Source organism: Schistosoma haematobium, chromosome 1, assembly GCF_000699445.3.
Source record: "Schistosoma haematobium chromosome 1, whole genome shotgun sequence".
Classification (NCBI taxonomy): Eukaryota; Metazoa; Platyhelminthes; class Trematoda; order Strigeidida; family Schistosomatidae; genus Schistosoma; species Schistosoma haematobium.
Window position 1 is genome coordinate 10525367 of NC_067196.1, and position 130231 is coordinate 10655597.

Here is a 130231-nt window from a genome sequence, read left to right on the forward strand (position 1 = left end):
TTACTCATTTACATTGATAACTTGCTTAATTGAATCAGTAAATTGTAAAACAGTCATACATGAATGTCTAGAAGTTTCGACCGTTAGATATTTCTTAATATCCAACTGACTAACAAGTGTTTAATCAATCCTTCGTAATCATCATTAGTAACAATGAATAAGTCAAATGAAAGCTTATCATTATAACTATATGAAACAGTCTATGAAGCAACTAACTACTCAAACTGCATTTTATAAAGCAGAATAGAACTGATATTTTTAAGGATAGATGGATAGTGGTTAGCAGTGGAATATTATTGATGGGACGATTCAAGTAAAACAATACCAAGTGAATTTTAACTTCACCACATTGCACATGAATGTGGCTATCAGGACTCAGTAACTAAGTGAATAACGCGATGGTGTTTAAAGCGAACGGTACTGAGTTCGAGTCGTGGAGTGAACGTAAACTGTGGGATGCAGATACATGCAACTGGCGAGTCTTAAATAGAACGAAACGTCCTTCCTGAACTCCATTGTTAGCCACTATCCATCTTTGCTTAAAAAGCTTGTGACTTAAATGAATATCGAGGCAATCCTCACAGGATGCACATATTCCAAAAAGAAACGGATCAATTACAGTTCTAAACATCAAGTGAATTTAAAACTCCATTGTTAGGTTTGAAGCTAACACGAGTTCACTTGACCTGCGAACGAGAACAAAGACTCAGTGACCAAGACCAGTAAGCTACCTATTGACGCGTCCCAGTCCCGCTAACTAGAGGGAGAAGTTCAAGCTTGGACTGGGAATTATATTCTGCCAACAGCCAGAAACGAACGATAACAACAAACACAATTGAAAACGTATATATACAGTGCGAAACCGTCCTTGGGGAGATTTACCAAATAGCATACTAAAAGACGCAACGGACCAATAGCATTTAGAATATTTCCCAATGGGAAATACGACATGAAGGTGACAAGAGCGCCTTTGGCGCGAAAACAAAGAAATTCAAATTTTCTAAATAAAATGACAAAATTAGGTCTTTTCCCAAGTAAGTTCTGGGGATCTAACGTCTCCAACGTCTATATTGTTGAATATTCTCAATTGTATAATTGAATAGTAAGATCAATTATGATTATCATTCTCTTCAATAAATGGGAATTTCTCTAGAAGTTTTCTCTTTTATTTCCGAGAAAGAAAACCACTACAGTAATTTGATACAACTTCAAAAACAAATAATATAATTTACCTCAAAAATAAACGAAACTCTAAGAGTAACTATTTTTTCTAAATGAAGTATAAGTTATTGTATATTATTAAACTACTCACTATAGGGATTTGTGAAGATTGTAATATTTTAACAGTTGAATTCATGAGTCAATTCAAGCGAGACTATCATTGAAAACCTGAAAGAAATGAACGGATATTAAGTCTGAGTATGGGACTCTTCAGCAGTGCTTATCTACTTTCAGGACTCGTGCGCGAATGGTTACCATCTAGACAATTGAACCGGTATCCAATGATGTCAATGTCTAACTTCAATCGATCCACAATCAGTTCAGCACTTCCAAGTTTTCACTGGTGATCTTGCTAAGATCAACTCATGAATTCAACTGTTAAACTATTCAGGATTGTTTGAAGGAAAAGTGTGTCTGATGTGTTTTCGTGATTGGACATCATACACCATTATTTAACTGAGGTTGTTTGATGTAAACACCATCATAAACAAAAAATAACCTGATCATTGAGAGAGCACTATAATTATTATATTAATTTAATAGTCGTTAGATTAACAATATATGGCTTTCAAAGCATTTGAAATTGGTCAGCAATTTCTTTTATTATTGTACATCAAGTTTGTAGACGAATCAGTAAGTTCAACGGTAGATGATTGGTAATAAGTCTTCGGCTGTGGAATCGTGTAACATGAGTTCAACTATAGATTATAAAGTTGATTGACTAAACAGGCAGAGGAATTGAATCAAAGATAGGTTGAATGTAATATTTAAGCACTGTCGAGGCGTTAGTTGTCCAGCAATTCAAGTTGGAAATCTGAGTGCTAAGACGATACGTTCAACTTCACATTTTTCCTTGACCCTAATTCCCTTCTTCAGTATGTTTACGTCTTGTTTTATTGCTATTATTACTTTGTAATTTCAAACCGTAATTAATCATTATCATTTTTCGTGATTATTAGTTCATTCTTATTACAACTTTTACTTTTTATCATTTTCCTTCATAAATGTCAGACGGACAATTATCTCTCATAATTCTGATCCGCAAATTATTTTCATCCTCCTATTCATTTCTAACCCCCTGTTTATTACGCAACATCTATTGATATCTGAAATCACTTTATGATGTAATTTTTTTCGATCTTTCTATAGACTTACATATTTGATAGTTGAATTCATGGGTCGACTTAAGCTAAACCACTAGTGAAAACCTGGAAGCACTGGACGACCGTTTCATCCTAATATGAAGCTCCTCAGAATGAGCACTCACGAACCTGCATCCAAGACTCAAACAAATATAAGTATGAATGTACATCTCAAGTAAATGATTTTGAAAAATAAACTTTTTTCTGGATTCGCTTTATTTTTGTTCAGTTGGAAAATCGTTTATTAATCCAGAGAAGTAAGAGATATGGGTGTCAAAGTTACTCCCGAACACATAAGCGAGGGTTATATGTTTGGATCTCTATGTATTTTGCTACATTTAGTAGACGTAATCGAATCCAATTGGAAAACGACGAAGTTATACCAAAAAATCACTCAAAATTATTCAGTTTTATCTACCATATGACTACTGTTAATCAGGTACGCCAAGACAAAGCTGCGTATTGTCTTTGTCTGGCCTTTTCCAAACCAACATGGGTAATGTCTACTTATTCGTTCGTTAAGTTATCTGGACATACGTACAATGTAGCTATGAAGAATTCGGCTAACATAATTTTCAATAGTAAAACAGAACTAAGCAAAAATATTTGGTAAATTCGACATTAAAATAAGTCTGACAAAGTTATTTTTTGTCATTGCAGTCAAGGTGATCCAGTGTGTGATATGCGTGATTAGTTGGATACCATTTAGAGTTATTGCTTACAATGTATTGGCATCGCAACTGAAAGATAAATTTTGTAGACAGCACATGTTTATATAGTCCTGTGTTTAAATAACCCTATGGATCAATTCGCATTGATCAATGTATTAGAAATTTACGTTTTCATGCTGTTGACTAGTTTACACAATAGAAAATGAATAAATGTCTATCTAAATGTCAAATTATTTAGTTTACATTGTCTAAGACATTAAACAACATGTATTGTTTAAATCAACCAACCATAATAAGTCATGCTTATTGTCATTCCAATTAGATCAAGTTCATCATTACCCATATATATTTAAACGTGATATGACATGGTTTTCATTGGGTAATCAAAAACAATCAGCAGGAAAACCATTACTGTAGGTTTCTTTATGTCAGTTACCAATCATCATGAAGGATAATATAGATTTAATAGATGTATTTCAAGTGAGGACTGGTATCAGACAAGGTTGCTCACTCTCAAATGTTTTCTCTATTCTGATAGTTGAATGGATTATGAAGACCTCTACATTTCAGAGAAAGTATGGAAAACAATAGATTCAGTAAAACGGTTTGAAATCATCAGATAATTTTTTCCTGTTCTATTCTATACATAGCTACAAACGCAGATGAAGATAACTAGTGTAGCAGCAGCCTCTATTGCAGTGGATCCCAACATTTATCTATTCGAAAAACACAGCGAGCAGCGACTAAATCATACGTGTCGATGAAGTTCTGGGATGCACTACTGGTAAGCAAGAAAGATCTAAAGCCGATATGAGGCCACTAATCGGCGAAGTAAATGACGCATTCTTACAACTGAAGAATATCTAGATGTCAAAAGAATTGTCATACAAAACCAAATTCAGAATTTTTAATACAAACGTTAAGATTGTTCTACTGTACGGAGTGAAAACTTGGAGAACCATCACAACCATCATTTAAGAAGTACAGATACTTATAAATAGTTTTTTACACAAGACACCTCATATTCATTACCCAGACAAACCAGCTTTCAACTGACTCTATAAGTGGTTAGAACACACATTCCGGAAATTATCAAACTGTAGAACAAATTAAGATCTAATGTGGAGTCCTCAAAGCAAAATGAAAAGAGGCATATCAAAGAAAGTACTTCACCTGAAATCTCGTACAGCCATCAAAAGAATGAATAACTTTTTAGATCAACTGAAAACGAAAGCATAGAAAAGATTTGGTTGAAGATGCCTAGTCAAGGGTCTATTTTACACGGGTTGTAACAGGAATGAGTATATATCAAAAGATTAAAGTATAATGACTGACCGAAATTATTAACTATTTTTCAATACTTTAAATTCCTAATAATAATAAATTTGAATCATACAGTTAGAATTTGATAACACATTCAGTGACACGTTAACTAAATAATTAATAGATTGATATCAAAGATTAATTCCTTTTCAATTTAGATCTTAAAATTGCTTATCATGATATACAATGATTACATTTCGATAATATTACCTACTTACTCACCTACTTACTTTCCTACCTGCCTATCTACCTACCTACTTACTTACTTACTTACTTACTTACTTACTTACTTACCTACTTACTTACTTACCTACTTACTTACTTACTTACTTACTTACTTACTCACACCTGTTACCCCTCTTAGATCAGAAGAATGTATTTGGTTAATTTTGATTAGGTTCATGCTTATAAATAAACCGTTTCTTTTTTCTTCTATAAAATAACTTACTCGTTAAACCAATGATATACATTTGTAATTGAAACTGATATGATGACCTTTATTTATCAGTTAACTTATAATTTAACATTAATACTACTATTACAAATTTTCATTTATGATTTAACCTGATTTGTCCTATTTCATTATATTTAGTTAATTTGAAAAGTAGATTTTATTTCTTGTTTAAAGAAACTATTTTAACACTATAGTAATAAAGTGTAATAAATTACAATTGAATTCATGAGTCAATCGAAGCTAGACCATCATAGGAAACCTGAAAGCATTGGATGGCGTTCCAGTATGAGACCGATAGGTCTTGCGTTCGAATCTCGCAAGGCGGAATTGTGGATGCGCAATGCTAAGGAGTTCCATACTAGGACTAAGACGGCCATCCAGTACTTCCAGGAATTTCAATGATGGTCTGATTTCAATCAGCTCACGAATTCAACTATTAAAGAATATTTATCAGTATGGGTTATTGAGACAATGAAGTCAACATTTTGTAAGTGTGATCTAGTGTTCATTAAGATTTCTTAAACAGCTAATATTTTGCATATAATGAAATAAAACTATCATTTACTGAAATAGTTCTAAGTAGGTAACAGTCAAACTTATCTTTCAAATCCAACCATTTCATTATCTAAGACAGAATAGATTTCAAATGATATATTAATGCAAGAAATAAAAACTTTTTAAGATGAACGGGGACCTTTTATGTCTACATCATGGATTGAGCTTAGTTAGACAGCTATTAAAAATCAAGACCCACTGGATAACTATTTCTACTTTGTATGAAACTATTAAATAATGATTACCCATGACACCACCACGAGAGATAGAATCCAGGACCATTGGTTTCATACCATGTGCTTATTTGAACTAAATTCTAGTGGAAATTTCTGAAAGTTTAGAGAGAAGCTATAACTAGTAGAGATCAACCCTGTCGGTTGTGTGACAGTTACTAACCGAAGATAATGGGATATATTTGTGCCATAACGCGGATCAACTGAAGTGAAATATACAAAAAAAATAAATGTTAACATAGTAGTTTAAAGGTTAGGGGATTGGTGCGGCACCTGAAAGCTTTGGATGCGGTCTCCAAATATGCACTGCTAAAGAGTCTGAACTAGGGTGAAGTAGGTATCCAGTACTTTTTTATTTTCAATGATTTTATAACCTCGATTGGTTCATGATCACATTAACATTCATCAGTATCCACAACATTTTACTAGATTTTGAATCCGATTCAACAAACCATAACACTGAAAAACTACGTTTACGTAAATCAACATTAAATTCCACACTTCATTTAAGGAGGTATACACCCAGTACCAATGTAATTTCAGTAAAACTTCATACTCATATCATAAAGTATTTATAATGATTTAAGTCGCCTATGTAATATCTATCTTAAAAAGAAATGTAATGTGTTCTTAAATGTTTTTAATGAATATAGTTCTGTTTTAAATAAATCAATATATCTGTAATATCCCAATGAGTAGTAAAACTCGATTTTCTGACGTTTCGTAACTCAGTAAAAGCCACTTCTTCAGAGAATAAATAACCAAATCAAATATATTCTCTTCATTTATAACAATCTATTCAATGCTTAATTTATTTGAAATTATCAATCCAAACCTTGGTAATGATACCTATAGTTCTTTAAAACAATTAATCCATTTAAATTCACTTGACATTATTTACTTGAATCTTCCCATTGATGTTTAGGACTGCTGTTGATCAGTCTCTTATTGACATATGTGCATACTGTGTATTGCCTCGATACCGCCCTAATTTACAAGCATTATAAGCAAAGATGGATGGTGGCTAACAGTGGAATTCAGGATGCATGTTTCGTTCTATTTCAGACTGGTCAGTTGGATGAACCTGCATCCCACAGTTGATGTCCACCCCACGACTCGAACTCAGTACCGTTCGCTTTAAACACCATCGCGTTATTCACTTAGCTACTGAGTCCTGATAGTCACTTCCTTGTGCAATGTGGTGAAGTTTAAATTCACTTGATATTATTTACTTGAATCTTCGCATTGATGTTTAGGAGTGTAATAGATCAGTCTGTTGTTGGGATATGTGCATACTGTGTGTATTGCCTCGATAATGCTTTAATTCACAAACATTGATAAATTTCGATGATGCAATGTGAAGACGAAGTTTATCAGAATTATGTGATATATATATTTGCTCAATACAATTCGAACAGTCTGATCGCACATATAATTGTTAAGACATTTTTATATGAAAATTAAAAGATCAACTAGACAGATTAAAGGTAAGCCATAAAAAAATGTGATAACCACTCTGGTTAATAAATCAGTATAACCAAAGTAGGTTAAGGGTAGTAACAAAATGTTTTTGAATACATAATGAAGTTTTCATTTTTCATATAACCAAGGCTTCAATAAACTTTAACATACGTCTTTGAAGGCTTTTGTACAACACTACAAATGCTGACTTGATATCAACCTTCCGATCAGCCTCAATCAAGTATTTCACAATGGAGGAAAATCTCTATCTATACTGTAATCAGATTGTTTGAAAGGTATTATGCAACTATATTACATCATTCTGATAAACTTCCTCATCTTATTGTATTATTGAGACTTATAGTTCTGTTTTATAATATAATTCTTAAATTAGATTAACTTGCTAAACAATTTATTATGAGCCGATTCGTTTCATTTCAGTTCAACCATATCATTTGTTATATGTTTCCGGTTGACTAATATACGACTAGTTGACATTAGACTAAATAAGTAATGATAAACGTTATAACGAAGTTTACTGGCTACATTTATATGGCTTCAATGAATTAGAATTTAAAACGCTTGATATAGTTTGATATAATGTTAGTTTTGCACTTCAAAGGTTAGTTTAAATATAACAGACATAATTAGCAATTTAGTAATGAAAAATATGAATATTTGATAAAGAAAAAAAGCAAACAAACAAACCCAATATATTTTCATTTTGTACCTATGGTAAATAATAAAACTGTGACGATCTTTCATTTATGTTTAAAGTAGAAATATCAAAATACAAATTAGCTCAGTGTTAATGTCGCTGACTGTGAGATTGGGTGACACGAGATCGAATCCGTCAGGGAGCATCAGTTTCCTCAAGATTAAAGGTATACCTTCCTGACGAGTGCATACTAATACGAAACCTAGGTTCAGGATTTCCTATTGATCACCTTTAAGAACCATCTTAGCTCAACATAATGCACTCAGCTAGACTAGTGGCTATGTTGTATTTATTTATTTATTTGAACACATAAATATGGTACAAGGGGACACCAAATACATATGCGCCACACAAAACAATGAGAATGGGAAGAGAAAAAAGAATGTAAGGAGCGTACAAGAAAAAAAAGAAGAACGATAACGACCACAGATTAGTGTAAGGTAGTATGGTAATAATAATAATGGAGGAAACGGAAAGGTACAACCAGAAGAATTCTTTCAGTTAAGGAAGATACAACCACTTTTTATGAAGAAAGTAAAAGAAGGTTACAGCAGGATCGCCACTGACTTCTATTCTGAGCCATATCTGATAATGTCTCTAGCCACTGTGTAGCACCATCTCTCGGACCCCAGCGAGGGAGTTGTGAAGGACCAACAGAAGCCAGTACTTTGCAGCCTTCTTTCATACCACGATACCATGTCATACACTGACCATCTCTCCGTCTTTTTCAAACACTCCCAGCGTCGGCAAATAATGCAAGACGTGGAATTCTCTGGGACGACATTCGTAGAACATGTCCAAGCCACCGAAGTCGGTGTTACAAGATGGTAACACCAATTGGATTATCGTCTTTGCGCCCGAACATACGATGCCGAACCTCTGCATTACTGACATGGTGTTGCCACTGGATGTCAGCAATCCTTCGGAGACAGCGATGATCCAACACAGAGAGTCATCTAATGTCCTCAACTCGGAGAGCAAAACTGCTCTCACCGACGCGTTGTAGATTCGACTTTTTACAGCCAGACTGACATCACGAAAGCGCCAAAGATGGCCCAGACTGGCATAACCCGCTCTGACTTTCACTATTCGTGCATTGATCTCATCACTCACGCCACCACTAGCACTTGTGCAGCTACCTAGATACACGAATTTGTCGACTAGTTCTAACTAGTCACCATCCAGAGTGAGTACAGGATTAGAATCCTGCCAGTCTTGTAGAAGTGGCCACATTACAACTTGGTTGATGGAATTCCATCAGTACCATGATGGCCCTGACACGAATCGAGGCAATCCGCACAGGATGCACATAATGCCAACAAGAGACCGATCAATTGCAGTTCTAAACAACAATGTAAAGAAAAAAACAAATAACACCAAGTAGAATAACGTTTTATAATATAAAAAGTGGTTTATTTGTATATATCATTTAATCTTACCTAGATAAATGCATAAAGTCACTCAATGTGTTGCACGTTCTTCTTTTTTTCCTGATTCTCTCTGAAAGTATTTCCCAAATCAACAATTTTCAGTGAATAATTTGTAATTTAATGATAATATAGATACATGATTGAAACTTTAAGAACTACTACAACCATCATCAAAAATAAACAGCTGTCTACACATGATACTTAATGTTCGGTGACTGGAAACCATCAGGAATAGGTTACTGTAGGAAAGAATAAACGAGCCCCAAGCTGAAAAGGAAATTAAGAAAATATGTTGAAAGTGGATAGGATATAGATTGAAGAAACCATCAAACTTCATCACGAAACAAGCGCTTAATTTGAAATCCTGAAGGTAATTGGAAAAGAGGAGGACCAAAGAACACACTGCGCCTTAAATTGGAAGCAAACATGAAAAGGATGAATAGTTACTGGAAGGAACTGGGAAGCATTGTCCAGGACACAGTTTGATGGAGAATGCTGGTGGTCGACCTATGCTCGTTCATAAGTGATAAATGGTGTAAGTAAGTAAGTAACTAAGTAAGTAAACACATTCTGAGTGGAAATTAATTTCGAATCTTTTAATAAACGTATACTTATTCAACTTGTAATAAATTGTGTAACAAGTAGGAATAGTTTGATTAATTACTATGTAAGATGTGTTAAAACTAACGTTTAAATACATTACATTACATAATCTTTTTAATCATAGAGAAGAAGTTCAAAGAAGACTATATATGTTGAAAGATAATTAGATAGTTTGTTGATGAAACTAAAGGAGAGATTATATACTTTACAATTAACTAAACGATTGTTTTTGTTTTCTCTGATAGCATATAAAGCATCTGACTTTCAATTATCTTGTCTTTTTTTATACAAGAGAATTTATGAAGATTATAGAAGTTAAATAGACTTAAATCATTAACTAATCATAGTTAGATCTGTATTGAAAACTTAGAAATACTGGTTTATCATTTCATTATAGTATGATCTATCTTAAATCAATTTGTGTTTCAAATTATAAAAGCTGTACAACATCACAAATCTCTCAATACTGAAAATGATTGTTTTGTTATGTGTGCAACTGGTATCGAATGTTAGGTGTAAGTCGGATTTTGATGGCCCGGTAGGTTGACAAAGCTATAAAGGTCAACGCGCCTCAGGCTCGACATTTTGACGGAGAACATGGTACAGACTGTTGAAAAAAAGAAAGTGACATGATGAGTAGAACCACTGCAAGAATGACTGTTTTAAAAGAGGGACGAGTGTGATGTATACTATTGATGTCGACAAATATAAGTTGTATGTATCATCAGTCGAAAGTAAAATGTCTGGCGGCAGAAGGTGAGTAAGATCAAAGGAAAGAGAACGAGAACAGTGAGCGATCGTATGGAAATGATACAACAATGAATTCTGAGACAATTGATTGACAATTTGCGAATGAATTACTTACTGTCTAGTTCTCAGATTTTACTGAGTTGACGGTAAAAGGAATATATAACTCCAAGGTCAGAGTTCAGATCAAAAAATAAAAAATAAAAAAAAACTTAAAAACAATAACTACTCAATAATGGATGACTATCAACCAAATTTTTAGTCGACAGAACAAGCCGTTAATTAATTGTGGGTAAATTCTAACAAGTCACTTCTCTTCATTGTTTTGCAGAACGATAAGTTCATCAACCTAACCATCTACATCAGAGACTACAACACCAAAATATTTGTTATTTAACATTTCTTATGACTGTTACGTCTTCCCTTTATTCATATTCACCAGGTGAACAACTATATTTCATATTTCTGACCAGCAGACTATTTTTATCATACCATATTTCGTCCAACTGTAGATCATTACGCAATCTCTTTCGATACTTGAAGTCTTAGATAACTTTTTTATCTCTTTTTATTGTTCTATAGACTCATGCATTTGTGAAATTACGATAAATACAATTGTACAACCGTACAGTAAATGATTTCATCCAAATAAAGTATACCAAAGACAATGGAAGATGGTTTTTTGGAGTGGGGGTGGAACTGGACGTGAGGGTGAGGGTGAGGAAGTACTACATTTCCTAACATATAATCACTTTCAATCATAGAATCAATTGATTTATGATACTCAAACCTTATTAACTTATAATAATTTGAATAATTCTATTCAAGAGAGTTAATATAATCACTACTGATCTAATCTGGATCATTCAATATACAAAACATGATTGATTCTTAGAATAAATTTGTTTATATAAAATAACGTGACTAAATATAATTTTTTTCTCTCTTTTAAGTAACTCTCAAACTTATCAGGTCAGCATATTGAGTAAAAAAATGTGAACCTTCAATGTTTTGTTTGTTTTCATTTATTAACTATGACAAATATATAGGATATATACAGAAATGGTTGTTGTTGAAATATATAATAACTTCAGTAAAGTATGTTATTTCTAAGAATTTAATTAACAAAAACAAATATCAGAAGGGGTTTGTGGAGATTTTAGACATTTTCACAGATTGAAATCATGAGCCAGTTGAAGTTAGACCACCATGGAAAACCTGGAAGCACTGGACGGCCGTTTCGTCCTATTGTGGGACTCCTCAGCAGCGCTCATCTTGCGGGATCGTAGATGTGCACTGCTAAAGAGTCCCATACTAGAACGAGATGACTGTCCAGTGCTTTTAGGTTTTCTATGGTGGTCTTGCATTAGTTGATTCATAAATTCAACTATTAAATTGATATAAGTTTAAGATCTATTGGGAAACAAGTGATACTAAATATTTATTTTGTCCTGATTTGAGTTTATTTCATAGCTGACATCCATTAACACAGGATTGGATTCAAATTCTATATACTTTTCTGACATTGAATATAATACCTTCAAATCTAGATGTCAAAAAGGAGTGTGGAACATTTTAATCTTTGATAAAATAAAAGACTCTATTCGTAACTTTTTATGAAACATTTAGGGTTGTGGAGATTATTATTATTATTCGAATCTCGCAAGCGGGATCGTGGATGCGCACTGCTTAGGAATCCCACAACAGGACGAAGTGGCCGGTCAGTGCTTCCAGGTTTTCATTAGTGGTCTAACATCAATCAGTTCACGATCTCAATATGAAACGTTTGTTTCACTATCCATATAATTGAATTTCACTAATTAAAGCTTTTTAACAGAATTTAAGGAATATATCTCACAATTAATCTCATTAATAATTAAACTATTATTTTAATGTATGGATTTTTTTCTCAACAGATGCCAACGAAATCAAAATTGAAATAGTCTAGTAAATATGTTGTTGATATTTTCGATTGAAGTTTGACCACTCTTAGTGGTTATCTGGATTTAGTAGTTAAGTAGATAATGTGATGGCTTTTGAAGCAAGAGGTACCGGGTTCGAGTTTCGGAATGAATATATATATTCTGGAATGCAGGTACATCCGGTTGACGAGTTCCGAATACTACAAAACATGTATCCAGGATTCTTCTGTTGAGCGAATAGCGTCTATTCTTATGTGAAGTGACATGTTACTCTTAATGTGATGTTAAAATTAAAAACGTACGCAACAAGCTGTTTTTATAGCTTTTGAGAAGCCTGAGGTGGTGGTCGGAGCTAGTCGACAAGAAATCCTAAACATAGTTTTCATGCTATTTGGCACTCGTTAGCTAGGAGTACCTGTGATCTTGAGGGAACTAGTTCACATGATTTTACAACTGATTGGTCACTGGGTAGTGATCAAAGCCAGGTATGTCACGTCTCTCTTATTGAAGATCTAGTTCTATCGACCAAGTTGCAATGTGGTCGATCAATTGAAAATACATCTCAGACATCGAAGAGGTCAGTTGCGGACTATAAAGCTCAGTGGTAATATCTCTGACTGTGAAGCTGGGTGACAAGTGATCAAACTCATCAAGGAGAAGCAGTTCCCTCAAGATTACATGAATACGTTGCTGACGAGTGCCGAATAGCACGAAACCTATGTTTAGGATTTCCTGTCGACTACCTCCGACAATCATCTCATCTCAACATAGTGTAAGCGATGTCCAGTCAGCTAGACAAATGGCCTCATTACAACTTGGTTGATAGAATTCCATCAGCTTCAAAATGGCTCTGAAACACTTGACATTGACCACTACCCAGTGATCAATCAATTGTAAATATTAAGAAGCGTTTTTTCAGAGCCGTGAAACAAATAACTAGATAAATCATAGTGGTCAATATTATTTGACCATTAGTTCAAAAGTATTTAAAGTCTGTGATCTAATGAGAAGTGACCTAATCGTTCAGAGTGTGAATGACAAATGAAATTGTTTATTTAAAATCATCTGTGACACATAATCACACTTTAGGAAGAAGAAGTATAATAACTTAGTCAATGATATATATCATTTGGCTATAGAGAATTTATTGTATGATATTTTAATTATATGTTTGCACAGTTATTAATTAATTAACTAATACCAAGTAATACCCAATTCATACTATACCTGTGGTGCGTGCTACTTATATTGATATAAGTAGTTTATGACGCGAGTCAGGAATGTAATGTCTGGCAACAGAAGATTGGGAAGATCAAGAAAGGAAGAACAGGAATAGAAAGCAATTAGTATGGAAATACAAGAACAATGAAGTTCGAGACAATTGTTGAACATTTTGCAAATTAAGTATTATAGTATGGTTTTTTTTCTATTTTACCAAGTAACTTTGTAATTTTGTGTTCAATATAATTCGTTTGTCCTCACCTGTGTTCTCCTTCACTACATATCGACCTAACTATTAATTGAATTATAGATAAATCATATATAAGTGGTGAATTCATAGATGGTTTTGAGTCAACTAAATCCTTCTCGTTCACCTCATTGTTGTTACTTCAATCGTCAGAATCACAATTTTACAGTAGAAAGTACCAAGTCAGTTAAAAATTCTAGAGATATAACAATCTTTATAAATTTGTCTTACATAAATTCAGTTTCATTTGAGGTTACGTTTTATTAGATAACTGAGATTAAATAAATAGCTACCAAACATACAGAGAGTTCATTGATATCCGAAACGTCTTAGGTTCCCATACAGTCTGCACTAATCCAAAATCCTAAACTAAGAGATGACTTATGTTTAGTTTCCTTAAATTCTTAATGGGTTTACCATCAACTTATGATAAATAATAAACTTTATATTAAACAATCTTGAAATGAAACAAATTTTATTATATGGTGGATTTATGGAGATTCTTGTAGTTTCGTTATTTATATCATGAATTGAAATTAGTTGAGACAATTACTGAAAATCATGAAGCACTTGATAACTGTTTCTTCTCATTATGGGATTTCGAATGTTGAAATCTCTGGGTTTGATTCTTTTTAGCGTGGGATATATACACTACTGATAAATATTAAAAATAGAATGATATAGCTGTCTGGTGGTTTCTAGTTTTTGGTATGTTTTTTTAAGCTAAAACCAGTCTTCATTCTTTTTACATGCTTTTCTTTTGTTTTCTTTTACTGATGTATATTTAAACTCAAGAGAACAGGGTTGATCCAAGTTCTCACTTGTTAACTAGTAAGTTAATCCATGCGTAAAAACATTAAAAATCATTCCTTCTTATATAACTAGCAGTTACTTCCAAATATTTAGTTAATTCAAACAATCTCAAATAATTGCACATTTCAGTTGAGAAGTCAGTCTAATTAAGTCATCCTAATAAGTACCCATAACTTTATTCTATGTATATGCATATGTCAATTTCAATTTGACCTGGACCTCAAAGGAGCAATCATAATCTAAATGAATACTACAAGTGTTAAACGTAACCGAACGTTTATTGGTTACGTGACGTACTCATAGTTTATTCAAAACTGCATCCAAAAGCCGTTTCATTAATGAGATAATCCTAGTATAAGGATGGCTTTTGTGAAGCACTGGATTGCCGTTTCAGATCCATGCTCATTATCATATTTATTAAAACGTTTGGAACAATGATTTGAACACAATGAAATGATATTTATGTTAAATAGCTTAAATTATTTCTTTAGAATGTTTCATTCTTTCAGGAAATTAGTTTCAGTTAGTGTGTGTTTGTGAACCATGAAGGTAAAGTACTTAAGAGAAACTAAATAAAAGAAAAATATCTGTCTAATGCTTCTTGATTACTAATGGCTTTCCATTTGATAAAATGAACCTTTTTTCAACAATACGCTTAACCGAATAACTGGGTAAATTACAATGACTGATATAGAATTACAAAGAAACTAAGTACATCTTAAAATAGAAAAAAGCATTTAAACTTTACTTGCCAAAAATCAAACATTTCTAAGATTTCTAAATGAACAGATGGATTACCTACATCTTGTATTTATGCTTGACTGGAATTCTGTTACTCTAACTTACCAAACCTGTTTGATGAAATCCTGTCATTTAAAACAGTCAGATACTTATCCTATTAAATTTACTGGCATGCTAAAAAAGAGACTGATCAATTGCAGTCCTAAATAACAATAAGATATAAGTAAATCAATACTAAGTGAATTTTAACTTCATCCCATTTCACAATAAATGAGTATCAGGACTCAGTAACTATGTGGATAACGCGATGGCGAAGCGAACGGTAATGAGTTCGAGTCGTGGATTGAAAATCAACTGTGAGATGTAGGTACATCCAGCTGACGAGTCCCAAATAGGACGAGACACGCATCCTGGATTCCACTGTCAGTCACTATCCATATTTATTCTATTATATCCAAATAATCCTCGATAGTTTCCCTCCAGTTCCTGAAGTATATCATGGATGCATAAGATGAGACAGTGATATCTTTTTGAAAATATAATTGAACAAAATATGCTAAAATTTTATTATTTGTGTTTTCATTAGCTGATACTTAACTATGCTTCTTTAGAAATGCGATTTTGTCACTGCAATTATAACTCTGAGTGATAAGCAGTATTAAACAAAAATGAAGTGGTCGTGGAAGTTGTTTAGTTTGAAAATATCCGACAATATTTAAGACATGGAAGAGGTCGGGTGGATATGGAGAATCCAACTAGGAGGGTTGGAAAAACTGATTCCAAACCAATAGTACACATGAGCTCCAGTATCCTGAGGGAACAAATGGTGTGTGAACCAATTATTGGTCAACGACTACCATGGGAATGCATTTCATTACGTTGCTTCACTGCCTTATGAGTCAGACCTTTAGGTCAAAGGCCTCGAAAGTGGCCCCCTAAGAAAACCACCTGCTCCGGTTCTGGCCACGGGTAGTATCACAGCCCTCATACATATCAATTGAGATTTGTGTGGCGCATATGTATCACGTGCCCCCTTGTACCAATATCTATGTGTTCATATGAATAAAAATAAATAAACATCACGACGTAAATTATACTATTATTATTATTTAGTATTATAGACATAAATATTATTTAAATATACCAAGTTTCTTTCATTTCGAATAACTTTTTTCTGGTTAGTTTATTCTTAGCGAGTTAGTTTTCTACGGTATGGTGTCGCTAACCCCATGCCCAACCCTACTCCTTTATCCGGGCTTGGGACCGGCAGAGGCCCCCGCAGGGACTCCAGACGGAGAACTACGAAAGCCATCATCCAGAAGATACAGGTGTTTATTAACAGTTGTCTACGCAAAATACTTCGGATCCGTTGGCCAAACACTATTAGCAACAACCAACTGTGGGGAAGAACAAACCAGATTCCAGCTGAGGAAGAAGCGCTGGAAGTGGATAGGACACACATTGAGGAAAGCACACAACTGCGTCACAAGACAAGACCTCACATGGAATCCTCAAGGCCAAAGGAAAAGAGGAAGACCAAAGAACACATTACGCCGGGAAATGGAGATACACATGAAAAAAAAAGAACTTGAATTGGATGGAATTAGAGAAGAAGGCGGTGGACAGAGTGGGTTGGAGAATGCTGATCGGCGGCCTATGCACCATTGGGAGTAACAGACGTAAGTAAGTAAGTTTTTTCATTAATATTAATACTGAATTTAGTAAGACAATTTATAAAAATCTACCTTTCACCAACGTGTCTTGTATTCTAATAGTTTTTTTCACCTTACCCCCTTACTCCCCCAAAAAAACTGTGTTTACTTATCTCTTTCATTCCTTTATGTCAAATCATTTGTCACAAAATAAATGAATAAACAAACATGCTTTATCTTGTCAATATGGGTTATTACATATGAGAATATTTATCAAATCAGTAAGTAGAAATGTGTTCTGTCAAGTTGATTTTAGTTATTATAATGAAAATTTTTCTTCTGATGAAGTTTTGTTCTCTATGCTCAGAGAATAACTCAGAGTTACAAATCTCCACTATCTGAAAATCATATGAGCATAGTATGCTACTCGTTGTTCGAAAATGGGAGAATTTCATCAGATGGTAAATTTCCACTCGAAAACAACTGAGTTTTCTCCGTGAGTTTCTTCATCAACATGTCCTACCAACAAGTGTAAGATACAGACATTGACAAGACCAAACCATCTAGTTTAGAGAACAAAACTTCATCAAAATCATTCACCTGAGTTACAAATCTTCTTCATCAGTTTTATTCTGTTTGTAATTTTTTATTCACTAGTTACTATGAAAATGCTTGAAATCATTTTTAATACAAAAAATATGTGATTTTTGTAAGCAATGATGGATAGTGGCTAGCAGTGGAATCGAGGACGCTCGTTTTGAGTCCCATAGTGAACATCAACTCTGAGATGAAGGTACACCCAGCTGATGAGTCCCAAATAGGACGAATCGCAGGTCCTGGATTGCACTGCTTGCCACTATCTATCATTGCTTACGAAAAGCTTGTGAATTAAGGCAATATCGAGGCATATACACAGTATGCACATATGCCAATAACAGACTGACCAATTGCAGTCTTAAACCTTAATGGGAAGATACAAGCCAAACAATGCCAAGTGAAAATATGTGATCTTGTAAGCACATCATTGTGCCCATTAGTCGCATAACCTATTCAGGGGTGTTTGTGACAAATTTACGACATTTCATTATACAAGTTATAGAAGTGTCCAATCAGAGACATTTTGGTTGCTGACAATATATATCGAAAAGAATATACATTATCTAGATATCGACTTCTGAACTACTAACATCTAACTGGTGATCACTTAATATTTATTTCAAAGATCGATCAAGATACAGGAAACGGAAACTTGTTGAAATACTTCGTGCTGAGAATTCTATATTATACGAAGATAATAATATTGAATAAAACTAATAGTAATAATAATATAAACAAAGCAAAAATCGACTTTATAAAAATTTCAAATGTGAAACATAGCGATAAAAGTTACATAATTTTATAAGACGAAACACGCATCAAACTGGATTCCACTAGTAGCCACCATCGAGATAATCTTCAAAAAGTGCACATATGCCAACAAGTGACTAATCAACTACAGTCCTAAAAAACAATGAAACGATAGAAGCAAACAACACCAGGTGAATTTTAACTTCACCACATTGCACAAGAAAGTGACTATCAGGACTCAGTAGCTAAGTGAATAACGCGACGGCGTTTAAAGCTAATGGTACTGAGTTCGAGTCGTGGATTAAACATCAACTGTGGGATGCAGGTACATCCAGCTGACGAATTCCGAATCCGATGAAATGCGCGTCGTGGACTCCACTGTTAGCCACTATCCACCTTTGTATACTCGATAATCTTGTTTTTGATTATTTTGTTTGTTGAAAATATAAAAAATTTCCCATTGTCATCCTCCGAAGAATCATGTAAATTCGCTCTATGTTTGCTTAGCTATATGTGTGTAATGTTCAACAAATGAATGGAATATCGATAAGCGTTGCTTAGTTTTTGCAAAATGTATAGAACGGCACAAACTATCAGCCATGTTGCCTAGAATTCCACGCTAAAACCAATCTTTGATCTTAATGATCGACTTGAAGTCATACATTTAGTTTACTTCTGCAGATTTCCTTACTAAGTAACTATTGATCTAAATAATTTCATATTTAAGCAGTAATCAAATGAAATGATGTCACGATTATTATAGATGAAAATATAAACGTTTTCAAATAGCTTATAATGAATACTATTTTCATAAATAGGAGTCCCATACTAGGACGAAACGGCCGTCCAGTGAAACCAGATTTCTCATGGTGATCTAGATTTAATTGACTAATGAATTCAACTATTAAACAGTGGATTACCTTATTTTATTGAGGGTAATGATAAACTGTTTTGAATAATTTTCTTTTAGGGTAGAATATGAAGACAAAATAAGTATATACCAGAAAGCCTTAATTGATAACGTTGCTTGTACACCAACCTTCAACTCACTTAACTGAAAGTGGTCATCAGTAAGTTCTACATGCCTACTTCATTATTTTTTTTGTATATTTCTTCAATTGTCAATGATATACTATTGTAGTGAACGAGAACACTAGTGGGGACAACTGAATGTACTTGAATACAAAATTACAGAACACCTGAGTAAAATCTGAGAACCATACAGTAAATACTTCATTTGCAAAATATCAATCAATAGTATCCAACTTGATTGTTCCTTTAGCAAATATCATTCAATCGTTTCAGACTTCATTGTTCCTTTGTTTCCAAACCAATCATTTTTTTTGTTCTCGTTCTCTTTTCTTTGAATTTCTTAACGTTCTGCAGCCAGACATTTCATTATCGATCGATGACACATACTGTGGTGAGTGCTAGTTATATTGATATAAGTAGTTTATGACGCGAGTCAGGAATGTAATGTCTGGCAACAGAAGATTGGGAAGATCAAGAAAGGAAGAACGGAAATAGAAAGCAATTAGTATGGAAATGCAAGAACAATGAAGTTCGAGACAATTGTTGAACATTTTGCAAATTAAGTATTATAGTATGGTTTTTTTCTATTTTACCAAGTAACTTTGTAATTTTGTGTTCAATATAATTCGTTTGTCCTCACCTGTGTTCTCCTTCACTACAATACTACCTATATATGTTGACATCAGTAGTATGTATCACATTACCTGATTAGTAATCATTCTTTTTATGCAATTGATTCCTTTCATAAATCATACTTAAAGCGGTAAAATTTGTAAAATACAATGAATTTATTGTACTTCGTTTCTCTCTATTCAAATACGTACATACAAGCTAATAGGTTTAATTATTTCCAATTATTAAGATAATGTTGTATAATTAATGGTTAATTAATGTACGAATAAGTTGAATGTAATGTGAATATTTAGATAGTTTTATTACGTAATACATTAAAAGATGTTCTAAATTCCAGAAAAAGGAAGAATAAAGAACAACTGAATTTAGCTTACTAGATTGTGATTATAATTAATTGAGAAAAAGAGAGGTTAGAATGTTGCCAATACAACTAAAAGTTGTATATCTTACTTACTTACTTACTTACGCCTATTACTCCTAATGGAGCATAGGCCGCCGATCAGCATTCTCCAACCCACTCTGTCCACCGCCTTCTCTAATTCCATCCAATTCAAGTTCATTTTTCTCATGTGTATCTCCATTTCCCGGCGTAATGTGTTCTTTGGTCTTCCTCTTTTCCTTTGGCCTTGAGGATTCCATGTGAGGTCTTGTCTTGTGACGCAGTTGTGTGCTTTCCTAAATGTGTGTTCTATCCTAGCCAATACAACTAAAAGTTATATACCTAGTTCAGGTTTATGCTTTCTTTAAGTAGTATGGCTACTAAGAATTTCCATAACTTTGAATGAATGTATTGTATCTATGTTGTGTATGCTATTCAAATTTGTCGGCAGTTTTCTATTTGATTGTATATTTTTGGAATGTATACCTTAAAGAGACTAAACATTCACTGTTCTATCCACCCAGTCTATGTGCAAAACACCAATTCTTCACTTCATTTAAATTACATATAATTTATTTTGATTCGGCTCATGAACCGGTTGATGTTAGATCACCGTTGGAAACATGAAAGCACTGTAAGGCCGTTTCGTCCTACTGCGGGACTCCCCAGCAGTGAGCGTTCACGATCTCACTCGCAGGATTCGAACTCATTGCCTTCAGTCTTAATAATTAAAAATAATTAAACATAATAATTTGTATATATGTAGTTGGTGAGAAATCAACATGATACAAGAATGAAAAATATTTGAGAGAACAATTGTTTTCAATAAATTCATCATTAGTAAGCTCTATAGTTATGTTTAATGTGATATATCACAAAGGCCAAAATATGGATTAGAGTGTGCTTAAACGTGTATCAGTGTGGTTGAGAAAATAAATTTCTAAATCGATTAACAGTATTATTCTTTCTCATTTGGTAGATAGTGAACATCATATTAGAATAAAGGAAGCTTTAACTGTTTTATATCAAGTTCCGAAGAATCTATCTCAAGGAGTTAGATTCAGGCTACTCTACATAGACAAATATATCTGGATTAACTCCAGCAAACTGAACCTATGTATCCAGAAATGATATATCTAGCCTCTATGTTTACTCTGGTCTATAACTAGAACACTGGATACCTAACTTGAATATTTTAAGCCTCTCACCCCCTCCTAATTTTTTTATTACATTCTTCTTAATCTTTACATCCATCTTTGCCAATTCACATGAATTCATTTTTCATCGTAATTACCCTGATAACATCCATTTTATTGCATATTATATTGACACAACGATACTGTTAATACTATTTGATTATTATTATAATTAACTCAATTAACAAGATGAAATTCTCCTGCTATGCATTTTATTCACACAATTTTCTTTTCATTTTGTTATATTCCCATTATACTAATTGTGACTTGACATTTTACTCCAAATCATTCTGACTTTTATTAAATGGCCATTCTAATTTACAAAAGAGACAGTTTAAGAATATAAGCAAAGATAAATGGTGGCTAGCAGTGGAATCCAGGACGTGTTTTTCCTATTATTTGGAACTCGTCAGCTGGACGTAGCTGCATCATGTGTTTTTTGGTGTGTATGGAATAGAAGGGTCAGATAATCTTTAAAGTCCAAATCGTCTAGTACTATTTTATTCCACGCTTCTCCTCACCTATGGAGGTCTTCGTAATCCAGATATATATATATATGTATAATATGTCACACAATTAAGATAGAAGTAATCCTGATTTTAAATCAGATATTCCAATAATCTATAGATGGACTTTTCGTGATTATTGGTATTAACATTTTTAGGTTTCCTGTTGAATAAAAACGTGAAAGAAACTTAAAGAACAATTGCTTTTACTGAACTAATTATTAACTAACTGACCTGATTTTAGAATTTACATATTTGGATAAGAAGTTAGTTAACTAGAGTTGTAATATGAAAATACTTTTAGTAATAACAATTTGATTATAAAAATTTTACTAAATATCACTTTATTACTAAGGGACTCACTTATAGTAGAGTATATAAATGATATAATTCTGTTTAGTTCACTAATATATGCTGTTGGGGGGGGAAGGGTGTGTATTGTATATTTTCCTGAATTCATTGAGTAACAATGAAATGATATTTGAGATAGGTTGTGTGTTGTTGTTTTTTTTCTTAAATTAAAAATGTTGTCTCTGTAGTGATCTATGATACCATATTGTTTGATTAAATGGGAATGAATGAATGTTGGGTACGTTCTCAATTGAATTATCTTAGTAGTTTAAATATAGTGAGCCAATGACTGTTTTCACTTTCGTTAATTTTTCCATTTATTAACTAGACGAGTTATCTGTATGTCTATTAAGAAAATAAAAACATTGTAGATTAGATGCAGTCCAATGTTAGTCGGTGACCAACGATTGGTTCATACGCCATTTGTTACTTCAGGATACTGGAGCCCATGTTCACCATTGGTTTGGAATCAGGGTTTTCCAACTCCCCTAGATGGACTGTTCGTGTCAACCAACCCGGTTAAAGCATCGGACATTCGCTTTTCGTCCTCTCAATTTCGTGGACAACACCCCTACCACGAGAAGGCAATGAGTAGGACTTCCCGAGCAGAGGCTATATACGCGTGGCCATGTGAGAGCATTTGGAGAGGTAGAGTGGACTCTCCCAACTCTCGGCCGTACCAGCACCGTGTAAACCTATGAATTTAATGACTATTAATCTACACTGTGTTCGTGGACGTAGATCACTTAGTTGTAGTTTATTTGATAATAGTAATCAGTGATTAAATACCTTAAATGATATGGTAGCTGGACAGTTAGATCTTAGTATTATAATTTAATCTAATTTTATACATCTCTTCCCCTATTTCACTCTTTCTTTTGAAACTGTATTTTCTATTTTTAGTACGTATATTGTAATGGAATGTTACATTAATTATCCAAGATGCAACTGTTGCATAATGTTTGTATTATGTAATGATTTAGTTTTTCCATTATTATCAAACTACTTAATAAAACAAGATTATGGGAAGTTTACCTTTCAAATACAAATATGAAGATGATAATTAATGTTGGAAAACAGTCTTGTTATTTTAATGGTAATGAAACCAGTAAAAAAGATTCGTTGTTTATTGAGAACATAAACCGAATGATGTTCGAGCACTATTAAAAACCTAGAACCAGTGAACGAACGTTTCATCCTATTATGGAACTCCTCAGCAGTGAGCATCCATGATCCCAAGCGCAGGATTCGAACCTAGGTTCTTCAGTTTCACGCGTGAACGTTTAACCTCCAGATCGAAATAGATTTCATCCCGTTTGAAATAAAATGAATAATACATCTTAGTATATAGTAATAAATAAACGAAAATCGCCTTATTGTCAGCCATCTTTCCAATTATTTTTAATCAGCTTACAAAAAATCTGATTACTTTGCTTTTGAAGTGACATTCATCTTTTCAATATTGTTTAAGAAGTAAACATTTACGTTTACAGAAGTTCCATTTTTTGAATATTCATGTTATATCTATTCAATTTTTTCCGAAATCCCCGTCGCCAATTGCTATAATTTGTCAGTTGAATGCTGCTTGTTTTGGTCGTCACTGATTGTTATGTCGAGAACGTTTATCACTTATACTCGAAACGAGGGACCTCTGCAATTCCCACGATGCGAATGTAAAAACACAAGACTGGTATGAGTGAAAATATATTAACCTCAAAATACCACCAACACCACGACGACAACTTTAGTCGAAAAATACAATCATTTATATATTGATTGTGCACCCATTTTGATTCATAATTAGAGTGAAATCACATATATGACAAATCACATACTGAGCATAGTTGATGTCAGTGGAATACAAGAATATCGTATATCATAAAAGAAAACAAATACTACATTGAGTAATCATTACATTGAATCAGAACGGACGTAATGTTGAATCTAACTCATACTGAGTAAATCAATCGAAAATTGAATTTTCTTTCCATCATATCAATTAACATTAGAATGATTCATATCTTTACTGGTAAGGAGATAAACATCATAAACAAACTGAAAACATTTATAGGTATTTGAACTTCGTAGCTTAGTTCAGAGAGCTAGAATACCTGGATCAATAAATGGTGTGTTTCAACTTTAGAGTGATTGATCATCAATACTAATATCCATGTAGATCCAACTGACGAATCACAAATTGAATAAAACATACATTCTGAATTCGATTATTAATCACAAACCACATTGACTATAACCACATCCATTTCAAAACAGAATCACAATACACCTACTATTGTAGTAAACGAGAACACAGGTAGGAACAATCAAAATCATTTAAACACAACATTACAGAACATCTTCGTAAAAATCTAAGAATCATATAGTAAATACCACATTTGTAAAATGTTAATCAATCATCTCCGATTTCATTGATCTTTCATTTTCATATGAATTTCTTCGAGTTCCAATTCTTTCCTCCTTGATCATCTTGATCTTTTGTTACTAGATATTCTATTATTGACTAACATTATTTACTACTTATATTGATATAAGTAGCACACATACCATATTATTATGACAAGGATTACAATATTATTTTTTAATATTTGTAAAGAAATCAACTCAATAGTTACTATGCATGATGCATATATATCCTACATTAATAATCAATAATTTTGTCCTATTTCTCAGTCATATTAAAGAAAACAGTTACGTAATATGATTTATAGTTTATTCTATAATCATTTCACATTATAAACAATCATAAATCTAATTTCTATAGTTAAAATATGTTCAATGTTCACTTGAATATTTCATCAAGGAAAACTATGTATTAAGAGTTAAACAATTTAATTTATGTTTTACATGTACTTATCATTTACTAGAATGAAAAGAATTTTCTAGAAAATATATAATGAAAAGATACATTCAGTGAATTTCTTCAGTTTTTTGCATGGGTCATAAATACAAAACTAGTTGATATTATGATAAGAATTTGGAAGTTATTCATTTATACAGAGGTGTTATATTCACATTGATGATGTGTAACATTGAAATTTATGTAAGGTTACGTTAATTTTGATTTCAAATGCCATGGTATGACCGAGGGTGGGGAGAATTTTCTCTGTCTATCTCTCTTTCTCTCTCTCTCTCTCGAAATGCTTTCATATGACCACTTGTATACAACCACTACCAAAGAATTCTCACTCATTACTGTTAGGATAGTCGGAAAAATATACCAATAATTATTGTGTTAAGTCTACGGTGGCCTTGGACCTTAAATGTACATTTCTTATTGGTCGATGTTTACTTCACTTGTTAAATATTGTACAAATGTTGTTTCCTATTTTATGGTACGATGTGGTTTGTTTGCTTGGTATATAAATAGAGTATGTTTGAAATACAATGATTCATAACTCAGAGGCTGTGACTTGTGTTCGTGACTCAACTGGCTGGGCTAGACAGCGAAGCAGGACCAATCAGGGCACTAGGTCATCCTTACATGTTTACGTGTCCACTGTAATCGATCAATAAAACGCTGCTTATCAAAAACCTGCAGTTCACCCGTTACAACAATTACCTTCTCGCAACATTACTGTTTTATACGAAATTGAGAGGACGAAAATTGAATGTCCAGCGCTTTAACGGAGTTGATGGATATGAGGGATCTAATATTTAATTCACTTCGTATTGTTTTGCTTGAATCTTCCTATTGATTTTTAGGACTGATATTGATCAGTCTCTTATTGGCATATGTGCATACCATGCGTATTGCCTCGATACCGCCCTAATTTACAAGCATTATAAGCAAAGATGGATAAAGGCGCGCGGTAGAATACAGGACGCGCGTTCCGTCTTATTTGAGACTTGTCAGCTGGATGTATCTGCATCTCACAGTTGATGTTCACTGTGGGACTCGAACCCAGTACGGTTCGCTTTAAACGACATCACGTCATCCACTTAGCTACTGAGTCCTGATAGCCATATTCGTGTGCAATGTAGTGAAGTTAAAATTCACTTGATATTGTTTTATTTTAATCTTCCCATCAACAACATTTAATATTTAAAGATTGAATTGAATTATTCATATATGTGGATTAGAAATACATGATCGGAACAATGATCCAGTGCATGTAAAAAGAATCATTCGAGTTTTAAGTTATGCTATCTGGATGATTCTTATATGTGTGTTTACATCTCGTTTAAATTACGTTATATTAATGTTGCTTCTAGTTTTATAAATAATTGCACAATATGTATGATTAATGAGAACTGAAAATCGCTGTTGTCAATTGGGGAAATAAGCTGTTTAGTTTACTAATCGAAATTTGTTGAATTTTTATTCATAAAATCAATATTCAGTGAGAAATTTTATTAGTCAATAGAAAATTAATATATTTGTTCATTTCTTAAAGGTAGTTAAAGATTTATGTACACCTTTGACTTTGTACGGCATAGAACAGATGAACACAGTATTCAACACTCTGAATGACACTATCCAAATGTCTTGGTAAAAATAAATAACTGTATCAAATTCACTTGGTTCTGTTTGTTTGTATCTTTCCATTGTCATTTAGGTCTTCAAATGATAAGTCTCTTGTTGACATATGTGCATCGTGTGAGGATTGTCTCGATATTGTATTAAGTCACAAGCTTTATAAGCAAAGATGGATGATAGCTAGCAGTGGAATACAGCACGCGTGTTTCGTTCTATTTGTGGTTCGTCAGTTGGATGTGCTCGCATCCCAGAGTTGATGTTCATCTCAGTACTGTTTTCGAGTCTTTGAATAAACATCAACTCTGAGATGCAGGTACATACAGCTGACGAGTCCTCAAACGGACGAAACGTGCGTCCTGGATCCTACACTTTAATCATTTTAAATGAAATCGAAACAAGTGTTTGTTTTTTGAAACTGTTTATGCTGTTAAACTTCCAATCGTCTTTTACAGCAGACTCATTATTCATAGATGTGTTGAAGATATTCTCCCATAGTGAGCCAATTCACTGTGTATTTATAAGTTTATTTGATCATGTAGAGCAGGTTACAAAAGTCGAATAAAGTGAGCGCTTTATAAACCCATCTCTGAAGATTATTCTGCTTGGCTTTTGAAAGGCATATATGAAACAGTTCATAGTTTGATATAAGATTATCTTGTTATCTCTCACCGTTAAATCCTTTAAAACTGTTTACACTGTCAAACTATTTATTTCGAGAAGAGCACAAAAAAAAACTTGTGCACTGCAAAGGTATAAACAATTCATTTTTTCGAACCTCAGCTCGGTGTACTAAAACAACACGTACAAACAATCATTCTTCCATGGTCTCAATACCTAATTTTCATGGTCAATAATTTAGTTGATTATAAATTCTTCGGATGTTATTTTATTCTTTTTATTTTCAATTATTCGTAATGATCATTTCGATGTTTTCAATGTTCTCTCTATCTTCCTCATACTCGTAAAGTTGAAAAATATCTTTCACACTTTCAGCATCATCTTATTAACTTTCTTTAAAGTTCAGTCTGGTTTACACTCTTCTATTGACACCTAAACTAACTCAATCCTCCTTGTTTTTTTAATATAATACTTTTGCGTTAATTTTTTTCAAGTATGATTGTATCGCCTGAGTAAATGATGTCATCAAGAAGAAACGTTTCTTTATTGAATTATCTTTATTCCTGAAGTCTAACTTCAGAATTTTATAAATTGATATCAATCAGAAGAAAGTTATACTTTGACTAAATAATATCCTTCTAGGCAACCTTGTATTGATCAATAGATTTTTTGAGTTATAATGAACGTTACCTAAAGCAGATTTATAAAACACAAAACAAGTAAACTGATAAACTTTATAAAACTGGCATTTACTTCTCATATCACGACATGATTGCTAATAGCTGCAGTGATTAAATGACTTCCAATAATATATATATATATATATATATATATATATATATATGATGGAGAACACTATTAGTAAATTATTTTCAGAAAAGGGTTTGGTGGATACTATAGTAATTTAATAGTTGAGTTCATGGGTTAATTGAAGCTAGACCATCATAGTAAACCTGGAGGCACTGAATCGTTGTTTCGTCCTAGCATGGGACTTCTCAGCTGTGAGTATCCACGATCCCGCCCCGTGGGATTCAAATCCAGTACCTATTGGTTTCGCACGTGAACGACTAACTTCTAGACTACTGAGCCAGCATCTAAAGTTGTTAATATCTAACTTCAACCAATCTACGAAATTGAGCCACCGTCCCATTTACATCAAACTGAGATAAACATTAACTCTAAATATGATAATTTCCATAAATTTCCCATTATGATCTCTCAATTATTTTGTCTTCCAGAATTATCACATCATTTAATACTGAATTCTTCCAATTCGTGCTCCATTCTAAGCTATTTTTATGTTCAGTTACATAAGCTATAATTCTTAATTTAATTTACATTGTTACATGTTAAACAACAGTCTTAACGAATCATTCCATTGGATAAACACAATAGGATAATACAACCAAAAATTTCCTATTGGACACTATGATTAACCAATCAAAATTCAGAAAAATATCATGTATTGTTTCACAGTGAAAAACTTCTGTTCTAATCTGTTTTATAATTAGGTAGAATTTTAAATGTATCAGACAATGAAATGAGGATTATAGTCAACATTATTAATAATAATAGTAGACATAGTAATAGGATCATTCATATTCATCAACTGGAATTATATTCATGATAATCATGGATACTTTATTTACTATTTATATTGTTGTATTCACATTATTAAACAATCTGTGCACAAACTATGAATTGAATATTGAACCAGTTAAAAGTAAGCGGGGGTTTGAAATTATTTTGTTTGATTTCATCTTACTTATTGTTTGCAATTATTGTTATCACTAGATAAAGAAAATAGAATGTTGGTTAAATGTTAATTGTTTTAAAAAAGATAAATAAGATAGACCGGTCTATGTGATTCACTAAGTCGACTTTGTTTCATAAATGGTAGATTTTGTATGTAACATACTTAAAGCAAAAAAGAACGTGTAAATGAAGAACATTGTTTTCAATAACTAGTTATCTGATGCATATATGTACCTGATCCTACGTTGTAGCTGACTGACTGACTGACAGTAGTAAATTCAAATGAATGACTCACTAAAATGACCAAGTTTAAGGTAAATACATCGGTTACAATTATAGCATATGAATCAAAGATGGTTTTGTGAAATTGAGCAAAATTTTTTATAGTGAAATGACTATTATCTATTGATAGCTTGAACAAGGAGGATCACATGAAGACGTAAAGGAGAGGATTGGCAAAGCAAAGGCCACATCCCTACAATTGAAGAACACATGCAAATCAAAACAACTGTCAACCAACATCAAAGTCACAATCTTCAATATCAACGTCAAGACAGTTCTACTATACCGAGCGGAAACTTGGAGAACTAATACAACCATTAGCAGAAATGTACAAGTATTTATAAATAGCTATCTGCGCAAGATATTCAACATACATTGACCGGATACCATCAGCAACAGACTAATGTGGGATAGAACAAACCAGCTTCCAGATGAAGAGGAAATTAGGAAAAGAGGGTGGAAATTGATAGGATATTCACTACGGAGATCACCAAACTGCATCACGAGACAAGTGCTAACTTGGAATCGTGAAGGGAAGCGGAAAATTGGAAGGCAGAAGAACATAGTACGTTGGCAAATAGAAGCAAATTTGAAGAGAACGAATAACAACTGGGAAGAGATGGAAAGGATTGCCGAGGACAGGGTTGAATGTAGAGTGCTGTTGGGTGGTCTATGCTCCTCCATGAGGAGTAACAGGCGTAAGTTAGTAAAAATTACTCACTTCATCAAGATCTGTCGATTTGAATTCCAAGTTTCTATACCCATATCATTTCATGCACTGAACAATGAGTTATTAACAAATCTAGTTGAGGTTTTTTATTTCTATTACGTTGAGGTCCTGTATTTTAACACCTAATTACTCGAAATCATGAGCCTTAAGTCTGAATAGGTATCTTTAATGATACTTCTACTTTTCTTATGTTTCAGAGGGTAAATGAGTAGGACAACAAACAATGTTTGCGACCTAATATGATCGTAGCCATATCTCTATCCGGCTCTGTCTATAAATAGTAATTTTGTGTGCAGGAGTTGGTACTATGCCAAGGCCACAAAGGTTATTGTAGCTTCTTGACAAATCAATATATTCATTCTTCTTAGGCTTCATTTTGACCTTGTCACTTATTCGCTTAACAATCTTAACTGCTTTTATGTAAGCGTATGTGTGCGCATTTCATATCTTACTCATTACATATTTGTAAAGTATATTTGTCTGACTATAAATATCGATTCGCTCTAGATCAAATCAAGTTGTCTCATTTGCCTTCTCCATTAGCCGTCATTTTATTTTGCTTCGCTTTCCGATCAAGGATTGTACGAAATATACATATTTAAAATTCCGTTTTCGTATTTTATTTATTCGATTCGGTTATCCACTAATGAGATCTAAGTAGATAATTGTATACGAGGATTGACGAGAATGTATACATCGATAACAAGCAACAAACAATCTAACGGGAGTCATTCATATATTTATTTGAACACATAAATATTGATACAAGGAGGCACGAAATATATATGTGCCACACTTCACCATCAGATTAGTGTGAGGGCTGGAATACTACACGGAGGCCCAAACCGAAGCAGGTGGTTTCCGTAGGGCTCCACACATGCAGCGTTCAACCTAAAGGTCTGGTCCATAAGGCAGTAGGGCAACGTCAGGAGATGCAGTCCCATGGTAGCCGGTCACCAATAATTGTTTCATACACTGTTTGTTCCTTAAGCATACTCTAGCCCATGTGCACCACTGGTTTCGAATCAGGGTTTCCCAAGGTGGAACTTACATATCCACCAACCCGGTTAAAACGTCGGACATTCGCTTTTCATCCTCTTAATTTCGTAAACAATAGTAAAGCCGCTAGAACGTAGTAAGTAGGACTTCTCTGTCAGTGACTATATACGCATGGCTATCTGAGAGCATTTCGAGAGGGAGAGCTTACTCTCCCCACCCTCGTTCGTATCAGGGCATTTTGGGGGCTGGAGTCAAATCATGAGCTACTATATATGATAATTGCATTTACGATGAAATACAAAATTTCATTAAGGAAACAACAGAATATTCTATATCTGTTGAATACAGCTGTTTTACTATTATTGCAAATTGTAGTTAATGGGTGAAATGATTTTTGTAAAATTCATTTATGCTTTTAATTAGTTTAAAATGACTAGTTCTTCTTATTCATTTTTATTAACCAAACTAAAAAAAGAACATATGAATATATACTTTGCAATGTTGTTGTAATGTCCTAATGTATTTTTCTATCATAGAGGAATATATAAATATAAAATAGCGTACAGACTATTTATTCAAACAGACTACACAATTCGTAATACAAGTTAATTTAAGTAGTTACTTGTCACTGTGTTATTTCTTTTTGAATGAAACAAGCATATTAGTTTATTAAGCTTAAAATGTATATTTTCACAACAGAAAGATCTGTTATTACAACTTAGTTATAGCAAATTTTCTTGATTGAGATCATGAACTGATTGATGTTAGACCACCATTGAAAACATAGAAGCACTCAGCAGTGCGTATCCACATTCCCGCTCGTGGCATTCGAATCAAGGGCCTTCAGTTTCGCACACGAATACTTAACATACTAGACCACAGAGTCGGCATCCAACGATGTTAATGTCTAACTTCAACCAATCCACAAAATCGAGCGACCATCTTCCATTGTACTGAAGTAGATACCTCTCTCTATCGGACACGGAATATCTCCACTGATCACAAACGTACATCAAATTACCTCTAAATAATAAAGCTGAAAATAAAAGTAATTCATTCTTTGTTTTACTCAGTTGAGTTATAATGTATTTAAATGTCATTTCTTGTTCTCACTTTCAAGATAAATTTAATATAGTAGTTGGATTCATGAGCAGATTAAAGCTAGACCACTATGGAAAACCAGAAAGCACTGAATAGCTATCTCGTCCTAATATGGGACTCTTCAGTGGTCTAGTTGGTTAAGATATGATAAAAGTCTACTCATTTTAGGTAAACATTTTAACAAAGAAATGTTTCTTTTCATTTAGTCCTCCATCATGACTTTGTTTAAGATTGTCTACAGTGTTTCCAATGTTCATATAGTCCCAAAATATTCTGAAATTTAAATCAATTTTTCCGTTTACTAAATGGATAAATGCTACAGTCTACTATAAAATTTTCATCAAAGATATCATATTCAAAGTTTTTTAGGTATCTAGAACTGTCGTGTTTCAACATGTTAGTAGAATATAGTTTAAAATGACTGACACAAAAATACAAGGATTTAATAAGACCTGAAATATTATATTCCATGAAAATTATACTACAATACATAATCCTTACCTGATGGATAAACGAAAGAAGAGTTTGAAATGTTGGACAATACACAGCGAGCGTTGAAAACGTTGTAAATAACCTCAGAGTATGCCTATATATATACGTGCGTATTTTGTTGGTGATTATGAAATCAAAACGAAATAAATAGTGGCGAATCAATGAAGAGAATCTGTATCTTAATGTTTCCTTTGAAGAGTATAATCGATTGAAAACTTAGCGGATGTAAAAGAAAAAAAATCAAAGTTATACAATCAGTTAATGATTACGCAAGAATAAAAATAGGAATTAAGAAATGTTATTTACATTTTCCATTTGAATATATTGATAATATTGAAGCTAGACCACCATGGAAAACCTGGGAGCATTGAACGGACGTTTTGTCCTAGTATGGGACTCCTCAGTGATCTAGTTGGTTAAGCGCCTGGCGCGAGATTGATAGGTCCTTAGTTGGAATCTCGCGGGGTGCGGGATCGTGAATGCTGAGGAGTCCCATACTAGGACGAAACAGCAGTCCAGTTTTTCCATGTTTTCCACGATGATCTAGCTTCAATTGACTCATGATTTCAATCAAAAACTTAACTATCTCCACAACCCCTAAACTGATACTGATAATAGAAAATTAGTAGAACGGATACAAAGAATATTAGATAACCAGTTAGTAGAGAGAAAACAACTCATTACGCAAGAATAAAGTTGGAAAATAAACTTGAGTAGCGTAGATGTAATTTTTGAACGATGATGATGATTAAGTGTATGGTAATAAGTTGCGCAACCATTCTCTTTTAATTAGAATTAGCTTCACTTACTTTTTTTTCATTTAGCTTAAGTTTGTAAGAGATGAAATATAAGTTGGTCATAATTCAGTTATTCAAATGGGTTAGGTTATCATCAACGTTTACATGTACAAATGATGTGTCATGCTCAGCTATTCGATTATTTTTCTGCTCATTTAGTCTGTGACTTCTATATATTAAAGTGATATTTTTACCAAATATTTGATGTTAAATGCTTACGTATAAGTTATGTCTTATAAGAAGTTACAGAATTGTTTATTTCATCTTAATTAACGAATAACTTCTATGAATTTTTATCACGCACAAACCAATTCGTTTGTGCAGTAGATTACTTACATACTCCTGTTACTCCTCGTCAAGGAGCATAGGCCGATCACCAGTATTCTTCATCCAACTCCATACTGGACAATCCTTTACAGTCGCTTCCAGTTGCTACTCATCCTTTTCATATCTGCTTCCAATTCCCGACTAAGTGTGTTTTTGACCCTCCTGTTTTTCGTTCCTCTTCACGATTCCAAGTTAGCGCTTATCACGTGATGCAGTTTGAGGATTTTCTCAATCTGTATCTTATCCACTTCCAACGTCTTTTCCTAATTTGCTCCTCATCTACAATTTGGTTTGTTCTTCCCCACAGCGAACTGTTGATGACGGCACCCTATCAATGAACATTCAGTATATGGTGTAGATAATTGTTTATAAATACGTGTACATTTTAGATGCTGATTGTTGTAGTTCTCATAGTTTTAGCTCCATACAGTAAGACTGTCTTGACGTTGGTATTGAAGATTGTGACTTTGATATTGGTTGAAAGTTGTTTTGAGTTTCATATAATTTCCAATTGTAATGAGACCATTTCGTTGCCACTTTTTGCCTTAACGACTACAACGGATCCTCCCTGTTCATCGATGATGCTAACCAGGTACGTAAATAATTTCACCTGTTCAGGCCTGCTGTGCAACATGGAAACCTGGAAGTACTGAGAAGTCCCACAATAAGACGAAACGGCTGTCCAGCACTCCCAGGTTTTCCATTATGGTCTAACTTCAATTGACTAATGATCTCAATAATCGCTTTATCAATGTTTATGTAAATACAAAATAAATTTAAATGAATAGAATGCTCCTTAGTGTCATGTGATTAACACTATAATAAATTTAAGTATTTGACATTAGTTTTATGTTTACCGCTATTTGGATGTTTCTAGAATCCACTGATAAACAGATTGAAATCATCTCATTCATACATCAGAAATATTACTCATTTTGTCAATATATGTTTAGAAATAAGTCATTTTGCTATAATTTGTGTTCTTGTGCTCTATTAATATAAAATCTAATGATACTGCCAATTAAAGAACAGTGAACTATCAATCGGGTCAATAATGCATAAACCCATAAGAGCAGTGTAGAATCCATATCGTCCCTTCTTTCTGTCTAGCCCTGCTTGCCTTTTGAATCCAAAAAACCAATCTCAGTCTCTGAGATATGAATCATGTATCTCAAACATACTAGGTTTATATACAAATCAAACAGTCCACATCGTACTATAAAACCGGAAACAACATTTGTACAAGACCCAGCCGAATGTACCTGTGAATGTGGGAGGTAGTAATTGATAGACTTGACATAACTTAAGGACAGTAAATCGTATAATAAAAGTTCATACGTCAAAATGAAGCTTATAATAAGAGGAACATGAATATGAATAGTTTAGTTACTTAATAATTATACAACAAAAATATATGTATAGTATCGGTCCATAAAATAGTTCTTAAAAGTTACCATTCATAGATCTCACCGGGATATAACATATTTGATAAATGTAATAAAGATTTCTAACACTATTATTTCTATTTCAACTAATAATGTATCACATTATTATCACTTAAATTTAACTTTCTTAAATGGGACAACAATCATTGAACAATGCATCCCTATTTCAATAGTTGAAATCATAAGTTAATTGAAGCTGAACCACCGTGGAAAACCTGGAAGCACTAAATAATATTGAAATGATTTTTTTTCAATATCCTTCCTTCCTCATTCTCTCTCTCTCTCTCTTGTGATGTTGCCAATAAGCCAAAATAGAAACTATTGATCAGTTTGTATCTAACTGATTCAATAAAGAAACAAAGAAAAACCACCTCTTTTTTGACAATGCTTTTAACAACAATTGAAACATTTAAAATCTATATTTGACTAATGATGATGATGATGATAATCAGTAGTGTTGATCTTTTCAAAAGAAAATCTTTTAGTAGTGATATGTATTAATGATAATTTCTTTAGTTTAGTGTAAAGTAATCTTCAACTTAGATATATCATAATCATATCAATATTGAAAATGAATCATCTGTCATATAGGATAGAACACTTTTGCTATTGTTGTTTATTATGATATAATAGAACAACAGTTGTTGATTCATTTATTTATTAAACAACCAAAAAATGTGTCAAATATATTCAGGAACTGAGATACTTCTCCTTTCGCTACCTCAACAACAACAACAAGAGAATTGAAACGAAACATTGAAAAAGACAATTTGTAAACAGGCTGTTTATAAGATTGTAAATAATTTCATTCATCAATTTGTTTGTATTAACATGTTAATTACTATTTGAGTTTGTTGATAGAATCATATGATCACAAATGCTTAAATCATATTTGTGTTTTATGTTGTAAGTGAATTTCTTGCATAGTAACATAAATTCATTGTATAAAAAAATAATGTTACTATCTTGCCAATTATTTGGGGAACAAGAAAAAGAAAAAGAGCTAATAGTTCAATTTAAAATGATTTAAAATAACTAACAAGTTTACCATTTTAAGTAATGAAGAGAATGAACAATGATTAGCGATTTCGAAAATGATAAGGTGATCTAGAAACACTTTTATGTATCCTAATCAGAGTTGAGATAATGGATCTATTCTGGTTTACCATATTATAATGTTTATAATGTATTACTTACTCGAAATTCTATCAGGAGACCTTTTTTTCGTTATGTATCTGGTTATAGCAGTACCATATAGTCTAGGATGGCTTCTTCCACATATCCATGAAATCCTTCAAATAAAATTATTGAATATATCCGATTTGAATATTAGGAAAACTTGAAATTTTTCGCCTTCCAAATGCCCTGATATGGTCGAGAGTCGAAAGCGTTCTATCTCTCTCTCCAAATAGTCTCACATGGCCACGTGTATACAACCACTGATAGGGAAATCCTACTCACTACCTTTCTGAGTCAACAATATTCTTCACGAGATTGAGAGGACGAGAAGAGAATGTCCGATGCCTTAACCGGGTTGAAGATTACCGAAGGTCCATTTAAGTTAGTGCAAATGGTCTTCAGTATCTTGAAGGAACAAACGGTGTATGAGCCAATTATTGGTGACCAGCTACCATGGGACTGCATCTCCTAATGTTGCCTTATTGCCTTGTGGATTAGACCTTTAAGTCGAAGGTTACAGTTGTGGCTCTTTTAGAAAACAATCTACTTCCGTTTGGGCAACTGGACGATTAATATGCGCATACCTGTTTAGTGCCTTCTTGTACCAATGTTTCTGTGTTTAAATAAATAAATATACAATTAAACATAAGTAGAGTAGACTTTTATTGTAGATTTTAAAACTGTACACGATTGTCTTCAGTGAGTTGATACCTCACAACAGACCTGATTGATTGATTGAAATTAGATATTAACACCGTTGGATGCCGGCCCAGTGGTCTAGTTGGTTAAGCGCCAGGCACGAGACTGATAGGTCCTGGGTTCGAGTCTCGCGAGGGGGCGGGATCGTGGATGCGCACTGCTGAGGCGTCCCATACTAGGATGAAACGGCCGTCCTATGCTTCCAGGTTTTTTCATGGTGGTCTAGCTTTAATTGATTCATGATTTCAATCAGTGAATTTTCTAAAATCTACACAAAACCCCGTCTCATAATCTGCTCACTAGTGACTGACTTCAAGAGGTGCTTCCTGGAGTTCTAGTGAGAAGCCGTTACCAGTGGAGTTCAACCAGGTCTGTTGTGAGATATCAACTCACTGAGGACAAAACTGTAGTCAACAAATGGCGACATTAACCTAATTTGATCAAATAACAATTTCTTGAATATTACACAATCATTTCAAAGAAATGTGGAGTATATTATTCCGGATTAAGTGATTAAAACCATTTTAGTTAATAGTTCACTTGTCAAAGATCATAAAATGACAAAAACAATAAAATATATCCGTATTCTGTTTGAGTAGTTATTCCGGATCTTTGTAGTATACTTCAACCTTATTTGTATACTTTACTGTTTAACAATTTTCATTTTATAATATTACTTTTACTTACTTACGCCTGTTACTCCTAATGGAGCATAGGCCGCCGACCAGCATTTTCCAACCCACTCTGTCCTGAGCCTTCTTTTCTAATTCCATCCAATTCTTGTTCATTTTTCATTTTATATGCTTTTGCTTATTTGGTTACATGTTGATATTGGTGAAATCTCACTTTTCATATAGCAGTATATGAAATTTCAAACAACTGTTATTCTATTTAATCATATACGGAGATTATGTTCAAAAGATAAAGTTGACGAGTTAATAACCATAGGTAACCGTTATTTATTGAATAGCGGTTATTTGTAAAAAAGAAATTGATAATTAGTTATGTGAGAAGACTAAAAATTAGGAAAAGAAAATATGTCATAGTCGGGAAAAATCACATTTCTCTAAGATCTTGTGCCATAAATGATGAAACATCTTGATTTGAGAATAAATTTCGTACTAAATAAGAACATACTTAGTCGCCAATGAATTCTTTGTATCAAATAAAATGTTGATTGTGACATTCAAATGTAAACAAATTCCCCCTTTATATTATCTATAAATGTGTCTTCCAGTTCATACATACGTTCTTAAGCATATTCATTAGAATAATAGAAAGGAAAACCAGTGTCCAGATCGCTGAGCACATTACACAAAAGCTAAGACTAAAATGACACCGTGTTTCCATTTTCTTTTCAGCTTCATTTTCTAATATACTAATACATCTGATCTATAGATAATCGATCGTTTAGACAAATTCTTTCTATTCTACATGTCGCACTCAGCTTCAATCTAGACTATTCTGATGTAAAATATCCATATTTGTTTTGACTTTTTGAATGATTTGTGGATTGTAGGCAAATGAAGAGGATCCATAAAATAAATCAGTTATATATTTTTTTACTATCCAATTACTGTTCCTATCATAATGGAGATTTATGGAGATTGTAACAATCTTAATAGTTGAATTCATGAGTTGATCTAAACTAAACCACCACTAAAAACCTGGAAGCACTGAATAGCTGTTTCGTCCTAATATGGGACTCCTCAGTAATTTGAACCCACGAACCCACACGCGGGACTCGAATCCAGGACCTTCGTTCGTGCACACAGACGCTTACTTTATTTAAAACTATAAACAGAAATAAATTGTAAGAAACAAAATAACCAAGTTATTTTAGTATACTTGGTTTGTTAAATCCTATTGCCAATAAGAAGAACTTTTAAACAATCTAAGTACTTGTTACAAAACAGTTTATTGTATAGTTTATAACTATTTAGTTTCATTTATATTTGCTAAAATGATCATAGTTTCACGCTTCTTTGGTATTCGAGACTGTATTTGTTTAGTGTTTGTTAATAAATGGAATCCTTAAGTGGTTTAGCTGTATATTTTGTCATTAGATGACTAACAAGTTTTTGCATTCGTAAGTTAAATAAAGCTGATACATTAAAACGTATATAAATTGTGTCAATATACTTATTTTTGAAATATTCCCAATATTTTACACTTTCATATTAGCAATTATTGAAGACACTTATGTTTCTGGCTGGATGAGTTGGACCAAAAATGGTGACAAATATTTTGGAGTAAGTGAATATTGTATTAATATTTTATTCATTGAATTCTATTCATTATCAAAAATGGTTTCAAAGAGCTCTTACTTATGATGCATAATTTCACTTAAATAACATCCATATCGTCAAGTCAAAAGAGTCATCATGAGGATGATGTTGGATCCAATACTAGCGAATATCTTTATGTCGAAGTTGAAAAAAAGAGTCTAATAAATAATGATATAAAATTGTACATCTCATTTGATACTTATCGTAACCATAGATAAACTCATTAATTGAGTCTCTTCAATAAATTGCACCCAAGTGTATAGTTTACACTTGGAATATAAACGTGATAATAAGATTTACTTTCTTATTATTGGTATCTAAGGTAATACGAACGGATAAATAAAGAGATCAATTCATCGAAAACTCACTTGGAATGGTTTATATTTTAAATTAGTTTCTTGCGTAGCAAACTACAAAAAGACTTTGATTAGATCACTATGTTCAAGTGGAACGATTGGAAGGGAATTAACTATATTTATAAAGTCTCCATGAAATAGCGATCATTCATTTATTTATTAGGTCAAATAAACACTGACAAAAGAGAGCACAAAATACATATGCGCTACACAATAAGAATGAGGCCAATAAGAGTTATCATTGGTTTGTGTGAGAGCTATGATACTGCCTGGGAGCAGGTGGTTTTCTTACGGGGCAACAATCGTAGCCTTCAACACAAAGGTCCGATCCACAAAGCAGTGGAGCAACGTCAGGAGATGAAGTCTCATGGTAGTCGGTCACCAATAATTGGTTCATACGCTACTTGTTCCTTCAGGATACTCGAAACCATATGCACTAGCCTAGGTGAACCCTTCGTGATCTTCAACCAGGTTAAGGCATCTGACAGTCGCTTTTCGTTCTATAAATCACGTGAAGAACAGAACGTAATTAGTAGCACTTCCCTGTCAGTTATTGTATGGATGTGACCATGTGAGAGTATTTGGAGAAGGAGATCAAACTTTTTCTACTCTCGGCCATACCAAGGGATTTAGGAGCACGAAATAGTGATTACCCATAATAGTTTGGTAGTTAGTACAGAACAAAAAAAGAGAACAAAATGTATGAATAATGGAATGATCGAATAAAAGCTAGTTTCTTTTATTACTTAGCTTCAAAAGGTTTTGCTTTGTTCATCTTTCTCAATATTACAATTGTTATTACGTAACTGTTGATGTTTACTTTCACTTTTATTTTCTAGAAAGTTGTAATTAAAAATTATTTTCCCTTTGAATTTTCACATTTGGTAACTTGTAATTACTGTTCACTTGAATATTTTATAACTTTTTTCAAACTTTTCTCCATTATTCAATTAATTTTCAGTAATATGACATAACGTATGTATAATAGTTGTAGATAATTATCATTATTATTTATAGGATGTAAGCAACTAATAAGGAGCGAAAGATGGATAGTGGCTAACAATGGAATCCAGGACGTGCGTTTTTTTCCTATTTGAGACTTGTCAGCTGGATGGTTCTGGAGTAAACATCAACTCTGGAATGCAGGTACATCCAAATAGGACGAAAAGTGTGTTCTAGATTCTACTGCTAACCACTATCCATTTTTGTCTACTAGCATTAAATGTTCTTAGTAACTCTAAGTTTTTTTATGACTTGGTGAATTTAAATGATGATAAAGAGTGAAGTTCCACCGTAAACCATCTTTTCGAAATCTATTTTGTCTCAATGAACAATATGAATATTGGAAATCACCAATCGATCTGTCTGTAAGAAAAATCAAAATATTCATCTAACATTATAGTTGAAATGAGGCTTGAATGACCTATGTATTTGGACTAAGTAGAAAGGTGGGATAAAAATATAAATTAAAGTAAACTTTACTAACGACGAGCATGACAGTAGAACGCTAATATTTATGAAAGGTATGGAATGAATTCTGAATTGATATTATAAGGTATTTGCAAGAGTTATTGATAATAAGGATTCACTAGTGACTTGCTTCAAAATGTAACTCGTGAAGTTCTTATGAGATACCTTGACAAGTGAAGTTCAACCGTGTTGAGTGTGAAGCAGTTAAGTACCTCTGGCAATGGATGAAGGAGTGCACAAGGTCATGGATTGAATGAAGTTAAACATTAACACTGTTGGATCCGGCTGAATGGTCTAGAGATTAAGAGCCCTTAATTAAAAAACCGCAGGTTTCGGGTTCCATTCCTACGCGTGGGTTCGTAGATAAAGACTAGTAAACAGTCCCATACTAGGACGAACCGGACGCTCCGTGTTTTCAAGTTTTCAGCGGTGATCTAGTTAAGATAAATTCATAATTTAAACTGTGAAAAAATAAAAGCTCTCTAAAAAATTGAGCTTTTAATAAATGTTTATAAGTAATCAAGTTTTTATTCGCAGATGAGCGTAGAAAAGGTGCGACTATTTTTACCAAGCACTTACCACTGCCAGTAACTAGATCAAAACAGAGAAAATTGCTTCATCTGAGTTTTTCCTACATTTCATGATGTTTCACAGACCAATGAGTTTCTATGTCTTAAAAGGGAACTCCTATAAATATCCATGCTCTATACAAGCATTTCAGTAGTAAATATTAATTTAAAGGCTTTTATCAAAGTTAAAATGGTTTGAATTATTTCTTCTGGTTAGTGTATTTCTCGCGAGTTAGTTTTCTACGGGATGGAGTCTCTAACACCATGCCCAACCATCCTCCTTTACCCGAGCTTGGTACCGGCAGTAACGCTGGAAGAGCTACAGGACCTCACATTCCTGAGGGGAGATCTAAATGCTGAAGCCAGAATAGACAACACCGGACATCAAGATATCATGAGAGAGAGAGACGAAAATGGGGAAAGATTTACAAATATATGTGCATTCAACAAATTGGTTATAGGTGGCACAATATTTCCACACAAACGTTTAAGGGCCGCATTCCTACATTCCTATTATGTCGGGAAATAGAAGCAGATATGAAAAGGATGAATAATAACTGGAAAGAGCTGGAAAGGATTGCCAAGTACATGGTTGGATAGAGAATGCTGTTGAGCGGCCTATGCTCCTCCACGAGGAGTAACAGGCGTAAGTGATCAAAGTTAGGATCAAGGCTACCTGTGAAATCTAGGACGCATGTCTTATACTGTTTATGATGTTTACACTGAGACCACCCCAAAACTCGACGCTCTATTCATTGTGGATTGATTAGTCGATAACATTTTCAATACGACGAGCATAAACTTATTTGCAGGAGATTGTATTTTACCGTCTTCGATATTACTGTTATTATCAGCTTCATTCAATATTATATTTTTGGTACAATATAGACTTCTCAGAACAAAGTATTTCAACAAGTTTCCTTTTCTTATTTCTTCATCGATACTGACGATAAATACTGAGTAACCATCAGTTAAATAATAACAGTTCAGGAATCAATATCTGAGTAATGTTCATCCAATTCAGTGCATATTACAAGCCACTACAATGTACATGATTGTACTTTTTTGTAATTTGTACAGAGAAAGGTGGTCAACATTTCACAAACAAGTAACATATAACAGAAGGGTTATGTGGATACTATAGTAATTTCATTGGTTGAGGATACTTATATTTAAGTACTTACTCGTCAAGAGTTGCCTTCAAGGCGGCCAGCTTGAATATCTGGACTAACTGTTCCCATCATCTAGATATTTCAACAACGTATATGTTACTTGAAGCTAAACCACCATAGAAAACATGGAAGCACTAGACGACAGTTTTGTCCTAGTATGGGACTCTTCAGCAACGTGCATCCACGACGACGCCTTGCTTGATTAGAACACAGGACCTACCAGTCTCGCGCTTGGGCCCTTAACCACCAGACCACTGAGTTGGCCGGCACCCAAAGGTGTTAATGTCTCACTTCAACTAATTCACAAAATTGAGCAACACATTAACCATTCTCATCAGTGAGTTACTATCTCACAACTGTATTAATATTTAATTAGCTATTCATATTTACAAAAAACAATTTTCTATTTTTAGTGGCGATATCAAAGTTTGGCTGGAACAGGTCAAATTGTCTATGGTATATGTGAGAAAAAACATTCCATGGTACATGGTCAAATAAAACAAACTATAGAATTACAGAATCAAAGTATCATATCTGAAACAAGATTATCATCATCATCATCATCATCATCAACGCTATCATCTATAGAAAAAGAAAATGTACCTACTGAATTTTGGTTATTTAGTCCATTGTATAAAACAGATACCATATTAAATGTTCAATTAGAGATTACATATCAAATGAAAAGTTGTTTACAACTTGGTTATTTACATCAATCAATTGAATGTAAAGAACATTTAGATATATTAGCTTATCATAGTGATATACATTTATCACCTATGGTACCAAAGGTTAGTTCATTTATATTTTATATTCACATTAACTTCAAATATATGAGTTTGATTAAATGCGTTATGAATATGGTTACTTTTGATTTTTCATGTATTACATTTGATGATAAAATGATATATAAACATGAGTACTATTTTTAGTTCAGCTATACATGATTTTAGATTTATATATAAATACTTATTTAGATCAAACATTGATCAGCTGATCACTTTATCCTGAAATGAAACTACTCAAATAGGCTTACTAGTAATTTCTTCATAGTTAAAGCTTAACACTACCAAGTTTCATTTAAAGCAGTCAGATGTACATAATAGTTACATATCGGATATATGCTTATCATTACCATACTATACTCAACTCGATAGGTGTTACATTGTAATAGATTTGAAAAAAACTGATTAAATAAATTATGCTTTTAGAAGTTAATACATTAGATGAAATAATCGTTTCTTACTGGTGTTTAAAAAAATACCCAAATAAAAGATCAAACGAACAAGCTAATAAATTCTAATGAATAGAAAGGAAAGACAATATGTATCTATAGAGTATGAATATAAACAATGTGTTTTCATATTATTCACAATGTTAGAAGTGAATTAAAAGCTGTTTCCTGACAAATAAACGAGATATATACAGGTCTTGGGTTCGAATCCAGGAGGTGGAGGTCGTGGATGCACACTGCTGAAAAGTCCTATACTACGACGAAACGACCATTCAGTGCTTCTAGATTTTTCATGGTGGTCTAGCTTCAATTGACTCATGATCTCAGCCAGTGAAATTAATACAATCTCCACAAAACCCTTTCTGATACTAATCAACATATACTCACAAGCGACTGGTTTCAAGAGGTATTTCCTGGAGTCCTAGTGCGAAATAGTGACCAGTGGAGTTCAACAGGGTCAATTGTGAGATAGTAACTCACTGAAGACATTAGTGGATGTGTCGTTCAGTTTCGCGGATTGGTTGAAGTTAGAAATTGACACCGTTGGATGCTAACCGGCTCAGTAGTCTAGTGGTTAAGCGCTCGCGCGCGAGACGGATAGGTCCTGGGTTCAAGTCAAGCGAGGCGGGGTCGTGAATGCTCACTGCTTAGGAGTCCCGCAATAGGACGAAACGGTCATCTAGTGCTTCCAGTTTTTTCATGGTTTTCTAGCTTCAATTGACTCATGACCTCAACTATTAAAATTATTTGAACATAAATATTACAACAACAAAAATAAAAATACAAACAAACTTTTAAGTCCATTTTTGTCCATGTCAAGTTATGATTTGTCATTTAATTATATAATGTGTATGTTTAGGTAAGCAATCTACCGTCAAATATTGTCAGGTTAATAAACAAATCACTTGTGTACATATTTTTATTTTCTTTACATACATCTAATTAAATGATACTTTAAAATGTTTCTGTCAAGTAATTTTGATATGAATGATCTATAGTAAACATAGTAAACAGTATCAATATATTGGTACATGGTAATAGGATTGAACACTAATGTTACCAATTAACTCTTTACTATGTCTTTTTTTTAAGATATAGTATATATGTATACATAGAATTATAAAGGTATTGTTGTCATGAGGTGGATTACATTAACTATTTCTATTCACAGAATAGGGATTTATAGAGATTGTAGTAATTTTAATAGTTGGATTCATGAGTTGATTTAAGTTAGAGTACTACTGAAAACCTGGAAGCACTGGATGATCGTTTCGTCCACGATCCAGTCCGCGAGATCCGAACCCAAGACCTTCGGTCTCGCACACGAAGTATTAACCTCTAGACCACTGAGCCGGCATCTAACGGTGTTAATGTTTAACTTCAACTAATACATGATATTGGGTGACCATTTTGCATTGACGTTTGTAGGTAACTGCCTTACACCTGAAACGGTTGAACTTCTCTTGTCATGGCTCCTCATTGGGTTCGAGTCCCGCGTGCGAGATCACAGATGTGCACTGTTGGGGAGTCTCATACTAATACGAAATGGTTGTCCGATACTTTCAGATTTTCAGTGATAGGCTGACTTAGATCTACCCATGATTTGAACCGTTAATCACAATAAGTAGAATATACATATGGATAATAATAGAAGAGTTATAGTACTATCAGTAATTGTATTACAAATAAAAGACCACTATAATATAAAAATGTATTTTAATATATAAACTGAATCAACTTCTTTCAACTATGGCTGTTTGTCCCCAGTTTCATTCTCATTAAACTATATTATAGTTACTGGCAGTTATTTGATTATATATGCATTAATAAGTCTTGATCAATAGTCTTTGTAATTATTACAAGAAATTAGTTCAATTCGAATTTGTTTAACGTATTAACAGTATAGAAAGCTAACAACATATCACAATGTTGATCATTAAAAATAAGCCTCAATGGCTAGGATATGTTTATACCATCAATCCTATATATATACATCTTATCTAGTATATAAATTATGTTGTGCAAAACATATCAATGAGACAACCCGTTGGAGACATCTCCAACTGAATAGACGATTTCTGTTTTTAAGTTTACTCAACTGAGACACAGATTGAAATCAAGTTTTATTTTTACTAATATATGTTGGGTTTATCGTTATGTATTGTGATACCATGAGAGCATGAAATTGATTTATAAACTATCTTAACCTTAGGTAGTTACTAATATTTGCTAAACTATCATAGAAATTGGGGGAGATTTAGAAAGCGGTTTCATTTTCTTATCAAAATCTTTAGAATTGCATACACATAAAGTCAATTACAGCTTTCAAGACAAATACATTACTTTTATACCAAATAGATGATATCCAATAATATGTAATTACAAACTAGGATAAATTAGCTATCCAACATTTACAAAAAGAAATATTAGTCAAATGTAAATTCATATTACTGTCAATAAACATACATTTTGATTATCATTTGATGAAACTCAGTATTACGTAATGATATAGCTATCTAGTAAGAAAACTTACTTACTTACTTACTTACTTAAGCCTGTTACTCCCCGCGAAGAAGCATAGGCCGCTCACCAGCATTCTCAAATCAACCCTGTCGTGTGAAATCCTTTCCAGCTCCTTCAAGTTGTTATTCATCCTTTTCATATCTGCTTCTATTTCTCGACATAATGTGTTCTTCAGCCTTTCTCTTTTCGGCTTTCCTTCAGGATTCTAAGTTAGGGAGTAAGAAAAAGTAGAGAAAAATATTGTTTACAAGTAGTCAGAATAATATTTCTAAGTGGAATAGTAGCTATTAGTAGAATCCAAGTCATATGTTTTTCTTTTCAATTAGAACTTGTCAGTTGAATGTATATTCATCTTATTGTTCATGCTCTAATTGAAATTTAGACCGAATTAAATGAAATGCACCTTCTGGATTCAACTCTTAACAACTAAATAATTTTACTTAAGAATTAATATACTCTATTTAATTCTCATTATTTTAAAAAAATTTATAGGATTTTACAGAATTGCATAGATTAACATTTCAAGATGGTGAATCATTTACAAATGAACTCATAACAAGTAGTTCATTAAAACGTGTCACAATACAAATCCGTCCAAAAATGAAATGGTTACAAATAGCATTTCGTGATAATGGTTCATGTGTTCTAATTGATCGTTTAATTATTTATCATTTATCTTGTCCAGCAACTAAAGTAAGTTATCTTTATTAATTTACTAATAAAAATGGTATTTTAAAATATCTGATTAAAACTTTTAGTTAAGTTCATTATCACTTTATCATAACACTTATGACTATGTATATATAAAATCATGAACCAACCAATGTTAGACTACCATTGAAAACCTAGAAACACTGAATGGCCTTTTCGCACTATTCTGGTACTACACATCAGTGAGCACCCAGGATATATACATATATGCTTACTAGTACTGTGGTGTGTGCTACTTATATTGACATAAGTAGTATATGATGTTAGTTGTGAACAGAAAGTCTGGCAGCAGAAAGACAAGAGAATCGGACAGTAAAGAATGGAAACAGAATGCAATTTATATGAAACTGCAAGAACAATGAAGTCTGAGTCATTTTGAGACAATTGATGGACATTTTGCAAATTATGCATTTACTTTATGATTGTTAGATTTTATTAACAAGTCCTGTAAGGTTGAGTTAAATACATTCAATTGTCACCACCCGTGTTCTGTTCACTACAGTGCCAGTAAATCGATTGAGGTTGATAAGTCCATTATCTGCATTGCAATTATCGTTATATAAAGTAATATAAAATGAATTCAGTAGAAGGTATTTTATAGATCCTAATCCATTTCATGTATTCTTTCTCAATAAACACATATATACAGTTTATCTAATGTTTCATTGTAGAAGGATAGTTATGAAAGTTTTTAATCATCAGTATTGATACATAAGACTGATAATATAACATGATTTAGTTATAAAGTTTGGAACTTCTTGAAGAACTACATCAATTGGACGGTTTGTTGTTTACACAAAATTAACATCTAATTGAATTCTATATAACATTTCAACAAGAATTATATCTGATAAGTGAAAATAACAAAATATAATCTTGTTATGGTGACCTACTTGAAGATTTGAGCTATCTGTTCGTGACATTTAGATATTTCAACAACTTGTCTGTTGTTTTTTCCTCGTTTGTTTTATCATATCATTATATCTACTAATCGCATGATATATTCAAGAGCATTTGTAAAATGTTTACGACCTTTCGGTGTATAACGTAAAAAAACTACAATCACAGACATCGTGGTGACTGCTAATATGCACTGAATTGGATGAACATTACTCGGATATCGATCCCTGGACTGTTAACACCTAGCTGGCGATCACTCAATATTTATCGTCAGTATCGATGAAGAAATAAAAAAAGGAAACTTGTTGAAATACTTTGTTCTGAGAATTCCATATAGTACCAAGAATATAATCAAGCCATTATTAATAATAATAGTAATGGTAATAATAGTAACTTAACCCTAACTAAGCAAATAGACACCTTAAATTGATGAGTGAATGTAGATTGAAAATTGGTTAATCAACTTTATTGATTGAGATCATGAACTGATTGACGTCAGATCACCATTGAAAACCTGGAATTGGATTGGTTGAGATTAGACATTAACACCATTGAATGCCGGCTCAGTGGTCTAGAGATTACGTGTTCACGCGCGAGACTGCAGGCCTTGGGTTCGAATCCTGCAAGCGGGATCATGGATGCGCAATGCTGAGGAGTCCCACAATAAGGCGAAACAGCCGTCCAGTGGTTCCAGGTTTTCAGTGGTGGTCTAACATCAATCAGTTCATGGTCTCAATCACAAACTTAATAATCTCCACAACCCTATACTGATAATCAAATTTATCATATTATATTGAAGTTTCTTGATCGGAACAAAACCGTTGTGAAGACAAGGGGAATTCATAGTTTATTTAGGTTATAATTGTTGACAATAATGCCGAAAAGCTTTGCTATTTATACTCATTTTTAAAGTATCCTTAAGAGTCGGTTATTATAAGCTATAGTTTATGTTGTCAGATTCAACAACACGCTCGTGCTTCAGAAATTTACAATAGAAATTATTCAAATATCATTTTTGATTGAATTCTGATAAATCTTTTGACTGAACACTTGAATCGATTTCCTAAACTCTTCTAATAACTCCAGGCTGAATCTACACGGCAACTTGAATGCAAGAGGGAAAAGACATAAAATGTGGAAAGAATGCTTCACTCCAACATTAGTTTATGTATAGAAAATCGAAGGTATCTATAACATTTCAGATGACTTTGGGCTTCTGGAAGGTATGGCTCTTCGCTTTCCAGATGTTTTTGAGAAACCTCTATTCGGTGCTGAATGGATAAAATGTCTTCCAATGTTTTCAGTGCCCCTCTATACTTCTTTCGAGGAACACTCTAGATCTCCCCAACAGATTCAGCCTAGAAGTAGCGGTTATAAATTAATTCTGAAAACTAATTATTTATTGAAATGACCTGCACTTATTCGTTAAACATTCAACCAAACTCTTCAATGAATGTTTTATATTATCGAGATAAATACAGCAATAAAATTTAAATGTTGATTGGTCAACATAAATAATTCATTGTTTTTCTGCACGAATGACATTACATGACGATTTAGTTCAACAATAAAATAACGAGGTCACCAAGTTAGGGTTATGCTACGTCTTTCAATATATTATTATCGTACGAAAACGTGATCCAGTGTTTATATTTATAAAATTAATCATTCAAAGTAAACTATTCCATATTTTCTAATCACTGAATATTGCTCTTTTGTTTATAATCTGTATTATGTTGTTGTCTCATTGTTATGACGGGATGATGCTTGCGGGGCTGGGACGCATCAGAATAGCAAGCTTATTGGTCTTTGGTCACAGAGCTTTTGTTACGTTCGTAGAATAGGTGAATTCGTAATCGCTTCAAACATAGCAGATTTGGCGACGAGGTTGGCGCAAACATGGATGCTTCAAAAATGGAATTATTGCTCGAGCAGCAGCTGAAACTTATGCAGATGTTAGCAGACGCGAAACATACATCTAACACTCAAACAAGCACTTCTAATCCTACTACTATTGCACCATCAGTTGACGGTATCACGAACAGTATCTCTATGTTTCATTACAATCCTGAATCCGATGTCGGCGTTATGAAGACTTATACAAATTTGATTTCGCTAATCAGAATGATGCTTGAAAAGTCCGCTTGCTGCTTCGGAAGCTGGGTGCTAGTGGACTAGATAGATATTGTAACTTAATTCTGTCACTAAACTCACGTGACTGCTCATTTTCGGATACCGTCCAGTCATTGAGCCAACAGTTCGGAGATGATTCCTCACTGTTCAACGCGGGCTACCGATATTTAAAGCTGACTATAAGCGAAGACGCTGATTTTCTCACGCATGTGGGTATCGTCAACCACGAATGAGAACGCTTCCGGTCGAAATCGCTCATTGAACATCAATTCAAAGCCCTTATTCTAATCTGCAGTCTCCAATCTCCAAATTCAGTGACATCAGAACATGGCTACTTAGTCGATTGCACCAATACCCCAAACTGACTCTCAATGATATTGCAAATGAATATCAACGTCTAATGAATCTGCGGTGTGACACTACGATGGTCCAGTGTGATGTTTCTGATCGTACTGAAGTATATGTAATCCAAAAACCACGCAATCCATCTAAATCCTCCCCAACTACTTAAAGTCCAGTCCAACAGGCGAAAACAAATCCTTCTGCTCCATGCTGGCACTACGGTGCATGGCATTATGTTCGAAGCTGCCCTTATAAACAACATCGATGCATAAAGTGTAAAGCTATGGATCATAATATTAGTTCAATATAGTTAGAAATTATGCTTTCGGCAATAGATAATTAGGACAACGTTAAAAATTAGTTGATATTCAAACTTTTATATACCTTAAATATGTATACATACCTCATACCTTATATCTGTTTACACAATTAACATTGTTATTACAAACGAATTCATTGTTTCATGTTATCTGACATAAATGTCACTTAGTTTTGCATGAAACATTGACTCAATTTCTTTCTTCTTTTTTGTTTTAAAGAAGCAAAATGTTTAAGAATAATTTTCTTGTTATAAAATGAAGATAACCAATATTTCTGTAATAAATCTATGTTTTTGCCTACATGGTATAGAAGGTAATAATTAAATTTAGTCTCAAAAACATCATTTCACAATCACTTTCTTTTTTTTTTCTTTTTCACTTCACTCAATTTCTATTTATTCTTTTTGGAAACGTTTAGAGTACATCAGTTGTATATGTTTGACATTACCTATCGTATAACGACCGTCCAGTGTTTTCAAGTTTTCAGTGGTCGTCTAATATCAATTGGTTCAACATCTTAATTAGAAACAATAGTGTTAGAAATCCTTATTAAATTTATCAATTGTGTTATATCCCGGAAAGAATTATGAATAGTAACTTTTGAGAGCTATTTATGAATCAATACGATATATGTATTTTTATTGTATTATAGTTAAGTAACTAAACTATACATATTTGTGTTCCTCTTATTATGAGCTTTATTTTGATCTATGAACTAGTATTATACGATTTACCATTCTAGAGTTATGCTCAGTCTATCAATTACTACATCCTGTATTCACAGACACATTTGGCTAGATCTTGTATAAATGTTATTTTCTATTTTATGGTACGATGTGGTCTGTTTGGTTAGTATATAAACTGAGTATGATTGAAACAGATGATTCATATCGTAGAAGCTCAGATTAGTGTTCTGGACTCAACAGGCAGTCAAGGCCAGGCATGAGTCAGGATCAACAAGGAATCTAGACTGCTCATACTTGTTTTATGCGTCATTGATCCGATCGATAATTCACTATTCTCTAATTGTCAGTATCATTATGTTATATATGTGAATAGGACACAAAGCACAAGTTGTAACATCTCCCTCTTACCTTTCATTTCTAGTCTTGTTGATCTTTTATTTTATATATAAATGTTCTTAACAAGTATATGTATGTGATCAGATTGTTCGGAATGTATTGCACTAATATATCATCACATAATTCTAATAATCTTCGCCTTCTTATCACACTATTGAAGTTTATCAAATGTGACTTTAACTAATAGTTAAAGTATGATCCCTATAAAAACATTTCACTATTTAACGAATATTCTTCATAATTTTATCACGATACTCCACCGCCTTATGGATCAAAGCTTTAGATCAAAGGCTCGGGGTGTGCCCCCTTAAGAAAACCATCTGCTTCGGTCTGGACAACCGGGCAGTATCACAACCCACACACACAAATATGGTGTGGTGCATATATATTTGGTGCCCTCTTGTACCAATATTTATGTGTTCAAATAAAAATAAATAAATAATATCAAGTTTTACTAAATAACCTTTATAGTTGAGTTCATCTATCTATTATACACTTTATTTTTCAGTTTCGTCTAATTAATTTACCTGAAACTGAAGCTGGACATAATAAAGAAGTGAGACAAATTCATGTACAATGTATTCCAGGATCAATTTTTGTTAATCAATATTCTACATTTACAAAATCAAATGATCATTCTATTTATAATAATAAATTATTTAATAATATAAATGATGAAAATAATGGTTTAGCATTTTGTATGGCTGATGGTACATGGCATTTACAAACAAATCATGGATGTGTATGTGATGCAGGCTATGAATTGATTGAACATACAGAAACATGTCAAGGTGATTGGTAATTACATAGGTTTACATTATATATATATATATATATATATATATATATATATATATATATATATATAACTTATTAGCGACTACCGAAATAATAAAAATTCAACCTGTTGCACAAGCCTGTGACTATCTGGACTCAGTAACTAAGTTGATTACACGTTAAGGGTTTGAAATGAAAGTCACACAGTTCCAGTTGCGGCACTAACATCAATACTATAATGTAGGTATATTCAACTGATAAATAAGATGAAACACGAGTTGTGAATTTTAAAGCTTAACATCATACAACTCTATTTATAACTACGGAACTATTATTTTTCAATGGGTTCGATTAGGTTAACAGTATTCTGTATGAAACCGAAATCAAACATCGTAACAGTGAAATATATTACTAATTATTATATATATATGCAATGCTTGAAAAGGTAAAACTAATACATTCCCGTGAGAACGTTCATTATTTTTTACCTATAAAAGGGTACCTGTAAAATAAACTAGCTTCAACTGACTCATGATCTCAACTATTGAAATTACTACAATCTCCACAAAACTTCTGATACTAATACAAATTCTTTCACGAAATGTTTCACTTTAAACCAATAATCTCAAATATGTTAAAAGATGAATGAAGATAGAAACAATTGAATGTCAATTTCCCCTAAGTTAATCCCTTTATACATTTGTGTGCTAACTGATAATATACACTATGCTTCTGTTATATTTATGATAAGATCCACACATATAAGTGAAATGATATCAGAAGAACATATAACTTCATAAATTCGTATTTCAAAACGTATCATATTTTAATGTAATTTTCAATTCACTCACTTTTTATCATGTTCATTTCAAAACAGCTTGTCCAAGAGGAATGTTTAAATCATCACCTGGTTTACAACCTTGCAGTTTATGTCCATTGAATTCAATTGCACCACATGCTGGTTTTCATATATGTCATTGTTTATCAGGATATTTTCGTATTGCTCCAAATTTATCTGCTGAACACAGTTGTTTAGGTATGTTGAATAAGGCATTGTTTTTTTATGACTTTTGTTTATCATTCAATGTCGATTTGTGGTTGTTATTGCTATTGTTAAAGAATGAGTTTAAAATTTACGTCTAAATTCAACCAATCCATGAAATTGAACGACACATCCACCATTGTCTTCAGTGATTTACTATCTCACAACCGACCTGGTTGGACTCTATCGGTCACTGATTCTCACTAGAACTCCAGAAAATACCTCTTGGAGACAGTCACTAGTGAGCATATGTTGATTCATATCAGAAGTGGTTTTGTGGATATTACAGTAATTTAGATGGTTGAGACCATGAGCCAATTGAAGCTAGACCATCATGGAAAACCTGGAAGAACTGGACGGCCGTTTCGTCCTATTGTGAGGCTCCCTAGTGTTTTCAGGTTTTCCATGGTGGTGTGGCTTCAACTGACTCATTATCTCAGCTATTGAAATTACTGTAATATTCACAAAACCCTTCTGATTTAAAAATTTATGATAAACCAATCTTTACTTCAAAAGTATTCTAAGTTGCTAAATGGGAAGATTTCATCTGTAATAATAAGAAAGCACCTTGAAATAGTTATGCAATTGTAATACGGAAATGTAATTATCAACTAATCTGTGAATTACCATTATTGGGTATTACCATTATTATGTAGAGCGGCTGCCTCATTATTGGTTTTCAGTTTTTATTTCATAAGCTTAAGGTTTGCGCAACGTATGTTTGATTGAGTAGCATTCTTAGTTTTAATCCAAAAATTGTGACTCAAAGATGAGTACATGAAGTAATGGTGGAGAAGATTTGTGGCTCAGCTGGATGATTTCGGTAGGCTGTTGTTCTCTGAGTTGGGTTACTGAGTCGTGGAGCTTTAATCGTATTTCTGAACAACATCATCAGCATAAACTTCAGGTAGAAGTGACTGGAAGCCTCAATCTTACCAGTGATCAAGCTAAAAATGTGAATTCATTATGTGAATAACACATTCGTCATCTTCAAAAAGGAAGAGCTGAAAAATACCTACAATCTGATCAACAACGTTGACGACATACAATTCACAATGGAACGGGAGTCAAACAACAAACTACCATTCTCGGATGTATTAATCACCAGAATTGACACAGGAAAACTGGAGTCTCAAGTATATCAGAAGTCCACTCACACAGATTAAATTCTCAATTGCAGTAGCAATAACCCAAGAACCCACAAAATCAGCTTCATACAAACTTTATTCAAGAGGGCGAGGACACACTGCAACATACTTAGAGCTGGGGAAAATGAAGAACAGTATCTAAAGACTATCTTTCAAAAGAACGGCTACCTAATCAACCTCATCAAAATATATCAACCAAACGCATTAACAGAAACCAACAAATGGATCATTCTACCATAGGTAAGAGACATCAGAAATCACAACGAGATTATTGAAACATTTTGGAATAGGTGTAGCATGCAAACCAACAAAATCACTACAATCAATCCTACGCAAACCAAATGACGAAATGACCAAAGAAGAAAAACTGAACATCATCTGCAAAATAAATTGTTCCAACTGCAAAATACACTACATCGGACACAGTGGATGCCCTCTTCATCTTCGCCTGAATGAATATCAATTAGCAGTCAAACGCCATGACATATCCTTAGTTATATCACTGCATGTGCACAACTGTGGATACACATTCAACCGGAAAAATGTTGAGGTATTGGACAAGAGCAATTCTAAAAACAGAGAATTTTTAGAAGCTTGGTACTCAGGTCAACCAATAATCAACAAACACATTGAAACCGAATCAATTTATCAACAACTCAGGAAAATTATGGACCAAGAATCAGATTAAAGTGAGATACAATCAAAATAACGAAGTAAACAATGACGGAATAAGGGTCAATAATAACCAGTTAACATTGAGGTCTACAAGACAAGCTGTGAGTAATATGTGGAGAAATTCCAACACTACTTCTACCTCAAGTTTTGCTGATGACGTCGTTCAGAAGAACGATGAAATCTCCGCGACCAAACCATCCAGCTCCACTAAAATACATAAAATAATATTTGACAAATTATTTATACCAGATGCTTTTAAAGTGGTCTTACTTAAAATGTTATTTCATAGTGTATTGTTTAATGATTGAACTCACTTCATGTTTGAGTAGTTTGTATTCGGAATTAATATCACTATACAGTAATAAGGATTAAAGTTTCCTAAATTGTTAGTATTGATTAAGAATTATTGAGAGAGAAGTAGTTAATTCTAATTTTTTTTCAGAATGTAGCTAGCTACGGAATTCCGAAGAAGCGTTTTGTCCATGTTGGGACTCGTCAGTCAGATGTATCTGTATTCAAGCGTTTACTTTAAGACTCAAACCTAGTACATATCTTTTCACATCTCAACATAATACTCACTGAGCTAACAAGTCCTGACAGTTACCAACTTGTCCAGTGATTATGAAGTCATATTTATGAATCTGTAACTCTTAATATCAACCACAGTTAATTAAAAAACTCTTGCAATTATGTCATTCTCATTGTATTTTTATGTTGAGTAAATGTATTTAATCTGCTTTTCTGTATGATTTTTTTATAGGCCCACCTTCAGCTCCAAGAAATTTAAATGCTATACACATTAATGGAACATCAGTGATTTTATCCTGGGATCCACCAATTCGTTCAGGTGGTTTTCATGAAACTTTATATCATGTTCAATGTCAAGGATGTCAAATAGATATAGTTAAATATCAACCTGGAAATCATCTAAACGAGACTAAGTGAGTTATTATGTATATAAAAAATTGTTACTGACGAATTTTTAAGATATAATTTAAGGGTAAATTTAATTGATCAGGTTGAAATACACCTCAAAGTTATCTCATTGTTCTTCATGTTCAGTCTAATATACATTAAACTGATGTGTTTCAGATAAATTTCGTTGTTGTACTTCACAAAGACGATAGTCTTAATGTGCGCCAAATAGTTTTTAAACAATTTCATTGTTAAAACCTCGTGATTGCACGCTGATGAAGAGTTTCATATTTAGATAAAACATTCGTCCAGTGCTTCAATGTATTTCAACATATGTTTAGCTCAGTTAATGATTTACACTATGAAAATCCTATTGTTATTAGATACAGTGTAAATAATGTGTTAGGCATATTGGTGTGTTTCTGTTGGGGACGTTAGATCCCCAGAACTCACTTGGGAAAGGACCTAATTTTGTAATTAGAATTTCTTTGTTTTCGCATCAAAAGCACTCTTTTCACCTTCATGTCGTATTTTCCCACTTGAGAGAGTCTTAAATGCTATTGGTTCGTTATGTCTTTTAGTATGCTATTTTGTAACTCTCCCCAAGGACGGTTTTGTGCTGTATATATACGTTTTGATTTGTGTCTGTTGTTATCGCTCGTGCTTCTGGCTTTTGCGGAATATACTTCCACATTTCAAGCTTGGACTCCTTCCTCTAGTTAACGGGGCTGGGACGTATCGAATAGCTAGCTTATTGGTCTTTGGTCACCGAGTCATTGTTCCGTTCGCAGACTAAGTGAACTCGTAACCGCTTCTAACCTAGCAGTTTCTATCATGTGAAAACGTTAATTTAAGTTAATTATGATATAAGAAAATTATTAAAAGAAAAATAAAATTAAAAAAATCATGCGAGTTACGAAAGTTGAATGTGTAATTAAGTGTATGTTAATGTAAACAAAGGCAATAAATTATATAAACTTCAATAATTCAGTCTTTCTTGTAATCAGTTCTCTTATTTAAAAAAATAAGAATTCAAAAACAGCATTATTCTGAATAAATGTAATTAAATGACAAATGTGTGGTTTTGTGAGGTCGGCACAGGAGTGAACTCAAGGAAGCACTAAGAAGCTCAGTAAGAGCTAAAGACATTCCATTCAATCATCTTTTTGAAGAACATTCCATAAGCTTCCTTATTGCATCAATGCTAAAACCCACTGTATAAGGATTGGATGACTATAATGATGAATTCGCTTTTACTAAAAACTATAAATACCTGATAGTTTTTTTTTATACTATATTTGACACTGTTTTAAATATCATTCCTTTTCACTCGTCTTCTATCTTCTCATTTGCAACTTGGAAGGTTCTAGCGTTCGAGTGCTTATTGCTTACAATATGAATTATATATATTCAAATCTTGAGTTTTCATACTTAAATGTGCTCAAGAAATAAATTGACCACTGTTTTATCCAATCTGATGTCTTAGTATCAATAGTACACAAGTTACAACCTATTTCTTAACAACCATAACACCATCAAGTTTTAAGTAAATTCCCCTGTTGATTTATCTGATCTGTCATCTGATATATATGTACATTGGTCCAGGTTGCTATTCTGCATCAACATAGTGAAATTGAATTGAAAGACAAATGTCAGGATAGTAAATATAGTAATAGTATAAGTGGTTGTAGAAAAGGATAAACATAAAAAAAGATGAATTATCAGAAAGAAAATGACTTCAAAGCTCCAGATTTTAGGCAAAACAAAAGAAGGAATATATTTATATCATAGATATCAATATTCAGTCATGAGACTTAAGAAATCTAGTCATTGGTTACCTCTAATTAGATAAATTATACTCACCTACACTTCTCAAACTTTCATGAATTGATACCACATTTTGGGTTGACCACCCTCTAGCTTAAATATTATACTTTAAGGTAGACAGTAATTGATCATACATAATACATATCACAACTGTTTTAGCCGATGAAAATTCAATACCTAATCAATCCATTTGCTATCTACACCTACATCAAATCATATTCAATATGATGATCATTATTTATTTATTTGAACATATAAATACTGACACAAGGGGGGCACCAGTTACATATGCGACTAACAAATCTCATTTGATTTTTATGAGGCCTGTGATACTACCCGGGTGTTCAAACAGAAGCAGGTGATTTTCTTAGGAAGCATATCCGGAGCCTTCGACATGAAGATCCGATCGACAAGGCAGTGGAGCATCGTAATGAGATGCAGTCACATGGTAGCGAGTGACCAACGATTGGTTCACACACCATTTGTTCCCTCAGGATACTGGAGCCAGCCCATGTGCACCATTGGTTTGGAATCAGGGTTTTCCAACTCCCCTAGATGGACTCTCCGTGTCCATCAACCCGGTTCAAGCACTGAACATTCGCTTTTCGTCCTCTCAATTTCGTGAACAACACCCCCATCACGAGAAGGCAATGAGTAGGACTTCCCTGGCAGAGGCTATATACGCGTGGCCATGTGAGAGCATTTGGAGAGGTAGAGTGGACTCTCCCCACTCTCGGCCGTGCCAGGGCGTTTGGGGGCATATGATGATCATGATAATGCTTATTTTATAAAGTCAAATAATAAAATTCCTATATATATAACATTACAATAAACCTTATTCAATCATTCATACAATCAATACTAATGGGTACATAGAAATTGTATAGTATATTCTTTAAGAAATAACTATTATTATCTGACAGTAAGCAACGAAATAAAATTTAAAAAAGAGGGTTTCATCAATAAAATTTTATTTCGAACAAATTAAAAAAGGAAAATGTTACTCAATACGTTTAATTTGCTTCTATAGGCAGCAACAACAAGAATTAAAAAGAAAAAACAGAGAGAAAAACAACTGACAAGTTTTTTTCTTTTTACTTATCCGATGTATGTTCAGTTCAATATGAAATAGTCGTGATTTGTAGACAATTATATAAGTTTTTTTGTTCTTATCTGTAATCTTCTTCAACCTCCCTACTATTGTTACTATCATTATTACTATTATTATTATTATTATTAATACTGTTACTATTAATATTATTACCATTACTATTATCATTACTATTACTATTATTATCACTATTACTATTGTATACTTTAAATAGACTACAAATATGTAAATGAAATGTGAAAGAAAAGAGAACTAAATGTCAATTAGATGAGAAGAAACAAAATGAAATCTATTGAATACAAATAATAATAGAATAAAGTACACTTTACTTATTTTATATTACTGAAAGATTAAATACTTGACTAATATTAGCTCTTCTATATAAAGTTTAGATTAAATTGATTCATGTATTAAGATTTCTAGTTCTTTTAAATGTGAAAATTGAAATAAGAACTCGAATAGATTGAATGTTTGTTGTGTGTAATAAAACTCTCACTTCAATAGTTAATTCGATAACTGGTACGGCCCCCAAATGACCTGGTACGGCCGAGAGTGGGGAGAGTCCACTCTACCTCTCCAAATGCTCTCACACGGCCACGCGTATATAGCCTCTACCACGGAAGTCCTATTCATTGCCTTCTCGTGATGGGGGTGTTGTTCACGAAATTGAGAGGACGAAAAGCGAATGTTCGGTGCTTGAACCGGGTTGGTGGATACAGGAGTCCACCTAGGGAGTTGGAAAACCCTGGTTTCAAACCAATGGTGCACATGGGCTGGCTCCAGTATCCTGAGGGAACAAATGGCGTATGAACCAGTCGTTGGTCACCGGCTTCCATGGGACTGCATCTCCTTACATTGCTCCACTGCCTTATGGATCAGACCTTCAGGTCGAAGGCTCGAGGAGTGGCCCTCTGAGAAAATCACGTGCTTCGGTCTGGGCACCCGGGCAATATCACAGCCCTCACACATATCGAATGAGATTTGTGTTGCGCATATGTATTTGGTGCCTCTTTGTACCAATATCTATATGTTGAAATAAAATAAAATAAGAGGGAATGGTACTTTGAGGATTCTGAGCAGAAGTCAAAATTAAAAGAAGAAGAAGAAGAACTGGCGAGACTATAATTTATGGACGAACTAATCAGATATAAAATGATGATTCACGAATTTGAAGTGGAATTCGTTCATTCATTTGGCTAAATAGAGTTTGGACATTATAGCTGATGTCAGTTCGTGATGAAAACCCTAAATCTAATTTTAAACCCTAATCATCAACTATAAATGAGAATTCTAACTGTTTTATAACCCTCATTTAGTCCTAATTAGACGTTGTTCTTTCAAGGCCACTTCAGCGTCGCTAAAAAGTCGTCCATAAATTATAGTCTCACCGAAGAACTTTCTTGATATAGTACTATCAAATGACCTCGAGGCATATAATGGAGTTAGCAAATTATGAGTGATAACAGACAATGAGATAGCGGAAAAGTCATTATGAATATATGAGTTGAAAGAAACAATTAACAATGTAATAATACAAAACTAAATTCTCTTTAACATTAATTAAGTAATCTTCTGTCAGAATATATTATATTTTCTAACTTCGGAACCGCTAAATTATTTCAGTCTCCTTGAATTACTTTCCGAATACATATATTTGATGTTGCGCTAATCATTTACCTGTGACCTTGACCGTTTCTTGTATAAGCACATGTGTGCCTTTTATCACTATTCTATTGGTTACCTATGATTAGCTTCCTTTTATCTGTCTAGAGTTTGATAAAATTGTGCAGACTGGAAAGCCTTTGGCTAAGCTTCACCTTTTTACAATCTGTTTAAATACATAAATGACTGAGGAAAAATTACCATCGTTTTACAACGAGGTTCGTCTAAATATAAGATATATAGTTATGGAGAAGATTTATATTTTATAGTTCATTCATTCTCAATCATAATGAAGTCAATAAGTTGACCAACGTGCGTACTGGTCATTTGATCTAAATAAGTGACATGTAGTTATAGTTATCTGTTATGTAATATTTCTCATCTCTAGCTCTATCTCTAATGTAAAATGTAATTTTTAGTCGTGTTCATTTTTTTAAATTAAAAAAACATCCTGAGGTTACAATTCAGTACTGAAGTAGTGGTATAAATTTATTGATTTTATAACTAATCAATAGTGATAACAACTTCTATGTTCCACATGGAAATATAAAGATGAATACATATCAGATATCAGAGGGGGGTTTCTGTAGATATTATAGTAACGTTACTATTTGAGATCATGAGTCAATTGAAGCTAGAACACCATGGAAAACATAGAAGCACTGAACGGCCGTTTTGTTCTAGTATGGCGCTCCTCAGCAGTAGGCATCCACGATCCCACCTCGCGAGAATAGAACCTAGGACCTATCATAATATATTAATACCTATAATAATATGTAAATCAATGACTGACTCAAGATAATTTTTCGGGGAAACTATAATTTATATACGACCTTAGAGTGATGCTAAAGTTACCTTGAGAGTATCCACCTACAAACTACAACTAAATAAGGGTTGTAAACCAATTTGTAGAATTAGATTTAGGGTCTTCATTATAAACCAATATCAGCTATAATTCCAAAACGTTATTTAGCCAAAAAGATGAATAAACTTTCCGCTAAAATCCAAGGCTACCTATTATATATCTGATTGGTCCGTCCATAAATTATAGTCCCGCCATTTTTCTACATAGGTGATAAATATCTCTCTTTACTGAGTAAAATTTGAAACGCGAAATGCGTGACAAGCATATATAACGTAATATCAGATAGTGTTTATTTTTTCATAGAGTAGTAGTATTTACTTTTAAATGTTCATAAAAACAATAATGAGTTTAATATTTGTAAGGTCATCAGTTTACTATGGACTGATGTTTTATCGGTTTGAAGACCCCTTAAACAAAGATTCCATACTATTTGACACCTTTATAGAAAGTATTACCAGCAAAGAGTTTTTCAAACACGTCACTTAACATTGTGGTGCGTGCTACTGATATTGACATAAGTAGTATATAACGCGAGTGGGGAATGTAATGTCTGGCAGCAGAAGATTGGGAAGATCAAGAAAGGAAGAACGGGAATGGAAAGCAATTAGTATAGAAATGCAAGAACAATGAAGTCCGAGACAATTATTGAACACTTTGCAAATTAGGTGTTATAGTATGGATTTTCTACTTTACCAAGGAACTCTGTAATGTTGTGTTAAATATAATTCGGTTGTCCTCTCCTGTGTTCGCCTTCACTACAACAACTGTTTATGTACAACAAATAATCTATATTATAGTTATATTTTGTTAGCTTACATGATCTTAATTAGACTACCGAAACAAACCGGGACGAAACTATTGCCCAGTGCATCTTGCTTTTCTCTAATGGTTTAGTTAAGTTCATGATCTTAACTATGAAAATTCTATGATCTTCACCAAAACTTTCGTATTGAAAAATACCAATTAATTTGTGCCAGTCATTTATTTAGCATATAAATTTTAAACTACTAATAGTTGTGTATTGGATAGGTAAGAATATTACAAATTTAAAGATGATGTCCCATACGAAAACGAAGGATCTGTCCTGTGTTTCACGACACTCAATGATTGTCTAGTTTAAATCAACTCTGAGATATTCTGTCCGAATAACAATGAAATACATGCAGTAATTAAAAGATGGAGAAGAATAAGATGATTTTAATCATCGTAGTTACTTAAATCTTAGTGTTAACATTCGTACTATGTTTGGAATCTAGTTGCTAACGCTTCAAACTATAACACGTTATTCGTTAAGTTACTTGTAATGTCGGTTGACATGTTAAGCCCATATATCTTATTCTCGCTTTTGGACAAGTCAATCTATTGATTCTAGTTCAGTTACATTTTGATCTTGTTAATTATTCGCTTATCAATCTTGAATGTTTTTATTTGAGCGTATATGTGTGTATACTTCTCATCCCATTATTCATCACTGTGTTGTGTAACTTATTTTTGTGTCTATAAATACTGATTAACGCTTGATTAAATGGAGTTGGCTTACCCACCATCTCCACTGCTCATCGATTCGCTTTGCTCTATTCCATTTGCTCCATATACAAAATATATGTATTCAAAAGTCTATTCTCGTTATCTGACTTATTTAATTCCGTTACTGACTAACGCGATTTAAGTCGATGATTATATACGAGGATAGGTGACATACATATTTCAATAACAATCATTCATACGATCAAACTGGAGTCAGAACTCGGGCCACTAAAGTGGGGAGCCCGTCGAAAACATTGTCTGATCTAAATGACGACAAAATAAAGGGCCCCACTAAATACTTAGTTAAAGTGACTTATTTAAGTACGATGAATAAGGATTTGAAAGGTATGAAGTAAGTAAACGCCTTTTGTAAATGTTTGAAATTTCTATTGTCAAATAATAGTTAAATTCAAACCCTTTCATATTTAATTATGTAAAACTATCAGATTTCATAATAGTAGTAATGACAGTTGATTAATACCAGATAGGTTTTGTGGATATTATAGTAATTTAAATGGTTAAGATTATGCGCACTGCTGAGGAGTTCCACAATAGGATGAAACGGCCGTCCAGTGCTCCCAGATTTTCCATGGTGGTCTAGCTACAAATGACTCATGATCTCAACCGTTGAAATAAAATATTTGTTTTTAATCCAATACATGAACCAATCTAAGTGTTCCATCCAAGTATGGGACTCTTTAGCATTCCACATCCACAATCCCATCAGAGGAGATAGAACCCAGAATATTCGGTTTTGGACGCAAACTCTTAACCTCTGGACAAATTGAGTTGTGATTTAGTGGTGTACTCACATAAATTCAATAAATCCACGATATTACACAACCATCTACTGTCACTGGTGGTTAATTGTCTCATATTCGATACAGTTAAATTGTACTTGTCATGGTTTCTCACTAGAACTCTGGAAATTTCTTCGCGAAGCTAGCCATCAGTGAGTACCTGATAATTGTTAGCATGAGGTTGTGAAGATTGTTCAATTCCATTGAAATCACGAACTGGACTAAATTAGAACACCTTTAAAAACTTAAAAACACTGGAAAATGTTTCGTCCTAATTGGAGTCCCTCAGTAGTAATCATTCATTAAACAACCCGGGATATGTATGATCTAGTATTGTATAACATTATTGTTTCTTTTGTACGCTAATTCCTCATATTAATGTCAACAAAAGTTGTCGTTATGAAACTTATCCTGTTTCTTTTTCAGAGTTACAATAACAGGACTAAATCCACAGACACGTTATCAGTTCGATGTTTATGCACACAATGCTGTATCAACTAAAACAGGTACTATGTGGATTAATGTAGCTAGTGTAATGGTTACAACAGGGTCAGGTGAGTTGAGATGAGATTAGTTCGATTGGCGCTAAATATAACATTTTATAACATAAATCTCATATCTTCCATGTTTTCATAATGTTGGGCCTATTATCACAATCCTGTTCTTCTCGTATCCGTGATAACTTAATTAATTCTGTCGTACATAAGGTCTTCAACGTTAAAAGATTATTGACATGTAAATGTTTACTAAAATAAGATAGTATTAGAGAACTGCTAGATATTCAACAGAACCAGTCATAATAATTTTCACATCTCTCAATTTTATAGTTTCATGGATGCATGTCAGGTTCACTGGCAAATATATGCTATATATTTAATCTTTGAGTTATTTAACCAGTCCCCATTACTTAATACTGAAACTATCTTGTAATTTTTTTTAATTCTTGACCTTACATGTAAATGGTTAAGTTCCAAACTTTAATCTAGTGATAACTACTATAGCTTGAAAAGTTTGGCGTCAATTCGTTAAAAATTAGTGGACAGCTTAATCGTCGAATCATTCGCCATTTGTGATATGATATGTGCCACCAACCGTGATAATTAATATTGAATTGCATACTACATTGAACACTGTAATGCTTGAAGCATCTACTTAATGTCTTGTTGAAACACTTGAATGAGTTTTGGGTTTTCATTGACTATGATCGAAGTTAGGTTGTGGTTGGTTCAAGTTTTTCGTCACATGTATAGCGTCACACCTTGGTCAGTTCTATGTTATAAGATTAAAATAAAATATTGATTGTTATGGATGGAGGTTCAATCAATTTCTATGTATTCCGGGTAGGAACTATCATCCGTTATTTTATTCGCCTAAAATTCTTATCAATATACCGGCCTATGGGTTTTAATGGAGATAAGTATCGCAAGTAATTTATTTATAACCGTATTTGAATCTTGTGAGAGTTTCCTATGAACAGAAGGAAAGTAACTAACAAAGATACCGTAATTAACTGTACCCCAACATATCCCCAATCAAAAGCGTTTGTTTATTTGATCTCTAGACAATTTCATGTTTGGAATGCAATCTAACAACATCACTTATAATGGGTTGTCCAGAAATGTGTAAAAAAAATATATAGATATCAAAGCTAATTTGGTACTGAAAATTGAATTTAACAGCGGTTCATTTCCACTTTAAAATCACGAACTTCGATCACCAATCTGATTTCAAACTGTTGTGACTAACCACTTTAGTGATCCGAGATGTGACCCCTATTTAGACCAACGAGTGAATACGCCATGAATAAGAATCTCTTGTTTAGTACCGCATACTACACCTAGGCTGACCCTGTTCGTGCGATGGTGTTTGTAAAAAGCCAAATGCGGATTAGGTTAGATGAATTTATTTCACGCACTCATTTACTCAGATAGACATTGAGATAAGAGGTAGGACAGAGAAGTAGAGATGATGACCGTGTCAACTCCAATTTACTACTCATTTCAAGCGTTAATATAGGTCAAAATGTATAATGCATAGTGTGACTATGAGGTAAGGATTGGATAAAAAGTGGTTGATTGATAAACACATGCAAGTATACATGACCACTACAAGAGTAGATTTACATAGACATGAACATAAGACGCACAATATGCTGAAAGTCGTGATTTCCTAACAAAAGAATTGAATTATTATTATGGTGGAAATGAATCAGCAGTCACATACTGTCTGAGTTTTTAAAGTTTGCACAAAAGCTAGATTGAATTGTGTGTCCGTGTGTGTGTGGTAGTTACTACACCAGACAAAATAGGGCGGAAAGTAAATGTTTCTTTTGGCGAAAACAACAAGCGTAAAATTATAAAATGTTTTCATTTATATCGCAAATTCTCATCAGTTTCTTACATTATAGAAACAATATTAATAATCACTTATACTCAATGTGCATGCTATTACACCCTCTACTTGATTACGGTAGAATTTGATATACGGCTAACGCCACCGACATTCTGGAATGCTCTTTCAGGTTCGGATTGGATGGGAACTATTTGTCTTTGGAGGCTTCGTTGTGCTTCTCGAAAACCATCCCAACATATACTACTCAAGAAGTTTGGTAGAACAATGACAACAGTTATGAAAGAATAAATTTATCTAATAATGCTCCTATTGTAGTTTATATCGTAATCAAATTTATCAGTGAGAAAGATTGTTTCAGAACAATTAATATGGTTCTTCAAATTCACGCTTATCATTTATCCCATAATATATGCTCATTGATAAAGATTAATAGTTCATTTAACTAAATAATGAAAATTCAACTGAGGTTAAACATTAACACCGTTGGATACCTACTCAGTGATCTATAGGGTAAACGTGCGCCTATGAGACGAAGGTTCTGGGTTTGAAGCCCTCGGTCAGGATCATGAGATCCACACTGTTAAGGTGTCCCATATTAGAACGAAATGACCGTCTAATACTTTTAGGTTTTCAATAGTGATCTAACATCAATCAATTCATGATCTCAATCAAAAACTTAATAATCTCCACAATCCTATACAGATAATATTTAATAATTATTTAATCCAATTTATAATATTTAATTTAATTTAATTATTTTAATATTTTAATTATTCATTAAAAACAATTTCAAGCACCAACTTATCTTATTTCTAATATTCAAACAAATTGGCTGAATATAAGTACAGTTCATATAAAATGGGATGTTTATCAAGTTATAACGTCACCATCATCATCATTATCATCATCATCGTCACCGCCATCTCCAACTCCATCGACAATCATTTCATCGAATATAACTAATCAATTAGATACAATTAAAATCGATAAATTATCAACTAATTTAATATCAAATATGAAATTTCAATTATGTTTATTTGATCAAACAAATCAAAATTTACAAATAAATAATTTCACTTATTTTACTAAAATCAATAAAAATAATAAAAATCATAGTAACTATGGTGATTATAAAAAATGAATGTAAATATCACTTACATTGGAAACAATAATAATAATAATACTAATCAGATCCTTAATAATAATAATAATAATAATAATAATAATAATAATAATAATAATAATAATGGTAATAGAAGAAGACAACATTTTGTTTTTAATAAAGGAATACAACAAACTGATCATACACAAGGTACTGGACTTATTGGACATCCAGATGCTGTACATTATACTAGTCAATCAGAAATTATATTATATAATTTATATGCAAAATCAGGATTTTTAATACAAGTATGTGATTTGTTTACAATTAAATAAACTCTTTATTATGGTTCAGTTTATTATATATTCTTAGATGATCATCACTTGTAATCCCAATGAGAATAAAGAGTATTGAATAGTTTGAGTACAAGACACTTCAGTAGCATATACTTGTTATCTTTCCCAGGCTTGAACTCAGGAAATTTAGGCCTTATGATGAGATGAAGACTATATGAATAATCAGTTGTCAAGCAATCGTTTACAATTTGGACATCGATAAAATTTACAACTTTCGTTGTGATCCCCAGTGCTATTAAAAATTCCTGCCACAGATATCAATCAATCAGTTAGTCAGTCAATCAATGATCTCTGGTGAATAGCCATCCAATGACCTACATCCGAGGTAAATATCACCAACAGATTAAACTAAACAACAACAAAATAACTCAAGAAAAATGATTTATTTATATTGAAAATGTTCTATTTTAATACAGGGAATTTTCTTCTTTGACTAAAAAGTATGAATATATTCAATGTCGGCACGACCTTTGTTGCCACCTTGACTTGGTGGTCGGGCTTGCCTATCATGATGAAGCAACCGAGCTATACTGGCTGGAACAACCATTCCTCAAGGTCCCATTATGTCAGACAGGTCGGTTGAAGAGCGGTAAGACTATAAGCAGCAAATCCAAGGTCCGAAGGCGGAGTCGTACTTCTGACTGTACAGAGGTGTGACAGCAGTAAGGTGTTTCCTTCAGACAAACAGCATGACGGAGATGCTGCCTTTCCACAAGGAGGGGTGGGGTTAGGAAAGGTCGACACTAAAAATGCACATCTCACCTTATCCCACGGATATTGTAGTGGCTGTGCTTCGATAACTAATCACCCTCGAACCGTTATCGTATAATCTTCAACGATGTTTGAAATCAGAAGGCAAAAAGAATCAGCTACTACAGTTTATTTAGCAGATAATTCGGACCAGACAGCAGAGGCAAAATGGATGAGCAAGCGAACTACGATTGTAGCAGTAGAAGTAGCGAGTAGTTGTAGTGAATGGGTGCAAATGTACACATATATATATATGTATAGGAAAATGGATGAGTCAGCGAATAGATTAAGCAGTTAATAATGAAGCTAGCAGAGTGAATACATGCGTAGGCGCTAAACAATGTTCAAGCATATGTATTTCATACAAGCACAATAATAATGACAGTACAACAAGTTGTTATATCATGGATGACTTTGTCCATTAAATAGGTCAACAAAAGACCTTGACTGAACTAAACTCAATTGCACGTGAGTCGCTATAATATCCGTCTCCGGCACTAATCAAATTCCAGCATAAAACTGTTTTTTGATTGAGTACTTCAAATGTGCATTGTCAATAATATTTTCACTCTTTAACTCTAAAATTTAAAGCCAAATTTATTACGTAACAACTGTTTATTTGACTCTTGTCAAACGTCTGTCAAATAACCAAATTCATTTAGTATGTACAAATAACGTTTATAGTTTAACTTGTGTATCTATTTGCCTTTTGTTTTGTCAACAGATTCGAGCTCAAAATCCTAACGCTTACTGTCCGTTTAGTTCTCCAATCCTTTTATTATCACCAAAATGTAAGTTTTATGAAGAAAAACACAATGAAAATGAAATACATTATTACTGCCCATAAAATAATGTTGTATATAGTTCTCAGTAATTGACAAGATTTTATTAGGATATATGTTTCATACTTGACATCACTCTTAAAACAATGAGCCCATAAAGTTTAAACACATTTTGTCTTGTATTACAATCAAAAAATATTTGGCCAGTAGTTTCAACGACTTAACAACAAAGTGAAACACTATCTCTAGTCACACAGACTATTGATCGAATCTAAACTTGGTCGCTGTAGTTCGATTCATCATTCAAGACGTGATGTGCTGGTATACACTAGCAACACAGTGTAATTTCACTACTTATTTTCTAAATAATGACTACAATGATGACAAACAATTGTTATCCTGTGAAAATGACCTACCAAATTAATAACTGCCTTGATATGAACTCTAATTCTTAAAGTGGTGATGCAGCGAACAAAAAATCAGGCGCGGTTAACCAAACAGTAGCTTTATAAAATATGAAAATCATAAAATGAATACATCATTTGCATATCTTACTTCGGTCGTCCTTTATATACTTTATCATTCTTCCAATCTTGTTATTCTGATTGCTCTTTGTTTTCCTTTCTCTTTATTTCACTCTTTTGCTAGTAAACATTCTACTTCCAATTTCTGCTACATACTGCTTATGTTTGTCCGCACAAGTAGTACACACCACATATAGTATTCAAATATGCTAATCACATACAGAATATGGATTCATGTACTCGGATATGGAGGACACTTATATTCCTATGGACTAGTAATACTTTATACTAGTAATTGAATATTGTGTTGAAATCATACAGCTCACTTGATAACTGTATTTTCACCATAGAATCTCCTTATCACTAAATTTGATCCGTAATGATACAAATGACTTTTAACCAAATAGATGTGTATCACCTCCCAATAAATAGTTTGCACATATGAGTTATTTCATGTTATAATCGCAGAAGACTGATATTTAAAATAGAAAAATACTGTGAGCTTGAATGGCTCCAAAATGCAAACAAACGCAGATGGCAGATGAAGATTTTCAATTACAATAAACTGCTTTAACTAAATATATTTAGTGAGATTTAGATTTGTTTCGTACTTAAGGTTTAGTCAATAAATTTTATTTTACTGAGGGGTCACTGACGGGACCATTCGATTTTTGTTAATATGGTTATAATCTTACTTGTAACGATGTGGTGTGTGCTATTGATGTCGACAGATATAAGTGGTATGTACCGTCAATCGAAATCGGAATACCTGGCAGCAGAAGGTTAAGAAGATCGAAGAAAAGAGAACGAGAACAGAGAATGGCTGCTGTGGAAATGAAGGAACAGTAAAGTCTAAAACTAGTGATTAACATTTGCGAAAGGGCCGGTCAAGTTTGAGACAGTTGATGAACATTTTGCAAATGAAATATTTACTGTATGGTTCTGAGATTTTACTAAAACATTCCCTAATTTTGCGTTCGAATACAATCGATTGTCCTCATTTGTTTTCTCCTTCACTACAACGGTAATCCCTAGCGTTTTTAATTTAATTCAATTCTTCAATTGAACTTGAATTTTTCTGATGGGTTGCTGCTGTTTGAAGTTCGTCACACTTTCATACACTTGAAGATCAGTCTTCCGTTCATTATATGCTGAGTTTTACCATTTTGATTTGTTTTGTATAAACATCAAGTTCTTTTCTGCATTTTATCGTTTTCGTGTTAGAGGTTGATAATATATTGCAGATCAGCTGCTGTTATATACATATATATAACTGAAAATATTCGGAATGTAAAGATTAATATTACACTAAATTATTGATTGAGATCTTGAACCGATTGATGTTAGACCACCATTGAAAACCCGAAAGCACTGGACGGCCGTTTCTTCTTATTGTGAGACTCCCCAGCAGTGCGCATCCAAGATACCGCTCACGGAATTCAGACCTAGGGCCTTCAGTCTCGCACGCGAACGCTTAACCTACTAGATCATTGAACCGGCATCAAACAGTCTTAATGTCTAACCTCAACCAATCCACGAAACTGCGCGACCATCTTCCATTGTACTGAGGTAGATACCTGTCTCTACCCAACACGGGTTAGCTCCAGTGGTCACGACTTCTCACTAGAACTCCGACAATTCACTCATGAATCTAGTCACCAGTGAGTACATCGTAATTATCAGAATAGGGTTGTGAAGATTATTACGTTATTGATTGAGATGATGAACCAGGTTTCACGAAAACATTAAATCAACACTTTCAATCATACCTTCTTAAGCTTAATTATTCTGTTGAAGTAAATAAATGAATTATAATTTAATTCTTTTAAAAATAAACCCTATTGAAAATTGTTAAGCACTAATAATAGCTAATTAAGAGAAAATTTTGATAATCCTAGAAAAAAATATACGATAGTAACTAGGGAAGGGGGGGAAATAAGTTAAAAAATTATATCAAAAATTAATATCCATATAAGGATTGTGAGAAAAGTCACCTGTTTAAATAAATCACAAATATGTAAATAACTAAATTATCAGTTTAATATTGATGATAATAATGAGGTGATATTTTTAGTTGTATCTGTGTGCTAATATGGTATGACAAGTCGAACTGATGTATGTACGCACGAAGTTGTACGTTGTTACCGACTGAGTGATATAAGTTTCATTGTTAACGTTTTATGTTCTGTTGGCTAATAAAGAATTAATTTATCATCAAGTGAATGATTTGTTTTTCCTCCATCAAACTGTCAGTAATGTGAAGTTATGTAATATAGAATTCAGACTAGGTACGAAATACAAGGAGTTTACTATTAAAGATAATAACTATACTACATTTAAAATAAAATTAATAATGGTTTTATTCAATATTCTATTTTTGGTATAATATAGAATTCTCAGCATGAAGTATTTCAATAAGTTCCCGTTTTTTATTTCTTGATTGATCCTTGAGATTAATATTGGGTAATCGCCAGTTAGATGTTGGCAGTTCAGGAATCGATATTTTAATAGTGTACATTCTTTTAGATGCATATTATCGGCAACCGCGATGTCTCTGATTGGGCACTTCTATAACTTGTACAGAGAAATGTCATAAATTTGTTACAAACTCTCCTGAATAGGTTATGCGATTAATGGACATAGTTATGTGTTAAAACAAACAAGAAAATAGATAACTTGTTGAAATATCCAGATGGCAGGAACAGGTAGCTCAGATATTCAAACGGACCGCCTATAATTGTTTACATGTTCCTTTGTAATATCTCATAATGAATCGATAAAGTTGCGTTCTATCAAATTTCTTATGATAATAAATTACTAGATGTTTATCTTTAAATACATGATAACAGGATCAATATGACATTAGAAGAAAGTCATTTTCCTACATCAAAAGTAAACAGAATAAAATAACATTGAAATTATTCTATGATGTAAATCATCTTCTGAAATATGTGATTAAAGAACTAAAGATATTTTGCATGAAATATACTTGGATCTATTTTCCGACCTCAAAATGTAAAAAAGTCTCTTAGTTCCAATAACACCAGGGTCCTTCGTTGCGTAACAGGACTATCCTGTGTTGTTCAGTTTATGTAAATGCCCAGATGGTGTCTGGTTATTCTAAAAAGCAATGAGAAATTGCTATCTGGTAGGTATATTTCTAACTACGAATAGAATACCTAGGAAGAAACACCTAGTAAGAGGTGTAAATCACTGAAGCATATATATATATATATATATCTTCGCCCGATATTTATAAACATCAAACTCTCTTCTCTGGAAGTAAAACTTAGGTTTCTTATCTGACGGTCATCATACTCATTAATTCTTACATTTGTATATATGGAAACATGTTTAATTGTTTGCAGTTATACTATTTGATTTGCTGAAAATATAATTTAACTGTTTTCAATTTCAAAACAACCAAAACAAAGAATTAAACAATGACAAATTTAATGTCAATCAGAACCAATCAACGTCGAGGTGTAAGGAACAAGCTGTGAAACGTATATGAAGAAATTCGAACACTTCACTTCTATCTGAAGTTTGTGCTGACGATGTCGTTCAGAAGAACGATGAAAGCTCCACGACTAAACCATCCAGGTTAGAGAACAAAACTCCATTAAAATCATCCAACTGAGCTAAAAATCTTCTCCACCGTTTTCAATGTTTTTAGTAGAGTTTCTTTCTCACAGTGAAATGGTTTACTCGTTGAGCTTTCATTGTTCTTATAAACAATATCATCAGCACAAATTTCTGATAGAAGTGAAGTGTTGAAATTTTTCCAAAAATGACTCGCAGTATGTTTTGTTAGCCAGTAACCTATCATGTCAGGGAAGAAGAAGACTGAATTTTCAAATATTATTCACTATAATGAAGCTTGTATACTTATATATGATAATATACTTAGATATACTACTTATTTATAAATTTATAGCTTATTATTCACCCCTTATTCATTTGTTTATATTCTAGTTAATATAACTGCTAACTCATTAGAATTATTTAACAATCATCAAATGAATAAGATTATCAATGAAAGTAATTACAATCAATTTGATCCTATTATACCTATATCTACATCAACATTACATTCAATACATAATCAAATATCTACTCATTCATCTTCTTTTATAAATGATCAATCATTTGAAAATTATACAATAGATAAGTTAACTAATCGAAGTTTATCATTATTAACAATAACATCAAATCCATCTGTATTAACTATTGGACTATTTCTCTCCGTTGCTTTAACTACAGTGATCAGTATTATTTTATTGATAACGTTAATTGTGTTATGTATTTATCGGTAGGTTTATTCAATGTTTAGTTATTCAATAAGCTTTCACTAATCACATAATGTATGGTGTATATTAAATGTGTAATGCATATAAAATTTTTTTTTAGTTTTTTATTAAGATCCTGGAATGATCTAAGTTGAACAGCTCCTCATTAGTGAGTATCTACGTCCTTCCACACACACAAGAATCGAACCTAGGAGCTTCGATTTTACTTACGAATGTTTAACCTGTAAACTACTGAGCCAGTACCCAAGGATATGAATGCCTAACTGAAATCAATCCACAATTATTACTATTATTATTACTACCAGTAATTCTTGTTGTTTAAGGTTGAATGTCCACTTAAAGCTTGATTTGTATTATCATGTTATGTTTTTTTTAATTTTAACCAATTTAACCAACAAACCCTAATAATTTAGAAGTATTCACTGTTGATATTAGATTATAATAGTGCTTTGTCCAGTGAATACAGAATGTTAGGTAAGCCATTCGTAACAGTTTTAAAATACACTCCAATTATGATAAAGCATATATATTCACGCAGTTTTTATGGTTTAAAACACTTTTTTTTGTTAAACTCTTGAAATACTTCGTCTCGTGGTTGGCTGAAAATACAAGGACAGGTGACTTTCATAAGATCATTTCAACAGGTATTGACTGGATAGTGGATTAGTTGTCGAAAAACTCGTAATACTGTCTACTTTTGACATTTTTATCAACAAGTAAGGTAAACGGTCTTTCTAACTATTCATTATGTTTGTAGTATTAATGAGCCCCACCGAAACTATTGACCTATTTAAAAATCATCACATTCATAGTCATCGCTCCTGATTTCATGAATTATATTATGGTTTTCTCAGAATTCTTCCAAAAGCCTTCAGAAGTTCAGCTCTCTTGTTGTGAAAAATATACGAATATACTAGGGGTAATTGACTTTCGTATTTGACAACTGGACGATTGAATTATGATGAACGTTTTTATAGCTTTGAACGATACCTCTATCAAAATGCAAAATCTATGTGTAGGGAAATGACAATATCTCCTTCAGAGGATTCCTAGTCATAGTTTGTCTGACTAAAAATGTAAATTTTTGGTCAAATACATATAAAGATCAGTTATGTATTCCAATTAACTGAGAAATATTTCTCTTCGAAGCTATAAACACCATAATACAAATCAATCCTCTGCTATACAAAAGAAAAATGAGTGAAGCGTTTTCGTTGTTTGACGTATTATAACTGTTGAAATATATTTAAAGCATCTTGAAGCTAGTAGTTAAATTAAGACTGTTGAAACACAATACTGAGGAGTACCAACTGGCGTAAAACTTACGTCAAGAATCTCGTATAGATTCCCTCCAACAGTCTAACATGGCGTATTGTAATGCCAAGTCACTTAACCTAGTAACTGATCATCACTTCGACCGATGAATTTTGACTGCTACTAATGACTTGAAAACGTGAAATCAAATAAACATTGATTACCAATTAGTGTAGACATTTATACTCACTAAATATAATATCAGAGAATGAACGGTTTTATTCTATAAATATAATTTGTAGATGAACCACACAACTATTCGCTTGTAAGGGTTCGCATTATTCCATTGCTGATGTTCAGGACACCATTCGATCAACCACTGGGTGTATATTTACCTTGATCGAATGTTTTGACCAATGTCGGTTGAATAAATCGAGGACTATCTATGTTAAATAGCTTTGTGAGTCCAATTTTTAGCGTGAATATCAGCGCTAGAATGCATAAAAATCTGGCTGAAGAGTCCCAAAAAAAGGATTCTAATACTCCTCACTACCCACAAATAAACGGAAGTTTGTGCTTGTTTTTTTCAAAAACAAAACCCCTTAAGCAAATGAACTCTATGGTTATATATGAAGATTTTAAATGAATTCTCAACTTTTAAAACGTTCATTTCAGCTAATACATAGTACTAGGTTATATTAATCTGTCTCGATTACGACTCCACTAAAAGAATTACTTAAGGTTAGCGAAATAATATTAACCGGCAAACTTGTATGGGAATTCCCAAAAACTTATTGGTCCAGTACAGAAGCAACCTGTGTATAACCATACATAATTCTAGTCAATCAACTCTCATAGTGACAACTGAATAGTAGAAAAGATTATTGGGTGTTCCCTGAATCCCATTTTGATAATCAATATGACCTTCTCATTTGCACTACTTTTTATATCCAGTCAAAAACTTGTTGTCTTCTGAATTTCGATCCGTCACTATCACTTTCCTAATGATTCACTTACAAGTTATGTGGAAGATGAACAAGATGAAATAGAAAGCTCTATTGGACAAAAGCGAAAAATGATTTTGATAACTCATGAATTATTATTAGGTTAAATGCTATTATCTTATCTGGCTGAATAGTTCACAAACTATGACTTGCATCTCATCAGTTACATAACCTGAACATGGTATGGGATTTTTTAGGCTACGCACGACATATCACTTTCTAATAACTTTGATACTGAGATTATATTAAACAACAATATGAGCAGAAATAGATTGTGGAATATCGGACACGCATTTTGACCTTTTTGTACCTTATCAACTGTTATACGTACATCTCAGAGTTGGTATTCACTTAGATACAATTAATTTTTAATAGCAGATAAAAAGCCTATCACACAGTGTTTCACTAATTACAAAAACCCTGTTTATATAGTGAAAGACTGGTATTAGTGAAAATACTGTACCGTCACTCACTAGACATTTTTCACAATGCAAATAAGAACCAAAACCTAATAATGCAGTTGTGTACAGACCATTTCAGTCACTGATTAATTCGATTAGATGCCCATAAAAAACATAAGCATATCATAATCTTTTTTTCATCCAACCTCTGTAAGAATTCTTGTTTTAAAACATCAAAATCTTACAAGGCACAGTGTTGTTAATTGTAAAAGGTAGGATATTTCCTAATTACAGATGACTGAAAGATTCAGCGAGACTATAATTTATGGACGAATCAATTAGGTCTCAGATTTTGGCGTGAAATTCAGCCATCCATTTAGCTAAATAGCGTTTTGGCATTATAGATTATGTCAGTTCATGATGAAAACCCTTAATCTAATTCTTAAACCTAACCACCAACTGTAAATCATAATTCTACTTCTTCACACTAATTTATAACCCTCATTTGGTCCTAGTTATTAGGTGAACACTCTCAAGGTCAGTTTAGCATCGTTCACCGAAGATTCGTCTAATATTTCACTGAGACTTTTTTTTGTTTTTACAATATAGTAATGAAAGGCGTCGTAAATTTATTCAAAAGAAAATCAGTCAATTATGGTCCAATGTAAATCAATGTAAGTCTATGCATATGTATATATATAGAGAGAGAGATTGTTCATTCAATCAACTTTCTCTTCACAAATTTATTTTAATTAGTAAATGTCATTCAATTTTTTAAATCAGTTGAAATATATCCTAATTGATATTACTTAATATTTTGTAAGTAGACCGTTTAGTAGGTTTATATTATAATGAATAGAACATTATTATCTATATGCATTTAAATAATGTACTTGGTCAGTGTTAAATATTTCAAACAGAGATCAATGTGGGGAACATATATTAGGTAGGTGGGTAATGATTAGGGAATATAAGAAATTGTTGTCATAATTGATCATATACAATGATTCAATTAAAGTAATTGGGTAAATTCTGGTAAATTATACAATTGAATGATGTAACAATAAACGATGAATGAATTGAATTTAACCAGTAAATGATTTTGACAAAAGAAATGGGAGAATATATGAATAGGAAGTAACAAAATGATGAGAGTATAATTTATGGATGACATTTTGAACGAATCTTAAGTGACTATGAGAAATTCAAACAAGCCAGAAAATAGCCAGTATTGAGTAAGAACATATTGTACAAAACGAAAAAGTTGAAGTGGATAAACTTCTTTGACATAGTTTAAAAACTTTTCAAGGTTAGAAAGAGGCTCTGCAGTTCCGAAATCGTAATGCATACGATACAGGAACTCATTCATGTAACTTCATAATGGTTGACCTCTTGAGCCATGGTAAATTCGCAAAAATTCTTTTAGACTCGACCACAATGGTTCTATATTATTTGTGGGGTCTACAAAATGCCGCTTGTGAATGACCACATGGTGCACATATTCAAGTCTATTTAAGCATCGGTATGCTCTCCAGCCATCCGTGTATATTGTGGATCCCGGCTGCACATACTCTCGTATATAGGGTATTATAGTTTTAGCTTATCAGTTTCTAATGTGCTGGGAGGGTCCTTTTTGAGATAGCAAGAACCTGCTAAGCATATTTACGGGAATGCTACTTAATCAGCGTTCTATAACACTTCGTCCTCTGTTGAATTTGAGTTTTCTAACGACCATTTAGTCTATTTCTACAATTCTCTGAACTTCTCCAAACGACTCATGTAAGCTCGCCATTTTTATTGCACATATATCTCGACAATACTCATACCATTGAACTGCCGAAGCTTCGGTAGCATTTGCAAAGGTTGCAGTCGCGTTACTGATGCTTTTATTATCCAGTTTGCAAGAAATTTTATCATCAGTCTCAGTTTCAATTGTGATCGAGCGAAAATGGTTCCCGTTCTAGCAGAATTTTTCTTTCAACATATATTACATCGAAATACAGCATCACGATAGTCTGCACAAGATCCATGAGACATTTGACTACTACATTCACAAACAGAGGAAAGTCTTAGTAATCCCATTTGTTGTAGTCATTCCATTATAATACCTTCTTTAAAATCAGCTATAAATCAATCATACATGAATATTAGGCACTGGAATAGGCGCTGTGATCTTGTGATCGCTCAAACGCTTCTGTTTGGCTCGTCCATAAATTATAGTCTCGTTAAATGCCCTTTTACAAAAAAATACTGTCTACAGTTTCGAAGTGTTTTGGCAATTCTACGATATTTCAGATAACCGTTTTAACAATATTTAGATAAATTACACAAATCACATTATGGTTACTTTCTGAGTTAACAAAATGTCTAGGAATAAATGCGTATTTTTGAAATGATTCTATCATTTAATGATAATAATTACTTGTTGGTAGATTTGTTGTATAACAGAATAATAAACTGAACTGAATTATACTGAATACAAAAAAATAATTTCATTGAAATGATAGACCACCATTGGAAACCTGCTAGGCAGTTATCATCAAAGATAATGGAAGATAATCGCGCAATAATTTGGATTAATTAAGGTTAAACATTTACAATATTGGATATCGGCTCAGGGGTGTACAGTTTAAATGTTCGAGCACGAGATCAAAGATGTTGGATTCGCAACCCATGTGCAGGTTCATGGATGCTCTATGTTGAAGAGTTCTAGACTGATATGAAGCAACAACTGTCCACCTCTTCTAGGTTATCAATGATGATCTAATTTAGATTGCCCTAATGATTTCAATGTCATTCAACAATCTTCACAACTACCTACATAAACGATAAATATCAAACATTTCAACTACTTTAATCAGCATACATAACTAATTTATTGAATTGTATAATTACTCCTTTCTAACAAGGATTAAAATCAGCATGTTTTTCTATATGATACAATCTAACACATTCATAAATCATGAACAAATAGGATCAATTTGATTTATAAACGAAATGCTTTGAATGAATGAATTCATTAATACAATAGATTAAACTAGTCAAACTAACATAAACCAGTATTTGAATTATGTTTAGAACACTTGATTCTTTTTTTCCAATTATGTTATGGATAATCTATTACATAATCAAATGTAATCATCATTCACAGAATAAATAATCCATAAAAAAACATATACAGATACAGATATATAATTAAAAGAATTAATCTATGAAATATAATTCCCTGTAGAAGTTGATACTATCATATCACTTAATGTGTAAGTAATCTAATCAACAATGAAGTGAATAAAAGGAACAATTGTATATAATCAACTATATTACTTACTTGTTACTCCTCGTGAAGGAACATAGGCCACCCATCAGCATTCTCCATCCAACCCTATCATGGGCAATCCTTTCCAGCTCTTTCCAGTTGTTGTTCATCTTCTTCATGTCTACTTCTATTTCCCAACGTAATGTGTTCTTTGGCCTTCCTCTTTTCCGCTTTCCTTCACGATTCCAAGTTAGGGCTTGCCTCGTGATGCAGTTTGACTATTTGCGTATTGTATGTCCTATCCATTTCCATCGTCTTTTCCTAATTTCTTATTCAGCTGAAAGCTGGTTTGTTCTCCCCCACAGAAGTCTGTTGCTGATGGTATCCGGCCAGTGGATGTTGAGTATCTTACGTAGACAACTATTTATAAATACTTGTACATTTTTGATGATGGTTGTATTAGTTCTCCATGTTTCCGCTCCGTACAATTATATGAACATACTAAATTAACTACAGTAATTGAATGTATCAATGATGAAAAAAGAAAAGGGATATTCCCTTATTTTTTTTCTCTTAGAGATTGGGTTTTTTTGTTGCCGTAAATTCAATAAGTTACTTTATTAACTTTGGTTATAGATTGTAGATTATTTAGGAGTCAATAGAATTATTCTAATTCTTTTGAGTTCGATATCCCTGATATCCATAATAATCAGTTCTGTGTACTTTAAAATAAAAGCGACTGAAAATTGTAGTCCCAATATTCTTTATAATAAATATACTGAAAAGGAAAAGGACTACAACAACTTTGTTTGGAATTCCCATCTAACAAAGAATCATTCAAACTCATTTCTATACGGGATAATTCAAATTCCTACCGACAAGATTATAATTTAATGACTTACTGTATCATCGTAATATATGACATATAAATAATGTGCTACAATGTCTCTGCTGGAGACTGGGCCTAAAATTTTCAAGTCTTGCATCAAGCGTTAAATGTTTAGATTATTGAACTGGCTTTAAATGGTCTAACTAGAATTAATTGACGATACAATCGTTTTTTGTTAACTAACTATGTGATTTTATGCAGTTAACAATCAAAACATTAGGTAACTAGTTCCTAAAAACTTATGTACTCCTTGATCGAACAAATAAACATGGATTGTATTTATTAATTGATTATAATTTCTATACTAACTAACATAAGAGTTTAGAACATGCAGTTGTTTTTGTGTATGGCCTATTGTAATTCAATAGTTTGTAATGAGATAATTACTAGTACAGGGGTTATGGAGATTGTTAAGTTTTTGATTGAGATCATAAACCAATTGATGAGTGAATTGTTGGAGTTCTAGTGAGAAGCCGTGACCACTGGAGCTAACCCGTGTTGGGTAGAGACAGGTATCTACCTCAGTACAATGGAAGACGGTCGCGCAATGTCGTGGATTGGTTGAGGTTAGACACTGTCACCATCGGATGCCGGCTCAGTGGTCCAGTAGGTTAAGCGTTCGCGTGCGAGACCAAAGGCCCTGGGTTTGAATTCCGTGAGCGGTATCGTAGATGCGCAGTGTTGAGGAGTCCCACAATAAGATGGAACAGCTGTCCAGTGCTTTCGGGTTTTCAATGGTGGTCTAACATCAATCGGTTCATGATCTCAATCAAAATGAAATAATTACTTGATACTATTCTCAATATAAATGTCAATGAAAATACAAGCTTTTTTTCTTTTCTATCTAACAAGTTCAAGAAAACCAAAAACACATAACTCGTCAATTTGATTAGTAAAGATATATACCTTAGAAACAATATTATGATATACTTACATAATTCATAATGAATAATACGACTGTTGTGCAGTACAATACATTACATTTGCCCAGTTATGTTATGTATCAGTAATATTCTTCCTTATTTCTTAACCGGTCTTAATCTATTTTCTGCTCATATTGTCCATAGTAATAATAATAATAAACAAGTTTTCCCTCACTCTATAAAATACACTTTATACTACTTATATTTCAGATTTTCTATCCAAATTATTTAAAACTGAAAAGAATAAAAATAATATGAAATCTGTCCTACTTATTGACAATATACCATTGAATATAATTCCATATCATCAAATTAAAATTATTAGTCGATTAGGCGAAAGTAAGTCAACAAGTTGTAGTATATCTTTTCTTGTTATTTATTTCTGTTGAGTCGGCTTCCAAGAACTACAACAGAGCTTCCAGAGGCCCTAAAAATGCTGAAGAGTTCCAGCCAATCAGAACGTAATGGAACTTTGTAGAATAACAACAAGGCATGCCACTATTAGTCAGTAGCATAAAATGTCTCTTAGCGGATGGGCCAAAATATAATGTTAATTTAACAAATTCTAATATCTATAAATACCCATGATTTTCTGTACACTTTGATTCTTAGTAAATAAACACTTCTCCAGCTTTTCTTCTATTTTCAGATTTGCGGCAGTGAAGTTCAACGTTCGAGTGTCCTAGTCGTAAACCATATTCTGCGTTAATCAAGTAGCGAACTTAACAATTTCAGAGTAACAACTATCAACATTGTATTGATTAGCTAGTGTTATGATTTTGACCATGAATGTTATGTTCCCTACTTGGTTAACACGGAATACGGTAGACAACTACGACATTTGAACGTATAGAACCTTACAACCCTCAAAGTCAGAAGACAGAAGAAAGCTGGAGAATCAAAATGTACAGAAAATCATGGGTATTTATAGATATTAAAGTTTGTTATGACATCATTATAATTCAGCCAATCCATAAGGAGTCAATTTATGCTACTGTCCAATCGTCACGTTGACATTCTAAAAAACTTCATCGTGTTCTGATTGGATAGAAACTGTTCTGTTCTTCTAGGGCCTTTGTAGGCTCTGTCGTAATTCTCAGAAGCCGTCTCAACAATGAACATTACGACTAATTCGGTTAACACAGTTACAATATAGTCTAATGATCAATAGCTCAGGTAATATTCCCAATCATTTTCAATTACTAATTGGAATACCAAGAAAGTCAATTAAATATATCGAATTATCTTGTATTGAAGTTAGCTACCTACGGCAATTTGTATTTAGAACGATTAGACTTTCCTAATATAGAATTGGATCCACTGGACTGATTACACGAATGACACAAACACTACAATGATAATCCTCAGAACATCAGAAGACAGATAGAAGTTGGAAGTTTAGGGGAAATCCAAATATTCAAGATGATAAATTCAAAGTAGAATAACTATGTATATGTGATGACTAACATGACCCTTGAACATTTAAAAACTGAAAAACATAAAGTGAAAGCAATTAATCCAATGACAGTAATCGTCAGTGAGGAAATATGGATCAGTAGAAATGTTAAGGTTGAAGGAATAAACTAACATTTACTAAAACCAAGTAACAACGGATCCTTTTGGTAAATACTGCAAAATAACTGTTTAATAAATCCACATCAAGCAAGTTAACATACTGATTTCGCCGAAAACGTATTCCATAATTTCATGTTTTTAATTATTTGCCCCATCCTAACAGCATGACATCCGTGAAGTAAGGGTAAGCATTACATAACTGTTTAGAACAATTTGGTAGTACGAATTTACCATCATGTAGAGTAAAGAACCGGGAGGATGTCATGTCAGAAGTGAGGGATTAAACTGTCGATGCTACAGATTGTCAGCGAACCATTTATGGTGGGAGGATGTCAACCATAGAATTTCAGTCAAGCAGCAAACGTCATAATTCTCACTACGCTATCTGAATACCTCATTTTTGATGCTCGTGTGGAGTTTCACTGCTAGAAATTATGGTACATCCTAAAGACATTTGTCTAAGGCTTTCATATCTCTACTTTTTTATCACCACAAACCAGGTCTTGGCTAAAGTTATCTGCAAATTGGAACAGATCTTTAAATACAATTTAGAAGTACGTATAATTTCTTTAATATTAGGAACCGATATAAATCAAATAAATATTGGAAACATGGAAACACCAAACACCTGCTTAGTTTTAATAAGGGACTTCTCAGGAGTTCAACTCAACCTAGAGCCTCTCTGGGGCTACTGCCGGTCCAAAGCCCGGATAAACGAGGAGGGTTGGGCATGGGGTTAGAAACCCTATCCTGTAGAAAACTAACTCTCTAAAAACTCTAACCAGAAAAAATTATCCAAAAACTATTATTCTCAGGAATCTGAATCCAATAAACCACTGCAGAGAATCAACTCCAGAACCTTCGATGTTGAATACTAGTGCTTAACCTCTATATCACAGAGCCGGGAACCGTCGATATACATTTCCAACTTCAGCCAATCTGCGACATTGTTCAACTATCTTCCATCGTCTTCAGTGGATAAATGCCTCATAACAGACAATGTTAAACTTTTCTGGTCACATCTTTTCAAAAGATTCCCCAAATTACCTCTGGAAACTTGTGACTAACATAGTAGATATCAATACCAATGTTTTGGAAATCGTTGAATATTATTTATATCACTAATGTGCCTAGGCCAGACATCAGTTCACAACCAGGAAGAATTAGATGGCTATTTCATTTAGTCTACACAATTACCTAGAGTTCAAGTGAATTCAAAAATAATGATTAAAAGTCTAAGGTAGTTAAATCGTAGAGCTATTATTGAGTTCACAGGATTAGAAATCTCTTAATGATATGTGATTGTAAGCAATCGACAAAAAACCGTCTATATCTAGTCGTCCATCAATTTAGTTTGATCTATAATCTTCAACAAACTTTAATCGATCAACTACTTCTTTTCTAATGACATGGATTCTATTGATCCCATTAATTTTTTTCTATAAAACCTTTCTAGATATTTCATACACACAGTTACCTTTATTATCTTAAAGAGAACAAGAACGAAGATTGGTGCGGAATAATATGAATTTTATTTTATTTCATTAGGTTCTTACCAGCTGCTTACAACCTAAATGATTTGAAAATCAACATTATAGATATTGACATACTTATACATATGATGGTGATTAGAGATGAATATATGTATCATGATGTAAGGAAGATTTCCTGAAGCTGAACTGACTGTCCTGTCCTAAACAACATGTTCTTTGACACAATCAGAGGTCGATAGGTATCCCTTACATGTTACCACCAACTGTGTATACAAATTTACATGTATCTACCAAAGCAATTACATTGGTAAAACAGAAAGGAGAGCCTATGTCCGGCTCAAAGAACATATTCCGAAAAGTTTAAAGTCAAATGGATTTAAAGCATTCAGCATTGCCGTCTCAAGACACCTCCTTAACACAGGACACGAAGTCGATACACTGAAGTCCTTCAAGGTGATTAACAGACAATCAAACTCCAACCTTTTGAAATTTACCGAAACGATAGCAACCAAACGTCTTGAAGCAGATCTATGTATACAAAAAGAGACAGTAGTAAATCTTTCTTTGCCCTGGTAACAATAAACCCCCTTTTTATTACGTCATTCATTATTCTGAAGTTTAAAATTACATCATTCATAACTGAATGATTTCAATTCATATCTTTCTTTATTACAATTAATCTATTTTCAGTTGCTTCATTGCATAATCATCTAATGTGTTTCTAATTCCATGAGTTCTAATCACTATTTCAATGTTCTGGAACTTTCCCTCCCAAACTTTATTTATTTAAAACAAGATTTTTTATGATCTTACTGAATTCTATCGGAATCTTCCCTACGTCATGATATATATACTCATCTCTAATCACTATCGTATGTATAAGTATGTCAATATCTGTAATAATGTTGATTATGAAATCATTTAGGTTGTAAACAGCTGATGAGAACTTAACAAAATGAAATCCATTCATATCATTCAGCAACAATCATCGTTTTGTCTAGATAATCAAAGTGTATATTTGTTTACTTGGATCATAATCAACTTATTTTCCTATTTTCTTTCTGTAAGATAGATGTGGTTCAACTTATTTGGCTAAATTATTCAATTATCATTTATCAACACCAATGATAATCTCAAGTCTATTCAATTCTCACCATTCTGATCAAATATATTCATTAAAGAACTTTTATCAAATTGATAATTCTAATAAAATTAATAATAAAATCAATAATAATTTGATCTCAAATATTATAGAAAATCAATGGGATCAAACTATTCAAACATTTCATAATGATAATAATAATAATAATAATAATAATTTATTAATGATGAATAATTTAACTGAATTACATCACAACAAACTGATTACATCATTCACCAATTCTAGTCTAAATAATACTAATTCTATTTATATCTTTATACAAGATTTATCACATTTGAATCTATTATGTAATCAACAATTTCATCATTATAAGAATTCATTATATAAAGTACCATTGAATTGTATATGGAATAATCCAAGAAGTAAATTATCATCATGGGCATCATCATCATCAGCAGCAGCAGCATCATCATCATTATCATCCATTAGATTACGATCTAAAATTAAAAAATTCTTATTATTCAATGAAAATTTAATGAAATTTATTATCAATTATGCACAGTTTAATCATGTGAATATTGTCAAGTTTTATGGTTTAAGTATAATAGATAGATCAATGAAATATTCTTCATATTCAATAATTACAGAGTTCTGTATCAATGGATCACTGGATATGTATTTGAAAAATGTAAGTTATTATTATTAGTAGTATTATTATTCGATGTCGGGTCATTGGTCTAGTTGGTTAAGCGCCTGGCTCGAGACTGATAGGTCCTGGGTTCGAATCTCGTGGGGGGCGGGGTCTGGGATGCGCACTGCTGAGGAGTCCCGTGCTAGGACGAAACCGCTGTCCAGTGCTTCCAGGTTTTCCATGGTGTTCTAGCTTCAAATGACTCGTGATTTCAACCAGTGAAATTTCTAAAATCTCCACAAAACCCATTCTGATTATTATTAGTTGTAATATGCAGTTTGTATTTGATGAATGATCTACATAAAAAGTCATGATTAATGATGTAATCACTATGAGGAAATCAATATTTAGGAGAGGTAAACACCAAGATTTATATGATGCTGCTAGATTTGAAGCAGTTACGAGTTCACTTAGTCTGCGAACGAAACAATGACTTGTGATCAAAGATCAATAAACTAGCTATTCTATTGCGTCCCAGCCCCTCTAACTAGAAACAAAAGTCGAAGTTTGAACGGGGAAGTATATTCCGTAAAAAGCCATAAGCACGAGCGATAACAACAGACACAAATCAAAACGTATATATACGGCACAAAACTGTCCTTGGGAAGAGTTACAAAATAGTATACTAAAAGACAACGGACCAATAGCGTTTAAGATTCTTCCAAGTGGAAAATAAGAAATGAAGGTGAAAAGAGCGCTTTTGTTGCGAGAACAAAGAAATTCAAATTTTCTAAATAAAATTACAAAATTAGATGAGTTCCGGAGATCTAACGTTTCCAACAGATGCAAGGAAGAAGATAGAAATAAAATACAATCTCCATAAAATCTTGCTCTGTCTACAAGAGATATTTCCCGGAGTTCTAGTGAGAAGCCGTAACCAGTGGAGTTCAACCAGGTCTGTTGCGAGATGGCAACTCATGGAAGACAATGGTGGATGTGTTGCTCAATTTCGTAGATTGGTTAAAGTTAGACACTAACACAATTGGATGCTGGCCAGCTCATTGGTTTAGTGGTTAAGCGTTTGCGCGCACGAGACCAATAAGTCCTGTGTTCGGATCTCGCGAGGCGGGATCGTAGATGCGCACTTCTGAGGAGTCCCATAATAGGACGAAACGTCCATCCAGTGCTTTCATGTTTTCCATGGTGGTCTATCTTCAATTAACCCATGAATTTAACTACTAAATTACAAATCTATAACATTTTAACCAGATACAGTCATTAATATAGAGATGTGGTTGGTGTTTGATGATTAAACGATGAATATCACATATAAATGAAATTAAGAAAATATAAAAATGAATTTTATTAACAATTATTGGAAAATGTATACTACGTATTATACTGAACAATTATGTTTAAGATAGCCTGTTTGAAATAGATTAGCTGTTGCTGTTCCACCAAGCCAGTTATGTCAGCAATATAACAAAAATTGATAAATCTAATGAATGAGAATGAATCCATATTGCTGACTGTACTGTGACGTGATGCCAGTAAGATATTTAGTACACATAAATAGCAGTCATAGGGATGCATCCTTACCACAACGAAAAGAAGGTATAAAAAGTGCCGAATTTCAAAGTAATACAAGGCAACTCGCCTTATGGAATCATATCGCCGGTACTTAGATCTGAAAAGTAAACTGCTAATGTATCGGAAAATGCTCACATGAACGCCATACAGAGAGGAGAACAATGGAAACTCATCTTACATCACCTCAAGGTTACCGGTGCAAAATAGACGTGTAACAGGTCAAGTCAAGGACACTAGGTTACAGAAGAGATTGTAGACGAGTAATAAACAAAATTATTGTAAGAGCTTAGATTGAAAAATTTAGTATGTGACATTGATAAGCTGTCAAAAGGCAAAACCTAATAAATATTTTTTCAGTGGTATGATAATAATAAAAAATTCATGTGAAAAGGAAATTCATTGAAACAATAAACAATCCTAGCTCGATAACTAATGAAGACCTAACGGGACTGGGCAGGTGTTTCGTTCCAGTGTGAGGTTCATCAGCAGTGCACATCCATGACCCCTTAAGCGACAATCGAAACGAGTATCTCCGGTTTCGAACATAACATTTAATCTCTAGACCACCGGGCCGTTATTCGACGATGTTAATCTCTAACCTCAATTAGTCTAAGAAATTGGCGACCAACTTTCATCATCAACCTGACACGGTTTGTCTCGATTGGTTTCTATTCCCCACTAGAACTCACGAAATTTCTCCTTAAGCTGGTCATTAACGAGTACATGATAAATGTCAGTATGGGGCTTTGGAGATTGGTGAATTTTATTGAAATCACGACCCAATCATAGTTAGGTAATCAATGGGAACATGAAAACATTGGACTGACCTTCAATCTAGTACATCAATGAAATTCAACAATTTTCATAAGTAAATACTTACAATAAATAGGGAAAGCTGTATATGCAGATGATCATGAATGAAGCATAACAGAGATAAACATAAAGATGTTTAGAGTGTAAACGTTTATTCTAAATGTCTTATGTATTTTGTAACTCAGTCACTTTGGGGTAAACTGGGAAGTTAAATTTACCTCTTTGAATATGCAAGTTACTTTTTCTGGAGTTGATCCTGATGGTTTCAACTACGTAAAACAGATATAATCTTACTAATTCACGTAGATTGTCCTGAATTTAATATAAAACTGGAAAAGCTTCTTCTATTTTAATGCCATATTCATAATATCCTATATGAAATAGGATAATACATATTCTAATGTACAAGTAACGCATTTTGGATTTATCTAAGCTATAACTTATGTAAACGTTCACGATTTTAACATTTAAAATATTGGTTGGCTTACTTGTTCAGATAATCTGTCTTATTTTCTGTACTGTTATACAATATTTATGGATTTATATCTGTAGAGCCTCTGATTATGAAGTCATTCAAAATAATTAATAAGTGAAATACTCCAGTCATTAACTGTAGTCTATAATTGTAAGCTTTATTAAGGTTACGTTGTAGCTAGTGACAGAATGCATAACACATGTTTTGTTCTGTATGAAATACATCACCTAGATTCACCTTTATCCTAATATTGATTTTCGTATTGAGATTTGAACCCAGTACCTTTCGTTCAAAGTACTAAAGAGTGATCCATTGAACGAATGAATCCAGATAGCAACTCTATATAAATATGATTAAATGAAATAAGATTCTTGGATGATAAATAAGTTTTCTCTTTCCACAATCAATGTAACACTTGTAAATAACAATTATGATATAGAATAATGAACAATAATATAAATAAGAAAGGTTGGTTCAGCGAAGAATGCTGTTTTGGGCGAATTCATATTCAAAGCTAGACAATCGCAAACACATGCTAATTATTCAAGATGATAATTACAATAACAATGATAATAAACTTCTGTTAGACATGGTAACAGTGAGGTAGAATAAACAAAGGTATTCACGAGAAAAAAATTTCTTTTTAAACAAGGAGTCAATTGAAGCTAGAACACCATGGAAAACATGGAAGCACTGGATGGCCGTTTTATCCTATTATGGGACTCCTCAGAAGTGCGCATCTACGATTCCGCCTCGCGAGATCCGAACCCAGAACCTATCAGTCTCGCCCGCGCAAACGCTTAACCACTAGACCAATGAGCTGGCCAGCATCCAATTGTGTTAATGTCTAACTTCAACTAATCCACGAAATTGAGCAAAACACATCCACCATTGTCATCAGTGAGTTACTACCTCACAACTAGTTGGTTTCCATGATGGTCTAGCTTCAATTGACTCATGATCTCAACTGCTAAAATTACTACAATCTCCACAAAACTCCTTCTGAAAGTAATAATAGTTTAATTGTTAAGGGCTTGAATAGGGAAATTATCATTGTGAAAGGATAGCTCAACAAATATAATCACAAGAACTCTTCGATCAATGATTAATCTTCATTATTTATTGTCTCCAGTGGGTGGAGATGGGGAGTATCCCATTTACTAAAAACAATAAATATAATCTGTAAATATTTTATTTTATTTCTTTTTTTAAACAATAAAATATTTTTTCAGCTTTTACAAGGAACTCAATCAATTACATTAGACAATAATAATCATACCGTTTCATTCAATTTATATCAAGCCATCAAAATGCTTTTACAAATATTATCTGGATTAGAATATCTTACATTGAATTCATTTACAATTGAAGTAAATTATTGTTTATAACATTTGAGTGTGTGTGTGTTTTTTAATTTTAACCTGAAACCTATAGTCAACTGATGTTTTATATTGCCGAATACTAACAACATTTTGAGAAAATACATTCATATTCACTTAGTATTGTTTGATTGTATCTTCTTATTGTTGTTAAGGATTGCTATTGATCAGTCACTTGTTATCATATGTACATCTTATACGGATTGACTCAATATTGTCTTAAATCATGAACCTCATAAGCAAAGATGGATGATGGTTAACAGTGAAGTCTATGAAGTGCATTTCGTTCTATTTGAGACTCGTCAACTGGATGTACCTGCATCTATAGAGTTGATGTTCATTCCAGAACTCGAACCCAGTTAACGTTCGCTTTAAACGCTATCACGTTACCTATTTAGCTACTGATTTCTGATAGTCACTTAATTGTGCAATGGAGTGAAGTTTTTAATTCACTTGGTATTAGCGACTGTCGATATAATAATCTCAGGTATAAAGAAAGAGATTCATTAATTTTTTAACTGAATATAATATTGATGATCGAAATGTTAACATCTATTTCATCCATGTTTATACTTCTTAAATTTTTAAATATTTCCATCAATATGAGTATTAAGAAGATGACTGAATGTTATTGAGTTTACAACCTGAAATATGTTGGACAATCATAGAAAAACTGGAAGTAATGAACAGCAGTTCCATTCCAGCATGAGAATCATGCGCAGTCTGCATCCACAACATTATTAATAGGGACTGAACTCAGGGTCAAATATACAAACACTTGACCTCTAGACCACTGGACTGGGACCCGTTTGTATACCTGTTTTGCAACTTCATTCATTTCATTATAATGTGTCACAATCTTCGATCTTCTGAGGTTGGTACCTACCTCACCGAATGTGAAGATTCATTGTTATGCTTATGAACGTGCATATTTCTGATCTACTCTGCGACTTATTACTTGATTACTTATGTACTTTACAACTAATTATTTACATAAACTAACCACAGTTTTAGAAAACCGATGATGTCGTTCAGAAGAACGATGAAAGCTCCACGACCAAACCATCCAGCTCAGAGAACAAAACTCCATCAAAATCATCCACTTGAGCTACAAATCTTCTACACCATCCTAGCTGATATTCGTTGATTTTAATGTTGTTAATTATCTGTTTGATATTCATAACTAAGATATCAATAAACCCAGAGATGATAGTCTTAAACATTGAGTTCTTTTTACCACTCCTTTGAACATGATAATTTTATTGTTTAAGTAAGAAAAAAGCTGTTATTAATAAAATGGTCAATTCAGGTTTATCTTTAGTTGTAATGGTCTAGTATTCAATCCAATGAGTATGAGGCGAGGAGAGAGAGAATGTGTGGCGGTCGGTATTCGATATTATGCTTAAACTTCGTATACTGCTCGTCCTGATAGCCGTTACTAGATAACATTCAACGGCGTTGATTACGTTTATTATCGCACCACAAATAGATAATCAAAACCACAGACACATGAAGCAAGAATGATATGCGAGTGCCGAAGAGCAAGCAAGCGAGTCGATGAACAGGATGCTCAAGCATACATGTTCATACAAGTGCAACAATTATAAAGATATAATGATATACATAAGTGGTTGTTGTACGAATGACTGTTTGTTAAATAAGTTAATAAAAGGGTTTAACCAAACTAAATGTGAGCAAACTCAAATGTATGTGACCTACTTTATATGTTTACTAGGATCTACCAAATAATAATCCTTAGATTTCGTGCACGCTTATTAGGTGGTTGGATTAACATATATCACCTTGACGTGGTGAATAATTCATTCAGTATCTAGCTGAAACTTGCATCGTGTTATGAAAGATCGTAAATTTAAATAGTCCATTTAAGTGTACTCCCTGTAGAGCAATAGTTTTATGCTTTAAATGGTATTATTGTCCTATCCATGGAAAAATAACGTGACGTAAAACAGTCGGCAACACTACAACTTATAGACAAACTAATCAAATTTAGGATAAAATGTCTTGGATTTTCGCGCGAAATTCACTCATCCATTTGGCCAAATAGTGTTTTGGCATTTTAGCTTATGTTGGTTCATGATGAAAACCCTAAATCTAATTTCTAACCCTAAACATCAACTGCAAATCATAATTCTAATTCTTAAAACTGCTTTAAAACTCACATTCCCTACTAGTTATTAGGTGTACATCTTCAACGTCACTTTAGCATCACTCAAATTTCGTCCGTAAATCATAGTCTCACCACGAAATCGTCAAGTTCTATTAAGTACACTGTCAAAATTTATATTTAATACTGTTGAACAAGTTTACCTAGTAAGTAATACTCTTTTCCTTACAATGTCTCTTACAATATATACAATAGTAACCAAACCAACATAAACTACTGACAATACAGTTTACAATATACTACAAAGAATTATAGCCCTTTATTTCCTTTGTCAGTTCAATGTTTCAATTTGAATATTGATTTAATATACTGTAATGAAAGAGAATACGATTGAGGATCATTGATGGTTACAAAGTTACTTGATAAAATAGAAAAGAACCATACTCCAATACTTCATTTATAAAATGTTTATTTAATTATCTCAGTTTTTATTTTTCATTGCATTTTCATACCAATGGCTTTCTGTTCTTACTCTTTCCTTCTTGATCTTCTTAATCTTCTGCGGAGAGATTCTAATTTATGGACGAGCCAATCAGAGACGTTTTAGAGATTTCAAGGTTAGGGCGATCGCAGGGAATTTTGTACAAAACGTGATAATCGAGCAGCTATAACAAATAAAACGGCGGGACTATGATTTGAGGACGAATCAATAAGATAACAGATCTCGAATTTTAACGCGAAAGCCTTTCATCCATTTGGCTAAATAAATTTCTGGCATCATAGCTGATGTCAGTTCGTGATGAAAACCCCATATATAATTCCTAACGAAGGCAAATTATGACAGTTATTGCGAACTGGATAATAAAAGCACCAGTAACACTGGCTGCAGCCAGGAACTACAATATATACGGATGTTTGGAGAGCGTACACACTCCTACATAGGTTTGGTTATGTGCATCATGTCATTATCCACAAGTAGCATTTTGTGCACTCAACAACCGGAGTGCACATAAACAATATTGAAGCTATATGGTCGAGGCTGAAAGGGTTTTTGAGACTTTATCATGGTTCCAGAGGCCGACTGTCCTGTAGCCGTATGCATGAATTCCTCTACTGCATGCATTATGATTTTAGAACCTGTGAACCTCTTTCTAACCTTGACAAGTTTTTTTGAACCACGTAAAGAAGTATATTCACTTTATTCCCTTCGTTTTGTATAACATATATTTACTATATACTGACTGATTGGCTAATATTTAGAAAGGTCACTTAAGACACGTTCAAATGTCGTCCATAAATTAGAGTCTCGCCATCTTCTGCTACTAGACATTTTATTCCTAACTAGTGTTATATACTACTTAATTCAAGATAAATAGCACACATCACAGTATCATTCATAGATGGTAAAATGTTCATATTGTCAAAAAGACTAACAACCTGTCAATATTCTATAATTTATCTTTTAAGTAACGTTTTTTTATTGTTGTCTATTTTATATTTAATTGTTTCTTTCTTTTAGAATTTTACAAGTAAATCTGTATTCCTGGATGATTGTTTTAATTGTAAATTAAAAATTCAATTTAATTCATTAGTATGCTCTAATAAACAATATACTACAACTGACAATACCAAATTCAATGATGGTTTCTTTCAACCGTTATTAGTAAGTAAACGTATTTATATCAGAAGGCGTTTTGTGCATATTATAGTAATTTAATAGTTGAGAGCAATGGAGTTCAATCGGGTCTGTTGTAAGATAGTAACTCATGAAAGACAATGACGAATGTGTCACTCAAATTCGTGGATTAGATGAGGTTAGACATTTACACCAATGGATGATGGCTGGCTCAGTAGTTTAGAGGTTAAGCGTTTGCGCGCGAGACTGGTAGGTCCTGTATTCGAATCTCGTGAGGCGGGATCGTGGATGTGCACTACCGAGGAGTCCCACAATAAGACGAAACGGCCGTCTAGTGCTTTCAGGTTTTCCATGGTGGTCTAGGTTCAATCGACTAATGATCTCAACTATTAAAAAAGATATTTATTTTGTGTTTTTTATTCACTATTACAAAAAATGTGATTTTATTTTTGAATCAGTAATTTAACAATAAAATAATGCGAAATATTTGGTATTTTTTATGAAAATGTTTACATTATGGACTGATCATTATTATTAGACACGTATTAAAAACCAGAGAATATTAAACGGCTACTTTGTTCTATCTTGTACGATATTCTACAGTAGTGAACAACCACAACTGCACAAGGAATCGAACTGGGGATATTTAAGATCACTGATTCGTCATCCAATGGTTTACATGTTTAATATCACGATATTACATAACTGTTATGCATTTCACGTGTGATATTTGTCTTACATCCGACTGGTCTTTTATTCAGTTATGGATTGTAAATAAATTCCTTGAACTATTTCAGTCTTTAAAACTAAAATCTCACTCATATTATTATAGGTTATGGGATCTTAAACTGAAATTTTGAGAAAAGTCCGTGAAATATATATGATATTTACAATTTGTGTAAGCTCCTCAGAAGTTGGTCTAATGTAGATATAACCTAACCAGAATGAAATGATTGTAATTCAGTTGTTATTTCAATAAACTGTATAACTATTGACTAACATCACATAAGTTCATTTGAATGGATCGCATACTTACAACGTTTGATTAATGAGTATCAATTGATGTCTCGGTTGTTTAGTGCTTAGTACTTCTCTAGATGGAATTTCGCTTTCTGAATGGGATGGCTTGATCGTGAAGTTTTCATTGTTCTTCCGAACAACATAACCAGAACAAAATTAAGGTTGAAATGAAGTGTTCGAATTTCTCCATACGCAGCTTCTCCTGTTGATCGCCATCTTGATTGGTTATTGATGAACTTGAATTCGTCATTATTTGTCTTTTCACTTGACCATCATAAATTAATCTTGGATGAATGATCATTAGAAATCACAAGTTTTTCCGTTTTAAGCTTTGGTCGCATTAGTAACGAACACATTTCAAGTTGTAAAGGACAACATTTTAGTACTTACAACTTTCAAGACTGCTACAACAACCTAGCAAACAAGTTATCTTTTACATTTCGAAATAGGTGATAAATAATACATCTGTTAGATGGTTAGTTGTCGACAGAAAACCCTGAACCTAGGTTCTATGTTGGCAGGTATTCGTCACCAAAGCACACTTCCAATCTTGATGAAACTGATGTTTCCTGAGTAATTCGAACATTGATCAAACAGTTTTACAATTTGAGACATTATCACTCAGAGATATGGATAGCCACTGACCTGTGAAACTTAAATAATCACGCTTATAGATCACTAATCAATCATAGATGTCATATGTAGCTAGTCCCTAGTGTTGGCAGAAGTTTCAAAGTTTACGGGTTTCATTAGTCCTATGAAAATTACAGGTATGTCTTACTAGTAAATGCCAACTAGCACGAAACCTGGATCCTGAGTTTCCTGCTATAACTATCTCCAGCATTTCAGTATAGCGCACCGATGTCAAGTCACTTGGAATAGTGGTCACATCACAACTTGGTCAGTAGAACTCGATCAAAAGTTGAATAATCAAATCAATATGACTTCAGTCATTAATCAGCGATCAATCAATGTAATCCTAACTCCATTTGCAAAACAGACATTAAAATGTAGAATTTTAGGTTGAATTATGTTTTACATACTGTATATTAATGAAACCTGAAAGTAGCGTTACTCTTATTACTGAATTCTTCAGCTGTATTTACCCTTATTCTAGTTTAAATGTTTTCATTGACATAAGAACTCAGTATATTCTATTTCAGCTTTTAGTGCATTATCCATCAGGCTAATATATTTCATATGTATTGAATATCAACATTTTAATCTACTTGTTGCCATATTCACGAGGTTGATATTCAATCATTAATATGAATTACCAATATATACTGATCTAAAAACAGTCTTGAATGCGAAGAATGTGGGGAACACAAACACATATATCAATTCGCTTTTGAGTTATATTTCTTTTGATTCACCATTAAAAACCTGGAAGCACTGGAAGGCCGTTCCGTCCTACTGTGGGACTCCTCAGCAGTTCGCGTCCACGATCCCGCTTCGCGAGTCTTGAACCCAGGGACTTTAGCTTCACATGTGAGCACTTAACCTACTAGACCATTGAGTCGGCATCCAGCGGTGTTAATGTCCAACCTAAACCAATCCACGAAACCGCGCGACCACCTTTCATTGTGCTGTGGCACATAACTGTCTCTTCCCGACATGGATTAGCTCCATTTGTCACAGCTTCCCTCACGAAGCTATTCACCAGTGAGCACATGGCTATTATCACTATACGGTTGTGGAGACTATCAAATTTTTTTATTGCGATCATGAACCGATTGATGTTAGACCACCATTGAAAAACCTGAAAGCACTGGTCCGCCGTTGTTGGACTCCTCAGTTATGTTCATCCACGATCCACTTTATAATCTCTACAACCGTATACTGATAATTATGTTGTTTTTTTGTGTTTATTTACCGCGATATCATACTGATTCATGAAACTTGTACTTCATTCATCATTTTTCTTTTGTAGCTAAATAATGAATTTACTAATGATTGTATTCATTCAACTATCAGTGAAGATCCTAAGAGATTAGATAAATGCAATATTCATCAATCATTAATAATGAATCATTCATATAATATACAAAAATCATTCAATTGTATTAATAATAATCTTTATGAAATTTATCAAATAATCATTAACAATACAAAATCTTTAATTGAAAATACTACTGCTACTACTACTACTACTACTACTACCAATACTACTAATACTACTACTAAGAATAATAATTCATATTACAAATGTGTAGATAATGAAATAGAAAGTGTAAATCAATCAACAAGTATTATACTATCAACATCTACACTACTAACAACTAATTGTTATTTAAGTAATAGATTATCATTTAGTCAATTAATCATTGAATTAATGATAGCTTATTTAATGTTAGAAAATAAACACAAATTTATTGATATGATTCAAATAATCAATAAAAATCATGATCATAATCAATATTATGATAATCATTGTTATCAAAATATTAATTTAAACAATATATCAACAGATGAATTGTCTAGTTTGAATACATCATATCCATATCCAACTTCTATTGTACATAATCCTTTGCAACAACAACAAGAACAACAGCAGCAGCAACCACTACCACCACCACTACAACAACAGCAGCGGCAACCACCACCACCACCACCACAACAACAACAACCCTCACATACTATTGATGGTAAATATAACTATCAAACATTACCAATATTTAAACAATCATCTAATAATTCCAATAATAGTCTAATAAATAATCATTATAATTATAATGATAGTACAATTCAAACGATCAATTACAATCCAATGACACAATCAATTACACATTCCAATAATGAATGTTTACAATTATTAGATCAACTTATTAATCAACCAATGAATTACTCAAAACATTTATATATTCATTATATATGTCAATTTATACGTTATTGGTTACCATTATGTAAATTAGATGAATTAATTATTCATTGTAGATATTCTTTAGTATCATTTAATGATATAAGAAATCAATTAAAATCTATCATTAAATTAATGAAATTAACATCTATGACATGTCAATTCAATAAATCGATTATTGATGAAACATTGATTGATTTAAATGAAAAGTAAGTTTCATGTAATGAATTCCCTTTATGAATGTATATAAAGTTAGAATGAATATAGATGAAGAATAATATGAATTCATTATATTTTATGGTTTCTCATCAGCTAATAGGTTAGACATTATTATCGTTGGATGTGTGACTTATTGGTGTGGTAGGTTAAGTTTTCGTGCATGAGACTAAAGGCCTTAGGTTTGAATACCTCAAGCGGGATCATCAATGTGCGTTCCTGAGGTGTCCAACAATAGGAAGAAACGGCCGTCCAGTGTTTCCAAGTTTTCAATGGTGGTCTAACATCAATCGGTTCATGATCTCAATTTTACATTGAGGTAAGATATAGTGTGGAACAATTGACATAAGTGAATGTAAAGGATTAGAATGACAAAAGTTACCAATAATAACTATACATACATGTGTACAAGAACAGGTCAGAGGTTATTTGGTGTTAGAATTAAGAAAATATTAAGGATGGGTGATGTAATAGTTGAGTGGAGTTCAGAGACAAGATAAGATAAATGTGATAATTTTAGAGGTAATGATGGGTGTATATGATATTCATGGAATTAAAAAAAGTGATACGATAGGTTACGTAATAACTGAATAGAATTTGAAGAGTTCACATAATTTAAGAGAAACAAGTGAGTAGGTATATATGAGTGAAGGGTTGGTTTAAGAATGAGGTAATGGAAGACAAATATAGCACAAACTGAACATTAACAAAATAAAACTAATGACCAGAAAGTTGAATTACCAGGGTAGTAATAGGTTTATAACTGTCTCTTTTCGAATACATAGATCAGGTTTGAGGTTTTTATCGTGATTGCTTCAGCAAAACGGAAAAGCCGAACTTCTTTGTCTGCTAATAATTTTAAAAGCATGAGGGATGTCAAGTAAATACCGAGCTATTGCACTGCTGAAAGATCTTGTTCCTTGTAGTCTCAATTTATTTGGAACATTCTCAGAAATGCGAACATGTACTCTTCTCTCGGTTCTTCCAATGTATGTGCTTTGGCACGTACATGTAAATTGGTAAATACAGTTGGAGCTACTTAGAAAAGAGGACTTGTCGATTTAGGTTTTGAAAAAGAGCAAGAACAAAGATTCTAGCAGAATAGCATGAATTCATTTTATTTCGTAGGTTCTCGTCAGCTGCTTACAACCTGTGATATTTAAAATTCATAATTACATAATGGGTTTAAATTGCTAACTGAGTATTGTAAATATATACCTAATGTGAGAGAATATTCTTATCAGTTTGTCTGTGATCCTGCAGATGTTTCCCATGTACGACAAAACTATCGACTTGCTGATTTTCTTTGATTATGCGTTTGATTATGGTTTTAATAAACGATTATTGATATAATCTTGTGGGTTATCACTATACTAAAACACATACATCAGTTTTTTCTCTTATATTTCCGTGTAATGATGCTGTTGTAATGTATCTTCTTTATATTGAATAGCATTTATAAACAGCCCATTTTATAAGCTATTAGGTTGCTACTGTTATGATGGAATATTTAATTAGCGTGGATCGGTTCCTTATGTATTTAAGTTTCCAGTTTTCCTGTATTGGTTACGGTCATATCCAAAAATAGTTGTTTATTGTCGAATTATGTTTCTAATATGAATTTTATATCACACAATACGTTAATTGATCACATTGTGAATCTTTTCTAGTTGGTTTCGTTTGATGATGACAAATGTGTCCTATACAGAACAAATCCAAATATTTGGTTTGATCACGGATAAAGCTGAAAATTTCAGCCTTTACATTACACATCCTACAATGAATCTAGATACCTGGAATCGAAACAGGACTCGTTTTCTTTGTTTGTATGCTGTTCTATCGAACTGGAAATAGGTTGTTAGATGCAGGTCGATAATTATCATCCACTCACTGAGAACTAGAACCGACGGTAAATAAAAGGAGTTATAGCGAGAAGCCATGACCAGTGAGGTTAAACCATATCGAGTCTGAAGCTGTGGCTCATTTAAGATAGTGAAAGTTATTTGCGGAATATCATGAATTGATTGAAGATAGACATGTGCATCAAGGGTTTCAGGTTCAGTGGTTTACTAGTGAAGCGTTCATTTACGAGACGAAAGATAATAGGTTCTACCCCCTCTGATATGCCCATGAATGCACACTGCCAAGAAGTCTCAAACTACTACGCAACTGATGCCCAATGCTTCCAAGTTTTCATCAGATATCTAACTTAGATTTGTAAGTTGTCCTAGTAACATTCAAAAATCTTTACAACTTCCATACTAACATGCTAATCGTCATTTCGCATCAAAACAATTAGAAGCGTATTAATGAATCTCAGTGGTTGAGATAATTAGTCAATTGAAGCTAGACTACCATAGAAAACCTAGAAACACTGAACGGACGTTTTTTCCTATTATGGGACTCCTTAGCAGTGCGCATCCACGACCCTGCCTCATGAGATTTGAATCGGTCTCGCGCGCGAGCGTTTAACCTCTAGACCACTAAGCCAATCAGCATCCAATGGTGTTAATGTCTAACTTCAACTAATCCACGGATTTGAGCGACTCATCAACAGACCTGGCTGAACTCCACTGGTCGCTGCTTCTCACTAGAACTCCAGGATATACCTCTTGGAGCCAGTCACTAGCGAGCATATATTGATTAGAACTAATTAATGAATTCACAATCTATTATTATTATTATTTATTATTATATAATTATTTCGTATCACATTTTGCTTATTATTTATATATTGGTTTATATTTTAGCCAAGATGTAACAAAACTAACTCAGTCTTAAATGATGTCATCATTTACCATTGGGAACAATACACAAAATTTCTGAATTACACTTGATACAATAAAAGATTCTTTGTATGTACCATTTAGTTCATCAATTAAATTGTATAAATATGATAAATAAGAAAGCTGAACATTAATTACATCATAAAATATTGTACAGCGAAAAATGGGAAAATAAAAAAAAATACAAAAAAAGAGAACAAACAATTTTACCATCCAATCGATATAAAGTGTAAAAAAAATCAATGATCATTACTTTTGATTAATTTTTTTGTACAAATACACATTTTCTTCTCGAAAATACTTCTCTTTTTTGTTTTCTCTTTTTAGTTACATCATCATAATTGATGTGTGTATTTATACATAACCACTTTTATGAATCCGATGTCCGTCTTGTTGTGTTAATGAGGTATGGCAACTTGGACCGATACGTATATGTGCCTGGTCCTACGTTGTAGCTGACTGACTATGTATAAATAGGTCATAGGAAAAAAAACAGAGTTAAACATTGTGATGATATTATTGTTGCTTGAGAAAGCAAAAACAAAAGAGAGAAATGAATATAAGCCTTTGTTGAAGCGTCTTTTAAAGCTTAAGGTTTGGTATGATGCAATTGGCATTAGAAAGAATTTCACTTAGAAACAAACATGTCTAAACGAAAATAGATAGTGGCTAGCAGTGGAATTCAGTTTGACGCGCGTCTCGTCCCATATGAGACTCGTCAGCTGGATGGACCTGCATCTCACATTTGATGTTCATTCTGGGACTCAAACCCAGTGCCGTTCGCTTCAAACCTCATTGTGTTTTGTCTGCTTAGCTATTGAGTCTTGATAGCCACTTGCTTGTGCGATGGGATGAAGTTTAAATTCACTTGGTATTGTTTTTACTTGCATCTTCCCATCGTTATTTAGAACTGCGATTGATCAGTCTACTGTTGGCTATATTGAGGCAATCCTCACAGGATGCACGTATGCCAACATGATGCTAATCAATTACAGGCCTAAATAACAATCGGAAGATACAAGTACAACAGCGTCTAGTGAATTTAAACATGTTTAAAGCCTTTTTATATGATCTTAACGATAATCGAATGTTATTTATTACAGATTAAGGTATACATGCTTGGAATCTTATTAGAATAGAAAAGTAATCGGCGAGACCATAAGGTATGGACGAGCCAATGAGAAGTGTCTGAGGGTCTTCAAGCTCACAACACCAATCCCATTGCCTGATGCTCACGTACGATCGGTTCACAGAGGATTTTACAGAAAGCGTGATAATTGAGCAGCTACAACAAATGGGACTACTAAGAAATTCTTTTCTTGTGGCTGTGGTAATCAAATGACTTGTGGACCTTGTACAGACTACTGTGATGATTTTATCTTTCAATGTAATATGTGTCGAAGGGAGAAGTCTGCAAGAATAGGGGTTTTGCGCTCGTTCCAAATTGAGACTAAGGTAAATTATGACAATTGTAGCGCGCTGGTTAACCAAGGCACCAGTAACCCTGGCTGCAGCCAAGCACTACATTATATACGGAGGATTGAAGAGCGTACAGATATCTACATAGAATTGGTTAGCTGCATCATATCGTTATCCACAAGCGGCATTTTGTGGACTCAACAACCGGTGTGCACACAAACGATTTGGAAGCTATATGGTCGAGGTTGAATGAGTTTCCAAAGGCCCAATATTATGAAGCCACAAGGTGTTTTACCTCTACGGTATGTATTACGATTTCAGAACCTCTTTCGAACCTTGTGAAATTTTGAACTATGTAAAAGTAGTGTTTTATGGTATTCTAATTGTTGTATGAACTAGGAATTCCAAGATTAACGCAATTCAATTAAGAAGACACAGGCACAAACGAATGTATTGTATTTAGAATTCGAAATCAAGCATTCAACCAGTACAAAGGTATCATTAGTTTATTCAAACACCACATCCGCCAAAAGTTAAATTGGAGTCTAGGTGTTTGTAATCAATCGTACGTCTTCTTCTCAAATTCATCCTGAGTCTGTCTGACATTGTATTGGATAAGGATTCTGTATTATCTAGAATATTCTCATTAGCATTAGAATTAACAATCGAAATTGGAACTGACTCACCTGGTACCTAAAATTGTATTTGATCTACATGTCGACTGTGTGTACTTACGTCATCGATGTCTAGAATTCTCACCATCGATTTTCCGACATTCTTCAGAACAATACCCGTAGATGGTCGACGATCATTTCCTCGATAGTATGTAACTTCTGCAGACTCCAAACATCTCATATTCGACCGAAGAATTCCTCCTTTCAATAGCTTCGCTGGAGTCTCCTTCGTCACCGAATGTCTGGCATTTCTATATTGCAATAGAAAGGTATCTGCTCCCCTCTCCAGCTCATTAAATGTTGAAGGGGCTATAGAATCAATAGCAGTCTTTAATGTCCTAACAAAATTCTCTGCCTGACCATTAGAACACGGATGTCTGGGAGCAGTAAACAGATGTTTGCACCCTATACCGTTCAACCAGGTAGTGACTGCATCTGCAGCAAAATGTGAGCCATTATCAGTCACCAACACCATGGGAACCCCTTCTCGACTAAACACCTTTCTTAATGCTTGTATTGTGAAATCAGAATTTGGTGAAGTTGTAAAAAAACTTCAGGCCACTTTGAAAAAGAATCAATGACTACTAGTGCGTAGTATTTACCAAGAAATGGTCCACAATAGTCAGCATGAATCCTCTGCCAGGCCTCAGACGATACTGGCCATGGCACCCACTTCGAAGGATGATTTTTCAACTGATGACATTTCTCACAATTGTTTGCCGTACGACATATATCTGCATTTATCTCTGGCAACCAGCATATGAGCCTTGCCAAAGACTTCATTTTCTCAACACCTAAATGACCACTATGAAGATCTTCAAGAACAGATTTACGCAATGAAGGAGGAATGACAACACGATCATTTAAACACAGAATACCATCAGGAGTAGTAGATAGCTCATCCCGCTTTGAAAAATAGATAGGAAATCTACGTTTCAAATTAGCATTCCAACCTCTCCTTATAGCACTGAGTATACATCCAAAATATCTACGCGTTTCTCTAATGAGATCTGAACGTCTCGCTGGTAAAGGTTGCACTAACAAACAATCCGAAGTATTAATAGGTTTATCTTGTAATGACTGTCGAGAAATGTAATCAACATGTTTAATCTGTTTGGCACTTCTGTGCTGAACCGTATAGTCATATGCACTCAAAGCAATAATCCATCGCTGAACCATAGCTGCTGAGGAACGTGCTAAGGATTTTTCGGGATGATAAATAAACTTTAAAGCTTCATGATCAGTAACAATAGTGAATTTCTTTCCGAATACATATTTATGAAGTCTTTTAACAGCCCAAAACACAGCTAATGCTTCCCGCTGAGTCTGTGAATATCCTTGTTCAGTAACAGTAAGTTTGCGTGAAACACAAATAACTGGTCTACCTTCCTGTTCCAAAACTGCACCAATTCCCACAGGTGATGCATCAGTAATAAGCACAGAATGTACATTAGGGGAGTACGTTCGAAGAACAGCATCACTTTGAAGAAACTTCAGTAGACTTCGTAAGCATGACTGTTGTTCCTCACTCCATTTGAATGAATTGTATGTTAAAATATTAAATAAACAATTTGCACGACAAGAAAAATTAGGAATAAAACGGGAATAGTATTGAAGAGCACCCACTAGTGAACGTAATTCTGTAAGATTTTTCGGAGACGGTGCATTAGTCAGTGGAGCTGGTCGTTTCATATCTGGTCTAAAACCATTACCATCAACTAGGTATCCAAGGTATTCAAAACTAGATACACAAAATGAACACTTATTTGGATTCACTGTAATATTCTTCTCAACTAAACGACGCAATAAAGCAATAAGTCTCTGGTCATGAACTACCTTATTAGAACCATGAACAATGAGATCACCTTGATTAACTTCAACACCTTCAAGATCACTAACTACTTTATTCATAACTTCCTGAAATATGGCTGGAGAACAACTTAGACCAAATGGAAGGAAATTGTATTTGAACAGACCAAAAGGAGTGTTAATTGTCGTCAAAATAGATGAAGATTCATCTAAAGGAATTTGAAGATAAGCATCTTTTAGGTCAACTTTCGAGAACACTTTAGAACCATGAAGTCGATTTAGAATATCTTCAGCTTCTACCGTCGTGCACGTTTGCTTCAACAAACGGGAATTCAGAGTTAATCTATAGTCACCACAAATTCTAGGGGTCTTGCCGTCCGACTTCAGTGGCGTAACAATAGGAGTACCCCATGCTGAAGGCTGAATTGGTTCAATTATGCCTTTCACACACAAATCGTTTAATGTCTTATGTACTGCTTCTCGAAGACCATAAGGAATTATTCGTCTTTTAAGAAAGACGGGATCACCCTGTACTTGAAGTTTTATAGGCTTAATTTTCATACCTCCACTGCACTTAGTACACATAGCTATCAAATCTTTAAGTAAAGTATCAGAATTTTCTTTAGAAACTAAGAAGGACAACTCCAACTTAAGCCTTTTCAAATTCTTTAAACCCAATATTGACAGTCCTGTTTCGCTAACTAAAAATTCACAAGGTATGTATGAAGAATTATCATCTCTGATTAGCAATTCACAACATCCTCGTATGGGCAGTCTGTGTCCAGTAATCCCCAGTATTGATACTTCAGTGGGTCGTACAACAACGTTAGGATCTAAAGCTTTCAAGTTCTTGAATGAAATAATGGACTCTATACTGCCTGTGTCCAGAATAAAGTCATGAAATGAACCAAGCGATGTATATAGTCGCTTCTGAATATGAGCATTACCTTTCGAAATAGTGGACAAAGACAAATGATCACTAGAAACATCCGAATTATTGAAATTTAAATTACAAGATTTAGTACAGCTTGAAGCAAAATGGACAGTAGCTTTGTATACTGACTGAATGTATCCTACCTTACCACATTTAAAACATTTAGCATTACGAAATACACATGAATTGCGAGCATGAAACTTTTCACATGATAAACATTTACCAAACCTCATCTCACCTTTGTGATTTGCTTTGTAATTCCTCGTTGAAACACCTTTCATAGTTACACGAGAATAGGAATCACTGTTAAATGAACACAAGTTTGATTGACCCTGAGATTGTAGTTCATCACGACGACTAAGCAAAGTATTAGAAATCTTCATCGAATGGATATCAAGTTCATTGACTGCTTCGAAGTTAATACATGCAGTTCTAGCATCTTGAAAGGAACAGTTTGGCATTTTTAACGGCTCTCTTTCCAAACTCGGTATGTTAATTCCTGCAATTAATCGATCTCTCAGTTGCACATGAAGTTGATCACCGAAATTACACTTGGCAGCTTGTTTCTGTAATTCAAGGATGAATTCCCGAGCCTTTTGGTCATTTTGACGAACCATCTTATGAAACTTCGCACTTTCACGGCATTCAAAACTGGTGCATTTTACATGACTTAATAATAGCTCTTTAAGAGTTGCATAAGGGAAGGAGATAGGTTTTTCTGGATATGCCAAAGTTTTTAATAAGCTGTACGCTTCTCTCCCAATGAATGTCAGAAAATGTGCCACAATTTTATCACCTTTAACATCTTTCTTGGTCATGCTCCAGATTTCAAACCTTTCCAAGTAATCCTCAAAAGCTTCAGGAGTTGAATGAATATCTAACTTTTCCATTGCAGGCTCCATCGCGACGCCAATATGGTATTCTAATTGTTGTATGAACTAGGAATTCCAAGATTAACGCAATTCAATTAAGAAGACACAGGCACAAACGAATGTATTGTATTTAGAATTCGAAATCAAGCATTCAACCAGTACAAATGTATCATTAGTTCATTCAAACACCACATGTTTCCACTCTAATTCTTTGATTTTTTATAGTATACTTTTACTCTAAACTAGCTATTTTCTGATTGGCTAATATTCCTTAAGGTCGCTCAGGGTTTGTTCAAAGGTCGTCCATAAACTATAGTCTCACCGTCAATTGATACGAAATATTACTGATTAGAAGATGATCTTGGACAGGATTGAAGATTCGTACTGTTGGAGTATTCGATTCTAATATCCCCAATTTATATTGGGGATTTTAACCGATTTCACAACATGATAAAATTCAACTTCATAAAAACCTTATCAAATTATTATTGTCATAGTCACTAATTATTTAATATTATAGTTTGCATTTACTATTATTTTCTTCATTTTGTTATTATAGGAATTTGTCATTGTTGAACTTCTATACAATATCAAGGTCTAGTCATAGTTAAATAAGCATTGAAAGCCAGAAAGCCCTGAACACCTGCTTATTATTTTAGTATGGGAATATGAATCGAACCCAGGACCTTTTAGTTTCATTGTAAGCTCAGTGGTAACTTCTCCGACTGTGATGCTGGGTGACATGGGATCGAATCCATCAGGGAGCACCAGTCCCCTCAATATTGCAGGTACACCTTGCTGACGAGTGCTAAGTAGCACGAAACTTGGGTCCAGGGTTTCCTGTCGACTACCTTCAACCACCATCTAGCACTTGACGTTTAGATCACCCAGTCATTATCTAATAGTTTACATGTGCAAATTGAATCAATACACAATGTTGAGTGTCCATCATCGATTACCGCGGATGATATTTGTCTCATGTATGATACGATGAAAATTCATTTTGTCTACAACAGTTTACGTATATTCTTTATAGTTGGTCGTCTATATCACAGTGTTTATTTCATAATGAAAGCAAATTTTCGAATGAATATCTTTTTCACCTGGTAACTAGATTAATTTGTACGTGCTTTTCATGAAACAGCTTTTATGAAACGACATTTTGTTTAATTAAATGAAAAAAGATATATTGTATGCGTAAGGTTTAGAGCATGTGAACTGTAATGAATTTTAACTTGATTCAGTATATTTTTATGCTTCACAATCATTACTGATAAATATTTGCCCATACTTGAAGATGACTAAATTAACCATCTTAGTGTAAAAAAGACAAGATTTGAGTTTAAAAAAATCACACCAAGATGTATTGGACTTATGTTTCCCTTGGTTTGAAATTCTTCAGTAGTTAACATCTATGAACTGACCTAGGATCGAACCTAAGACTTTTCTTGATCATCTTTGATGTTCTAAGTTGATAATAATCAAATTCCTTTGAGTTCAAATAGGACGGAGAATCCAAGTAGCACTGAATTAGTGACTATATAGGAAGCTGACATCACTTATAAGCTGATTGTGATTTCCAAGAATCTGTAGAATACATCCACTCAGATAGCCGTTCATAACATTTCTACCTTGAAGTAATTTGTACATGAGGTGAGAGGAATCAGAATCTTCTTTTTTTAGTCCAAAAGGCATGGTTTACGTTAGAACCATGATGGGTATCATAAGTGAAACAGGTAAATTTGAAAATCTCACAGGCCTATGAACTCTTAAGCAAACCTTATGTCTCCTAAACAAATAAAAGAATATCGTATGGTGAAGAATTATTAATTAGGCGCCTGTCACATTTATTTCTTCAGGATGCTGAAGCCTACATTGATAATGAGTTTGAAATCAGGATTTTTTCAATTGTTAGCCACACCTACATCTATCAGGGTAATTGAAAATCTAGGTGTTGGATCCTACTATTCCACATTTGTGAAACTATCATAATTATGTAAAGGCAATAATTAGAACATCCCAGGAAAATGTTATTATATCACTTCCGTAGGAAAATATTGCACTTTATCACCCTTACTCATGAACGCGGTCTACCTTTTATATATACCTTCATATATATATATATATATATATATATATATATATATATATATATATATATATATATATATATATATATATGCCCCCGAATGCCCTGGCACGGCCGAGAGTGGGGAGAGTCCGCTCTACCTCTCGAAATACTCTCACACGGCCGCGCGTATACAGCCTCTTCCAGGGAAGTCCTACTCATTGCCTTCTCGTCAAGGGGGTGTTGTTTACGAAAATGAGAGGACGAAAAGCGAATGTCCGGCGCTTTAACCGGATTCCAAACAAATGGTGCACATGGGCTCCAGTATCCTGAGGGAACAAATGGCGTATGAACCAATCGTTGGTCACCGGCTACCATGGGATTGCATCTCCTTACGATGCTCCACTGCCTTATGGGTTAGATCTTTAGGTCAAAGGCTCGGGGAGTGGCCCCTAAGAAAACCACCTGCTTCGGTTTGGGCACCCGGGCAGTATCACAGCCCACACACAAATGATGAACTCTTTATGTCTATGGAAATTACTTTTCTCGCTTCGAAAAACAACCAATTGATTCAAATTATTATCATTACAATTATTGTCGTTATTAATACTATTATTATTATCACCATTATTATTATTATTATTATTATTATTATTATTATTATTATTTACCACATTATTCATCCTCTTTTATACTTATACAGCGGCTCGTCTTTGGTGGAAATCCGACTGTATCTAAACGTTCTCGAGTCACTGTCCGGTTGAAAATTGTATGTTACCACCGAATACGAGAACTGAAGCAGTTTTTCTGAAACCACGTGCACCATTCAAACTGGCTGCCTTCAACGTTCACACACTTATGCAGGTCGGACAACAGATAGGGCTGGCAATGTATTTGGAAAGTCTTAATATTGATGTTTGTTGTCTATCCGAGACCCGTATTCAAGACTCTGGCGAAGTACTATAAATTCGCTCTCCATCTGTCGCTTCAAAAAGCTTGTTTTAGGTGCGCTTATCCGGGGACCCTGTGGCGTCGTCTGGTCTTGCTGGCGTTGGTGTCGCACTAAGCGCTAGAGCTGAGGCAGCACTAGTCGATTGGATCCCCATTAACAGTCGGTTATGTGTTGTTAGATTAGAAAGTTCCATCAAAGTGAGAAGAAATCGGCGTGAGAAACGATGTCTTTTCGTCATCTCCGCCTATGCCCCGACAGATTACAGCCCGGATGCAATCAAGGATGAGTTTTACCACCAGTTATCTGTTCTTCTCCAGAAAGTGCGTTCGACAGATATTGTGGTACTAGCCGGAGACTTGAATGCTCAGGTCGGGCGTCTAGGCACAGAAGAGAGTCGTTTAGGTGGCCGATGGGGACTCGTTGATCGCAGGTCAGATAACGGGGACCGTCTACTGCAACTTTGCACAGACCACAACCTGTTTCTGGCCAGCACTAACTTTCGTCACAGTCATCGCCGATGTGCCACCTGGCGTCCTCCCTCTGCATCTCAAGTCTGGACTCAGATTGATCACATCGCGATCAGCTACCGCTGGCGTGGTTGTGTACAAGACTGCCGCTCCTTTTGGAGTACCTATCTGGACTCTGACCATGCCTTGGTCTGCGCCAATCCTGCCTTACTTTTCAGTGGACAACGAAGTGACCACCATCAACGGATTGATATTAGCAAGCTGGTTGCAACTTCTGTTGCAAGTAAGTATCGAACCGAGCTAGCCTCTAGGCTAGCTATCACTCCACCGAAAAGTATAGATGAGCATTGGTTGCAATTGAATGACGCCATGAAAATGGCGGGAACGGTCAGTTGTGGGTTTGCGAAACGTCCCTCTTTTAAGCACTGGGTTTCTTCTGGTTCCTTACAACTCATTGAAGCCCGTCGGTCTACTCCGGGTGACCATGAGTTTGACCATAAACGAAGGATGTTACGTAATGAAATTGGGCAAAGCTTGCGTAAGGACCGAGAAGCCTGGTGGTCGAAGCGTGCTAATGAGCTGGAAGCAGCAGCTGCATCTGGTAACTACCGGAAGCTCTTCCAACTCATCCGAGCCACTGGCAGCAAGAGGTCTGGTGTGAGTGAAACAATCTGCGAGGATGATGGGATGCCAATCACTAACATCCATCGACGTCTTGGACGGTGGGCAGAATTTTTCGAAGGGCAGTTCAACTGGCCTGCTGCTCCGGCAACATCGGTCGGACTGTCCTGCCCTCCATGGTCGCTGACGACTGATCCACCAAACGAGGAGGAAGTCCGTAAGGAACTCCAACTCTTGAAGCGTTACAAATCACCTGGCCCAGATGACTTACCTCCGGCTCTTTTTAAAGATGGTGGTGACTTTTTGACTAAGGAATTGACGACGTTGTTTACAAAGGTTTGGGAACTAGAGAGTGTACCAACGTCATGGAATGAGTCGATAGTTGTCCCTATCTTTAAAAAGGGTTCACGTCGTTCCTGCAACAACTATCGGGGATAAGTCTTCTTCTGATTGCGTCCAAGCTATTGGCTTCCGTCATACTTCGTAGGTTGTTCAAAACCCAAGAAAGATTGACTCGCGAAGAGCTGGTTGGTTTTCGTTCTGGTCGAGGATGTATTGATCATATCTTCACCCTCCGCCAAATGTTAGAACACCGTCATACTTTTCAAAGGCCAACAATCTTAGTGTTTCTTGACATCAGGGCTGCCTTCGATTTGTTGGATAGGACTGTTCTCTGGAATTGTCTATTGAAGAAGGGTGTGCCTGAGAAGTTTATTAACATCCTAAAAGCCCTATATAAAAACACCTCAGGCAGAGTGAGGGCATACAACCACCTTTCTCCATTGTTCCATTCGAGCAGTGGGGTTAGGCAGGGTTGCCCAATCTCACCATTCCTCTTCAACTTTGCCATCGATGACATTCTGGAAACAGCTCTGATGAATGTAAGTAATGGTGGTGTGGATCTGTTGCCTGGAGAAAGACTTCTCGACCTTGAGTATGCGGACGATATTGTCTTACTGTGCAATAATGCCCAAGGCATGCAATCCGCACTTAATCAGTTGACAATCAGTGTCCGTAGGTATGGTATGTGCTTTGCACCTTCGAAGTGCAAAGTACTTCTACAAGACTGGCAGGATTCCAATCCTGTACTCACTCTGGATGGTGAGCAGATAGAAGTAGTCGAGAAGTTCGTGCATCTGGGTAGCTGCATAAGTGCTGGTGGGGGTGTGAGTGATGAGATCAATGCACGTATAGTGAAAGCCAGAGCGGCTTATGCCAATCTGGGCCACCTTTGGCGCCTTCGTGATGTTAGTCTGGCTGTAAAAGGTCGGATCTACAACGCGTCGGTGAGAGCAGTTCTGCTCTATGCTTGTGAAACCTGGTCTCTCCGAGTTGAGGACGTTAGACGACTCTCTGTGTTCGATCATCGCTGTCTCCGAAGGATTGCTGACATTCAGTGGCAACACCATGTTAGTAATGTAGAGGTTCGGCATCGTGTGTTCGGGCACAGAGATGATAAGGCAATCAGTGTCACCATCTTGAAACACCGACTTCGGTGGCTTGGACATGTTCTACGAATGTCGTCCCAGAGAATTCCACGTCGCGCATTATTTGCCGACTCTGGGACTGGTTGGAAGAAGCGGAGAGGTGGTCAGTGCATGACATGGTGTCGTGGTATGAAAGAAAGCTGCAAAGGACTGGCTTCTGTCGGTCCTTCACGACTCCCTGTTTGGGGTCCGAGAGATGGTGCTACACAATGGCTAGAGACGTTATCAGATATGGTTCAGAATAGAAGCCAGTGGCGATCCTGCTGTAACCTTCTTTTACTGTCTTCATAAAAAGTGGTTGTGTCTCCCTTACCTGAAAGATTTCTTCTGATTGTACCTCGTTACTACCACATTACCTTACACCAATCTCTTCGTTATTGTTCCCTTTTTCTTTTGCGCTCCTTAGTTTTTTTTTATATTTCTCTTCGCATTCTCATTGTTTTGTGTGGCGCATATATATTGGCGCTCTCTTGTACCAATGTTTATGTGTTCAAATAAATAAATTATATATATATATATTGAAAAAGATTTTTTGGAGGCTACACTACCGTACAAATCTCGACAAAATGAATCCTTAAATCTCTGAGAAAAACTTTATACCCAATGAAGTTTCGTATTTCCTTCTCCAGTAAGCCTAATATAAGTGTGTTAGGTATAAACTTTTCTTTCGGTCACACCGATGTACATCTATACGTTTACTTGCTCTTATGAGTCAAGTTACATTGGCCTTACAAAGTAAACACTTTCCCAATGCATCTCAGAACACTATCTGAAATAGCCATTGAATGACGACTTCATAACAATGCAAGAAAAGTTTATCAACAGTAGGCACATTAACTTAGAAGAATCACCTTTCCAAATAATCTAGATAGCTGAATAAATGGGATCGAAAAAAGATCGAATCAAAAACTTATGTTTTAAACCCTGAATATTAAAGTAACATGTGACATTTACCGTCTTTACGTGGCCTTAACATCGTCTTCATTATGATTTCCTTTTTCTGCTTATAATTATTATATTTCCATCATTATTGTATTGTACTTCCTAATCCGTGATCAGTTATCATTATCAGTATACAATTTTTCTCAGAATTATTATCCAACTCTTACTTTCACCAGTACGTTTTTCATTACATCTTTATATCCATCATATAAACAATTATCACTACAAGTTTTGACTAGTAAATTATTTTCATTATCCCATTCTTCATTAACCTTTAGATTATTATGCAATTTTCTTTTGATACATAAAATCACAAAACATTTTATTTTGTTAACTTTAGAGCAAATGATTTCGTCGAAAAAAGTTAAATCTTCTTCAGTGTAACCCAATATTTTGCCCGAAAATGAAAAGTCTTTTTTACTTATGACTTTATATTTGTTATTTATTACGTAAGAAAGAATAATAGTAATTTCGGTGAGACTATAATTTATGGACGACCTTTTAGCGACGCTGAAGTGGACTTGAGAGAACAACTTCTAATTAGGACTGAATAAAGGTTATAAAGCAGTTAGAATTCTCATTTATAGTTGATGGTTAGGCTTTAAAATTAGATTTAGGGTTTTCATCACGAACTGACATCAGCTATAATGCCCAAAGTCTATTTGGCCAAATGTATGAACGAATTCCGCGCTAAATTCGTGAATCGTTATCTTGTATCTGATTGGGTCGTCCATAAATTGTAGTCTCGACGTAATTTCTTTATTCATTTAACTCTTATCTATTACGTTTTACATAATTAATTAATTCAATTTTAACATATATTTATCCGTAAAACTAAGGAAAACCGAAAACATAAATGATGGGACTGTTTTTCTTCTTTAAAAAATAACAACACAAAAAGAAACCTTTTTTTATTGCTTTAAGCAATTAGTCTCTCTCTCTTTCTTGGTATGTGCAATTTTCTCAAATGTTTTAGATATTTACAAAAACATTATTTCGACCATAATTGATTTTTTTCATCGATACAATCACTGAGAGGTTAGATGGTTGTAGATAGTCAAGACAGGAAACCTAAGAATTAGATTTTGTGTTTATTAGCATTTATCAGTGAGGTGTACCAACAATCTTGATGAGATTTGTACTCAAGAGAGAATTTAAACACACACTATTCAGGTTCACAATGTGAAACATTAGTAATAAGATTTTTGAAGTACGATTAAATGCTTATAAGATAGAGATATTTTCAGATGATTGGTCACTGAGTAGTGGCCTATGTCATTTTCATCTAGTTCGTTAAATGCTGGTCAGATTTTATTATTCTAAGTATAGTGTAACCACTATTTTAAGTGACTTCACATCATTCAGTTGATTGAAGATACTTACTTACTCCTCGTGAAGGAGCATAGGCCACTCACCAGCATTCTCCATCCAACCCTGTTCTGGACAATCCTTTCCAGCTCTTCCCAGTTGTTGCTCATCTTCATGTTTGCTTCTATTTCCCAACGTAATGTGTTCTTTGGCCTTCCACTTTTCTGCTTCCCTTCAAGATTCCATGTTAGGGCTTGCTTTGTGATGCAGTTTGATGATTTGCGTAATGTATGTCCTATCCATTTCCATCGTCTCTTCCTAATTTCCTCTTCAATCGAAAGCTGGTTTGTTCTCTCCTAGAGAAGGCTGTTGCTGATGGTATCCGGCCAATGGATGTTGAGTATCTTGAGTAGACAACTATTTATAAATACTTGTACCTTTTTGATGATGTTTGGTCGTTATTCAGTGATCAAGTTGTGGCAAACAGATTGTTCAACTAGACTATTTTTAAAGTTTTTTTAAACAAATATAATATATGAGGAATCCCAGTTTACATTATGCATTTTCATTAGTCTCATGATTTATGATAGTATGATGCTTGGGTAATATCTTAGCATCGAATTAAGACATGTGTACGATGTTCATTGTTATTTGTATAATGATTTTCGGCTTCAATGTAATTATGGTATATTTCTATATTCCTTTTTAACTTTTATATCAAAGACTGGCAAACATATTGATTAAATAGCCACAGGGATCTAGAAACGGAGTTAGTTTAACAATGTGTAGATTTTCGATAAAGCTATTGATATTGCAGCATTTATGACTGAAACTAACATTGGATTATACAGTTATTATTGTAAATAATATCACTAAATCAATGGGATGAATTCAATAGTGTATAAGTTTTCACCAGTATGATGTAACAATAAGCAACTTTTCTTGTCTTTTTAAGCATCATACTAACTCTGTGTTTGTGAGTTAACATCTGAAGTATATACACGAGAACATTAGCTGACAAGTGTAAGCGAATTCTAGAAAATAACATTTTTAAATGAGAAATATTTCAGATTGTCAAACGTTTCATCTTTCAATAATGAATAGAATTCCATCAATATTCCATGTATAAATAGTTCAGCCAAGTTGCTGTCAGCATTCAGGTTTGTTAGCATCATCTGATAGGGATGAATAGCTGATACAATTTCAAAAGAAAACAAAAGAGATGTCTATCATATTTTTGATTCATTCTAAAAATTTGAAATCTGACGACTGAATTATTGAGTAGATTTCGACAAAACAATATGTGTTTTTTTTCCCTGAGTTGCTTATTTACCAGATCTTAGTGAATTTTAAACATCACGTTTTCAACGTTTCAATATAAACTGCTATATTTCTGTAAAATACTTTTAAATTATTGAATTTCTACCTACTTTTATGAACGCTTTCACATGACTATATGCCTTACATTTAGCCGACGATTGATAATCTCTAAAGTTGAAATCATGAGTGGATTGAAGCTAGACCACCATGGAAAACCTAGAAGCACTGGGCGGCCGTGGTTAAGCGCTCGAGCGCAGGACTGATAGGTCCTGGGTTTGAATCTGGAGAGGGGCGAGGTCATGGATGCGCACTGCCGAGGAGTCCTATACCCGAACGAAACGGCTGTCTAGCGCTTCCATGTTTTTTATGGTGTTCTAGCTTCAATTGACTCATGATTTCAACTATTGAAATTACTAAAATCTCCACAAAACCCCTTCTGATAATTTCTAAAGTATGATTTCCTGTACCACATAAACAATTTGTCTATTTTTTATGTCTACTGAAATATAAACTAAGGTACTACATACTATCAAGTTGTATAAAATTAGTCTATTATATTAACTTCAATCATTTCATCAAGTCACATTTGAAATTATCGAGGGTTTTTCAATGATCAAATTTGTGCTATAGATTATTGATGGTCTAATGAAATACATCTATAAACCTTACTTCATGAAATCGTTTAGAGAATAGACCATACCTTATTGTAATGTTGATATAGTGTAGTTTCTCAGACACAATTCATGAACGAAAGTCTCCAGAAAATACAAATTCACTGTCTGAATAATTTCAATGATGCATATCGTGGAGTTATGGAATGGCCTTGGATCTTTTTTTAATGTTCTTTGTATAATTTTACTTAATAACGTTATGTGAGTTCGTCAAATTTTATGAATTCCTTTTAGCTGCTTACAACTGGGTAACAATTAGAAGAACTTTATTGGCAATAAGAAGAACACCACAAAAATGATGCATAATTAATCATATTGGATAAAAATCGTTTAAATGAATAAGACATATTAGTTATGATGTCTTGATATAAAATACATGAAAGAGATAAGAAAAGTACGCCAAATGGTCTGACCATCTAATTTCTTCATTTCCCACTAATGTGCATTGTACATCCTGTCAACAGTGGAAGCCAGGGCTATTAGACCATGCAACGAGCGAATTTTTTAAACCAGTGAGCTGGTATTAAATAGTTTAGAATTTTTATTTTAACAATAATGTCGTAAATGTAACCTGTTCACCGCAAAGCCTGGAGGTCTTAAGTCTAAATTTTGGTGAATACTTGAACCAGATTTCCAAAAAGTCACAATATAAAACAGAACAGGTAATGGTTCCTACCCCTGACATTCTCCATTGTCATAGTAATTACCTATCTCTTTTTCGAGCTAGGTGAACTCCATCAATCACAACTCATCAAACAATCGCGTTTACTCCGTGTACTGTTAATTAAACTTCAATCGATTGAAGTCAAACGTTTATATCAGTGGATTCCTGTGCATTCATCTACAGGTTAAACACTCGCGCACGAGATCGATGGTGAGTTCGTAAATGCGTGCTGCCGAGGAGTCACATACTACGATAAAAGATAAAACATCTGCTGAACGCTATCAGGTTTTCAGAGGTTGTTCTAACTAGATTGGTTGGTTATATCAAATAGTTGATTAATTTTAATTACTTATGATTCCATTAAACTTTATCATGGACTATTGTTTTTTTAAACAAATTACAGTAATGTATCTAAATTATTGACACTTTGCTAACTGACTTACTTACGCCTGTTACTCCCAAAGGAGCATAGGTCGCCGACCAGCACTCTCCAACCCACTCTGTCCTAGGCCTTCCCTTCCAGTTCGGTTCAATTTTTATTCATTTTTCTCATGTCTGCTTCTATTTCCCGACGTAATGTTTTCTTCAGTCTTCCTCTTCTCCTTCGGCCTTGAGGATTCCATGTGAGGGCTTGTTTTGTGACGCAGTTAGGTGTTTTAAAAAAATATTGACACTAGTTGTCTGAAAATATTTGGCGGCAGGTTGACTCAATTGTTTGAAACACTTTGAGTAATTTGAGTGCCTGATGATATTTTTTTCAGATGTTCTCTAATGTCTGAATGACTTGAGTTCCCCTCTCTATAGAAATTCTAGATAGCATGTTAGGGAAAAAATAGCTGATATAGCTAAACATAGATAGATAACTTAACAAATTAAAATAGGAATATGTTTAGTGTGATTTTATTTAAACACTGACGTCACTCTCAGTGAACTAATTTGCTTTAAGATGAACCGTTTTGTGTTCAAAATAACTTAGACATTTCTAGGTTGACCACATGCAATAAGGAAACAGATAGTCAAAATCAAGAGTTAACCTTAAAATGGCAATTAAAACCGACTGCATATTCCTAATTTACTTAATTTAGGCGTTCTCAGCCTACTTATATCCGCATAGAGTTCACTGCTTTTCTAGGGACACTCAGTCATCCAAATGAAGATCAACAATATTCCTCAGCTTCTTACGAAGTAAAAAAATGGTATTATAAGTGATTTCTATTAATTTTCATGATATATGTACACGAAAGTTATGAAAAGTCAATAAAATGACATTCCGAGATAATCACCTAATACCAGCATAATTGGAATCCCTGATCCTAGGAAAATATGTGTTACTCACTTAGTCAACATTAACTGAGAGTTTATTTCGGATTTCAAATTGTTGTAAATTTGTATTTTGTATGAAATCTGCATTAAAAATGCTACGGTGATCATGGAAGCCATAATCCTAAGTGCTTTCTTTCTAATTCAATTTTTCGCATGATCACATCTCTTTTCCGATTGATTGTCACTACTTTAATTCCTTAGTTTTCTGCATACTTGAAGGTCATGTTTTCATCACACTATATCGTGAGTTGCACCGTTCCAAATTGTTCTGCCTGATTCTGTTTGAATATCGAGTTTGTCTTACACTTAATCTTGTTCTTCAGTTAGCGGTTATTTGTTGAAGTGGTGTTTGCTGGCTGTAGTTATTAGTGATATGATGGGAAGAAAAGTCAAATATCGATTGATTTACTCATTATGAGTTTTATCCAGTGTAGTATTCGGTTTTGTATAATATACGATATTCTTTTGTTCAATTGAGATGAACCATGCTCAGCATGTGATTTGTTTTAACTGAGTACTTTTTTATTTATGTGAGTTCGTCCTACAATCAATATGTAAATGAGTGTATTTTTGACTAAGGTCGTGGTCGTGTTTTGGGGGTTAATAAATCTTCACTTATACCAGTCTATGTGTTCTTACTTTCGCGTCGTGAGAATTGCGGAGGTCCCTCGTTTCAAGTATAAGTGATGAGCGTTTCCGACCCAACAATCAGTGACGACCAAAACAACCAGCATTCAACTGACAAGTTATAACAAGTAAGTTCTTAATAGAATCATTCGTGTTAGTATAGCAATGTTATCCAAATAGAAACTCCGATAAACTTGACTATTCTTGTCAAGAAATAATAAAACAATGTAAGAGTTTTAGGTTCTTCACCTTATAAAACATATTACGTTACGTCATGATGCTAAAAGATAGTTCTCTAATCAGTCTAATGTAGTTAAGTGACTAAGTTAAGGTACCTCCTGCACCGTTACAATTCTATGACGAGTTGTTGTCTTAATTTAGAGTGGAAAATATACAAACACCTTTAACTTTTACATTAAGACAAGCCAATCGCTTGAATAATCAGTGAAATGTAAACATCATAACAACAACAAAAACTAGTTTGCTTTATTTGTCTCATAAAAACGCTGAGTGTTTATTGACATAATAAATAATTTTTGTTAAAAAAACATGGATGAGCACAGTAAAAGTTTGAATAAATGTTACTGAGGATAGATTTACAAAAAGTAGCAACGTATTTCCGGTTTGGGTGTAATGAAGGATAACACAAGTGGGGATAACCGAATGTATTTGAACACAAAGTTACAGAACATCTTAGCAAAAATCTAAGAACCATACAGTAAATTCTTCATTTGTAAAATGTCAATCAATTGTCTCAAATTTGACTGTTTCTTTTGCAAATGTCAATCAGTCGTCTCAGACTTCACTATTCCTTCACTTCCACAGCGATCATTCTCTGTTCTCGTTCTCTTTTCTTTGATCTTCTTAACCTTCTGTCTCCAGCCATTTCATTTTTGATTGATGGTACATACTACTTATATCTGTCGACATCAGTAACACACACCACATCGGCATAAACCTCTACAATCTTCAGCTAACACTTTGGAATTTGAATTCCATGTTTTTTTAATCGATCGTATACTCATGAATTACTTTGCTAGCAAGTATAATGAGAGAATTAGAGTCAAATTGTGTTGTGCTTACATCATACGTCTCACCAAGGAATAATTGTTACTCAGTGATTTTGATTATATTTGTATGATATACAATAAATAGTCAGTACAACTTCATTAAAAATCAACAAGGATGCTATCCTAATCTCATCTTATTTATGTGCTAACTAATGACAGAAGTTCAAGCTTGATTGGAAGCTTCATTGATAAATACATAAGAAGATTATCAATCAATAGAACACATTCTATTATTTGAAGATTACATTGAGACATGTGGTAAAAAATCTAATGAACAGAAGTACTAAGATTGTTACAGACAAGGAAGACCAACGAACCGAATTAAATAAAGTATTTTCTGCTCTTAGGGATAACAACTACCCAAAAAGGTTTTTAAAAAAGATTATTAAAAATGAAAGAAAAACTAAACTAGAAAGTATACGAAAAGAATGGAAGTACACCGTAGTCATACCTTACCGGAGTGAAACATCAGAAGAAATCAAACGGATTCTAAACAAACATGATATAAGAGTGTATTTTAGAGCAAATAACACATTAAGATCGACATTGGTGAAAGTTAAGGACAAGTTAGCAAAGGAAGAACAACAGAACATTGTGTATGAGATTCACTGTCATGACTGTAATGCTACCTATGTTGGAGAAACATCCAGGCAATTAAATGTAAGATTGAAGGAACACAAACAATGCTTGAAAAATGTTCCAAAATCCTCGGTAGATTTAAAGAAACTTGAAAATAAGTCAGCGATAGCGTTACATGCGTTAGACACAGGACACAAGATTAATTTTGAAGGGACCAAAATACTTCAGAAAGGTTTTAACACCCATAAAGAAAGATTGACAGCAGAAGCTCTGCATATATGGGCGAACAAGAACAGCCTGAACCGAAAAGATGGTATTCAAATGGCAACTACCTGGCAAATTTCGTTTGACAAGTAAATTTGGAACCTATCTCTTGTTTAAACCTGTTTTTAATATCACATGCATCGTTATTATTATTGAAAGAACTGAATGAGTTTTTAAACAATACAATTTATGTTTTGAAATGCACATCGATCTTTCATTATCACGTTTTCATCCTTGAACTTGAACTTTATTTATTCCTTCATATCAATCTCTCACACATACATACATACCTACACACTCACACACATACGATTTGTTACTCAGTTAAGTATTTTCATGTAGTGGAATTCATCACATGATTTGTAGTTAACTGACTCATTTTACCCTATTTTACAAAAAATCAACACCCAAATATGATTGGTTTAACACAGTATAATCCTGATTGTTAAAAGCTATATATGTCTTTGATAATTTTGATTTTGATTATTACCCTGAAGAAGTCCAGACAAGTTAGCTGGACGAAACGTTGGAATTAGTTATATTTCAATCGCTGAGAATATTTCAAATATAATTTTCACATATAATGACTTCTCTATACTCGGCGCTCAATTACTGTCAAACTATTCGTTCTAATCTTGACGAATATTCGTATAAACATTGAGAGATAGTTTAGGGGAATCATCAGTACAAGCGATTGTTACAAGAGGATTAATACAAGGACTGAAAATCACGCTGGATTAATTCATGGAAATGAATGCAGCACTGAATTCCAACTACGTTAAGTTAATTCAAAAACTATTTAATCGGGAAATCACACTGAATTAATACGAAGATCAAAAGAATGAAAGTCACATGTAAATCAATGTATTATCTTAAACTCAATGTTTTTCTAATAATTGTATCTTGAGCATTTATCAATACCGAAAGGTTTAGGGACAGCACACTCGCTACGAAGTCTAAATGTCCATAACTCAATAGCTGACGCCATTGTGTGTAAACATTTAAAAGATTCAGACATAGAAAAAACAATATAGTTCAGTGTTCAACAATTTGAAGTCATCGTTTAGCTTAGTTCGAACCCATCTTCTAAGCAAAAAACTTCCACATAACCTCACAAGTTAGTTAAAACTGTATGGGCTGGTACTATGTTTAAGCCCACATGGGTCATTTTAGCCTATGGACAGATCAATTTATTTGTTCTTCTCAAACTACTTTTTGATCCTGTCACTTATTCTCTTACTAACCCTGATTGTTTTTTTCAGATCGTGTATGCGTTTAGTGTTAGTCCTATTCAACAAATGTCTGTAACTTATTTTTGTCTGACTATAAATATTGAGTCACGCTTGATTAGATCGGGTTGACGCACATACCTTCTCCGATTCGTTTCGTTTCCCTCTCTCCTCTTCACTTTCTTTGCTTCGTTTCTCTGATCGTCTATCTGGATCAACGATTGTATGAGATATATGTTTTCAAAATCCATTCTCGTATTTGACTGATTTAGTTCTGTTATTCGCCAACGTGTTTTAAGTCAATGTTTCTAAACTTGGGCATCCGATATGTATATTTCGGTAGCAATCATTCAATAAGAATCACCAAACGACCTAACTAGTCAGATGACGGGTCGCCTAAAAAACCATACCAACTCATTAATAAATGAACATTTTGAATTATATATGAATCATTGGGGGATTACCTTATTTATTTATCATTGCCAATTATGGTGATAACACTATTTAGACTATTTCTGTCGAATAACGGGAAGTAGAAATCAGCCACTTTAATTTTTATTCCATTGTTAGTCAGCATCCAACTTTAGTTTAAATGAGTTGAAAGCAAAAATAAAAGTAAATCATCTCAAAGTAATATATATCACTAGAGTTAGACTGACTCCACTACTTAACATCGGTAATAACAAAATACAAACCTATTAGTCAGTTAGAAGATTTCAAGTACAAAGAATATGTAAAACATAATCTACTTTCTCAAACATTAGGTTTGAATAATGTAAAGTTTTATTAATTCGATTAATTTGTCAAAATAACTCATTTATATGCATCCATAATTGTGTATTTTGTAAATCGGAAACAATCAAATGAGAATTTTACATATTAATCAGAGAGGGGTTTTGTGGATATTATAGGGATTTAGTAGTTGACTTCATGAGTCAATTGAACCTAGAACACCATAGAGAACCTGGTATCACTAGATGGCCGTTTCATCCTAGTATGGGACTCCTCAGCAGTGCGCATCCACGATCCCACCTCGTAAGATTCGAACCCAAGACCTATCAGCCTCGAGCGCGAACTCTTAATCTCTAGACCACTGAGCCGTCATCTAATAGTGTTAATGCCTAACTTCAACAAAGCGCTTGTGCGCGAGACTGATAGGTCCTGGATTCGAATCTTGAGAGGAGGGATGGTGGATGCGCACTATTGAAGAGTCCCACAGCAGAACAAAACAGCCACCCAGTGCTTCCATGTTTCCTATGGCGATCTAGCTCCAATTGGTTCATGAATTTAACTATTAAACTTTACATTTATATATCAATAATTTACTTTAGTAAGATAAGAGAAAATAGACCATACTTAGTGTGTGTTTTTTGTTGTAAAATGCAAACATTTTAATGTTTACACTAGTCAAACAAACAAAAAAACTATGTAATAACTTTTTTTAAAATTGTTCTTCAAATGTGGAACGAATTCGTTTTCTGTCTTCTTTCTCTATGAGAAATCTAACTGGTACGTCGAAAAATGATGATAAAAGTGGAACTATTAAAATTTATCTTTTTCAACCTTCATATGGGAAAGTTAATGGATTCAGTCAGAATATTACACTTAGTCGGTAACTTTCATACTTTCCTGAAACATCTTCCTTATCATTCATTATTAGAGATATTTTTTATGTGTTAGTACTTCGGATCCGTTGGTCAAACAATATCAACAACAACCTACTATGAGAGAGAACAAACCAGATCTCAGCAGAGGAAGAAATCAGGAAGAAACGCCGGGGGTGGATAGAGTACACATTGAGGAAAGCACCCAACAGTGTCAAAAGGCAAGCCCTCACATGGAATCCTCAAGGCCGAAGGAGAAGAGGAAGACCACAGAACACATTATGCAGAGAAACGGAGACAGACGTGAGAAGAATGAATAAAAATTGGACAGAACTGGAAGGGAAGGCTCAAGACAGATTGGTTGGAGAATGCAGATGGGTGGCCTATGCTCCATTGGGAGTAACAAGCGTAAGTAAGTAAGTAATAATATAGTACTAATAAGACAAATTAATTCGGCTGGGAATTTAAAAGTTTTAATTGTTTCTAAATGTTGATTGAAAAAGCTCATACAGGTTTAGAGGCCGGCTTGAAGATCTGCGCTACCTGTTCCTTTAATCTAGATATTTTAACTAGTTATCTTCCTTTAGTTTCTTTCAACAGAGGATTATGTCAATTAATTGTACAACCTATTCAGTGAGAAAAGTGCAAAATCAGAGACGTTGTGGTTTCTTGAAATATGCATCGAAATGAATGTATATTATTCAGATGTCGATTCCTGGACTACTAACATCTAAATGACGATCATTCAATATGTTATCGTCAGGATCGATCAAGAAATAAGAAACGAAAACTTGTTGAATTACTTTGTGCTGAGAATTCTATATTGTGCCAAAAATATAGTATCGAATAAAGCCAATAATAATAATAATAATAATAATAATAATTTCAATGGTTGAAACCATGAGTCAATTAAAGCTAGATCATCATGGAAAATCTGGAAGCACTGGACGGTCGTTCCTTTCTGTTGTGTGCGCATCCACGACCCCGCCCCCCCAAGAGATTCGAACCCAGGAACTATCAGTCTCGTGTGCGAGCGCTTAATCATTAGACACCTGAGCCGGTTGGCATCCAATGGTGCTAATGTCTAACTTCAACCAATCCACGAAATTGCGCCACCGTACACCATTTTCTTCAGTGAGCTGATATCTCATAACAGACCTGGTTGAACTCCACTGGTAACAGCTTCTCACTAGAACTCCAGGAGATGCCTCTTGAAGCCAGTCATTAGTGAGGAGATGATTATTATCAGAAGAGGTCCATCGATTCCAGGTTTTCCATGGTGATCTAGCTTCTATTGACTCATGATTTCAACTATTGAAATTACTAAAATCTCCACAAAACCCCTTCTAATAATAATAATAATAATTGTTTCAACAGTTGTCAGCTTTATAATATAGAAGAAACTTAGGTTAATTTAGACAAATATCTTCTTAGTTGTTTATGTTTACTTTATTATTGTTAAAAAGAACATGAAATAAACGAGAATTTTCTTTACAAGTTTACTTTTTAATTTTTCTCTTTAATTTTAAATCGGGGCTGTGATTTTTGTGTTGTTTTCTTTTACTTATGATAATCGGATAGTTGGCATTGAATGAATACTACTGTAATAATAGAATAATAGATATGTAAGTATGAAAAAAAAACAATATTTAAGATGTTAACGGAAACATGTTTTAAAGTGTCAAATTGAACCAGATATGCAATGATATGGCTTGTTAAAGTGATTAGGAACATTTTATTGTACTGAACTAGATTCTATCAATTGTTATAATATATGAATTATTACTAGTTTCTTATTTGTCGATCGATCCTGACGATAACATATTGAATGATCGTCAGTTAGATGTTTGTAGTTCAGAAATCGACATCTAAATAATATACATTCATTTCGATGCATATGCCAGTAACCAGTATATCTCTAGTTGTGCTTTTTTGTAACTTGCACAGTGAAAGGTCATAAACTTTCGACAAACGCACCTGAATAGTTTATGAGAATAGTAGGTAAAATTATATCTTAAAACAAACAAGGAAACAGATAACTTGTTAAAATATCTAGATGACAGGAACCAGTACCCAAATATTCAAGCAGACCGCCTATACTTATAACCAACAATTAAACGAACTGTTAACTATTTAAAAGTTTCCGATCCGATATTATCCATCCTAAATTAGATAACCCTTTTCATAAAAAAGAAATTCAATCATCTAAAGAATCACAATGTCTTTGAGTTTTTTAAAACCTGAGCGTATTTACGTACAAATAGATATAGTATCCATATGCAAAAAAACAAACCCATATAGTAATAATAATAATAAACAAATATTTCAGGGCGTAATGATTCGATTAAACCGGTAGCCACACATGGTACAATCCCAGCTTAAAGTGTGTTAAGGAGAGTTTAGGTTACCTTTTCCTTTTTGTTGTTGTTGTCACATGTTAGTTTTTTTCAAAAACAAAAAAGTCAACATTATTGACACTCCTCTATTGCATATTACCATAATAAACCTTATTGTAAAATGAGTAATTGTTATCGTTTACAGTTGACTAACTTTGTTATTTGCTTCAAAATTACTGAATATTATGAAAGATTAACAAAATGACATTTGTGTTTAAGACCTATGACTTGGTATAGAATATATTAATAAAAATTAATGCAAATACACTATTTATCGAGATAGCTGAATTATACAACGTTAATTATTACACTAGAGTACATTATCAGTGCATGTATCAGATAGAGTAGCAAATTGTTTTTCTTTTTTCTATTCCAAAACTATTTAATCAGTTGATTATAATAGTCTTAACATTAAACATAATGGAGAGCAGAAATGTAAAGAAACATGAAGATAACTACACTAAGAAAGGTGATCAGACAATGTAATACATTATCTCTTGTCATATAGTTCACCGGAAAAATGCAACCTAAAGCATCTTTCTGAGTTAAAAATAATTAGTCTTTTTCAAAGTAGATTTGTATCATACTAATATTAACAAACACATAAGTAATGTACAATTGAAGAACAATTGTATAACTAATCAACCATAATTAAGGAATAGGAGGACGCATTGTGATGTGCGCTACTGATGTCAACAAATATAAATAGTATGTATCACTAATCGAAAGTGAAATGCCTGGAGGCAGAAGGTTAGGAAGATCGAAGAAAAAAGACTGAAGACATAATGATTGATATATAAATGAAAGAACGGCAAATTCTGAGACCGAAGGCCCTGGTTTCGAATCCCGCGAGCGGGATCGTGGATTCGCACTGCTGAGGAGTCCCACAATAGAACAAAACGGTCATCCAGTGCCTCCAGGTTTCCATAGGTGGTCTAACATCAATCGGTTCATGATCTCAATCAAAAATTCTGAGACAATCAACTGATATTTTGCAAATGAAGTATTTATTGTATGGTTCTCAGATTTTATTAAGATGTTCTGTAATTCTGTTTTCAAATACATCTGGTTGTCCCGACATGTTTTCTCATTCACCACAGTATAACTAAATCTAATGAGTTCAGTGGAAGTTCACAAGACATGGGAAATAGAAATGCGATAATCAAATCATTTATTAATTATACAATAAAAAATAGATAAGCATTCTTTATAATAACAATTTCACAAGTTACAATCTTGCCGACATTCACCCTATTATAACAAGCATCAATTATTTTCGAGTTGGGTGGTTTAATTGTAATACTTTCTTTTTCATCCTGAACAGTATCATTTTAGCTAATTTCCTGTAAAAGCGAGCTGTTTTCATTTGTTCCATAGATATTATGGTCACCATGTTCATAAATGGTTCTCGTCGAAATGCTTGTCAATTTGTTTACGTTTTCGGTATTCCTGCGAATCGCCTTATTGACCTAACCTCCGAGCATATGACTGACTAAACTATTCTATATAAAGTAGTAAATAAAGTATATACTGATACACACAGTGACTGAAGATTGACCTAAATCCCAACTTTATTGATTATTACATAGTTTCGATCCATGGTACCAACACACACTATACAATATTTCAATAAAATCACTTAATATTGATTCTCTATTCTATGTAAGAGACCTACCCTATTCTATTTTTTACCGATATTATGCTTATTATGTGTTCAATTTACATAGTTATGAAGTTTTATCTTTACAGAGGATTGTAATTCTGTGTATGAATGATTGATTAAGCATATAATTCATTCAAATACATTAGTTTCTTTTTTGTTATGAGTGAATACATGAAAGTAAAAAGATAACAGAATGATGTGATTTTTTGTTATAAAATGAGGTAAACATGTTTTCCGTGCGTGACTCTGGTATGAATTGTAGTTCAATTTGACATTCAAGATTCGATACACGCTGTAATTTTACATCATCAAGATTAAGAATTTGAAGAGAACACTTTTAAACAATTATATATTATGATATATACATATACATGTTATGAAATTAAAGTGTCTGTTGTAAAGTAGTTACTCACTGAAGACAATAGAAGACGGTTTGGCAATATCGTAGGTTAGTTGAAGTTAGACACTAACACTGTTAGATGTCGACTCAACGGTCTAGAGTTCAAGCCCTTGCACGCGAGTTCAAAAGTCCTGGGTTTGAATTCTGCGTTAGGGAATAGCACTACTGAAGAATCCCATACTAGGACGAAACGGCCGTTCAGTGATTCTATGTTTTCCATGGTAGTTTAGCTTCAATCGGCTCATTCAACTATCAAATTAAAGTATTTTAACATTTAAACTTGAAAATTAGGTTA

At 33.6% G+C, this 130231-nt stretch overlaps 1 protein-coding gene across 1 annotated transcript; it reads left to right on the forward strand.

The window, feature by feature from the left end:
* The first annotated feature begins 29244 nt into the window (after window positions 1–29244).
* MS3_00010050 (uncharacterized protein) lies at window positions 29245–102871 on the forward strand. Its single transcript, XM_051218384.1, has 19 exons — window positions 29245–29437; window positions 39705–39772; window positions 43789–44166; window positions 47625–47825; window positions 53129–53411; window positions 54275–54433; window positions 57023–57203; window positions 65396–65523; window positions 68116–68436; window positions 68607–68731; window positions 70254–70320; window positions 74811–75147; window positions 78414–78478; window positions 83083–83211; window positions 87009–87730; window positions 91784–91921; window positions 95575–95718; window positions 98645–99780; window positions 102538–102871. The coding sequence occupies exons 1-19, from the start codon at window positions 29338–29340 to the stop codon at window positions 102566–102568; spliced, it is 4713 nt and encodes a 1570-aa protein (XP_051073123.1). The 5' UTR covers window positions 29245–29337; the 3' UTR covers window positions 102569–102871.
* Window positions 102872–130231: the final 27360 nt, after the last annotated feature.

What these genes read in the sequence shown, in the direction of transcription:
- MS3_00010050 (XM_051218384.1), top strand. Translation starts at nt 29,338, where the DNA reads ATGATAATCATGGATACTTTATTTACTATTTATATTGTTGTATTCACA. An exon ending in TATCACCTATGGTACCAAAG is followed by an intron (nt 44,167 to 47,624) that starts GTTAGTTCATTT and finishes AAAAATTTATAG; the next exon opens with GATTTTACAGAATTGCATAG. An exon ending in AATCATCTAAACGAGACTAA is followed by an intron (nt 57,204 to 65,395) that starts GTGAGTTATTAT and finishes TTTCTTTTTCAG; the next exon opens with AGTTACAATAACAGGACTAA.